The sequence below is a fragment of the Ceratotherium simum genome, chromosome 3, assembly GCF_057802395.1.
Source record: "Ceratotherium simum simum isolate JZ-2026a chromosome 3, ASM5780239v1, whole genome shotgun sequence".
NCBI lineage: Eukaryota > Metazoa > Chordata > Mammalia > Perissodactyla > Rhinocerotidae > Ceratotherium > Ceratotherium simum.
In genome coordinates, this window is record NC_141902.1 from 443876 (window position 1) to 588054 (window position 144179).

Sequence of the window (144179 nt, forward strand, 5' to 3'; positions counted from 1 at the left end):
AACATTCGGTCTATAGCATGCGGAAACAGGAGTGGATTGCCAAACCCTGAGAGCAGGGCGCACACCCAGTTCCTGTTTCCTGACTCACCCAGCTCAGCGTGGCGCCTGCACCTAACCGGACCTCAGTTGTGGGGAAAACTGCGCTTGAAGGGAAAGCCATGCGTTCTCGAGCACACTCTTCACAGGGTCTGACCCTGATTCCAGGGGACTCTGGGCCTTCCTTCCTTGAGCTGTGTTATTATTCTGTGAGTTGTAGGTAACTCCAGCGACGTGAAATCTTTCTCGCTTTGGACACAGCCGAGTTCTGTCTGGTGGAGGTTCACCGGCTTCTCTGCTCTTTGTGGAAGAAGACAGTTTTGCGTCCATTGCAGATGCATTTCAGTGTTCCTGATTCATGGGTCTCTGCTTTTTGACTTCTGCTTTGAGTCAGCTGTAGCATCTGCCTGGTTTCCTTATTAGTAACGAGTTAAATAGAACCTGGGACATGTGTTCGTTTCACACCTGCATGAGAGTCAGGATTTTACCTTTTTTTGTGGGAAATTCTCTCTTAACATGCTGTTCAATTGTGAAATTGAATTCAGGAATGTTTTCCTAGAACACACTTGAACAGCATCCTGGGGGACAACATAAAACGCTTGCGTTTTGCTCTTTTGAATCATCTTCTCTCCACTTGTGTTCTGCTCGTGGCTCTGTCACTAAACGGCTATAGGACTTTGAATGACACTTACATGTTCCCATTTGCAAAATGGGGGTCAGGCTAGAAAACTGTCTGTAAGGCAGCAGTTCTCAAACTCTGTGGGCTCAGGACCCCTTTCCACTTTTAACATTATTGAGAACACCCTCGAATTATTCAAGGTTTGCTTTATGTGGGTCATATCTTTGCTATTTCCATATTAGAAATTAAGATAAGAATTTTAAAAAATACATACATTTATTTTCTTTTTAATTTTTATTTATTTATTTATTTTTTCCACCAAAGCCCCAGTAGATAGTTGTATGTCATAGCTGCACATCCTTCTAGTTGCTGTATGTGGGACGCGGCCTCAGCATGGCCAGAGATGCGGTGCGTTGGTGCGTGCCCGGGATCCAAACCCGGGCCGCCAGCAGCGGAGCGCGTGCACTTAACTGCTAAGCCACGGGGCCAGCCCCATACATTTGTTAATTCATTAAAATAACCGTAACAAATCCATTACATGTTAACATAAATAACATATTTTTATGAAATATAACTATATTTTCCAAGACAAGAAAATTCAGTGAGAAGAGCAGCATTGTTTTACATTTTTGCAATTTTTAAAATGATCGGCTTAATAGAGATGGCTGGATTCTCCTTTGTGTGTTTGCATGGAATCTGCTGTGACATTGATGTCACATGGCCTCTAAAGCCCCCTGTGCACTTGTAGAGAATGAAGGTAGAAAGGCACATATCACAGTATGATTAGGAAAGTAGTTTTCACCCAGCAGACCCCCGGAAAGATCTCGGGGACCCCCCGAGATCTCCTGGAACACTCTTTGAGAACTGCTGTTATCAAGTGATCGAAGACCCCCTGCAGATGGGAGTGGTGAATTTTGACGATGGGATGTGCCAGCACGTCAGGTTGACCCCTTTCTTAGAGTGACACTTTGCTTTTGCAAGCCTTCTGGAAGCTTTTCCTCAGTGGCCCTGGTGGTCTGGTGGTTAAGATCCGTGCTCTCACCACCGTGCTGGCCCATTTCCAGGTCAGGAAGAGTTGGAAGCCACCAGACGGCACCAACAACAAAAGGCTTGTCTTGAGTGTGCATCTACAAGGGCAGCACCTCTGCTGATCTGTGCTGGGATGCTGGGAGACGAGCTGGAGTGGGATGTGCACGTGCCTGGAGACTGGATAGGAGACGGGCTGGGGCGGGGAGGGAGAGAGCACCTTGCTCCTCTCTTCCTGAGGAAGCTCTGGGTGAGACCTGGGAGCTGCATTTGCTCCAGGTGTTTGTCCCGAGATTCTTTCCTGGTTCTTTTCTCAGCTGAAGCCCCTGGAAGCCTCCACTGATTCTCAGACCATCTCCTGACTGTTGGAGGGTGACTGGACTCTGAGATTAAGGGAGGAAGTTGCTGAAACAGTGGTTGGAAAAGGGCAGGATTGCCTCTTCTGAAGAAAAGTAAACAATCTTCACCCTCCCCATCAAGGTCGCCCTTCAGGGTTTCTTTGCAGGGGTGCCTTGACACCAGGAAGTAGTCCCTGTGCGGGGTGGACACTTTCAGGTGCCAAGTGACCACGGCGAAGGAAAGACTAGAAAGGGCTCCCTGATATCTTCATTCCAGAGAAGTGACTCAGGGGTTTGAAGTTTGCAAACCATCTGCTTGTTGTATAAACAAGAACAGACTCAGAACTTTTCCTATAACCTCCGCGTGCATCCTTGCATTCCAGTTTACACTCTGAGGTAGTAGTTAAGAGTTAAATCTTTGGAATCAAGACAGATCTAGGTCCATATCCTTGATCCCTCGCTTACTAGCAATGGGAACCTGGGGAGATGTTGGCTTTTCTACATCTCAGGTTCTTCTGTAAAATGGGGGAGTGAGCTAGTTTGAGTCCCCCCCAAGAAGAGCCTGAGTCAAAGACTTGGGTGCAGGGAGTTTTCTGGGGCTAGTGGTGAGGGTGCTCTCAGAAAGCAGAAATGCAGGAAGAAAGAAAATGAGACAGATAAAGAGGAAGAACCCATATGGTGTGTTCTTGGGCTGTTACTAGTCAGGACAACTGAGGCTCAGTCCTGCCAGAGACTCTCTGAGAAACTGCATTTGCACCCCAGATAATTCTGCACCCCAGAATTATCCTCTGAAGGGTGGGCGCCTGAGGCATTTATCCAGACGCTCGTCTCACGTGGGTGAGGATCCAGACGCCTGTCCCTCGGGGCAGTAATTTCTCCCGGGAAGAGTGAGCTTGCTGTTCATTGACCATTACTGCCACCCCCTCCTCGGAACCACCAGCTCCGTCAAGGCGGGGGCCCTGGCGTCTGCCCCAGCACAGCCTTAAACTCTGTCGGGTACTAAACTGTTTGGGGCTGATGACAAGACAACGGGAGCTGAAAGAGAAGTGTTCCCGGAGTCATTCACAGACAGCACGGGGCTCAGACTGGGCTTGAAAGTGAGCGCGATCTGTGCTGGAGGATCCGGCCGTGGCAAAGGCGTGGAGTGGGGTTGAACATACTGTGTTCACAGGAGGCTGGGGGAACCAGGAGGGAGTTTAGGAAACAGGTACGATCACTGGGGGCTTGACCCCCAGGCCTGACAAGCAGTGGAGGTGGACCTGGGAACGTAGGAGCCCAGGAGCCAGAGCGCTCGGTTCCTGGGTGGGGGGACTGGGATGCTTCGAGGAGGCTGGCCAGCGGTGGGCACCAGTCCTTTCTGCCGTGAGCCTTCAGTCTCTCCTCCTCTAGCGGGAGTGCTCTGTGCTCCTGGGCACCACTGTCCTGCTCCTGAGGCACAGTGACCCCACTTGTATGCCTGGGTTCAGGGATGGTGGGCACGTGCACCAGGTCCATAGGGGTCTTAGAAAGTGTTTCAGGGATACGGCCCGGGACCGGGGCTGGAGCTGGCATCACCTTCTTCTGTGATTGCTAAATGATGAGATGTGAGCCCGGAGCTGACACTGCAGGGGAAGAGGATGTCTGAGAATTAAACCAGGCAGAGGACAGCAGAGCTAAAGGACCAGAGAGACACCCAATGATGTCATCTGAGCACCTGGATCCAGCTGAGCCTGAAGTGGTGGCACTTGTTTCTGGGCTCTTCAGCTAGTAGATGGTTTCAGTTAGGTTCCTGCCACCAAAGGATTAAGGAGTCCTGATCAGTCCTGATGAATGAGCACCGGGGTAAGTGGGGTGGCTCAGAGCCACCAAAGGATTAAGGAGTCCTGATCAGTCCTGATGAATGAGCACCGGGGAAGTGGGGTGGCTCAGAGCCGGCGGGGCTGAGGCAGACGGGCCGCACCGGCGGGTGTGGCAGGAACTCAGACCCGAGGCCTGAGGGTCTGAACCAGGGGCTGTGGTGGCAGAGGGGACAGGACGTGAGTCAGGGTGAGGAGGACTATCTGGACGCTTCCTCTCCTCAGGCATTGTGAGCTGTGTCCAGCACCCCTGACTCGGTCCTTCACGAGGCCCTGGCCTCTCGCTGCCATCGGCAACAACTTGGTGAGCGAGTCAGGTGACCTTGTCCCATTTATAACCCCGTGGAGGGGTTCAAGGACTTGCCCACGGTCACAGGGGCTCTGGGGCCTTGTTCCCATTCTCTTGCTCACGCTGCCCGGCTCCTCTGTGGGTGTGGACTAGGTCACCGGGCATGGGCGCCGTCACCTCCGGGAGCGCGCCCGCGCCCGGCTTCTCTTCTGAGGGACGTGGAGGAATGGCAGGCGCTCTTCCTGAGGGTCGGCCAGGGAGCCCATGACCCCCGTCATTAAAAATAAATCCTGCCTGCGTCTCCAGGTGCTAAATAGAAGAAAATGTAGATTTGGGTCAGAGCCTAAGGGAAAGGGAGTTCCCTTGGCAAATTATTTGCAGTTTGTGGATTGGAGCTGACCCAGCTCCAATTCCCACTTCATCGTGAACGCTAAAATGCCATCAGCTTATTAAGGAACCAGAGCCGGAGGCAGTCCTCCGTGGGGACAAAGAACAGGAGCAGAGTCAACCCCCTTCCTCCTCAGGGCCTCGAGTCAGGAGCTACTCTGATCCTCACCGCAGGTGATGGTCACGCCCGGGCGACCGCTCCCTGCGGCTGTTGGAATAAGAGCGAGCGTGTTCACTACAGGTTTGTGCCTTTCCTTGGCTTTATAAAAAGCTGCCTGCTGTAAGTACTTAAATTGCACTGTAGCTACAGACTGTGGCACGCACCGGAGCGCAGGAACTGAAGTGCCACCGCCAGCGATTCTGACTTGGGGGCCAGCGTCTGCCTTTTTAATAGGCATCCCAGGGGATTCTGAAGCAGGCGGTCCGTGGACCACAGTGTGAGAAACAGAGATGTAAGTGGACAAATGCACAAACCCCAGTGGCCCCTCCATCAGAGATTTGCACGAGTCCCGGGACACGCAGGGCCTCTTTCCTTACTAACAGCGTTGCTACTCAGGGGCACATTTTGAGGGACATGCAGAAGGCTTTCTTGAATAAGAATGTCTCTGAGGGGCTGCCAAATCTAGAGTTCTAACCATTTATCTTCTCCAGTAGTCCCTTTAATGGTGACCAGCTTAAGGAGAACAGCACTTTCTGTGTTCATTTTTTTTTTTTTTTTGTAAAGAAAGAATCCCAGCCTGGCAAACCCACAGCACGTCAGGGCGTAAATGCAGCTCATCTGTCTTCGTGTCCAGCCCACCGGGGCCTGGACTCCTCCCCTTCCCCTTCCTCTGTCCCCAAGTGTTGCACTTGAGCTGTTGAGACCCGGGGACAAAGGCTTTTAAAAAGGCTCATGCAGGTTCTTCCTTCCTTAGGGCACCTCTATTAACAAAACCCTAAAGAAAATCCACGGATCACATTTCCCCACCCATCTTGCTACATGTCATCATCATTCCCAAATTAACAGTGGAATCGACAGGCGAGGTGGGCCACAGGCCTTCGCAATAAAATCGACTGCATGTGAAATGAATCTGAAAATTCCATTTATTAAAACAAACACATTGTCCATGTGGGATGAAATGTGCACATCACATTCAGGTTTTCCTGCTTTAACATTTCTGTGCTTCCCTCTCTTTGAAAGACACACCCCATAGATCTTATATAGGAAAAATGAACAATTTTTGGGCTGGGCAAACATTAATGTATATGTAATAATTCACCATTGCCAGGAGCAGCTAACAGCAAATATTAAAAAAAGAAAAAGTACAAATCCCCTGAAACAGCTTGCTTGATGTCTCACGATTCCTTTTGTGAAAATGAGTGTGTGGAGAAATGGTTTTTCATTTTTCCTTGGTAAGCTATCTCCCTCAAACATTATTAGCAAAATGAGCCTCATTTCACAGCACTTATTTGCAGTTTCTGACTTAAATTAAATAGTACTTGGTTTAAAATTGAAAAAAAAAAAAGAAAGAAAGAAACTGGAGTTAATATTGAGGATGATGCAAGATTGTTTTTTCCCTAAATCTGAGGGTTATTGTCACTGTCTCACTCCATGGCAGATTTTCATTACTATTAGTACGTTATATACATAAATTAGGGCCTTGAATAATTAAGCTGAGTTCCCATTAGTTATGCTGGTGAAAATGATTGCCGAGTTTCTGAAACAACTAAAACTCTTTAGAGGCTAAGTAATCAAAGATTTTTCTTTCTCCTTAACAAGTAAAAATACCACAAGCCAAAACTCATATAAAGACTCTGGTATTCTAATTCCATACTGTAGGACATGAAATTATGAAAAAGCCAAGACATTTTCCTTACACTTAACTTCAGATGAGCTGTGTGTTTTCTGCCGTCTTTCCCCTTTTGTAAACAAGGTCACACACAGTTTGGAATTTCCTTAACCGTTAATTACCAGAGCTGTATCCCTAAGGGTTTTAATTCCATTTTAATAGCTCCAAAGATCTGGATTTACATGAAAATATAAAGAGTCCTTCCGAGAAAAATAAACGGTGTGGATTCTGAAAATCATCAGGGTCTTAAAATGAAAGACTAAAGAGCGCTTCACTCACGGTTGTTTTATGTGACCACATGTTCAATTCATAATTTGGCTCATTTTAAAAATGTGATACAGTTCTAGCTGATTCTGCAATGTCACTAAGCCAACGGTACAATATTCCAGTCTAATAAATACTCTGCCAGGGTTTTTCCTCTGAATCTTCATCAGTGTCCACTGACTGTAACAAAATCCCAAGGTCTGAGCAGAGTGTCTGGCACAGAGGTGTCTGTGTGAAACATATTCCACGAAGGTCTCAGGACTCCCCTCCTCCCGCCTGGGGCTTTAACTGGGTGTATTTATTCTTTTACCATTGTGCCCACAAAGGGAGCTAGGAAAACATTTAGCAGGTCTGTTTCAAAATCTGTTCTTGGCATATTAATTCTTTTTATTTTCTCTTTTCCTCCGTCTTCATTCTTTTTTTTTTTTTTTTTTTTTAACAGGAGGAAGAGAATGGAAAGAGAATAAAATTAATTTGGAAATGGTCTTTTGGGATTTCAAAGCCAAAAAGGAGATGTAAGAGAAGCCCTCTTTTGCCTGGAATGACACAGAAAAAAGGGATAAAGGCTTCCAGGCCTCTGGTTACTGACGGAGGCTGGAGCTGTGATGAACAGTCACTTCCGGAATCATCTCTGGGGAAGAGAGAGAAAGAAAGGTGTAAATAAAGACTGAGAGACTCTCACAAACAGGTGGGAAGGAAACCAAGAAAAGATTCTATTGAAAAATGTAGCGAGCGAAGAATGAAGACCATCTCAGTGGCAAAGAGCCAGAACCCCGTCTGCGGAGCCGGGGGCCGCCCCTGTGCCCTCTCCCTGGTGGGCAGACAGTGGGCTCCTGAGAGTGGTCTTCCCTGGAGCCATGGCCTTATTTCTCCAATCCTGGAACAAAAGTGGCCATGTTTTCTTGTTAAGAAGAGTACAGAATGCGTTCTTTCGATCTAGAAGTTGTGTGATTCAGGGAAGAGGGAACCTGCTCCTATCTGACAGAAGCATCTCAGCATCATGGTGCATCCTTCCCTCTCTTGCTGGGCGGTACCTGGAGGAAACCAGAGTGCTGGAGTCTGGAAAGCAGGTTGAGGAGGCGTTGACGCACTGTTACTGGGAGGTATTTTAGGCGTCGCTAAGGCTCTGAGGAATCTCAATTTTCAAGATACTGAACTTTCCCTTCCCAGCTTCTTTTCTCTCCCGTTCTTTCCCCAAACCTTATAGTAAAACAACAAAACCTCTGAATGGATGTAACATAGGGACGTTTTCATGCAGTATTACCCAAAAATTGTCACAAGTATATGAAAGCACCAGTCACAACACATGGTTGACTCTTACTTGCAGGGTCGAAGCTTTTGTACAAACGTTAGGGACAGTGACAAGGTCACAGACAGCGGCACTGGCTCTGCTGTTACCACGAGAACAAAGCACAGGGACATCTTCCTAAACACTCAGGGTGCTCATCCTGGGGTTCAGTCCCCCAGGCAAGCCCAGCTTTATCTCTGTGCTATTCTAATGGGGGGAGGAAGGAGAAGGAAAAGAAGGACACCAAGACTAAACATCAACGCCAATAAACGGGTCACGGCCACACCAGACGACCCAGCTCATCCGGGGAATTCTAAAGGCAAGGTTCATCCCAAGAAGGTCACACATGTCTGAGCTCAGCACAGCTGTGTGCTTTAATTTTAATTTTTTAAATATGAAGCAGAAACATAAGGTTTTGGGAGGGATAGCAGGAAAGAAAGGACACCGATTTTATCTTCACAGGTTCCCTCCTCCAGGCAGTTCTGCAGATATCAGATCTCTTAACTCAGGATGCAGAGCAGCTTTCATTCTCATAAAGGGGACCAGTTCTTAAACATGCATGGCCTGGAGTTTCCAGGATGGTTCTCCTCCCTCTTCTTAAATGCCGGGGACCAGAAAGGCGCCCACTTCGCTAAAAACTTTACATCAGGGTCCCAGGAGCCCTGAGGCTCTTCAGGCTCCACTTGAAGATTTAAAGGATAGCGCAGAAAAACTTCTTCTCCCTAAACGGGTTCTCTGAGGCCGGAACGGGGGTCAGGAGGGGGTCTTCCTTGGCATGCGCTTCACAGTAGGCCATCAAGTCTGCAGCAGCCTTCGACACCTGGAGAGGAAGAGAAAGCAACCGAAACTTCAGAGGAGGCATGGACGCAGGTGCAGTCAGCCAGGGCCCAGGCTCTGGTGTCCAACGCCCTGTGGCCAGACCCTCGCTCCCCCACTCCCTGCCTGCGTCCAGACCCTCGCTCCTCCACCCCCTGCCTGCCTCCAGACCCTCGCTGCCCCACCCCTGCCTGCCTCCAGACCCTCGCTCCCCCTCTCCCTGCCTGCCTCCAGACCCTCGCTCCCCCACCCCCTGCCTGCCTCCAGACCCTTGCTCCCCCTCTCCCTGGCTGCCTCCAGACCTTGGCTCCCCCTCTCCCTGCCTGCGTCCAGACCCTCGCTCCCCCTCCCTGCCTGCCTCCAGACCCTCGCTCCCCCACCCCCTGCCTGCCTCCAGACCCTCACTCCCCCACTCCCTGCCTGCCTCCAGACCCTCGCTCCCCCTCTCCCTGCCTACTGACTTAGTAACCTCCATAAGCCTCTGTCCCCCCATCTGCAGTGGAGGGAGCTGATGATCTGCACCTCACAGGACTGCTGCAGGTCTGGGACTAGGCTGAGGCGGGTGAGGCACTCAGGACCCAGAGCTGAAGGAGGCGCTCACAGTCAGGGCCACACAGCACCCGTCCTGCACCTGTGCAGCCCTGAGTGGGGGTCTCCTTACGTTCTAGGCCCCGGGTCTGTCATCCACCTCACCCTAGTCCCAGCCCTGCAGAGGTAAAGTGAGGTAACCCACGTCAACCATCACTGCCTGGCACACAGGAAGCTTACATGCAGCCCGATATCCTTCTGTCGTTGTGCCTCTGCTTCAGGACTCGTGCTGGGGAGGCCTAACGCCATGCTGATTTCCTTTTTAACCAGCACATCAGGAGATGCTATACACACACACGCTCACGCAGCCTCATATTTCCTATATTCACATATCACAATGTATTGTATAACTTATTGTACATGTTATATATACTACTTCACCGAGCACTGTACCCTTTCGGGAGTCCTGCGGGAGGCTGACCAGTGGTTTCAGGGATGCTGTCATTTCTCACGACATTTCTGTAGTTCCTCGTTGGGAGTCGCCCGGAGTACCCTCCTTTGACTAGCCTTGACAGTGGCAAATTTTCACCACTTGAGGGTGGATTTAATTTTGGGAAATAAACTAAAAATCATTTGTAACTACATCTGGGGACTGAGTGGATGAGCCACCTGGGGACTGCCACTTGGGGTCAAAAACCATAAAGTCAATAGTCAGTTTCTCATACGACACAATACGCTGCCCTGGAGATCCTCCACAGGACTTCTCAGCATCACTGTACCAGAGTGAGTCCCGAAGGGGCCATCCTCTGAGAAGGGGGTAGATTACAGCATTGCTAAGCAAAGTCACTGCCCTCCTTGCAGTGGGTTGTACACACCACATGGTGACCTCAGACTTGCTCTGGCCGATATGTGAGCAGAGGGCTGGGGGTCACTTGGGGGCAGAAGCTTCACGGGGCAACGCACAGTCTCCACGCTCTTTTCCCTCTGCCACCTTGTTCAGCCAAAACAATCCTGAGACCACCTTAACTGATTCAGAGGATTTAACAAGAGCCTGACGGCCCTGCTCTTGATGAGTTCCCTGCCCCAGGACCGAGTTGATCAGAACGTTGTCACTGAAAAGCCCTTCAGTGTTATGGTTGGAAATGAGAATCAAATTCATCCTCTAATCCCATAAATCTTTGAATTTTTGTATTCTGTTTCCTTTGCCACAGACCAGATAGAGGCAATATTCTAGACAGAGGCTGCTCTGTCTGCAGGGTCCCTGACGAAGAGGACATGGTGTAGAGAGGCAGCTAATCTGTGATGGACATGGGGGGGCTGCAGTGAGAAGCATATCTTTGTTGTTGTAAGCCCCTAAGAATGGGGGGAGGGGGCCTTTTGTTACTGCAGCTCCCCCGGCTGACAGAAGAGGTCTGGGGCTGGTGTGAGTTAGCCTCCTCCGTCTGCCTTAACAAACGACCACAAACGAGGAGGCTTAAAACAACAGACATTTATTCTCTCATGGTCAGTGCTAGAAATCAAGGTGGCGGCAGGGTTGGTTCTCCTGGAGGCTCTCAGAGAGAATCCATTCCATGCTTCTCAACTAGTGACTGGTGGTTGTCCGCAATCCTTGGCCTCCCTTGGCTTGTAGATGAATCCCTCCGATCCCTGCCTCCGTCTTCACACGGTCTTCTCCTCTCTGTCTATGTCCAAACTTCCTAACTACTACACATTGGATCAGCGCCACCCCCCCCACCCCGCAATCTAGTATGCCTCATCTTAACTTGAGTACATCTTCAAATACCCTACTTCCAAATAAGATCACATTCTAAGGTTCCAGGTGGGCATGAATTTTAGGGCCCACTATTCAACCCAGTATAGCATGCTTGTGTAAAAGTCAGTCTCATTTTTTTTGAATTGTAAATCGTTTTTTGTTTATCTTTTTTCCCCAGCTTTATTGAGATAATAATTGACATATAACATGTGAGTTTAAGGTGTAAAATGTAACGATTTGATATATTTCTATATTGTGAAATGATTAACACAGTAAGATTAGTTAACACCTCTATCACTTCCTATAATTACGTTTGTGTGTGTGTGGTGAGAACATTTAAGACCTACTCTCTTGGGGCCGGCCCCGTGGCTTAGCGGTTAAGTGTGCGCGCTCCGCTGCTGGCAGCCCGGGTTTGGATCCCAGGCGCGCACCGATGCACCGCTTCTCCGGCCATGCTGAGGCCACGTCCCACATACAGCAACTAGAAGGATGTGCAACTATGACATACAACTATCTACTGGGGCTTTGGGGGAAAAATAAATAAATAAAATTTAAAAAAAAAAAAAAAAAAAAAGACCTACTCTCTTGGCAACTTTCAGGTATATCACACAGTATTGTTAACCATAGTCACCTTGATGCACATTAGATCTCTAGAACTTATTCATCTTATAACTGGAAGTTTGTACCCTTTGACCAATATCTCCCCATATCCTTCACACCCAGCCCCCAGCAACTACCATTCTAGTCTCTGTTTTCAGGAGTTTGGCTTTTTAAAATTCCACACATAAGTGAGATCATACACTATTTGTCTTTCCCTGTCTGACTTATCTCACTTAGCATAATACCTCCAAAGTCCATCCATGTTGTTGCCAACGGCAGGATTTCCTTCTTTCTCATGGCTGAATAATATTCCATTGTACATATATAACACATCTTCTTTATTCATTCATCCACTGATGGACACTTAGGTTGTTTCCATATCTTGGCTATTGTGAATAACGCTGCAATGAACATGGGAGTGCAGACATCTCTTCAAGACCCTGATTTCACTTCCTTTGGATATATACCCAGAAATGGAATTGCTGGGTCATATGGTAGTTCTATTTTTAATTTTTTGAGGAACCTCCATACTATTTTCCATAGTTGCTGCACCAATTTACATTCCCACCAGCAGTGCACCAGGGTTCCCTCTTCTCCATATCCTTGCCAACACTTATTTCTTGTCTTTTTGGTAACAGTCATTCTAACAAGTGTGAAGTGATATCTCATTGTGGTTTTAATTTACTTTTCCCTGATTAGTGATCTTGAGCATCTTCTCGTGTACCTGTTGGACGTTCATACGTCTTCTTCGGAAAAATGTCTATTCAGTTCCTCTGTCTATTTTTTAATTGAATTGTTTGTTTTTCTGCTACTGAATTGTATAAATTCTTTATATTAAGCCCTTTGGATATTAACCCTTTATCAGATATACGGTTTGCAAATATTTTCTCCCATTCCATAGGTTGCCTTATCATTTTCTTGATTGTTTCCTTTGCCGTGCAGAAGCTTTTTAGTTTGATGTAGTCCCACTTATTTATTTTTTCTTTTGTTCCATGTGCTTTTGGTGTCATATCCAAGAAATCATTGCCAAGACCAGTGTCAAGGAGCTTACTGCCTATGTGTTCTTTTAGGAGTTTTAGAGTTTCAGGTCTCATATTTAAGTCTTCGATCCATTTCAAGTAAATTTTTGTGTGCGGTGTAAGATAGGGGTCCAATTTCATTCTTTGGCAGTGATTATCCAGTTTCCCCAACACCATTTATTGAAGGTACGGTCCTTTCCCTGTGAAGTATTCTGGCTCCCTTGTCAAATATTAGTTGACGGTATACGTGAGGGTTTATTTCTGGGTTCTTGATTCTGTTCCATTGTTTTATGTGTCTATTTTTATGCCATACTGTTTTGATTACTATAGCTTTGTAATATAGTTTGAAATCAGGAAGTGTGATGCCTCCAGCTTTGTTCTTCTTTCTCAGGATTACTTTGGCTATTCAAGGTCTTTCGTGGTTCCATATGAATTTTATGATTTTTTTAAATTTATGTGAAAAATGCCATTGGAATTTTGATTGGGATTGCATCGAATCTATAGATGGCTTTGGGTAGTATGGACATTTTAACAATATTAATTCTTCTGACCTAGGAACACAGGATATATTTCCATTTATTTGTGTCCTCTTCAATTTCTTTCATCAAAGTCTTATTCAGTGTACAGATCTTTTATCTCCTTGGGTAAATTTATTCATAAGTATTTTATTGTTTTTGATGCTATCGTAAATGAGATTTCCTTTATTTCTTTTTCAATAATTTCATTGTTAGTATAGAGAAACACAACTGAATTTTGTATGTTGATTTTGTATTCTGCTACTTTACTGAATTAGTTGATTAGTTCTAACAGTTCTTTTGCTGGTTTTAAAATTTTTAGGATTTTCTATCTATAAGATCATATCATCTGCAAACAGAGACAATTTTACTTCTTCGTTTCTGATCTGGACACTTTTTATTTCTTTTTTCTTGTCTGATTGCTCTGACTAGGACTTCCAGCACTATGTTGAATAGGAGTGGTGAGAGTGGGCACCCTTGTCTTGTTTCTGGTCTTAGATTGAGAGCTTAGAGGAAAAGCTTTCAATCCTCCACCATTCAGCATGATGTTAGCTGTGGGCTTGTCAGACATGGCCTTTATTATGTTGAGGTACATCGCTTCTGTATCTAATTTGTTGAGAGTTTTTTCATGAAAGGATGTTGAATTTTGTTAAATTCTTTTTCTGCATCTATTGAGTGATCATATGATTTTTACCTTTCACTCTATTAATGTGACATATCACACCTATTGATTTGTGTACATTGTACCATCCTTGCATCCCAGGGATAAGTCCCACTTGACTGTGGTGTATGATCCTTTTAATGTGCTGCTAAATTCAGTTTGCTAATATTTTGTTGAGAATTTTTGCATCCGTATTCATCAGGGATATTAGCTTGTAGTTTGCTTTTCTTGTAATATCCTTATCTGGCTTTGGTATCAGGGTAATGCTGGCCTTTTAAATGAGTTTGGGAGTGTTCCCTCCTCTTCAATTTTTTGGTAGAGTTTGAGAAGGATTGGCATTAATTCTTTAAATATTTGGTAAAATTCACAAATGAAGCTGTGTGGTCCTGGACTTTTGTTTGTTGAGAGATTTTTGATTACTGATTCAATCTCCTTATTAGTAATTGGTCTGTTGAGATTTTCTATTTCTTCATAATTCAGTCTTGGTAGGTTGCATATTTCTAGGAATTTATCCATTTCTTTTAGGTTATCCAATTCGTTGACATATAATTGCTCTTGGTAGTCTCTTATGATCCTTTGTATTTCTGTGGTGTCAGTTGTAACATCTCTTCTTTCACTTCTGATTTTACTTATTTGAGTCTTCTCTCTTTTTCTCTTAGTCTAGGTAAAGGTTGCCAATTTTGCTTATCTTTGCAAAAGGCCAGCTCTTAGTTTTGTTGATCTTTTCTTTTCTTTTTTTTTATAATTTTATTTATTTATTTTTCCCCCAAAGCCCCAGCAGATAGTTGTATGTCATAGCTGCACATCCTTCTAGTTGCTGTATGTGGGATGCGGCCTCAGCATGGCCGGAGAAGTGGTGTCGGTGTGCGTCCGGGATCCGAACCCGGGCCACCAGCAGCAGAGCCCACACACTTAACCACTAAGCCACGGGGCTAGCCCTGTTGATCTTTTCTATTATTTTTCTGGTCTCTATTTCATTTATTTTTCCTCTGATCTTTGTTATTTCCTTTCTTCTGCTAATTTTGTGCTTAATTTGTTCTTTTTCTAGTTCCTTGAGGTATAAAGTTAGGTTGTTGAGATCTTTCTTTTTTCTTGCTATAGGTATTTATCACTATAAACTTCCCTCTTAGAACTGCTTTTGCTGCATCCCATAAGTTTTGGTACGATATGTTTCCATTTTTTGTGTGTGTTCTGTTTCAAGATGTTTTTCGATTTCCCTTTTGATTTCTTCTTTGATGCACTGGCTGGTTGTCCAGGAGTGTGTTGTTTAATTTCCACATATTTGTGAATTTTCCAGTTTTCCTCCTGTTATTGATTTCTAGTTTTACACCATTGTGGTTGGAAAAGATTCTTGGTATGATTTCAATAGTCTTAAATTTGCTAAGACTTGTTTTGTGACCTATCATTTGACCTATCCTGGAGAATGTTCTGTGTGCACTTGAGAAGAATGCATATTCTGTTGCTGTTGGATGGAATGCTCTATGTGTCTGTCAGGTCCATTTGTTCTGAAGTGTGGTTCAAGTCCAATGTTTCTTTATTGATTTTCTGTCTGAATGATCAGTTCATTGCTGACAGTGGGGTATTGAAGACCTCTACTATTATTGTACTATTGTCTATTTCTCTCTTCAGATCTGTCAGCATTTGCTTGACATATTTCGATACTCAGATGTTGCATGTTGTTAAAGGTGAGTTAACCCTTTCATCATTATATAATAACCTTCTTTGTCTCTTGTTACAGTTTTTGGCTTAAAGTCTCACTCTTTAATAGGCATTACATTGTTTATAAAATATTTTTATCGTGTTCCTATATTGTTTCAGACAAGTGAGTTAAGTTTTCTCTTTTGATCTACATAATAACCCTGAGGTAGGTACTCCTTTTATTGACAAAAAATGAAGGCTCAGCACATGGCATGAACTGTTCAATGTCACATAACAAAGCACACAGCAGAAAAAGAATGGAACCCTAATGTTTTGCCATTAAGCCACAGCCGTCTACATATAAACTACTCAAATGCAGGGCTAGTTCCAATTGCTTGAAATTCTCTGTGCATCTTTATGAAATGCTACTGTGACAGAATGAAAGGAAGCAGTCTGTTCTTGTTTTAGTTCCTCTAAATGGAAGCAAAGGACAGACTTTCAGAATCCTGATTACTTTCGTTTTTGGTGCCTTTTACTTGTTTGAGCCATAGTCATTATTACCCCAAACAGGAGCTTAGCTGTAAGCAGCAGAGACTGGACAACAGTCATATCTAAAACTCACTTGTTAAGAGACCCAGCACCACCTCTACTCATTTGCAATGGTCACACACAAATATCTGGCAGGAATCTTCAAAATCTTTTTATGATACAGAAAGTACTATACTGGGCAAAATTTAATACCTTAGAGCTGCTCACACCTTGTATTTGAACACTTTATTCTGAATGGTTTCCTTATCAAAATATATTGTGTGTTTTATCTTGTTTCCTCAACTAGATTACAGTCTCCTGTGGGTGATGGTCCAACACAATGCCAGGATCCTAGCAGGAATTAGAATAACTGATGATATCTGCCTGCCCTGGCTGCGTGTCAGAACTGTGATACCACTTTACACACAGTGTCTTATCTCATCCTTACGACAACATTACGGGCCAGAAGCTAATATTATCCTCATCCTCACTTTATTAGGTAAGCGCTTGCCCTAGGTCTCGTGGCTTGTGAGCGGCCGAGTTGTGAGTCTCAGGGTTCCTGACCTAACCTTTAGGAACGCTCTTCCTTTCTTACCCACAGTGTCATCCTGTCCCTTACCTTACAATGAGTCACAGCAATAGTCTGCCTGGCAAGTCGTCTTGCTTTCTGACTGTTCCTGTTAACATTGTGCTTCTTTTACATTTCACACCCCTAGGTCTAGTTCTTCCAGGAAGATTTCCCCAATAACTCTGGCTTTTCTGTCCTGTTGATTCCTCCTCCAAAAATATCTCAAATTTGTCCCCCTATTGTCATCTCTATTGTGACTTCCCTAGTTCAAGCCTCCATCTTCTTTCTCCACAGGCTGAAATAACCTATTCAATAAACTTCCCAAGGGATCTGCTATAGACTAAATGTTTGTGTCTCTCTCAGATTCATATGTTGAAACCCAATTCCCAATGTGGTGGTGTTTGGAGGCGGGGCCTTTGCAGGTGACTAGGTCATGAGGGTGAAGCCCTCACCAATGGGAGTTTTTGGTGGTGGTGGTGCCATCAAGTCAATTCTGACTCCTGGCACCCCTGTGGACAGCAGAGGGAACCCAGCCTGGTCTTTTGGTGCCATCCTCTCACCTTGCAATGCCGTATCAGGCAATCCTGCACTGCTATTCACAGGGTTTTCACGGCCAATTTTTTCGTAAGTGGGCGGCCAGGTCCCTCTTCTTAGTCTGTCTTAGTTTGGAAGCTCCACTGAAACCTGTCCACCATGGGTGACCCTGCTGGTATCTGAAATACTGGTGGCATAGCTTTCAGCGTCACAGTAACACGCAGCCACTACAGTGTGACAACCGACAGACAGGTGGTGTGGTTCCCTGACAGAGAAATGAACCTGGGCCATGGAGGTGAGAGCACCAGGTCTTAACCACTAGACCACCAGACCCCAGAGAGCTCCCTCGCCCCTTCCACCATGTGAGGACACAGTGAGAAGACAGCCTTCTATGAACCAGGAAGCAGCCCCTCACCAGACACCACATCTACCAGTGCCTCGATCTACCAGTCTGATTCCAGCCTCCAGAACTGTGAGAAATAAATTTCTGTTGTTTATAAGCCCCCACTATATGATATTCTATTATAGTAGTGCAAATGGATTAAGACAAGGCCCACGGAGAGAATTCAGGGGGTGGTCTGTGAACTTCAAAGATAAAAAAAATTACATCTTTATTTTCACTAATCTCAAATGGAAATTTAACATTTCTTTCCATTATAGACGTAGACAACACACTACAGTAGCATCAGCAGTGTCTGTGACTTTGTCACCAATAGAAATCAGATATTTTCTATCACATTACAGTTATTACAGACCTCTCAATGTTTCATTTATGTTCATTCACTTTATAATTACAGACCCACTATTAGATTTTATATAATCAGTTAATAAAGAAGTATATATATATCACAAATTTTTCTAAAAAATATTCTGATGAACTATATTTCAAAGTAATTAGTTTCCTTTGTAATTTGAAAAACTTATTCTGAGAAGGGGACCATATGGTTCAGCAAACAGCCAAGAGGGCCTAGGGCACAAAAATTTAAGAATCTCAGTTCCGAATGACTTCCCTACAGTTATAGCTGTGCCAGTAGTATTCTCTTACAGCAGCTAGAAAGATATTTTTAAAACATAAATTGGCTCATATCACTCCCCTATTTAAAACTTTCAATAGCCTCCCATTGTACTTTCTAGAAGAAAAACATCATAAAACAGCCAGGGGGTCCTGCCTGCTTTGGGTCTGCCTGTCACTCCAGTGTCACATTGTGGAAACCCTCCCTCCCCACACAGTCTCCTCTCACTATGTGAAAGAGCTTCACACACACAGTTCTCTTTGCAGGCTTTCCTGACCACTTCATCCAATAACGACTTTCCTCCTTATTCTCTCTCAGAGCACCCCATTCTTTTCTTCACAGGAAAACACTTACCACACTTGATAATTACATCCACTGCTTGTTTATTTGCTGTTTGAGATTCCCCTTCAGGGACCATGCCCTCTGAAGGCAGGAACCATATCTGCTTTATTCACCCCGGTATAATCAGTGCCCGGCAGAGCAGACACCCAAATAATTGCTGAGGGAGCTCTCAGACATAACCTTATTCAAAAAATATTCCATTCAACTAATATTTACTGAGTACCTCATATGCCAGGCAGTTCTGGAGGCTTAGAATAATCAGAGGACAAAAGACACAAAGTTTCCTGTCCTGTGGAACTTATTTAGTATTCTAGACTTCCAATTCCGACCATGATGGAGGAACAGGGACCAATTAAACCCTCCTGCTTTAACTTAAAATCAGGAAAAAACAGGGGGCTGGCCCTGTGGCATGGTGGTTAAGTGCAGTGCACTCCCCTTAGGCGCCCTGGGTTTGCAGGTTCGGATCCCGGCCATGGACCTACATCAGCCATGCTGTGGCGGCAACTCACATACAAAATAGGGGAAGACAGGCACAGATGTTAGCTCAGGGCGAATCCTCCTCAAGCAAAAAGAGAGGAACATTGGCAACAGACGTTAGCTCAGGGGAAATCTCCCTCAGCAAAACAAAAAAGAAATCTGGAAAAAATACATGAACAAATGGTTTTAAATGTTAGCAGGCAGCACAGGACAGTGATCCCTGAGAGAAGGGAGACAAGACAAGCCCCACGATCATCCAGCTTACTGCTTGAAGAGAGTTTCTAGCCAGGGCACAGGGAGGGGTCACCCACACAGAGCTGAGGACCCTCCCTGAGTTGAGGAGAAAGCAGCAGAGAAGAAAGAGCCATCCACGCACAGAGAAAGGGAGCTCTGGGGGCCTCCAGAGGACTCCTTCTGAGTCTTTAGCTGAGTCCTGCTCAGCACACATGAGGGAGAAACTACTTGAGGCTGTGCAGAGGATCTCAGGAAGGATCAGGTGAAGCATCCCCAGTGACCACACGAGGCTGGAATGTTGTGTCTCCACTGGCCAGAGTAGAAAGACCTCATTACACATGGGGGATTGAGTAGTGTCCTAAAAAGGGTATGGCTTCAGCAGTGGTGCCAAACAAACCTAGGTTAAAGGCTGCTGTGGACCCACCTATCACAGTTTAAATAGATCAAAATGTTTCCCAGTAACTTAATTGCACCACAGAACAACACCTGAAAATATTTAAAGGAATATAAAAAATTCCAGTATGCCACAAAATAAAATTTACAATGGCTATAATCCAATTAAAAAAATCCAGGTGTGCAAATAAGTAGGAAAGAAAATCTCTCCTGTAATGAGGAGAAAAATTAATCCAAAGAAAAAGACCCAGAATTGACAAAGATGATAAAATTAGTAGATAAGGATGCTGTTCAAAGAGCTATTGTAAATATTGTACTCTATCAAGAAGACAGAGGAGGGGTTGGCCCGGTGGCACAGCAGTTAAGTGCACGCACTCTGCTTCTGCGGCTCTGCATTCACAGGTTCGGATCCCAGGCGCATACCAATGCACCACTTGTCAAGCCATGTGTGGCAGCATCCCATATAAAGTAGAGGAAGATGGGCAGGGATGCTAGCCCACGGCCAATCTTCCTCAGCAAAAAGAGGAAGATTGGCATCAGACGTTAGCTCAGGGCTGGTCTACCTCACACAAAAAAAATAATAATAAGAGAGAAGATAGAGGAAAGTAAAACATGATAAAAAGAGACATGGAAGATATTAAAAAGACCCAAATCCAATCTCTAGAGATGAAAAATACACTAACTGAATTAGCATCAGATTAGACATTGCAGAAGAAAAGATTAGTGCACGTGAAGACAACAATGGAAACTCTCTAAAGTGAAGCACAGAGAGAAAGTAGACTGAAAAAAAGTTGAACAGAGCACACCCACCTAGGAGACAACTTCACATGGCTGAATGTGCCTATAAGTGAAGTCTCTGAAGGAGAGGACAGGAAAGAAGGAATATTTGAAGACCTAATGACTGAACATTTCCCAATTTGACGAAAACCACAAACCCACAGTTTCAAGTAACTCAACAAGCCCCAAATGAAGAAACACGAATCAAACTGGACCAACATAGTGTGATCAAATTGCTTATACAGTATTTGAGTGGGAAAATGGAGAGAACAGAAAACAAAGCACAATAAATAGTTATAGAGAATGTTAGAGGGTAGTAAGTTTTATAAGAAAATGAGAAGTAGAGCAGGGATTGAGAGTGTGTGCATGTGCTGAGGGGTGGAACAGGTTGCAATGGTTAGGCTTAATGAGAAGGTAAGCAATATTTGGGTGAAAACTTACAGAATGAAGGTTACAGTGAGAGAAATGGGGAGCCACTGGCAAATTTAGAGGTGCGCTCTGGATACCATGTTGAGAACAGGCCCCTGTGGGAGTAAAAGGTAGAAGCAGAGACTACGGAGATTATTCTGTAATCCAAGTGGAGGTGACAGTAGTTGAGAATAGAGCATTAGCAGCAGACGTGGTGAAGTGGCACAATTCTGGATAAATAGCATTGGAATGCAGAATCACCAGGATTTTCTGATGAATTGGAGAAAGGGAGTGAATAAAAAAGAATTCAGGATAACTTGAAGTTTCTCAGCCAAGCAAATAGAAAGATGGAGTTGCCATCATTCCAGCTGGTTAAAACTACAGGGAAAGAAGTGTTTTGGGAGAAGATCAGGAACTTGGTTTTAGGCAGGTTGACATTGAAACGTCTATTTGTGAGATATACAGTGCTGGAGTTTGGGAGCAAGATCTAGACTGAGCTGTAAATTTGGGAGTTGAGGTCACACAGATGGTACATAAAGCCTTGGGAATTAGCAAGATCACCAAGAGGGTACATTTAAGTAGAGAAGAGAGGAACGAGGACTGAACCCTGGAACTCTCCAACAAAAGAAGTTGGGGAGGCTCAGAGGAACCAGCAAAGGAAATTTAGGAGCAGCCTGAGAGAGTGGGGAGTACTGAGACCACGTGAAGACAGAGCTTCAAGGCATACGGAATCCCTGACTATGCTGAATGCTGCACTAGGTCAAGTAGAACACTGAGAACTGACCGTTCGATTTAACCTGGAGTTGCTGGGACCTTGACGAGAAGCTTCACTGGAACGGGTTTAGGAGAAAATCCTCCTCCTTCTCCTTCATGAACAATTCAACAAGGCAGTGGGGGGCACCGAGCACGGTAGGCTTCCACAGCAGGTCAGGGGCCCATGGTGGGACGTGAGAGCTCGGGCAGGGCGAGGCCTGGTGAGGAGTGTGAGAGCCCGAGGGGATATGAAGGCATCCCTGTCGGGAGAAGAAGATGTGCAGGGGGAGGTGGTTCCCTACAGGGGAGTCGATCGGATAAGGGTGAGAGGAGGCGGGTTTCTCATCGTCACTGAGGGGAACCACGAATATGGCAAGTCAAAAGCGGGAATGAGCCCTGTGGTGTAAGAAGTTCTGGTGGTGTCGGAGTGAACCCAGGGCTACATACACACATATACAGATGAAGGAATAAACACAGATGTAAAGTGTGTGTGTGTGCACGTGTGTGTCTATTCTCTGGCTCTGTCCACCGAGAAGACCTAGCAGCGGCAACACTTCAGCAATGAGCACTTAGCACCCAGATCTTGATTTCTAAATACCATTCTCAAAAGAACTAGTGCTCCTTGGAGAAGAGGCTGACTTAGGCAGGGGCAGGGAAATAACAAGAGGACCCTAGAACATGTTTTTGTGCCAAACACTAAGGAAGTACTCAAAGAATGATGGAGGCACGTCAAAAAGACACAGTAGCCAGCTTTTTAGTCTGGGCCAATTTAAACACAAAAAGTCAGTGATGATAGCAGCAGATTATAACCCATTCAATAAAAGAGGAAACTACAAGTCTATATCAATATAATTAAACACATTTTAAAAAATGGAGGGCCGGCCCCGTGGCTTAGCAGTTAAGTGCATGCGCTCCGCTACTGGCGGCCCGGGTTCAGATCCCGGGTGCGCACCGATGCACCGCTTCTCTGGCCAAGCCGAGGCCATGTCCCACATACAGCAACTAGAAGGATGTGCAACTATGACATACAACTATCTACTGGGGCTTTGGGGAAAAAAAAGGACGAGGATTGGCAATAGATATTAGCTCAGAGACGGTCTTCCTCAGCAAAAAAAAGAGGAGGGTTAGCACGGATGTTAGCTCAGAGCTGATCTTCCTCACAGAGAAAAAAAAAATTGAATGTTTGAACGCAAATAGAATAGTTATATGGCCTCAAGGTCTCTCCCCCAAACTCCAAATATTTATTAACTATAAAAGGAAAAAGAATAGCTTTACGTGGAGAAACCTGAAAGACACCTCCTCAATCATGTAATCAAAGTTAATATCACCAGTAAGTGACAATTTGAAATCATGTGCCACTGAGAGAACGCAATGAGATGAACACCCCATCAGGTCTATGATTTAATGCCAAAATTTTGTTACCTGAATTAAGTCAGGAAGAAATATCAGACAAACTCAAATTGAGTGACATTCTATAAAATAAATGGCCTGTAATCTTTAAAAACGTCCATGTCATGAACATCAAGGCCGTCTGGGGAGCTGTCCTGACAGGACAGCCTGAGCAATGCACAGTTCTGGTCGGGGCCTCTGGCTAAAAGGGACATTACAGGGATGATTTGCAATACTTCAGTGGGGTCCAAGTACTAGAAGGCAGTAATGTATTAATGATAATTTCCTAATTCTGGTGCCTGTGTTATGATTACGTAGAAGAATGTTTGACTTGTAGAAAATACACACTCAAGTATGTGGAGGTGAGATGGCATCTGTTGACACCTTATTCTCAAATGGTTCAGGGAAAAATACAATTCTTTGTACTGTATTTGAAACTCTTCTGTACCTTTGAGATTATTTCCAGAGTAAAAATAATTTTTCAAAAGAAAAAGAAATTAGAGACAGTGAATATAGACAACTTTTTCAAGAAGTTATGCTGCAAAGCAGCACAAACAAGCGAGGCAATGCAAAAGAACTGGAAAATGAGTGATAAAACAGCAACACTAAGCCCTCATATATCAATAATTACCCAAAATGTAAATGGAATGAATGTTCCAATCAAAAGACACAGAGTGTTGGGATGGATTAAAAAACAAGACCCAACAATATGCTGCCTCCAGGAACCACATCTCAGCTCTAAAGACAAGCACAGGCTCAGAGTGAAAAGATAGAAGACAATACTCCAAGCTAATGGCAAACAAAAGAAAGCAGGGGTTGCCATACTCATATCAGACAAAGTAGACTTCAAAATAAAACAGGTTAAGAGAATCAAAGAGGGGCAATATATAATGATAAAAGGGACACTCCACCAAGAAGACACATCAATTATAAATATATGTGTACCCAGCATAGGAGGACCAAAGTACATAAAGCAACTATTAACAAACCTAAAAGGAGACATTAACAACAACACAATCCCCTTAAAATAGGGGATCTTAACACCCCACTTTCATCAATGGATAGATCATCCAGACAAAAAGGCAATAAAGAAACGGTGGACTTAAATGAAAAACTGGATGAGATGGACCTAGTAGACATATACAGAGCACTCCACGCACAAACAGCTGACTACACATTCTTCTCAAGCGTTCATGGAACATTCTCAAGGATAAGCCATATGTTGGGAAACAAGGCAAGCCTCAATAAATTTAAGAAGATTGAAATCATAACAAGCATCTTTTCAGACCATAATGCTATGAAACTGGAACTCAACCACAAGGAAAAAACTGGGAAAGTGACAAAAATGTGGAGATTAAACAACATGCTACTGAACAGCCAATAGATTATTTCTGAAATTAAAGGAGAAATCAAAAAATATCTGGAAACAAACGAAAATGAAAATACGTCATACCAACTTATATGGGATGCAGCAAAAGCGGTCCTGAGAGGGAAATTCATAGCAATACAGGCCCACCTCAACAAACAAGAAAAAGCCCAAATAAGCAACCTTAAATTATACCTAACAGAACTAGAAAAAGAAGAACAAACAAAGCCCAAAGTCAGCAGAAGGAGAGAAATAATAAAAAGTAGAGCACAAATAAATGAAATTAAGACCAAAAAAACAGTAGAAAGGATTAATGAAACAAAGAGTTGGTTCTTTGAGAAGATAAACAAAATTGACAAACCCTTAGTCAGACTTACTAAGTGAAAAAGAGAAAAGGCTCAAATAAATAAAATTAGAATTGAAAGAGGAGAAATTACAATGGATATCATGGAAATATAAAGGATTATAAGAGAATACTGTGAGAAACTATATGCCAACAAATTGGACAAGCTAGAAGAAATGGATAAATTCTTAGACTCACACAACCTCCCAACACTGAACCAAGAAGAAATAGAGAATCTGAATAGACCACTCACAAGTAACGAGATTGAACTAGTAATCAAAAATTTCCCTAAAAATAAAAGTCCAGGACCAGACGGCTTCTCCAGTGAATTTTACCAAACATTCAAAAAAAGATTTAATACCCATCCTTCTCAAACTATTCCAAAAAATAGAGGAAGATGGAACACTTTCTAACTCATTCTATGAGGCCAACATCACCCTGATACCAAAGCCAGACAAAGACAATACAAAAAAGGAAAATTACAGGCCAATATCGCTGATGAACATAGATGCAAAAATTCTCAAGAAAATATTTGCAAACTGAATACAGTAATACATTTAAAAGATCATGCACCATGATCAAATGGGATTTATACCAGGGACACAGGGATGGTTCAACATCCACAGATCAATCAAGGTGATACACCACATCAACAAAACAAAGAAGAAAAACCACATGGTCATATCAATAGATGCAGAGAAGGCATTTGAGAAGATCCAACATCCATTTATGATAAAAACTCTCAACAGAATGGGGATAGAAGGAAAGTACCTCAACATAATAAAGGCTATTTAGGACAAACCCACAGCCAACATCATACTCATCGGGAAAGTCTGAAAGCCATTCCTCTGAGAACAGGAACAAGACAAGTGTGTCCACTCTTGCCACTCTTATTCAACATAGTACTGGAGGTTTTGGCCAGAGCAATTAGGCAAGAAAAAGGAATAAAAGGAATCCAAATAGGCAACAAAGAAGTGAAACTCTCACTATTTGCAGACGACATGATTTTATATATAGAAAAGCCTAAAGAATCCATTGGAAAACTATTAGAAATAATCAACCACAGCGAAGTTGCAGGGTACAAAATCAACCTACAAAAATCAGTTGCATTTCTGTATGCTAATAACGAACTAACAGAAAAAGAGCTCAAAATGATAATACCATTTACAATTCATCAAAAAGAATAAAATATCTAGGAATAAATCTTACCAAGGAGGTGAAAGATCCATACAATGAAAACTATAAGACATTATTGAAAGAAACTGATAATGACATAAACAAATGGTAAGACATCCCATGCACATGGATTGGAAGAATAAACATAGTTAAAATGTCTATATTACCTAAAGCAATCTACAGATTCAACACAATCCCAATCAGAATCCCAATGACATTCTTCACGGAAATAGCAAAAAGAATACTAAAATTCATATGGGGCAACAAAAGACCCCGAACAGCTAAAGCAATCCTAAGAAAAATGAACAAAGCTGGAGGCATCACAATCCCTGGCTTCAAAACATACTACAAAGCAATAGTAATCAAAACAGCATGGTACTGGTACAAAAACAGGCACACAGATCAATGGAACAGAATTGAAAGCCCAGAAATAAAACCACATATATACGGACAGCTAATTTTCGACAAAGGAGCTAAGACCATACAATGGAGAAAGGAAAGTCTCTTCAATAAATGATGTTGGGAAAACTGGACAGCCACATGCAAAAGAATGAAAGGAGAGGGGCTGACCCAGTGGCACAAGTGGTTGAGTGCACGCATTCAGCTGTGGTGGCCCGGGGTTCGCCAGTTTGGATCCCGGGCGCACGCCAACACACCGCTTTGTCAAGCCATGCTGTGGCGGCATCCCATATAAACTGGAGGAAGATGGGCATGGATGTTAGCCCAGGGCCAGTCTTCCTCAGCAAAAAGAGGAGGATTGGCAGATGTTAGCTCAGGGCCAATCTTCCTCACAAAAAGAAAAAAAGAAAAAAGAATGAAAGTGGACCACCTGCTACCACCATTCACAAAAATTAACTCAAGATGGATCAAAGACCTGAAGGTGAGACCTGAAACTATAAATCTCATAGAAGAAAATATAGGCAACACACTATTTGACATTGGTCATAAAGGAATCTTTTCGGATGCCATGCCTACTCATACCAGGGAAACTAAAGAAAAAATAAGCAAGTGGGACTTCATCAGATTAAAGAGCTTCTACAAGACAAATGAAACCAGGATCAAAATGAATAGACAACTGACCAGCTGGGAAAAAATATTTGCAAAACATATATCTGATAAGGGGTTAATCTCCATAATATAAAATGAACTCACATAAGTGAACAACAAACAACCCAATGAAAAAATGGGCAGAGGAAATGAACAGACACTTCTCCAAAGAAGACATACAGATGGCCAATAGGCCATGAAAAAGATGTTCAACATCACTAATCATCAGAGAAAGGCAAATCAAAACCACACTAACATACTACCTCATGCCCGTTAGAATGGCTATAATCACCAAGACAAAAAACAACAAGTGTTGGAGAGGATGTGGAGAAACAGGAACCCTCATACACAGCTGGTGGGAATGCAAACTAGTGCAGCCTCTATGAAAAACGGTATGGAGATTCCTCAAAAAATTAAAAATAGAAATACCCTATGATCCAGCTATCCCACTACTGGGAACCTATCCAACGAACCTGAAATCAACAATCCAAAGAGGTTTATGCACCCCTATGTTCATTGCAGCATTATTCACGATAGCCAAGAAGTGGAAGCAACCCAAGTGTCCCTCGATTGATGACTGGATCAAGAAAATGTGGTATATATATACAGTGGAATACTATTCAGCCATAAAAAAAGACAAAATCGTCCCATTTGCAACAACATGGATGTACCTGGAGGGTATTATGTTAAGTGAAATAAGCCAGAAAGAGAAAGACAAACACCATATGATCTCACTCATATGTGGAATATAAGCCAACACATGGACAGAGAAAACCGTATTGTGGTTACCAGTGGCTAGGGGGGTGGGGGGTGTGTACAAGGGGTGAAAGGAGACATGTATATGGTGACTGACAAACAAAAATGTACACCCAAATTTCACAATGTTATAAATTATTAAGACATCAATTAAAAAAAAAAGAAGGTATACTATAAATGCTGGCTACTTATAGTCATGACATGAAACACTTTACTTATCTTATAATGGTCAATTCGGCCTTTTTAAAAAATTTTTCATTGAATTTTCTCGTATGATCACAGTTTTATTTGGCCAATTACCTTCATTCTTGGAATTTCCCAAACCATAAATGTAATTGGAAATGTCATGCTGAATCTAGTTCCTGATGTCTTGTTATATGACACTCTTAGTACCCGAACCTAAAGCTACCCACTAAAAAAAGTGTTTCCTGAATACCTCAGCACCGTGAAAGGACGCAAAAAAGTAGAGGTTGTGGTCTTTGACTTTGAGGACTGTATAGTCTAGTTGGAAAAATTTATCTGATGAAGGTGAAATTAATTAGTAAATTGACTAGTAAATATGATCAGAATGGAACAGATTCATGGAGAAGTGGGGATTGGAGCTGACCCCTAAGAGAGGAGTAAGATTTGGGTAGTGTCTTAGTCTGTTTGGGCTACTATAACAAAATGCCAAGGACCAGGTGGCTTATAAACAACAGAAATATATTTCTCACAGTTCTAGAGGTGGGGAAGTCCAAGATCAAGGTGCAGGCAGATTTGGTGTCTGGTGAGGGCCCACTTTCTGGTTCACAGAGGGCCAGCTTCTCGCTGTGTCCTCCAATGCTGGAAGGGGCGAGGGAGCTCCCTGGGGTCTCTCATAACAGCACTAATTGCCCTCATGACCTAATCACCTCCCCAAGGCCCCACCTCCTAATACCATCACCTTGGGTGTTAGAGTTTCAACATATGAATTTTGAGGGGACAAAAACATTCAGTCTATAGAAGACAGGAAAAGAATTGGGAGGGGCATTCTTAGTGAGGGACCCCGAATAACCAGAGGTAGGAATTTGCATAGCATTTTCTTGGGATAGTAAGGAGAGCCAGTTGGAAAGAGAAATGAGAAATAATCTTGACATTTCCATGTGGGCTCGACTGATGGAGCATCCATCAGTAAGGAAGCAATCATTTCACCCACGCTCCCGGTCTCGGCTACCTTTAGTTCTTACATCTGCGTTATTCTTCAGGATGCTCACAGTGCCTCTGTCAAAAAGCATCTCTCCACCTTACGATTCTCACCCCTCCTTAGGTATCTGTCCCCTTTCCACCCATATGGATGGGGTTAATTCCTAGGAGCTATCTTTGTGCAATGTGGTTCGATTCTAATGTCAGCCGACTGAAGCTGCAGGTGGCTCATCCTTGCTAGAACAGAGACACCATGCTAGGAACACAGAATCGAGACAAAAGGGGATGGACCCAGTCTATCTCGTTTCACAGAGCTGGAACTGTGATGTGTGACCCTGGGGCAGTCTTGTGTCTGCCACACAGAACAGGTGGCTGAGAAATCTGTTCTTCCCAGGAAGAGAGAGAGGCAGACACAGAGAGAAGCAGAGACGTGACGCAGAGCACCCGCAGCTCCCGGGGCTTCCTGCTCTCACTTCCATGCTTACCCAGCCATGTTCCTGTCTTGGATTCTGAGACGCCTGCATCTTTACCATCAGGCCCCTCTTTCTGCTTAAGCTTGGGTTAGTTCCTACTGCTGGAAACCCTAAGAGTCCTAATACAGCGACGAGTAGACAGGTTTACTGAAGTCCTGCTGTCCTTCACTTTGAAACATGCTCTTTCAACGCGTGCTCCAGGGACAAACCTTCCTTCACTTGCCTTTGCCGCCGTCAGGGTGAGCGTGTTGGTGCTCCACGCACCTGAGTGTCGCAGTCTCCACGACCCCACTCGGCCCCTCCCCCAGACCCTTCCCCGCTTCCCTAGATTCCTCTTCACTCTCTGTCCTGGAACGAAAAGCTAACAAAGAAACACAGGGAGGCTGGGAGTATAATGTAACTATGCCTGAGGCTTAGGAACAGACACTGGGCTCATTAGCCCAAACCTCCCAGGGATCTGAGAGAACATCTCTTCAGATCCTGTTGAGGTGCAGTTCCTCTGTGCAGCCCGACTTATTCTGGAGGCCATACAGGGGATAAGGCCACCCCTGTTTCAGGGACCCCGACACTCCAGTGCCAGCTGTGCCCTTCGCCCCCGTTCCCTGTGGCCTCGGCCACAGTGGGCTCTGTGGGATGTACACAAAGCCACCGCTGCAGAAATGACAGCTTCAAGAGATCACTACTCTGACCTGAAAGTCACAACCTGGGGTCTTCAGACAGAAGCCCCTTCCTGCGGACGGGATCATTCACAGAAAGTAGGTGGAGACGCCTGACCCCTAGGAAGCCTTGCAGGGACTCCTAAGGAGATAACCAGGCCCTAAACCAGCCAGCTGACAACTGTCAATACAGCTGCTGTTTTACCCAAGGGTTAAACTAAAAATAATCTGACACCTTACCACAGCATGCCTGCCCGGTTCTGCTGTGCAGATGCCAAAACACAGGCCGCTGCTGTACTTCCAGCAATTCAAGGTCTGAGGGCATCAGGAGGGATGCAGAGACTTGAGTGTGAGCATCGGCCAGGAAGGCACCCGCCCGGCGCTCGCTTAAGGGGCTAAGGCCTCGTCTTTCTGTACTAGCGACTTACTCGGTCTCTTGAGAGGAAGTGTGCAAAGGGAGTCGGGTGTGGTGTTGGCTTCTTTCCAACGATATCTGGTAATTATGCTTCTTAGGTATCTTATTTGCATCACTGATAGATCTTGTTCATATTTTTTGTAACCCTTACTAGACCAAGAGATCCTTAATGGCAAGAATCACATCTTCATCTTTATCCATCTCTCTATCTCTATGACCAAACAAGGCCTGGAAATTTAGAAAGCTCTCAGTAAAACATTTATTAGATGAAAGAGTAAATGAACAGCTGAAGAAATAGCAACAATCCCACCTTATGAGGAGGGTCTGGGAAGGCTTCTTAAAGGATGTAATGGTTGGCCTGAGTCTTCAAGGAGTCATCAGAGTTGGTAAAGCAGAAAGATGGAGAGAGGAGAGTGAATGTTTCAGGCATTTGAAATTCCCATCAAGGAAATTAAAAATGGTTCAATATGGCATGGGGTGAGAAGAGGAGGATGAAGCTGAAAAGAGGGGAAGGGCCAGAAGGACCTCATACACTGCTGCAGAGTTTGAATTTTGTTTTAGAGGTGATGGCAATCGTGAAAAGACTTTCAGTAGAAGAGGAACATAATGAGATTTTCTTATAGAAAGGTTTTTTGGCAGCAACGGATGGTAACTGACGGCAGGGATGGAGATGGGGTTTCAGAGATGAGCTAAGACGCCTTCAGTCAACGATTCAGGGGAGGGGTGATGAAGGTCTGACCTATGGCTGATAAGGCCTACGCCTGTCCTCCTGCTCCCACTGTCAGCTGTTCGTCACCAACACTGCCAGGTCCTCCCTCAGGAGCTGGGCCTGGGGGTGCTGAGCAGAAACAGAAAATGCCAACCACAGCAGTGCTTCACAAACACTTTTATCTTAGTTGGGTCCCCCCAAAAGGCAAAGTGGCATTTTCCAGAAGGTCCACAGGCAGAACCTCTCCCCCAAAACCAGAACTGAATGACTTGCTGATGCCACGTCTTTGGGCCACCTCACTTCTCTCAGCAGTTACTGTGCCCACCTGCCACCCTGTCCTTTTTCAGCAAGCAAATAAAAAAGAAGAGGCACAGGAGACGAGGAAGGTGGTCAGGGAGCAAGGGGGACGGCGGGGACCCTTCATTCACCTCAGTCGTGAATGGAAACGGGGACCTGAAGCTGTCGCAAGAAGGGCAGAAGCTCCAGACCAGGACTCAGATTTCACACAGGTGATGTAGGGTGGAGGGAAACACGTCCGCGGATATTCGCTCAGCTTATTCACGGACGAGGACCAGCTCTCCCTTCACTCTCTAGCACTCCTGATGGGAGTTAGAAGGAGCAAACCCTTCTCCTAGGACCTCGGTTCTCAACCTTGGCTAGGCAGCAGAATTAACTGATGATAAAAAAAATGCTGATGCCTGAATCATACATAAGAGATTCTAATTTAGTTGGTCTAGGATGTGGTCCTGGAATTGGTCCTTTTATAGAATTTCCTGGGTGATCTGAATGTACAGACAGGCTGAGAACCATTGCTCTAGACCCGGAGTCAGCAAAGTTTTTCTCTAGAAGGCCAGAGAGTAAAAGTTTTAGGCTTCGTGGGCACATGGTCATGTTGCAACTACTCTACTCCGCTGTTGTAGGGTGAGAGTACTACAGACAGTATGTAGATGAGCGTGTTCTAATAAAGCTTTATTTACAGAAACAGACAGTGGGCTGGACCTGGCTCATGAGCCGTGATCTACTGACCCTTGCTCTAGGAGCACTCTCCAGAGGACGGCCAGGGCAGTTGGGCTGCTGAAGTGGGTATGGACAAAATAGGAAAAATATTCTAGTCTAAAAGGCATTGGAAGAATGTTCTAATTTTATGTTAATACAATGAGATATGTTTCTAAGTTCCATTTCATAAAATGCTTGGCTCTTCTGGGAGAGTGAAGTTTTGATAGCTGAGAAAAATTTACTTTACCACCCTGCAGGAGCTGTCTGTTAATAATGACACTGTGAGGAGCAACTTTACACCTAAAATCTGCCAACAAAAGGTGTGATTTAAAGTCTTGGTTCAACTTAAGGCAAAGCTGTCAGGCTGGGTCTGGGGAGTGAGAGAAGAAGAAAGAAGCAGACTGACTTCCATCCTCCTCCATGCTGTGTGACTTCTTAGGGAGACCCTGTGTGGTTTTCATGTTTTGAAGAAAAAAATCCAATAAGGTATAAAGAAGAAAAAAATAATAACCTGCAATGGTGAATGGAAGGATTAGAGGTGAAAGACACTTCAACTTAGAACATAAATCAGGACAGAAAACATTAAAACTCAAATGAGAAAAGGCCCTTACAAGGTCAGAGAGGTCAACCGGTGGGCTGCGAGTTTATTCGTTCTCCAGTTTCCTAGAATTCAGCCACGAGCCTACGTTTCGTTGTGAATTCTACATGGAGAACCAGTTTTAATTTATACTATCACTTTATTCTGGAGAAATCCAGAGAAGGCAAAGACACTAGAAAACAGAGCTTTTGCCTAACCACCCAGTTTCTCTCCCACCGTCACTCTACGGAAGATTACTCGGACGACAGAGGCCGCACGCGCGCTCCCGCTGGTCAAGGGTGGGCGAGCGGCGTGGGCGTGCAGCCCTCACCTTTATCCTGTCGATGTTGGCCTCCATCTTCAGCTGCTCCACCAGCTTCCTGGCTTGTGCAATGCTGGCGGTGTTGTTGCTGGCCATCGGGGCGCTGGGTGGGTTGTTCAGACGCACTAGGAAGGAAGACAAGGAGTAAGTGGGCATCAGAGAACTCACGGGCTGCCAAGCGTGCAGGTTCATCATAACGGGGGCCTCAGAAGAGTGGCTGCAGTCAGCCACACACACCCTCCAGCCTTCCACACCCCGATCTAGGACCACGTCTCACTGGCAGGCAGACCAGGAGATGAGGTTTGCTTTTCTGCCTCCCCCACCCTCCGCCCTCCCATCCCTTCTTCAGGGAAAAGAATAATGTTTACCAAATCAGGTAGAAGATGTGCTGCCACATGAAGAAAGCAAGTTATTAAAGTCATCTTCATTTAGGAAACAAGTTCAAAATGGTAAGGGTGACAGAATTCGTGATTACTGTTGTTATTTATTGGGTGGTGCTGTTGTCAGCTACAGTGTTCAGCGTCCTCAGAGGGAAAGGGAGCAGATGGAGGGATGGTAGACTGCATGGTCCTTCAGGACCAACGACACCAGGTGGACAGTGTTCTCTCGAGGGGCTCAGATGCCAACTTTCTGGTCAACTGTAACCACCTAGGCCTATCATACTGCAGAGATGCTGCAAAGGGAGATGTGGCTTTTCAGTGTCATTTATTCAGCACTGGTTTAACAGTCATTTCCACTCTATTTGAAACGTGGCTTGATTTACAATTCTTCACTTTACTCACAGTTCTTTGGGAACACATCTGTAATGTCAAGGGAGAAGGACTGCCACGTCTAAATGGTTAATTACATCAGTGAGTTCACCAGTGGTGTTCCCAATTAAGCACAGCAGACTTATTACACTTATAAACATGGAAATGGAACACAAAGGTTTAGGGAGCGGAGCTCTGTACCTATGTGGACTGCGAGATGGTTTCTCTGCCCCTGGCTCTGCCAGACCTCCCCCCATGCATGCCCCACCCTCCTCAAGTCCTATCTCAGTCCATTTCTCTTCTCATTCTTTCCTGATCCACCCTCTCACTGTATTCTTGTTGTTCATCTTGGAAAGTATCCTATTTTATTTTTGGCCCATTTCCCCCACATTCTGATCAGGTCTCGCTCCACGTCAAGGTGCCATATGCTGTTTCAGGGCCCCCTGTGTAAATGTGCCCCTCAAGTCACTGACCCAAGAGTGAAGCAGCTTCTGAGAGCTGCAAGTTAACCAGAGTGCGTGACCCACGAAGCATTAACGCACTGCGTTAGTCAATACTAGTCGGATCTTGTTCTGAACACACTGCATTAAAAATTTCGACTTCTGCTAGCTTTGGGGAACATCTTTATCTAGGGGTAAAGTAGGATCAGGTCACCATCCCAAAAAGGCAAGAGACATAGAAAAACTGGGGAAGGAAGAATAACCCATAATAAGTTCAGTACATAGATTTTTACTTATCCAGTAAAATCAAGAAACAACTTTTATCTCAATTACAAAAAAAGCAAAAGTCTATAAATTATCTCCTTTGGTTCTTATTTCTTGATATCTAGCTCTTCAAGACAAAAGAAGAAATTATGTATAACTCTCTCTAAACAAAGAGGCCCCTTCACAGAGTGTTATTTTATAAAGAATACTGCAAAATAAGCCACCTCACCAGCATTTACAGTATAAATTGGAAGATAATTAACTCTTCCGTCAACTTGTTTTCAAAGGGTTTGGAGACAATAAATTGAGAAGAAAGACTGAAGGGATTTTTGAAGCCACAAAGATTCTGAACCCTATTTTCACTTGCTTGAAGATGAGGGAGGGATCTTGCGTGTGCAAACGAAAAATGAAAAGAGCTATGATTCACCAGCACGGTCGGGACCCCACCGTCTCAGCCCCAAATCAGACAAACATCTAACAGCCTGGCAAGACTTCTCAGGGCCCAGATGGGGTGCTAACTTACCCAACAGGGCAGCCTAGCAGCCTAACTTTGATTCATCCAAAGTTGGAGCAGCCACGATCTACAAGCGCCTGGACATTGTTCTGTGAAGCTAACGCTTCTTCCAAACCAGAACTTCCCCCACTAGAATAGAGATTATCAGAATTATCAAATCCTCATTGCTCCTGAGGGAGTGTCGGGAGTCTGGCCAGCTGTTCTGCCCTTGAATCTCAACCAGATCGCACGGTAACCTGTGGCAGAGACCACAGCTTGCCTCCAAATACCCCTTCTCCTCTTCTTCATTAGTAATAACAACGTTTTTCTTTGTTTTGTGTGTGTGTGTGTGTGAGGAGATCAGCCCTGTGCTAACATCTGCCAATCCTCCTCTTTTTTTGCTGAGGAAGACTGGCCCTGGGCTGACATCCGTGCCCATCTTCCTCCACTTTATATGGGACGCCGCCACAGCACGGCTTGCCAAGCAGTGCGTCAGTGCACACCCGGGATCCGAACAGGCGAACTCGGGGCCGCCACAACGGAGCGTGCTCACTTAACCGCTTGTGCCACCGGGCCAGCCCCAACAATGTTTTTCTCTTTAACAGAGACTCCAAGAACCTTGAATTTTAGCTGGGCATATTTTGCTGAAAGATACATTCCCCAGCCTCCCTGTCAGCTCAGTATAGTTATACGACTAAGTTTTGGCCAATGTGACATAAGCAGAGTGTCCTTGAAGGGAAGGGTGTGCCCTTTGCCTCCCCATCCTCCTGTCACTGGCTTAGAAGGCAGCGTGTTGACCACAGAGCTCCATCTTGAACATCCAGGCTACTCTCCAGGGGGAGCAGGAAGATCTGGGTCCTTACTGACACGTGGAGCCTCCACCCAGCTGTGAACTGGCTCCCATCTATGTGGAGAGAAATATGCACCTCTCTTGTTTACACCACCATTATTAAGGGTTTCTGTGCCATTGACCAACAGATCTGCCATTAACTGATTAGATGACCCACTGTTTTCCTCTGAGTGCCTAGGAAAGTCCATGTCCTAAAGCCTGTTCATGTTCCCTGGGAAAAGCTGTGGCCGTGCTGAGGAGACTGAAGTAGAAAGTGCATGCATTTTCCATTGCTGCTGTAAGACGTTAGCACAAATTCAGTAACAAACAATGGAAATCGATTATCCTCCAGTTCTGGAGGTCAGAAGTGGGCAGTGGGACTCATGGGGCTAAACTCAAGGTGTGGGCAGGGCCACATTCCTTCTGCAGGCTCCGTGGGAGAACGTTTCCTGCCCTCTTCTAGCTTCTAGAGGTGGCCTGCGTGCCTTGGCTCTTGGCTTTTTCCTTCATCTTCAAAGCCAACAAAGGTGAGTTGAGTCCTTCTCACGTCACGTCACTCTGCCCTTTTCTGGGGTTTCATCTCCCTCTGATTCTCCCCTGCCCGCTTCGTCCACTTTGAAGAACCTTGTGACCACACCGGGCCCAGATGATCCAGGATAACCTCCCTACCTTAAGGTCTGCTGATTAGCAACCTTAATTCCCCTTTGCCATGTAACGTAACATATTCACAGGTTCCAGGAATGGGGACATGGACATCTTTGGGGGCCTTTTCTACCCACCATGGAAGGAGACCTCTGTGCAGGCAGAGAAGGGAAGTGAGGAGGTGGGGAGTTGATGGGAGAAGTAGACGGATGGGGCAGGATGCAGGTCTAGAAATGTTGGGGAGAGAACACATTTGAAACCTAAATGGACTTGAGAGAAAAAGTAAACACGGGCTTTCATTTGTGCTCCTAGTTTTAGGAAGATACGTCCTGAATGTTCTTGTTTTACCATGTGACCCAACAGAGTCTAGTGCCACTTTTAGAATCACTTAGTACATTTTCCTCTTTTTCACATCTACCTGCTTTCCCATAAAATCAACCAAGAAAACCCCCTCCTAAAGACTGGAAGAATTGTTGAGTCCTGGACCAGTGTTCCAAAGAGGTATGTGTTTTCCTAAAAAGTGACCATGGAAAATAAGAAAAAGTTAGACTATCTTCTAAGTTTGAGGTTTTTGGACAATGCATTACACACACACACATCTTACAAAACTGAAACTCTGTAATCATCAAACAATAACTCCCATTCTTTCCTCCCCTAGCCCTGGAAATCACCATTGTACTTTTTGTCTCTACGACTTTGATTACTCTAGGGACCTAACAGAAGTGGAATCCTATAGTATTTGTCTTTACATGAGTGGCTTATTCTCTGAGCATAATGTCCTTAAGGTTCATCCATTTTGCAGCTTGGGCCAGGATTTCCTTCCTTTTTAAGGTTGAATAATATTCCATTGTATGTAAAGATCACACTTTGCTTATCCATTCATCTATCGATGGACACTAGGGTTGCTTTCCTGTTTTCGCTACTGTGAATAATGCTGCTGTGAACATGGTGTACAAATACCTCTTCAAGACTCTGCTTTCAATTCTTTTCGGTATATACCCAGGACTGGAATTGCTGGATCATATGGCTTTCTATTTTTAATTTTTTGAGGAACAGCAGTACTGTTTTCCACAGTGGCTGTACCATTTTACGTTCTCACCAAAAGTGCAGAAGGGTTCCAATTTCTCCTCATCCTCACCAACACTTATTATTTTCTGTTTTTTTGATAGTAGTTATCTTACTGGGTGTGAGGTGGCATCTCACTGTGGTTTTGATTTGCATTTCCCTGATGATTAGTGACACTGAACATCTTTTCATGTGCTTATTGGCCATAGCATATCTTCTTTGGAGAAACATCTATTCAAGTCCTTTGCCCATTTTTGAATCAGATTTTTTGTTGTTGAGTTTTACGAGTTCTCTATCTATTCTGGATGTTAATCCCTCATCAGATATATGGTTTGCAAATTTTCTCCCATTCTGTGGGATGCCTTTTCACTCTTTTGATAATGTGCTTTGATGCACAAAATTTATAAATTTTCATGAAGTCCTATTTGTCTATTTTTTCTTTTGTTGCCTGTGCCTTTGGTGACATATCCAAGAAATCATTGCCAAATCCAATGTCATGAAGCTTTTCCCCATGGTTTATTCTGAGAGTTTTAAAGTTTCAGCTGTTACATTTATGTCTTTGATCCATTTTGAGTTAATTTTTGTATACGGTAAAGGGTAAGAGTCGAATTTCATTCTTTTGCATGTGGATATCTAGTTTTCCCAACACCATTTGTTGAAAAGATTGTCTCTTCTCTATTGTATTTTCTCTGTTGAGTGGTCTTTTCACCCTTGTTGAAAATCATTGTACATGTGAGGGTTCATTTCTGGGCTCTCTATTCTGTTCTATTGATCTATGCCTGCCTTTATGCCAGTACCACACTTGTTGAATTACTGTAGCCTTGTAGTAAGTTTTGAAATCATAAAGCATGAGTCCTCAGCTTGTTCTTTTTCATAATTGTTTTGGCTATTCAGGGTCCCTTGAGATTCCATATGAATTTTAGGATAATTTTTCTATTTTTACAAAAAATGTTGCTGGGACTTTGATAGGGCTTGCATTGAATCTGTAAGATTGCTTTGGGTAGTACTGACATTTTAACAATATTAAGTCTCCCAATACATGCACACAGGATGTCTTTCCATTTTTATTTATGTCTTTTTAAATTTCTTTCAGCAATGTTTTGTAGTTTTCATTGTATAAGTCTTTTATCTCCTTGCTTAAGTTAATTCCTAGGTATTTTATTCCTTTTGATGATATTGTAAATGGAATTGTTTTCTTAATTTCCCTTTCTGATTGTTGATTGTTAGCATATAGAAATGCTACACCACTGGTTCTTAAGAGGGGAGAGGAAATCTTTTGCCTTCCATCCCTACCTGAGTGGAGAGTAATTGCATGCAATGGAAGATGCTGTTGAGGAAAGGGTCGCACCTGTGAACATAGTGGGGCCACGAAAAAGGGCTGACAGGGTCCCGTCAGACGCTTAGGCAGCTCGACAGGGAAGCACAGACACACATCAGATATTCTTTGTAATGCTCCTGCTTCACTTTAAATGTAACCCAAATTGGGCAGAAATTACCTTTTTAGGGGCAAGTAAACAATTTGAGTACACTAACCGCTGAGATAGATAAAAGAAAAAGTAAAATTCTGCTGAAAAGATCAGGTAGACAAAGCTTTGAAACGCATCCACCTCCTTAAAAAAGCCAAAAACCTGTTAGTTAAAAAGAGAGGGTGATTCGCTTCTACACTTGCTCCCCTCCCCCCGCCTTCGCACTGCCTTGTGATGCTCTGGAGTTACCTTTGCAGGGGCCCAGCTTGGCCCTGGAGCCACCAGAGGGCCACTCAGGAGATGCGCCCAGCTCTACCTCTTCTAGAAATCAGTGGGGCAGAGGGAAACAGAGTCTGGTTCTCTTGGGGAGACTCTGGATTCCCAAGCTCACTTCTGGGTTCTCGGAACATCTCTGGGAGTCGGCGGGGGTGACGATCAAAGGTTGGCTAGTGCTGGAGGAACACTCTGGTCCAGCGAGCTGTCCTTAGCCCAGCAGCTGGTCACAGCTGTCAAGTACGGGGTCATCTGGCATGGAATATGGATGGTTACACATCTCTGAATTTATCAGAGAACTGTAATGCTGCAGATTAATTCTTTCAGAATTCTACAGTCAAAATCTCTACTTGAAATTTGAACAATCTACCCTCTGGAAATTCCAAATGGGATTACATCTATTCTCCAAGCCCCACAGTAGACTCACTGGTGGTGGTTCTCAACCAGGAGAAGTGCGGCCCCTCAGGAGGTGTCTGGAAACGTGTGGGGTGGTCTGGGTTTTGACAACAACTCGGGGGAGCTACTGGCATTTAGTGAGCAGAGGTAGAAACTCTAATACCCTGCAGAGCGCCAGGCAGCAGTGAAGTGTGCTGCTCCAAAGGCCTGTGGAACCCTCAATGGGAAAGACACTGAAAAAACAGCCATGGATTCACGTGAGAAACCTGCTCAGAGACAGCGCTCCATGAGCAAGGGCTCAGCTGACGGGGCTTTTATATTATGTCTCGTGATCCTGTTACTTCCCAGTGATGAGTAAGTGTTACGTGCTCATAGTTCTCATTAGCATTATGACGCTTCATGGATATTTGGTCTCTGCTTATTTAAAAGAGAGCACAGTCTCTTTCTTCAATGTGCTGGTGGAATGAGATGGTGCCGGGTTATCTCTGCCAGTAGCACAAAGAACACAAACAACAAAAACCCTCAGAACAAGCACAGCTCGTGTGTGAGGGATTGGCGGGACTCTGCAAGAATGTCCTCGGGATCCCACCTGAATTCCAAACTCAAGAATAATGCACAAGGCTTTTTATTCTTTTCACCAGATGAGAGGAGCACCCCCCCAACATGAGAGATGGGCCTCTCATAGAAAAATAGCCATTAGATGAGTTTTCTTTTACTAAAAATACACCCAGCATTTTAATTTCTTTCAGGAGGAACTTTTCCGTTAAGAAACCATACATTTTCTTGTCGTTTAGGCTTGGGAGTAAACACACAACTCTTTATTTCTGTGGCACACGGATAAATAAATGTTTTGACAATGGGATCTTTGCCTTAGAGAGTGTAGGTTAATTGTGGAGGATTCTCTTCTTTTCATGCCCTAATGGTGGTTTTTAAGCATGGCATCCAGCCAGCTTCCCTATGGCTTTTCATGTTAATTACAACCGTGTGTTTCCCAGACTGTGTTTGGATATTTGCAGGAGGAGCTGAGGGGGATAATTTATTTGTTTTGTATATTACCAGGTTAGGATTACACTGGCAATAAAACACACAATTCTAGGTCTAGAAAACAAATTAGAGGTTTACAGTCTCCAGTCACTTGGTGATATCCTCATTATTCTCGTTTGTCAGTTAGCTGTATCCTGGTGAGTGGTGTTAGCTGCTTGTGAATGGGGACTAATTTCAAACTTTTCCACCTTAGGATTTTTCAGAGCTTCAACAGCTCGTCATTGAGTTCAGCTCAGTCTTTTCGGCACTCGTGTTTTTATGATCTCTGCTCTAATTTATTCCACAGCATGTAAGCATGCCGTTGTCAAACTGATTAGATTGTCTATACTAAGAGCACAGTTAATACCCATTCCTGTGAAGGGCCATCACAGTCAGAACACAGTGAATTTATGAGTCGTAGCTGCCAAGCGAAGCAAATAATAGTTGTAACAGCCTGCCAGGTGTCAGGCATCTCTTTCTATTACCAGTTGGCCACTCTGACCTGAAAATGCCAAAATGGCACATTTCACTCTCTACTAATCAGCAAACACTGATTTCCTTGGTTCTCCAGCCACTAGAACATTTTAAATCAATAAGGGACTTATCTGCGAGCTTGCTGCTTCTCCCGCACCTCTTTCGAGCCCAGGGCATCAGGGCTGGACCCACCTGTGCCCTCACTCCCCCCAGTCACGTGTGTCAACACTGGGGATGCACAAAGATGTCTGCAGGTGTCACAACGTCCTGGTTTCCTCACTGGCGTTTGCTCATTTCTGAGCAGCAGTGTGGAGGTTGGAGGCAGGGAATAAAACAGGAGATGAGACTAGAGTGAGTGGGGACAGGGAGAGGTCAGGTAGGGTGTGTCCATGGAAGCTTGGAGGCAGGGGGTGTGGGACAGTGTGGGGCTCCATATTGGACTCCACAGGGCACTGGTTGGTATTTGAAGAGGGGAGAGGAGGAGGGGGGAAAGGAGCCGGGAAGGGAACCCGGGCAAGGGAGGGGAGGCACAGGAAGACATCCTCCCCTGGGGAAACTCGGGAAGGTCGCAGGTGCCAGAACGTGGAGAGCTGGACAAGAGGATGCTGGCTAAGGTGAAGGATGGATTTGTGAACAAAACACAACGGCAGCCCTCTAAGCACCTCCCCGCCCTCCCCTCGCCCCTCCTCATCTTCTATTGCTCCTTATTTCCGGGAATTCAACTTTATAGGCCACAGCTCTGTTCTTTCACCAGAGGCCCAGGAACTCATACTAAAAATGAATCTTAGCTTATAAACCAAGGGCTTGCCACGTGCCAGGAACTGGGCCACGTGCTTTAAAGCATCACCTATTCAATCCTCATGTCAGAGAGTCAGCGGTCACCCCGCTGGAGGACAGTGAGGCTGGACTGAGTCAAAACTCAGAGACAAGGGTGTTCCTGAAGCTCCAGGAAAGATGCCCTTCCAGCCCTTCTCAATTCATGTTTCCAGAAGCATCTGAAACATGCCCCTGTAATCTGGGGACTGTGGTATATGTTGGGCCATTGTCCCAAACATAATGGCAATTTTTCCGGTCTTTGCAGCTACAGGGAGAACTAATGTGGGTGGGGTCAGTGTGGGAGCTGCACCCAGGGAAGTGCTGTGGGGCCACCAGGACCAGAACGAGCCCAGGGAGCAATGCGGCAACGGGAGGCACTCTCCGTGATTTTGCTGGGATGCCGCCACTCACCCAACGGGAGAAAGACAAGATGTCTGCTTCCCCTCAAGTCAGCACGTGCAGGTGGAGAGCAGGACTCCACACAGCCCCCCTCCCTCGGGCAGAAACCCTCATCTGGGAGGACAGCTCTGCTTCCCAGTACCAGCGCCCCTCGAGATGCAGCCTTCCTCTTGCTGGCTTCTCCGAACGACCTTGACAGAAACACAGCCCCTGAAAAATGTTGACTCAAAGTCGTGGGTTTCACACTTTGTAAAATGAAACAAGAAGGAACAGGCCATATTGCAAACTAAAAATGACATGTCAGCTTTTTGTTTTCTCTGAGCCTTGGACGAGGAAACGGCCTGTCTCCGCAAACGGGAGCTGGCACTCTTGGACACAGACGGACTTGGCTCACACCCAAGAAAAAAGATGAGTGTTCTGTACGGTGTACGCTGGATTTTCTTTCTTTTTTTTGCTATGGAAGCCTAGACCATGAACCAGTCGGGTTCCAACAAAGGAGAAAAACTGAGCCTGTTTCCATAGAATGGCTCCATACCCACCTGAGACCTGACACTCCCCAACCGCACGCGGGATCTGACGGCAGCAGCCTTCTGCCTCCTTGCAGGAAGGTATCTACTGGTTAATTAATTTCTTTGAAAAAAGCCACTGCTTCACCCTAAAGCCTCAGTGGATCTCAAGCACGAGGCAACCCCTGGCGTCCGGGAGACTTGCCCATCACTCATTGTCACAGCTCTGACAGCTCTGAGGGCCGAGGGCTTACAGAGTGCTCACCCCGGAGAGCTGCCGCCAGCCCCTCCATGCAGGACCTCCTCGGTTCAGGCTTGCTGCATCACTGTGTGCTCTGGGGCGTTCCGGGTGACGCAGCCCACAGAAGGCGCAGGGCGCGAAACAGGCCCTAAGGGGCGGTGGACCTGGATTCTCGTCCATTCCAACATCCCAGCTGTTCTAAGTGGGAAAAGCATGGGTCTTGCTGGGCCTCAGTGGCTCAGCTGTGAAGTGGGGATGAGGACTCCAGGATCACACCTGTGCCTGATGTTTGACAGTACGTTGTGAATTATGGGGGCTACGCAAGGAGCAGGCCTGCATGGAGAACGACCAGCACCGTTTATTGGCGGCTGCTAAACTCGGGGACCACATTAGATACTTAATCTCCAGTCCTCACGACAGGGCCTGAGAGAGGCGAAGGGAAGAATCTGTGATCTGACCAACGGCGACTCTGTGAGGGGAGAACCTGCCAATGAGCGAGAACTCACTAACAATCCAAAGGGGTAAAAACCTTGTTTGGGGGGAGACTGGGTAAATCTTCCCATCCAACTGTGAAATTTCTCACAATTTCGACCAGGAGCTGCGCCCCAGGAGCAGGTGCACGCACTCAGTGAGTTTCCGAGGAAACCAGCCACGTGCGGATGTGTGAGCCTGTGGCCACCTCAGGGGCTCTGGGAAGGCACTTTCTCTCACTGGGGTTTCTGGAGGGAAAGGCTCATGTCCACATGTAGTGTTTGTAAAGGTTTTCTGTGGCCAGAGAACGCACCTGCAAGCCTAGCACCTGAGGCTCCTGCCTCCCCGCAGGCCTGTCTCCCGGACGTCAAGTCACAGACACCGCCTTTCCATCAGCATACCCCTGTCCACCACCCCACACCAGCCCTGATCTTCAGCCAAACCAGCCTGTTCTCTAGCCCCACACAGCTCGTGCCGCGGCGGCCCCGGTGCTGGCAGATCTCCCACCCCTCACGCACGCCCATGTCTGACAGCCCGGCTCAGGCCTCTCTTCCTGGGCAGCCTTCCTCAGCGACCACGGCGACCTCCTCAGACCCACAAGCCCACAGCCCAGGAGCCAGTGCTCCTATATTCCAAGCCATTTCTCTGGCTTAAAAAAAAATTGGGGGCCCGCCCAATGACGTAGTGGTTAAGTTCGTGTGCTCCACTTCAGTTGCTCGGGGTTCAAAGGTTCGGATCCCGGGCACGGACCAACGCACTGCTCATCAAGCCATGCTGTGGCAAGCGTCCCACATATAAAGTAGAGGAAGAGGGGCACGGATGTTAGCCCAGGGCCAATCTTCCTCAGCAAAAAGAGGAGGATCGGCAATAGATGTTAGGTCAGGGCTAAAAATTGCATGATGACTGGTATTATTAATTATTATCATTTTGTCCAGCTGTTCCTCCCATAAATGTTTATTACATTATAAACTGTCAATCTGTCTCCAAAATTGCTCTAAGCTGTCTGTCTTCACTGGTTAAACAGGCTAAGCGAGGTTTCAGCACTGGCGAGCACTGCTGTTTCCCATCCGCAGTGCTGTGACGCCCCTGGCTGGGCCGCCCTGGAGGCTGCTTTCTCCTTTGGGCCTGCGGTCAGATGCCAAGTCTCCTCCTGGCCGCTGTCTAAAGTGCCTAGTCCAGCCCCTGTCCCTCTCCAGCACATCACTCTGTTTATAGCCCTCCATGCATTACAGGAATCTGAAGTTTAAATTAATTTATTTACCATCAGTCTCTCTCCTCCCCCGAACGTAAACTAAGAGAAAGGCCTGTCTGTCCTGGTCACAGCAGTGCTCGATGAACGCTTGTTAAATGGAGAAAGTCCTCCAGGGCACCGGCACCAGCCTCTGTGCGTTAGAGGCTTCAGTCAGTGTCCGCCGCTGCCGAGGACAGAGGACCCGGCACGCAGCACTGTCCACGCCCCTCTCCGTGGCCCCACCACACCTGCTCCTGGGCACAGACTGCTCACAATGGCTTTTGTTCCGTAGCGAATGGGCTCACGGAGCTTGTCCCCCAAAGGGCACCTCCCGACTCTAATTACATCTCATCTGATCTTCTCGTTTCCCCATATTCTTGGGGCAAAGGGGACGCTCAAGACTGGTGCTCCTTCTCCCCTCTTCCTGTTTCCCAGCTACTGGCAAGAAAGGCACAGCTCCCCAAGTAGCCAGACGCAGGCTGGTTGTTTTTGGCAGCATAGAAACCATCAGAATTTCTCCCAGTTACAAAGTTACAGACACGGTGTCTGAAAGTGTAAACATCAGTCGGATGCTGACAGTGCCTCTGTGGCGCTGGCCTCACGTCGTCCCCGGGACCAACCCATGACCACTCGTGTCAGACAGAACCCAGAGTGAGGCCACAGCCCCCGAAAACGCAGCAGGGGGCCTCATCCGTCCTTTATTAGCTTAGGGTCAAGGGCAGCAGGGAGCACATTTTTCCTCAATTCTCCTAAAAGAATTGTTTTTTTCTTATGAAAGAAATACATAGCCAACATTGGAAAGCTGAAAGACACAGATTCAGAAAACAAAAGTCTATTATTCTACCACCAACAGACAATCAAGTTAACTTTCACAGTAACTTCTCACCGACGTGGACTGCTCGTTCTTTTGTGGGGAATATCCCGCTGGGAAGATAATATTAACTAACATACATGATCATTTGCCGGGCCCTGCATAAATGCTGACCTTCTGAGATGTGTTCTCATGATCTATGCTGCAAGATTTATCCCTTCCCCCAACACCCTTAAGAGAAGGAAGTTATTTAAATTTTTACCCATTACTCAAGTGTCCAATTTTATATCACATCTTTTAAGGCCATTACACATCTCTGATATGTAGTAAAGAGCCATTTTTTATTCTTTTAATCAAGTTGTTTTTAAAAATACTGGTCTAGCTGCATAAAATAAATTGCCAACGTCTCTCTGATTATAAAGACTGAATAGGGGAAAAATGTAAGAAATTAAAGGTGACGGGACAGGTAACTTTTTCTTTTACTTTGCCCCTAAGTGAGGCATAGACAAACATCATCCACACTGATCCAGAAACACCCTGGGCTGGAGGAGCGCTGTGGAAGGTGCTCTCCAGGGAACAGCTGTCTGTGTGTGTCTCCAACCACCTCCAAAGGGTGAGAGAAACTTGCCTGAAACGTTGGCCTGGGGACCAGGAGGTCATCTTACAGATGCTTTTTTTTTTTTGCTGAGGAAGATCAGCCCTGAGCTCACATCTGCGCCAACCTCCCCTATTTTGTATGTGCGTCGCCGCCACAGCATGGCTGATGGGTGGTGTAGGTCCGCACCTGGGATCTGAACCTGCCACCGAAGCGGAATGTACCAAACTTAATACTATGGCATGGGGCCGGCCCCAGATGCTTTTTTTAAGTCAGTTTTATCAAGGTATAGTTCATTTACATGAAAATTCACTCTTTTCTAGTGTGCTGGTGAAAGGCTCGACAATGGTGTGCATGTGTCCCAAAACCACCTCCACTGCAGACACCATTCTCAGGAGCCATTTAACCATTGCTGCTCACTGCCTGCTTTTCCAGCCGGGCTCAGAGAATGAACACTTCTGATAGGGACGTGTTCGGAGAAAGCAAAGGCTGTGACCTTGACTGACCTCACTTCATACACCATGGAGTTATCAAACCTCAGAGGGGAGCAGGACCCAGAAATTATCTTGCAGAACTGTCTATCTGAAACAGAAATCTTATAATCACTGACTTAATGCACTTCAATAACTTGTGACACAGGTTTAGAAAATACATCTAAATGTGCAGAGCCCAGAATGCCACTGTGTTTATTGAACAAGTTTGTTCAGTCCTGGCAGCCCCCAGGGCTCAGGAAAGGAGGGCCCCTCCAGGAAAAGGTGGAGGATTTTCCAGGAATGAGCAAGTTAGAAAATGCCTCCCCTGCAAACGTATGCCGCTAACCCTAAAGAGAGGCTGAATATGAGACATTTGAAACCCACTGAACCAAGATCCTCACTTCATAGATTAAAAAACTCAAGGGCCAGAGTGATTAAGTGAATTGCTATAGAAAATGTCGCTATACCCCAGTGGCGGAACCAAGGACTTAATCCCAGGTCTAGGACACTGGTTAGCTGCACTTTGCACTGTTTCCTGAGTATTTCTAACATTTTGTGACTTCCTGAATTGGAAACATTACTTAGGTCCAGGTTTCTCACTAAGCTGTCTCTTCTCCCCCCAAAGTGTGGTCACTACGAGAGAGACTCTATGAGGAGAAGGGGGAGCTGGGAGCCAGAGACATCCAAGTGCTGCCCCACTCTCTCTGCTGACCCCTCAGACCCCACGGTGATCACCACCCAGCGCTGAGGCGCTCGCATCTATTGAGACGAGAGGAACTGGGCTTGATTGTCTCACCTTAGCTGTTTTTTTGTACTATTTTTGCAAAGCATGTAAATAGCCAGCAAATTTGACTACAAAGGTGCCCTGATTAGTGAGTGAATAGTATTTGTTCAGCAGATCTCTGTACTTTATTTTATTTTTTTATTTTTTGGTGAGTTGGATTGTCCCTGAGCTAACATCTGCGCCAGTCTTCCTCTATTGTGTACGTGGGATGCCGCCGCAGCATAGCTTGATGAGCAGTGTGTAGGTCTGCACCCAGGATCTGAACCTGCAAGCCATGGGCCACTGAAGCAGAGCATGCAAACGTAACCACTATGCCACTGGGCTGGCCCCTCTCTGCACTTCAATACAACAGGTTTAATGTGGTGTGGAAGGAGAATCTTGTGCAGGAATTTTTTAGAGGACACCCTTTTTAATACATGTGGTGACTTTTGGTGGAAATGTAAAGGGAAAGACAGGGGCATGAAGCAGCGGAGCCATGAGGATGCTTAATGAGCTGACACTCACGGCACGCCAAGGTCCTGAACCAACGTTCACGAAGGAAATTTGAGACTCAGCGTGGGGTAATACAGAGAGAGCTGAATTCTGAGGCTGGAGGACTGGACTCAAGTTTCAACTTTGCTGAGTGATCACAGATAAATCATCTCATCCCTCTGAGCCTCAGTTTCCCCTCCTGTAAAATGAGAGGATTGAGGTGGATGATTGCTTGATTCTTTCCTAGTTCTTTTTGCTAGTTGTTCAAGACATGCTAGCATAGTTTCTTCCTTGTCACTGTATCATTGAATCCTGCGGCTCTGGGACTCTCTCAACATAGCGACGTTTCAGCCCAAAATTAAGTGTCCACAGAAAGTGGATAAAAATGCAGAAAAGTCCTAAGACCAAGAGGACCCCAGCTGGTTGAAAGGAGGATTTCAAGATTTCCATTCCCTCATGTCATTTCCTGTCTGTCCAGATCACTCCCACTGCACCCTAAGAATTTAGGACACCAATCCATTGAGCCTGCTGCCTTTTCACTGTCCCTCAAAACCCTCATGTCCTCACATGCCGCCATACCAGGCCGAGATTCCACAGTGTCATGTGGTCACTCCCTTTAAACTCACAGCAGCTCTGCCTCTTTCTCCCTCGACCACACCAGCCGATAAAATGCTCAACCCTGGTTGAATCCAACTCTGAATCTCAAATAGCTCAAGAGCATTGAGCCAACACCCAACACAACCACAAATTCACAGACATGAACTTCAAGTGGGTCCTTAGTGCTGAATAGCTTTTCTTCCACATTTCCTTAGTCTGCTTCCAAGGACTTTTTTCACACCTTTTCCTCTCTCCTCAAACCTCTAATACCTCCTCTCTCCCCATGCTCATCCTTAGCTGGTGACCTTGCTTCTTATTTCACTGAGAAAATAGCAGCACTCAGAGGAGAACGCTCATATTCCCCCACCACCAACCCCAACCACATCTGGGTTACCTGCATCTGCACTTCTCTGCTTATAAACTCTGCCTTCTCTCTCTGGGGACAATGAACTGCCTGTGTCCTGTATTTTTATATCTTGGGGAGGAGCCTCGTCACTGCAACACTGGCTCCCATCTGCTCTTATCCACTAAGGGACTTGATCCTTGCCCTTTTTTCTCATTTTCTTCTGCATCATCAATTTTCCTTTCCTCTTTTTGGAGCAGTACCATTAGCATATAAACACGTTAAAACGTCTCCCATCTTGAGAAAAACAACAACAATACCTGTCCCTTGACTCTGCGTGGCCTCCCCATTTTTCTGCTTTCCCTCACTGACCACTTGGAAGACTTGTCCAGCCTCACCATAGCCACCTCTCTTCCCCCAGTTCTTGCTTGCACTCACTCCAAATGGCTTTCCCCCCCAACTGCTCTACAGAAATGACATTTGTCTCAGTCACCAGCAGGTCCAGCTTCCAGTTTGCCAAATGCAGTGGTCACGTCTCAGTCCTCATCTTACTTGACCTCTGCCTCAGTTTGCTGTGGCTGCTGCAACAAATTACCACAAACTTCGTGGCTTAAAATAAGAGAAATTTATTCTCTCACAGTTCTGGAAGCTAGAAGTTCAAAATCACTTCTACTGAGTGGAAATCAAGGTGTCGGCAGGGTCATGCTCCCCCAGGACTCTCTAGGGAAGAATCCATTTCTTGCCTCTTCCACCTTCTGGTGTCTGCCAACACTCCTTGACTTGTGGCCACATCCCTCCAATCTCTGCCTCTGTGGTCACAGTGCCTCCTCCTCTTCTGTGTGTCATCTCGTCTGCCTCTCTCTTATAAGGATATTTATTATCGGATTGAGGGCCCACCAGAATAATCTAGGATAATGATTCCATGTCAAGAATCTTAACTTAATCACATCTGCAAAGACTCTTTACCCTTAACAGGTAAAGAGATTCCAGGGATTCGGACCTGATATCTTTGGGGGCATTATCCAGCTGCCATAACCTTCTGGCAGCATTTAACAGTGGACTGCTCCCTGCTCCTTAAATACTTGCTTCACCTGACTTCAGGGATGCTGCTCTTTCCTGATCAATTGATTCATTCACTCATAATTGTGGTAAAAGACACATAAAATAAAATTTACCATCTTAACCCTCTGTAAGTGTACAGTTCAGCAGTGCTAACTGTATTCACATTGTTGTGCCACAGATCTCTAGAACTTCTTTATCTTGCAAAACTGAAACTCTATGCCCATTGAACAACTCCTCATTTTCCCCTCTCCCCAGCCCCTGGCAACCACAATTCTACTTTCCGTTTCTATGAGTTTGACTACTTTAGATATGTCATGTCAAGTGGAACCATACAGCATTTGTCTTTTTGTGACTGGCTTATTACATTTAGCATAACGTCCTCAAGGTTCATCCATGTTGTAGCATGTGACAAGATTTCCTCCTTTTTTTTTCTTTTTTTTGTGAGGAAGATTAGCCCTGAGCTGACATCTGATGCCAATCCTCCTCTTTTTGCTGAGGAAGATTGGCCCTGGGCTAACATCCCTGCCCATCTTCCTCTACTTCATATGGAATGCCGCCACAGCATGGCTTGACAAGCGGTGCATCAGTGTGCACCCGGGATCTGAACCTGCAAACCCCGGGCTGCTGAAGCGGAGTGCATGTGCTTAACCACTGCGCCACTGGGCCGGCACCAGGATTTCTTTCTTTTTTAAGGCTAAGTAATATTCCATTGTGTGTATAGACCACATTTGTTTATCCATTCATCCATCGATGGACTCTTGAGTTGCTTCCACCTCTTGGCTATTGTGAATAACGCTGCTATGAACATGGATGTACAAATATCTCTTCAAGATCCTGCTTTCAATTTTTTGGATGTATACTCAGAAATGGGATTGCTGGGTCATATGGTAGTTCTATTTTTAACTTTTTGAGAAACCTCCATACTGTTTTCCACAGCAGCTGCGCCATTTTACATTCCCACCAACAGTGCACAAGGGTTCCAATTTCTCCATCCCCTTGTCAACACTTATTTTCTGTCTTTCTTGATTCTTGTCTCACTTTCCTGTCCACTCCTCCTCAGTCTCCCTTCTTGGTTTGTTCATCTCCTTGATCCCAAAGTCTCAATGTGTTTGCACTTTTCTGTGTTTACACGCCCCTCCGGCCCCCATGATCTCATTCAGACCCACAGCTATAAATACCATCACTTTGCTTACGTCTCTCAAATTTCTATCTCAATTGCCAGTCTCGTCTCTGAACTCCAGACCCATATATCCAACTACCTATGCAACCTCCCCACGTGAATGGGCATCTCAGACCGGATATGTCCCAAACCAAATTCTTATTTTCTCCCCCAAACCTGCTCCCCCGGCAGTCTTCCTCGTGGCGGTCAGTGGCAGCTCCCTTCTTCTGGATGCTCAGATTAAAAACTTTGAGGACATGCCTGCTGCTTCTTTGTTTCTATCTCACCTCCAATCCACCTGCAGATCCTTGAACTCCTCCTTCAAAATATACCCAGAATCTGACCCCCTTCTCCCTCCCACTGCTACCATACTGGCTAGACACCTTTATTTCTTGCTTGAGCTTTTCAGTGTTATCCCATCTTCCCTGACTTTGCCCTTCTCCTTTCGGTCTATTCTTCATGTAGCAACCAGAGTGTCTGTCAATAAAAGGTATGTGGGAATGATGTTGGTCCTCTGCTTATAACTCCCCAGCACTTCCCACCTCACTCAGAGTAGCAGCTCAGTCCTTTACATGGTCCCTAAGAGCTGAATGACTTCATCTCCCACCGCCTCGTCTTGTTCACTCTATGGGCAGCTATCCAGGGCCTCCTTGCTGTTTCCTGGACGTGGCAAGCATACTCCTGTCCCAGGGCCTTTGCACCTCCAACCCCTCTGTTTGGAATGCTCTTCTTATAGTTCACCCCTCCCTTTATTCAGGTGTCTGCTCAAACACCAACTTATCAGAGGCCTTTGCTGGCCTCCTGAGAAAGCACCCTCCTTCCTACTCATCTCATCCCCTAACCTGGTTTTGTGTCCTTGCTTAGCCCTTATCACCACCTGAGGTATTTCATCTTTATTTATTTATTTTTACTGCCTGTATTGCCTACTAAAATATAAGCTCCATGAGCACAGAGAATTAGTCTGTTTTGATCATTGCTGAACCACTGGTCCCTCGAACAGTGCCTGGCTCACAGCAGGCTTTCAATAACTGCTTGTAGAATGAATGAATGAATGAATGAGGCACCTATGACACCTTTACCAAAGAGTCATTTCCCAGAAGGGGGTTTGCTTCCACTGATCATTTGTAGATGGGCCTTGAGAGCTCTGCACTCAGGAACTTGAAAAGAGACCTTACAGGAAGTTAGCTTTCAAACCCTCTAAACACTGCCCCTACCTGTAGGTCACGGGTTGGATGCTGACTTCTAAGCGATACTCCTGAGGCGTATTGTTCCATTTAATTTGGGGCCATCCATATAGAAAGATAAGTACAACAGTGGAAGGTTACCTTCAAGAACCCATAGCATATTTTCCACTGTTTTGGGGGAACACCTCTGAGGCAAACCAGAAACAGATTTGCAGATGAAGAAACAATAGAGAGATCAGGTGACCCGGCCAAGGTCATAGACAGTGACTACAAGCCAATTCTTGTGTCTGAGAACTGGTACTTTCACTAGAAAACCCCAGATAAGAGAATCCCTTTTCTTACTAGGTCCTTCCTGTGGAAACGACTAGTTCCCTCCAGTAAGTAGGGCCAAGAGTGGAGCTCACAGCCAGAATCATTTTGCTTTTGGGGATGATGGATTAGTCAGGCTCATGGCTCCTGTGTCCCCATCACCAAGGAACACAGCAGGACGGGGCTGAACAAGCATTTTGTGGTCCTGGATTAAGCACAACTGACCGTGCTGAAGAGGAATGAGTGTTCAGACCGTATCTGTGCAGTGTGCCAGCACCAAAGGAAGAACACGCAGCGTTGGACGAGCAGGTCGTGCCTGGTCAGAGCGTCATTCGCTTGGCTGAGGGTTACGTACAGCTACGTACAGGATCATGTACAGTGTCACACAGGCTGAGGCTGAAATGAATGGGCCACTTCTCAGACGTGGGGTGACTGGTCGTCTGTATAGAAAATTATTCTGGAATTTCTAGAGATAGATGCTTTCATTACTGCTGAGTTTGAAAAGTTTGAAATTAGGATGATACATTTTCTCTGGCTGATGAGAACAGATAATATCATCCAGCAAATAGTTTTCCAGAGGCATTGAATCTCCTATAAAAATTTTCATTTATCTGTCAAACTGACATCAGAGCCGCCTACATCCATTACTACCCCAGCCTCTTCTCTCAATGCCAGCCTCACATCCTCCTTGTGTTTTCCACCCTACCGAGCATAGAAGGATGGAGAGAGTCCCTGTGGCAAGCGGATTAAGTCTTCTCTTACCCTAGAGAATATTTCCATGAAAATCAAACCAAAATTGAGTAGAAAAGAAAGGTAGACATAGTGTTCGTTTGCACACTTGGATCTCCACTAGCCTCATACCCAATTACTTGTGCTCTGGGCACAGAACGCTGATATTTACGACTAATGGTTGGTATTCTCTCTTTACCTCCTGCCTTCGTGGTGGAGCAGATTCTGCCAGAGCTGCTCGGGAATTCTGTGCTCTGTGGATACTCACACTCAGAAAGCCTGTGAATTCTCAGCACGCTCACGGCCTTCTACTTCTTTGGCAACTGTCAGGTGGGCCACGCAGTTATGAATGGCAACCACCATTGGGAGGCAGAGAGAAACGGGGTGAACAGACACCGTCAGTGGCCTCGTGACAGCAGCTGCTTAAACTATGGGACAGGAAACAGCAAACAGCCCTGTATCCAAGCCAGCTCACTGGCCGGGCCTGTCCTTCAGGTGACTCCTGAAGCAAATGAGCCCAATTCATTTCAGAATCTAAATAATACTCTGACGTTAGAGTCATTTGAAATTGCTAGGATTTGGTCCTAAAAACTCTAATGTCACTAATCCCACTTGCTTGTGAAATGCTTCTGATTCCTAAGAGTTCCACATATACACAAGTGACAGGACAGAATCTTTAATAAAAGTTTTTTAAAATTGCTAAGTTATGTTCTGGTGAGGGCAGAGAGTACAAGACTTACAAGGGACGATGGTTCAGCTCACACCAGTCACCGTGACGGCACACAGTGTGGCACAAGGCAGAGCCCAGCAGGAACTTCAGAGGAGACTCGATGTCTCCACGAGTGTTTTGGTGTCACAACAAAACCTCAGATTCCGATTACACCAGGGGACCAGTCATCTTTCTTCTCCTTGTTTGCAAAGAACACCAAAGGAGTTTTAACAACTGTCAGTCTTCCCTACATAACAGATCATTCTTCCTAAACATCTAGGTGGCCTTATTTAATCTGCCTGGGCAATTAAACAGAAATCTTGCCAGCCCTCTGTGGCTACTTTCCTTTCAAATCTCAGTGAAATCAAGAGATTTCGGGCTTGTCTACTTAATGTGCCAGGCGGTGCTGGGAGCCGGGGATAGACCAGGGAACCGGACACACCCCTGTTTTCAAGGAGCTTACTCTCGCAGATAGAGATAGACCCATAAATAGGTAGTTTCAACATGGTGTCTCATGTGCTAAGATAGGAGAAAGCCCAGAGTATAAGGGAAGCACCTAGGAGGGACACCTAACCCATTTTTTTTCCCATAGAGAGAGAAAGAAAAAAAAAAAATTAGAGTTTATATTACTAATGTGAAATACAGTGATCCGCTAGGTTAAATAAGAATTTCTCTCTAAGCAGAATGCTAGTTGCCAGGGGCTGGGGTGGGGGAAATATGGAGATGTTGGCCAAAGGGTACAAACTTCCACTTAGAAGATGGATAAGTTGTGGGGTCTAATACAGCGTGGGGACTGCAGTTAGTAAGACTGTGTGATACACTTGAAAGTTGCCGAGAGAGTAGATCTTCAATGTTCTCACCATATGCACACAAAATGGTAATTATGTGAGGTGATGGAGGTGCTAGCTAACCCTATCGTGGTAATTATTTCACAACATATGCGTGTATCAGATCGTTACACTGTACACCATCCACTCACACAATCTTATATGCTAATTCTATCTCAGTAAAGCTGGAAGGAAAGAAGAATCTGGGGCATCAAGACTCCCTCTGGAAAACAAAGCAAGCTCCACTATGAACTTGCCCGTGATTCAATCTTGAATAACAAAACACTGAAGTACAAAAAAAAAATTTCTCTCCAGCTAATGATGCAAAGCACTGATTTCTTCAAACTATAAACTTAAAGGTAAACAGAACGTTCCACGCAACAGGGAGAAAGGCAACCAACTTAAATATGTGACAAGAGCCGACAGCAGAAGCAGAAAACAGAGATACCAACAGTTTTCTCCAGCCTCGGACATGAGCTGATGTTTGATTCCTGGCCACACGACTGAGACAAACGGAAACGGCGTGGAGTCAGAACCTGAGCCCATGACGTAAAGAAGTGAACCTGACCGATTCCGGTGTCTAATGCTACGCACCATTATTCACCCAACGGCGGCTGGGTCCTAACTGACCTAGAACCCTGACTTACAAAAGAATATCTGAATTTGAAGAATTTTAATGCTATTAAATTGGAAAAGGAGATCAGAGAAAAGATGTACGGTGATTGTAATTCAAAATGGCATCAGTTCCAGACAAGCATCGACATTTAACCCCAGACAGAAGCATTCACCACGTTGCTGGCCTGACCAGGCACTCAAATGGAATTATCTCACCAGTGGAACTGCTGATGGGCAGGGGAGACAAGACGCGAGAACGCCAGCCCAACCCGGGAGGAGGGACGACGCTCTTCCTCATTCACAGCCCCAGAAAAGGAGCCAGTTTAACTGCGTTTGCCTCAGTTCAGTCGCATCTGCCTCCGGCGCCCCCCCTTTCTGATCAGTGAGGAGCTTATGAAACGCCCAACACTGAGTTATTCTTGATCAGGCCACGAGTGAAGAGTAATTTTACATGAATGGGCCTGAAAATAGAAAAATACAAATACAAGTATTTTCTCAAAAAGATTATTGCCTTTTGGTGACCTTAATACCTATTATAAATGTTAGTTTATTTTTTATTGACAAAAAAATAGGATAAAGGATAACAAAAATAATAATTAAAAAACTAGAAATCTGTGACAGGGAACGGGGCGGGAGCCGCCATGCTCCTGTGTGAGCGGTGGTCTAGGGTCGCTCATGGCGCAGCGACACCACACTGGGGTCTACATTTCTGCCAGGCAACCCCAGCCCTGAAAAAATCATCGCAAAGCTCATTCTAGAGTCAGACATAAACCCTCAGCCTTTCTTCTTACACATGAGTCTGCTTTTGCCTATAATTTCTATGACTTGTGTAGAAGGGAAGAGATATTAAAAGTTAAGATCTAAAATCCACTATTTTGCTTTGCTCTTCATGACTTTAAATAAACTTAAACACACCTTGTGAAGCTGGCGCTGGAAGCAAACTCGATGTCACACTGATGGTGTCAGGAGATTTGGACGACAGCGAACCCCCGGTATCTCTGACCATGGCCAGAGCAGGTCTGAGAGCTCTCTAAATACCACAACCACTTTATTTTATTTTATTGAGGTTATATGGGCTTACACATTGTGTAATTTCAGGTGTGCATTGTGATGTTTCAGTTTCTGTATAGACTGCACCGTGTTCACCACCAACAGTCTACAGATCACTTTTTAAAAAACGTCCACTTTAGTTCTCAATGTCCCCAGATCTTTGATCTTCTGAAACCCTTATTCAGCTCAAAAAACAAAACAAGGACACCACTGATCACTTCCTTGGAGCCTTTTCCTTTTCGGCCCACTGTCCTCACCTCTCCTGTGTATTTAAGGCTCAGTGTCAAGTCTTGTACAAGAGAACAGGAGCAGTGGCCTGGAGAAGGGAGTGGCCTCTGGCTTTCGGAGAGCTGACCCCGAGCGCATCCCATGTTCTGCTGGTTTTAATTATCTTCATCCACTGTGGCTTTGCCATCGGTTGGGAGTAAGTACAACAAGGAGACGCAGACTCTATCCAGGTCTACGGTCACTCTGCCTGGCTTCGGTTGGATCTCGGACACATACCCATTGGTCACGTTAAATACTCAGCCTCAGTTCTGTCCCCTGTAAGGTGGGAGCATTAAAGTACCTAGCTCTCAGGTTGCTATGAGGATAAGACGAGTCATGCAAGGCGCTAGAACAGTGCCCCTCACACAGCGCACGCTTCACAGCCGCTGGCTGCTGTCAGGGTGAGGAAAACGGGTGAGGCGGGGTGGCATCTTCAGAAGGAGACAGGAGCGTTACATTCTTGAAAGCTACCAGGGACCAGTGTTTACCTTCAATTATTACACTTTTGAAAAATCCTTGATTTGAAAATTTGTACATAGAACTCTAGAGTCTGTGTCTTGGGGTTGCCTAACCAGTTAAGATGGATCTGTCTCATCTACGGACTCCGTTACAGCGACTTAGGCCGTCAGGGGCTGTTTCTGCTCAAGCTCCCTCTGTAGAACTTCGGAGCAGAACTCACTCTGGCCTTCCTTCCCTCCTCCTCCTCTGCTCTGATTCGTGACACTTCCAAACACCAGAGTCCCTCTCTGAGGTAACACACGCAGGCCTGACCTCCCTGAATGTCTTCTGTTTCAGAATCACTCCTCCCTCTGCCTTTCTTCTCCACTGACTAATCTTGACTAACATGACTCACAATCAGGACAGATGTCGGTCACTCCACAACCTCACAGAGGTCTCCATGTGTGCTGTCACCTGGAGCTCATGCCATCTAACGACGGGAGGCGGTGCCACCATTCCTGTTTTCAGACGGTAAGCCGGCACTCGCAGGGATGAGCTGGCTTGCTCTAGTCCACAGAACGGGTAAGTAACCCCGCGCCAGGAACCCACAGCTTCTGATTTGGTCTGTGAAGCCAGTCAGAACAGAAAGCAAGTTGTTTAAAGTAATTCATACCAAGCTGCGAATGACCAATAGTTTAAACCTAGCGAGAGACAGGCACTTTTAAAAAGAGAGACCTGAAAAGGCTAATGAATGTATAACTGTAGGACGAAGGTGAGGTGGGCGTTTAGGTATCTTGGAGCAGAGAATCTTTCTGATTTCTGTTACCCATTCCTGCCAACCCGCATGGCCAGCCCCAGACTGGGGTGTCCCAGGGTGTCTGCTGAGGTGGAGAAGAGAGTAGACTATGCCCCAGGGAATCCGTGGGCCCTTCCGGTCATAAGCAAGGGTTATGTTCCATTTTTATCTAAATTCATATACATTTTGCATTCTATTCCATGTTTACTTTATAAAAAATTTAAAAAATAAAACGGGTTGAAACTTTTCTCATGTTAATCCTGGTCCATGGTAGCATTCTCCGTTTGAGAATTCTCAAACCATTCTCAGTTTGAGAAGGTGCTATGAAATCCATTTAAGGTCCCACAAACAAGTGCTTTTTTCTTTCAATCTAAATCACATATATATAAAATCTAAGTCATCTAGATAGATAAATACCAACGCAGAGTAGAGAAATGTCAATGTGTGCACATCTCTATTTGTGTATGTATGGAGAAAAGTGAAAGTAACCATTTGATTTCATAGCTTCAAAAAAACCTGTGACTCACCAAACCAACCCTCCCTTTACCTCCACAGCTCAGACTCAGAGTTTCTGGAAGCTTAAGACCCAGGACCCAGCGGGAGCTCTGGGAACAGCTCGCCCCACGAGGCCCATCCCAGCGATTTCAACAGGAAGCAGACATCCCGGCTCACAGGCGGCACTTGGCTGGCCTGTGACAGAGAGAAACCTTAGACGGGGTCCAACCATTTCCTACTTGATGCCTATCATCTTCTCTGCTCAGTCGTTATCTTTAAATAAGGGTATTTTGTGAAAAATATAACAGCCCGTACAGGGGAAACCATAAAGTTATTTGCAGAAAGAACTGCCCTCTCACGAACATGTGCTGGCCTCTGCGGCCTCTCGGGGGAGGTCCACACCGGGCACACTCCCTTCTCCCCCACCGCAGCCCTGGAAATGAGCAGTTGCATCTCTGACTGGGCTCCATTGAGCCGTCCCACCCGTGGCTGCTCAGGAAGCACATTCCAGTGAGCAGAATGAAAGGGGCCTTTATAGACAGGAGGCAGCTATTTCTTCAGCAGACTCCCACATAAAGACTTTTTTGTTTCTTACTCTTTAGGAAAAACTGAGCTCCTTCTGAGCGCTCTTTGGAGAGGGGGAGGAGGCTCCAGGGGGGTGCTGCACGAGAGACGGGGGTGGGAGGGGCGGGGGAGGGCGGAGACCTTCTGAGGTCAAGCTGCAGTGTTTGGGGGCCCATAGGGAAGGGGAGTCAGGGTGTGGCTGTCAGGGCCGAGTCACGACCCCTTGGGTCTTCTGCCCCAGAGCGATCCGTCCACACAGGGAATGTGGTGGAGGGACCCTGATGCTCTGGTCCCCAGAAAGGCGTCAGCGAACTGGGTTTCGCTCTGTAGACTCAATGTCCTGTCTTTGTCTTCTTCTCTTTTTATCCAAGAAGCTACATTTTATATTTTACAAGATTCACTAGCAGTTTTCTTCCCATCATACTATCCTAGTTTGTCTCTTTTACTAAAGAAGCATAATCTTCTAAATATTTCAGACATCCTCAAATCTGAGCAGTACGTAGCAAAAGAGTCGAGTTCTACAATCTGACTTATTTGACTGTCATATGATTATACACACACATACACACAGAAAAAAGAGATATAGTAAAGTCTTATTAATTTATTCTTTATTAATTAAATATTTAATAAAAATTTATTATAATGCAGTCGTCCCCCTTGTCCCCGGGGGATACATCCAAGACCCCCAGTGGATGCCTGGAACTGCGGATAGTATCAACCCTGTGTGCACTGTTTTTTCCTGTACATACACGTCTATGATAAAGTTAATTTACAATTTAGGCACAGTAAGAGATTAACAACAATAACTAATAATAAAATAGAACAATTATAAGGATACACTGTCGTAATAGTTACCATAGGTCTTAGCAACCACACATACAATTTTTTTTGTTCTTTTAAGTTGAGAACTTTCACCTTTTCACTTAAAGGAAGCACTTCACACTTCTCGGTGGCGTATCTGAGTCGCCAGCATCACCAGTCTCGTGCTTTGGGGCCATTATTAAGTAAAACAAGGGTGACGTGAACACAACCACTGTGATACCCAAGGGTCAATTTGATAATTGAGATGGCTACTAAGTGACCGATGAGTGGGTAGTGGACACAGCATGGATCTGCTGGACAAAAGGATGATTCACGTCTCAGGCGGGATGGGGCAGGATGGCGCGAGATTTCATCACATTACTCAGAACAGCATGTAATTTAAAACTCATGTATTGCTTATTTCTGGAACTTTCCATTTAATATTTTTGGACCACAGTTGACCGAGAGTAACTGAAAATACAGAAAGCAAATCGGTGGATAAGGGGGAACTTCTGTATGACTGAATCCAAGTGGTACCACTTGCGAAGAAAATGCTAAGGAAAATAGTACAAAGAAAAAATGATAGGGTTTTAGAAACTTGGATGCATTAAGAAAAGAAGAGAAAGTGATGCTGCTTATTGCAATTCTGCATTAGCTTCATTAAAACACAATGTCTACAGTAGATAGACTGAAACATCCTTCCCAAGTCTAATTTATGAGGTCTCATTACGTTACTTAAAAAGAACAGAAACTCGTTGCCTTAAGAGAATCCACGTCTCAGCGCCTCTGGTAATGACATCTGTCTCTGTGGCTCTGTTGTCCTGGTCGCAGGTGTGACAGCATTATGAAGTGAGCTCTGGTTTAATATCCTGCACACACCCCATACCCAGGGCTGTAATTACTTGCCTGTGTCCTGAGGAAGAAGAGGATCCCTGCGGGTGTCATATAAAGCATCCTATGATTACGGCTCTTCCAGCAATAAAAAGTTGCCCCTTTAAAACATTCCTGAAGCAAGGAGAGGTTTGGTAGGAATTGCGGAAATGTGTATCTCGGTTCCCACACACCACTCTGTTCACACGTTCCTCCAGCATCTTGAGCATTCTGCCTCTATTGGAGTCCCATCCTTCAAGGAAGTGCCCTCCTTTCAGAGGCTGGTAATAATAGTGACACTCCTTAAGCACTTACCACAAGGCTGGCACTGTTCTAAGTATTTAATTAAATTAATTCATTGAATTCTCACAACACTATGTGGTGGGTGCTAATATTATCCCCATTTTACATTTTTGGAAATGGATGTACAGGGAGGTTAAGAAACTTCCCCAAGGTCACACAGCCAGTAGGTGACAGAGCTGGGATTTGAACCCTCAACATCTGGTTCTGGAGTCTGTACTTTAATCACTACATCAGCCCCACAGGTTTGATTGTCAAACCTCAATCATCAGAGTAAGCAGAAGGGAAAGACCAGTCTGAAGCCTCTAAATCATGGAATATATCAAGGAAACATACTACTCTAGGTTCCCAGGGTAACTCAACGTACGTGAGCAGAGTTTGCTGCAAGACATTTCACTGGGGACTCACTTGAAAGTCTAGATAAAATCATGTGTTTGGCGTGATCACTATTTATATGTAAAGCGCTACTTCACAGACTGTAAGGGTGTTCAAAACAAATTACTCTTTTAACACTGTAAACATTACCCTTACAATCTTCCTTATACATTATTGCATTATAATCACCTGCTTTATTCTCCAGAAAGAAAAGTTTTGTTGAGTAAAATTGTCAATTCAGTCACTATCTGAAACAAAACAAACGGAATTAATAGAATTTAAATTAATGAAGCTTTTGCTTCAGCTGAATTATAAGTTTTCTAAACTTTATTTCCTTGATGATGATACTTCTCCAAAACCAATACCACCTTGTCTTCTAACTCTTTCACAATGTAGAAAACAGATTCAAGTCTGTAGCGTTAATTCTGTCCCTAAGTAATCAACATGCTTTAGTTCCTATTCTTTGGCTGGATCCAGGTAAAAGTTGTCTTATTTTTGTGCTGTATGTGTTAGCGTATTTATTTACTTACTTATTTTGAGAAGCATAAATTATTGGAAAGAGCCTGCAGATCATCAGGGAAGCACTCTCTGATGTGGAACACGCCAGATGAACAACTGCTTTTTCACTTTTAGAAAATACCTTTGCGTGAGTTGGGAGGGATAGATGTTTTTAAATTTGGATTCAACCCTTAGACTCATCTTATCAAGATGAAACTGCACAATCCGCTCTCCTTTTTACATGAAGCAGATAAAAGCCAACTATATATATGTAACACGCTCTCTGCTGGGACTCACGTCTACATGAGAACAACTGAGAAGCAGAGTCAGCGGAAAGCTGCTCTGAGCAGAGGTGGTGCCGCTCGACACTAACGTGGCACCGTGGCCGGATTTGCTGGACCACAGCCATGGCAGGCATCTGACAGATAAAAATGCTCTGGGAATCGCTGCCTTCCTGCTGTGCCCCACGGCTCTCCGCATCACTTTTGGCTCATTACCCTGTGGCTTCCATTTTCTGCCCTTTGTTGGAGAAGGAGGTGGGGCTTGGTTGCTGGTTTTTAACATAATATAGTGTGTCTGATGATTAGCAAGGACGTGATCAAAAGTTCAGATTTGCTTTTGTGACTGAAATAACATGGCTACATAGCTCAATGGTGTGGTTTTAAAAAAAAAAAGCCTGATTTTTACTTTCAGGGAGCAAATACCTCCCTTGATTAATCCTAAATACCTTTAATCAGGGGGAAATTGAGTGTGTGCAGGATTTTTACCATTTGTTGGACGTTAAGTAATAAAAAAGACACAGTTCTAATAAACTCAGCACCCGGCTGAGGTTCCGGCTCTAATCCCCTAGATGAAGGTTCCAGAGAGACTGCAGTATGAAGGAAACCAGTCACGTCAGTGTCGTCTCAGAAAGAGGATGCAGTTTTCTTGTACTTTCCTCCTGGGGCTCAGCAGGTGCTCCTCTGGAAAAACGCTCCTTCTCCATCCCTCTCCCTGCAGCAGCTAGGGTTCACTGGGAAGTGTGGTGACTGGGTATTTTGACTGCAGAGCGTTTGGGGACTGTTTCCACTTTGATGGAAGAAATTTCAGAAATGAGGCATCGTTTTGAAAGGGTAAGGGATCAGCTGGAGAGGCGCTCACGTGCCTGAGGGCTTCCCTAGGTTTAGGGAAGATCCATTCGGCCCTGCCTTTCCCGACCACCACCGCTTCTTCTCCGCCCACTTGGTCTCCGAGCCAGCCCTGAACAAGGCATGGTATAAAATCAGATCTCCTCTCCAGAGCAAGGTCTGAAATAAGACTTTGCTTCTTAGGCCTTAAAGCCAGAGAACTGGGGAACACCTGGCACCTGGCAGTGTTCCCTACATCCTATCCATTTGCCTGGGCCTTCTGCCCCCAGTGGCCAGACCTTCCTCCCCGAATCTTAATGAACGCTATTAGATGAGGGGCAGCTTCAAAGCTGGCAGATGGCCCTGAAACCCCAACACTATTCACTACCTGACAGCCCCTGGGACACCTACACTACCCTGGGTGTGGTCCAGGCAGCCCTGCACTGCCCCCATCACACTGCAGGCAGCTAGGTCTCCCTGGGCCCCCATCTTCTGCTCCTGGCTTCCTCCCCTCTCATTGGCCATTGCTGAAGCTGCACCCGCTACAAATCCTGTTTTCCCAGGAGAGTGTGTTTAATGTTATTAATTTCCATTTCTTTTTTCAGAATTATTTTGGTGGTGAAATTTTAGCAGTTTAAGACGTTATAACATTGGCATCCCAGAGACTGAAGCAGGAAACAGCAGCACAGAATAGGCCCTGCGGGAAGCCAATGTGCAAACTGTCCCACCATGTTCTGCCAACGGTGCACTATTCTCCACGACTCCATCCATCTCCAGGGGGCAAATGATGGGCATGTACCAGCACCCACTCAATTTCTGTGTTTTCTTCTGGCTAAAACAGTAATAGATCTAAAATATGGCTTTCCATCTAAAATTAGCCTGTGGTTAGACACTATGAGCTACAACTCAAGACAAGGAAATTTCATACAGAAATAAAATGATTATGTAGATAGAATGATGCGTGACTTCATTCACTGAGTCAACCGCTCTTTGTTCATTTGGTGCCTACTCTACACAGTATATTGTGCAGTAGGGGATAAAGAAATAAGCAGGAAGAGGTTCCTGTTCTCAAGGAATTTATCTTTGAGGTTGACTTTTACAATCTTTTATAGTCCCACTGCATCCTTTGTATTCCTAATGCCTCTCTCTGAAGATGACAGTAATTATAGGTTTATCTTACAATAAATACTGCTGTCGTCTGTCACCTACTGCCACACTCCCAGGAGAACGAAGAAGCCCTGGGTGTGGTATCCTGCAGTGTGTTTCTGCCTGAGAAGAGCGTCCAGGATCTGTTTAACACACGGCCCTCAATTCACTCACGTGGACAAAAACGAGTATTTCAAGCTAAGTACGTGCTCCTTTCAAAGAACTCATGTAGAACAATGCCACTTTTTTTCAAATAGCATTTTGTCACAAAACCTTTTAGAAAAGTATCAATTTCCATTGCAAAGAAGTTATTTTAAGGGCTTAAAATTCAGAGGAAGGTTTTCTTAAAAAAATAAAAAGTCACTCTAACTCTGATTGGGGGAAAGGGAGTGGCAAAGATTGGGGTTTGCTTGAAAGGCGGCGTGAGCCAGACCCTATACTGACAAGCCTATCACAGAAGAGAACAAGTGGCTTCTAATATATCATATTTACCCATTTCCCCCCTAGTTTTCCATTTCTCCCAAGTTCAGTCTGTTTTTCTGCTGCCTCTCTAAATCTCTCCGGTATCCTGGGAGCAGCTTAGGTATCTTCCGTGAATTCATTTATGTTCTTGGTTCTACTCATTTTATTTGAGGCAGTAACACTTTACAAGGAACAGAACACATTGTAAGTCCATCATAATTATTACACTCAAATGCATCCTTTTCCCTCACAACAGAGCAGAGGTACAGCATGATAAAATTTAAGTTTTTCAACCAAACATTGCCATTCTTCTCCACGAGCCAGTTAACTGCCTTTACAAGGCTCTTTTCCTTTAAGGACGATGCTTTTATTCTAAGAAAAGAACCAAGAAGGTGAGAGGAAGCACAGGCAACAGACCATTGAACTGATATACTGAGCTCTACGCACGGCCAGTTTCTTCACAGCTGAGGCAAACAGTGAAGCCTTCGGGTTACATAGTTTTCCGACAAGGTAAAGGCAGAGCCAACTCATGTAGAAAGAAATGCCCCTGAAGTTAACCCCAAGCCAGAAGTCATGAAGTGACAGCTCCTTAGCCCCTCCTGGTGGCGTGCATGGCCATGAGGCATGACACCAGGTCATGCGCGTCTCTTGTCCGTTTCCCCCGTTTCATCGAGAGAGACCCCAATCGTTATTTTCTTCAGGATTCTTCCAAAGCTATGAATATGTGAGTGACTCTGGTCAATATTAAAGACCAGTTCAAACCTGTATTACACTTAAAAAACAACAAAAAACACTCTTCAAATAAAATCTGAGCAAGCTAACTAGTCCGTGGGGATCCGTCTAATGAGCTTCATCAGCCGAGATCTCTCTGTTACTGGACCCGCCAGATCAGGGCCACACAGGAGCTCCCTTAGATTGCCTTAATTAGGTATTTCACTTACAAACGAGTTAATTAATTAGAGATGAGCACCTGAAGCACATCACTCGTGTGGTCTATTTAAAGCTTTAAATAGATGAAAACTGCTGACACCTCATTATACCACATAACGTTACATGAGGCGTAGCACCCAAGATGCCTTACCAAACCTCTTGCCAAAACAGTCAGCATTTCTTCTAATCGCTCCTGCGCCCTGGGCGCCCTTGGCAGGGAGGACCCTTCAAGAAGATTCAGGGGGAGGATGAAAGCAGGTGGTCAGTGCCGCAAGCTGACCGAGCTGACCAAGATGGTGGGCCTCTTCTGGTCACCTTGGTTGACATCTAGTCCCTGTTCCTAATGACCCCCACGCAGTGGCACCGCCACGTCTGGCAGCCTGTAGTTGGAATAAAAGTGGTGACAGACCCAAACAAGAACCAAAATGGAACCACTACCTTCTCAAGAACCAGAAGATGACTGCAACTTGAGTCCTTCTCCAAAGTGCATAAAAAAGCAAGCACACCAACAAGAAACCCTGAACTTCATGCTGGCCACAGTGCTCCCAGCAGCAAGCATCCACGTGGAGGCTCCGACCCAAACACGGCTCAGACAGGCCTACTCAATTCGCAAATGGGGTAGAAACTTGAAATTAGGCCAGAAAGAATTTTGTGTGTCCTTTATGAAACTCATTCATGCAAATGAAAAGAAATCATTTGGTTATTTGTGGACATAATTTGGACCTAGGGATGAACATATGTTTGTCAAGAAGCTAAAGGAATTATTGGCATTGATCTTTACTGAGGAAGCCACAGGGGAAATTACCATCTGAAAATAATCTTGGGAAGGAGAAATGTCTGAGCAATTACATCAAACAGTGGTGAACTCGCATAACATCTGGACAGGCTGACTAACTGCATCTGGATAAGTTTCCAGACCAGGATGGTTCCGCTTAGGAGCTTTAAAGAACATAAGGGCGAAATTGTGGAACAAGTGGCCAAAGCACTGTTCAAGTTGGTAAATGTGAAAAACTCTTCAAAATCAGGCAAATTATTAAGGAGGTCAAAATTCATAAAGTCAAAAGTATGAATAAAGCCATCAAAGATTTTTTCATTAACTCCTGTTAGGATATAGGATACACTCTCTGGAAATGTCTCATTTTAATTTCTGGATAAAGGAGTATATTCCATTTGATGCAGTGGTTAATAGTGGTAAACACAGAAAAAACAAGTTATGTGAGATACTACATACCTAACTTGTATTTTTCATATAATACTGAATTTCTCCTGGTTATAAAGTAATATATGTCACTTGAAAAAAATCTAGAAAATTCAGAGAGGTAATATGAAAAATATAAAAATCACTTGTAGGGGCTGGCTCAGTGGCGTAGCAGTTAAGTTCGAGCGCTCCACTTCAGCAGCCCCGGGTTCGCAGGTTCAGATCCCTGGCGTGCACCAATGCACCACTTGTCAAGCCATGTTGTGGCGGCGTCCCATATAAAGTAGAGAAAGATGGGTGCAGATGTTAGCCCAGGGCCAGTCTTCTTCAGTAAAAAGAGGAGGATTGGCATCGGATGTTAGCTCAGGGCTAATCTTCCTCACACAAAAAAAAATTTGTAATCCCACTATCTAGAGATAAATTTTATCTAGAGATAAATTTTCAGTGACGTTCTTTCCATTATTTTTCATATACATTTATGAAATGAAACACATATGTGAAAAAAATATTTCATGGATATATGCAACACTTTTGTTGTTATTGTTGGCTCAGTTTCCAGGGACTATATATACGGTGTACCATCACCCTAACATTAGACTTATACATGGCATTCAAAGGTGGAACATTCACTCCACAGGAACTCCGAGCTCTGAGGCATGCTAGCAGCCATGACACCTATTTCTCTATCTGGAGCCCCCGTTCTTCCTGTCGCCCTCCCTACAACCTGTCCGGGTCCCTGCTGCTCTGCTGGTCCTGTGGATGATGACGTGGGGACAGACCACTGGTCCTATACTGCCCCCCATTGTACACAGCCCATCAGTAGCAAGTGCTTTTTTCAAATTCTTCCCCATATACCTTATTTTTAATGCCTTTATTTTTCCCAACTTTTTTTTTTTTTTTTGTGAGGAAGATCAGCCCTGTGCTAACATCTGCCAATCCTCCTCTTTTTTTGCTGAGGAAGACTGGCCCTGGGCTAACATCCATGCCCATCTTCCTCCACTTTATATGAGATGCCGCCACAGCATGGCTTACCAAGTGGTGCGTCAGTGCGCGCCCAGGATCCGAACCTGCAAACCCCGGGCTGCGGCATCGAAGCGCACGCATTTAACCACTACGCCCCCGGGCCGCCCACCCCCAACTTATTTTTAAAAGTTGTAAACATACAGAAAAGTTGAAAGAATGAAACAATGGACACCCACGTGCCATCCACCGAGATTTAACCATCGTCACTTCTGCTCTCTGTCCCTCTGTCTCTCCCTGCATTTGAAACCAGGTGTTGACATGATTAGACCCCATCCCTTAGCATTTCAGCTTCCCTTTGAAAGCAGAACTATAAGATTACAGGTTGAGATAATGCCCAGCAGAGTGAGTGAACTTCAGCAGTTTTACCTAAATACGTATTTTAGCTTTTCCTAGGCAATCCCCCACCTCAAGGAAACAAAATCAAACCAAGCCAGGGAACTGAAGCTTGGGCTGCAGCATAACATCCGGCGCCAGGCTTTTGTGAAGGACTGTCCACACGATGCTGTTGCCTGTGTGATGACTTTGGCCTCATATTAGAATCACTGACACATTCAAGGAAAGAATCCAGGCTGGTCACGCTGCAGGGAACAGCTCTCCTCTAGAACGTCAGATCTGGTCAATCACGCAGCTCTGGCCTGAGAATCTCCCCCTGGGACCTCTCCTGGCGTGTCTGAAGAAGCCCAGTGGCAATGAACACGGACAGGACTCGGCCCACAGAGGGGTTTGCCCTGGCCATGGCAGCAGGTACCCCTGGAAAGACCCTGGCCAGCGTTCACTGCCCAGCGCAGCCACAGCAACAGCAGGAAGTGACGGTGTCCCAACCTCACTAGCGTCAGCAGGCTTCAGTGAGGGGGACATTCTCAGGACACACTCAGACTGAGTCCGAGCCACTGGAATGAAAGGAGTTTTGTGAGGCACAGGGGGTGGGTGGTGTGGGGGGAGCCTTACACTCCTGCCAAGGGCACGGGGCACTGAGTGCCCTTTTCTTCCTCTCCAGCCATGCCTACCTTTGCCCCTCGAGATTTCTGCCCCCACCCCATAACAAAGCAAGCTGAGGTCTGCATTCGGCTGAGAGGCAGCATTGCAAAGCGGGTGAGAGCCTGGACTCTGAGCCCAACTCCCCGAAGCTGAGTCTCAGCTCTGCCATCTACGAGCCTACGATCTTGGGCAAGTTCCTGAACCTCTGTGCCTCCATTCCCCACCTGGAAAGTGAGGTGACAAGAACCATCGCATATACCTCCAGGATTGTTGATACAGTCACTGTTAGCTAATCTGCTAAACACTTACTTCATACAAAGCACTGTCCATGCCTCAACATGAATCCTGACAAAAACCTTGAGAGAGGCTTTCGTCATCCCCATTTTACAGACGAGGAAAATGAAGCTCAGATAAGTTCATCACTTCTCCAGGATTTCCCAGACAGTGGGTGGCGGTGCCAGGAGTGGGTGCAGGCAGCGGCTCTCCAAGGCCACGTGCTCGGCCGTTAGGCTCTGTGGCTTCCCAAGTCGGGACGAGGAACATCTGGTTAACACTTGGGGACTGTTTTGTTCTCACAGCTGGATTAGCACTCCCTCCCTGCCCTGTAACAGAATGTGCTCTCCCAAACACATGCATGCATGCACACGTGCACACACACATGCGCGTGCCTGTGTACACACGCACGTACACATGCACGCACACACACGCACGTGCACACATGCATACATGCACGCACACTTCCACACACACATGCACGCACACACACAGTTCTTCTAAAGCCTGACACCCAGCCACCTTATACTTGTTCTACACGATTGCAAAAGCCGAAGGTGAGCAGCAGGGACGGCCCCTGACCCAGCCCAGGCCCTGACCACATTCCTCCTCACCCCCCAGGCGCTCCACTAGACAAGTTCTGAAGCTGGGGCACACTCTCAACCGTACCCCTCTTTGTTAAATAACAGCTCAAAGCGAACTTGAGCAGCAGTGATGCACTTCAGAAGTTCAAAAACTAAAGGCAAATGGAGGAAAAGTAGGTTGTTCTGGAAGCTCTGAGCTAATTCCATGCAGGCAGGTGACCCATATTGTGTTGATTAGAGGCAGGCGGCAGTGGTTCTGCAAACACGGAACGTTGTGCGGTGACGGGCATGTGCGTCACGGTCTGCGGAATTCGCGAGGGCCTCTCCTCTGTCACTCAGCCACAGGACCAGGCTGGACTCTGCTGGAACCCTCCCGGGCGTGGAAAGGCAAAGCGGGCACAGACTTTTAGGTCCGTGGGGGTGGCAAGGCAGGCCCTGGCAAGGCTGCTGGGCCCCGGAGCGTGCTGTGTGCCACTGCGAGCACTCCGCCCGTGAAGCCCAGGTGGACAATGAGGGGCAGGAGGCCCGTGGCTGAGTGAGCAGTTGTGCCTTCTTAGCCAGCTGACCTTTCTCCCTTCCAGCCCAGTGTCCATCATATCCCCCGCCCCTCCATATCTGCCCTTTTGAACACTCCATATCCTGAATTCCTTTGTTCAAACTGCTTCCTCCAGCAAAATGTGTCGGCCCTGCATGAGGCCCATCTCCAACCTCGTCTGCTGCTACGACCCCACCGGCCACACTGGTCTTTCCCAGGGTCTCAAACAGCCCCACCCATTCTGGCCTCAAGGCTGTTGCGGGCGCGCTATTGGTTACTTTGTTTTCTGCCTGGCGTGACCCTCCCAGCGTCTCTCCTCCTGACCTCAAACTCGTCCCGTAGGTCCCCACCTCCCCGGCTCCCTGACACACCGCTCATTCGTAGACACAATTCCAGTTTGTAAATATATATCTGTGACGATTTGACTTCTGTCCATCTCCCCCACTAGACTGGCAGCTCCACACTGGAGCCTGTTTTGGCTCACGATTATATACGCCGGGCCTGTGACAGACTCTGGCCCCTGTGGGTTCTCAATAGTCACGATTGTTGAGTGAAGCCGTGAATGAATGAACAGAAGGTCTCTTCAACTAACATGCAATGTTAACCTTGCTCATATATTAGTGGCTGGTGTCAACGCATTGTTTTCTCAGATAATTTGTGTGCTATTTAAAGGATCTTGAGTCCAAGGTGTCAGGCAAAGCCCTGGTGAGATTCTCAGGAAGGAACGGTGGCAGGCTGTGCGGAAGACCCAGGGAAGCTGGCGTTCTGCAGCCCACCTATCTTCTCTGCCGTCATGATGCACAGACAGACACCTGAAGACATCCGAGTTCTCTTGTTCAGAGATGAGCTGGGCAGACGCCTGGTGTTCACACTCAGAGCCACACTTGGGCTCGGGGCTTCACCCAGAACTCTGAGGGGTCTGTCACCCCACCAGCCCCTCACAGGGTCCATCCCACTCTCCCGGGAGCTGCTCCCTCTCACCGCAGGCCCTCTTCCCCTTCCCGTCATCTTAGGTTTTGCTGCCAAGACACCACCACATGCCTCCCTCAAACTCGCAGCAAGGTGCGTCAGAAGTAATGTTGGCGCTGGAAGGCAGGCGTTTATGGCATTGTTGTCATCACTGGAAAAAGTGTAAGTGCAATATTTTTAGCAAACAATTCAGCAATACCTAGTAAATTTTTCATGTAAACACTTTTTCACTCAAGAATTCACTTTGAAAATTTACCCTGAAGCATTCTCACACAGCACACAAAGATGTATGTACAAATATGATTCTTATTTTGTCAAAAAATGGGGGAAAGATTCAACTGTCTAACAGTAGGGACTGGTTAGATAATTCTGGTAGAGTTATTCTATTTGCTACAGTCATTCACTAGAATATTATGCAGCTAACAAAAGGAAGGAGCTGATGTACTGACTTTGAAAGATGTCCACAGTATACTGTAAAGTGGAAAAGATCCCGAATAGCGTAGTTTTTTTAATAAATATATTTTATAGTGATTTATAAATGCATGTTATTAACTGTGGTTATAACTAGTGCACATGAAACTTTAAATTTCTATATTGTACACTAGTATCTATTATTTACAGGCTTTATAACTGTATTTTGCTTAAATATAATAATAATATTTACATTTTTTTAAGAAAGATATAAAAATTATTTTTAAAGTATGATAGATCAATATTAACTTGATCAAGAGGCTATCCTTAGACTTACAAAGAATGCAGCCAACCAATCCATGGTTTCTAGAAAAGCTGGTCATTTGGACCTGGGCTTGGCAGCCTCCAGGACAACCCACAATAACTCCTGCCTCCTGGTATTCACACCATCGTGTGACCAATAGAATATGGCAGAAATGATGGTAAGTTACTTCTAAACTTAGTCATGTGCAGCTATACAGAGAGGCCCCTGTGGTGAGGATCTGCGGCCTCCTGCCAACGGCCACAGAATGAGCCTGGAACCAGATCCTGCAGACCTAGTCAAGCCTCAGGCGACTGCGGCCCCGCTGACACCTTAACCACAGCCTCACAGGAGCAGCTGAGCCAGATGATCCCCGACTCCTGACCTCCAGAAACTGTGAGGTCATAGATGTTTGCTGTTTGAAGACACTATGTTTGGGTTAACTTGTCACGTAGCCATGGATAACTAACCCAGGACCTGATCAACGACATAATTTTTCGTGCTGTTTCCCACGCCACACGCAGCCTTTGAAGCTACCATCTCTACACTCTAAACTTAGTCTCACATGGGTTCCCACTTTGCTCCAACCTCAAATTGGTAAAGACCAGCAACTGAAGTTCGTATAGGGCATTCTGATCTGTCCACAGGAGGGCATGGTAATGATGAGGCGAGGGGACTGAATCTCAGGGAGGTCCCCAGAGACAGCAGCCTGGAGTCTCAAATCTCCAAATTAAAATCCTGTGCTTTACAAAAGACTTCTGCCTTTTCTGCCCCGGCAACCTGTTACTTTATTGACTCGGGCGGTGGTTCACATTGAATATCACAAGAGGACACCCAGAACGCCTGAAATTGCTGTCCCTCATCTCCTCCTAAGAGGGGTCTCTGATGAAAGAAGAGGTAGACCCTTCCATAAATAGCTCCACTTCCGCTTCACGCCAGGGCAGCGAGGGAAATGAGCTTTCCTTGTTGCAATCTTTTCTGCTATTATTGTTGGTATGTTTCCACTCAAGACCCTGATTTTCCATGGTTTTTAATCCAGCCATAAGCATCTGTTCAAATAGTTCTAGGAATGGCTTTTATTTTCTGTTTCAAAATAGCTTGCTCACGTATTGTACATTTTTGTATAACTGAAAGAAATGTGTGTATGAACCACCACCTCAAAAATCAGTGAGTGGTCAGCGAAGCACAGCCCGCATGTCCGGGGACCAGCCTCTCCCCAGGCACCACTGACTTGCTGCCAGCTTGGTGGACGGAGACTGGGCCACGGCTGCCAGCCTAAACAAAGTCCAGGGCCGTCAGGCCTGTGCCTCCAGCATGGCTCAGTAATTAAGTCACGAGTCCCTGCAGTGTCCTCAGACAGGCTGCATGTAGAATGTATTCTAACACACATGTTGTTCTCTTTTCACAAATATAAGAAGTGACATGCCAATCCATTTAAGCACTCTTCAATTAATAGCTGCTTAATCAATGGATATTAGAAGTACAGCTTCTATTATGTAACATACTGAGATTTGTAAAATTTTATTAAAGAAAAAGACTTTCCAATTGACATGTTGAGAATCATGGTGCTAGAGGTGCTTCAGGGAGAGAAAAAGTCTCCCGTTCTCCACTGAAATGTAACTGCATGCTAACCCAGTCTTACCCACTCCCGAAACATGAAAATCCAGTATGTTGATTAAAGTAAATCATGACTTATGTATAAATCTACATTTACAGAATATACATTTTAAACAAAAAGAAAAGCAGTACCATTATGCATTACGAATGGTATATAAAATATACTATATTGTCATAATTCCTAATAGGTCAAAAAAATTAATATGAAATGGTAAAATGAAGAAGGAAGGAGGAGGAAAGAAGAAACAGAGGGCCAGTGGTAAGAAAGGCAGGGATAGAAACTCCTGCCTCATGTAGAATATTCTAGAAATTTCAGTGGACTAGTGACATCCATAGTCCCCTCTGCGTTGACTGGCTTAGGAGGGTGGAGGAAAATGTCATCTATCTTAGGTCTCTGTCATATTTGATGGCACCTGCCAGGGACACCCCCGTCCCTGTGGATGACCCATTTCTAGGGCACGTTGGGCTCCATACTGAAAAAGGGAAGGCAATTAAAGTGAAGCCAACTTCCCTAAATTTACTTTTATTTTATTTTTTAACTTTTAATCCAAAGATGTGCTCAGAAAAAGTTAGCTAAACCATGTAGAGGAGGCATTTAGGGTGAACATTTTATTGCAATTTTCACCCAGATAACTATCATTTTTATTTTCAAGCTACCTATCCACTATCGCTTTCAATTATGTGGTAAATGGAAATGACAAAAACCCCCCAAAGATCAAAAACCACAGCTGTCATCATAGTAAAAATTTTAAATAGTTAAAAATTATTCTGCAAACAGAACTCTTTCAAATGAGATACTATTGAATCCCAAGTCTCTGGGAAACAAGACCACAGTTTTCTAAAGACTGGGGCCACAGCAAACGGTACATAATGATTTTGGACCAACCACTTCCAGTGGTTACGTGGTGGAGTGACTCAGGAGCTTGGCTGCCGTGAGCCAACCGTACCAGACATGCAGAGAGGGACAACCTGCCCCTGCACCCCCCACACTGACACAACAAGGGATCACAGTGAAAAACAGCAAACAAGAGGGCAAAAGAAAAACATGTTACATGCCTACGTATTCACCGCCAAGGTCTAACAAAACTCATCGTACCCAGACCATCGTGTGTTGTGTAGCCAGCGGGATAGTCAGGCAGAAGCAGACACTGAAAATGTCTTGTACTATCAACGGGCACAAAAAGCCTTCTGAAGAATAACTTTTTTAAGAAATGAAGCTGATCAAAAACTTGCCAAGACACAATATGACCCAGAAAATTGTACTTGAATCTGACAACGGACACGGAAACAGATGTCTTTTAGAGCCTGGATTTGGGGCACGTTTTGGAAATACACACAAGTCAAAAGCCTTGAAGTTTCTTTGACATTTCTTTAAAAGTGACTGTTTTCCCCCCAGGTAGTTTCTCCCTCTTTCCTGACAGTAAGTGAAAGGGAGCTGTACCTGAGCAAGTGCCGCCGCCGGGCAGCCAGGCGCCCGTGTGGATGATGCTCGGCTGCCGTAGTTGGCAGTGGGTGGCCAGGACAGTGAGTCCTCCCGACAGCACATCCCCCTGGGGCCTGAGTGGAGCTGTCTGTGTAAAGGCTCTGACAGAGGCCCGCAGACGGTGAGGCGCCTGTGTCACGCTGTCCCCTCCTTTCCTTCCTTCTTCCTAAGTTTTGAGGCAGAGGCTAAAACTCATTTCCCGGCTCCCTTGCAGCTAAAGTGCAGGTACATCACCAAGCTGCTCCCCAGACTCTGAAATGGAAGCCAACAAGGTGGAGAATGGGGGATGGTGGACGTGGGGGGGGGGTAGCTGCTAGGGCTCTCAGAGACAGCTGTGGCAGGAACTCCAGCTGCCTCGTTGAAGCCCAGCGTCAGGCGTCAGCTGTTCAGGCAGCAGTGTTTGCGTCCAGCAGAGGCAGCAGTGCCGTCTCCTCTGCACCAGCCTCAAGGTGTGATTTGGGAATTATTTCTGACTATGTGTCCTCCACGTATAAAGACCGTCCAGCTCTCCCAGAGATTCTGTGAGCGTTGCCTATCCTTTTGATACATTCCTTCTATGGTGAAATTCACCCAGCCAGCCAGTTACTACTGCTCATAACTAAGAGTGCTCATGGCGGACAGAGCTGAGAACAACAAGGTTCTCTGATGTTTGAGTCTTTGTTATGTCCTATGTGGGCTATCTGACTAGGATTTAGGTCACAGCCACCCAGTCACTAATCTGAGTCCTTCCCAAGCCATAGAATTGGTAGCAGTTGTCAGTTTCTGATCTTGAGGGGACATAGGAAAAATGTTGGATACATCTAATCAAGTTCCTGACATCGTCTTAGGATTTATGTACAGGTCTGCACTACTCAAATAACAATATTCTTGTCAATCTCAGAGGAAAAAAGGGAATAAGGGATCTGAAAAACGCCACGAAAGACTGGAAGTCATGGAGGTCTGCACCGTGTGTGTTCACTGCCACGGAAGAGCAAAAAAAATGATAATAACCTAAAAACAGATGTCTTTTTCTGCCTTGCCCAAGATTATGAATATTGGCGATATTTGACCAGATGTGAACACACAAATCTACACCCACTAAAACCACATACAATCAATTCTCCTTGTTCTCGGTAGTTACGTTCTATCAAGTTTCCTCAAACACTGAATTAGCAAATACTGAAGCATTGTATCTAGGGGGAAACACAGGGTTAGGTTCCCGGGAGCCTGGTCACAACACTCGGTCAATCAATCAATCTATAACATTTTTAATGTGTATTTCTATTTAAAGACACCTTACTTAAGACACTATTGATGGTTGGTTCATTAACACTGAACTCCGGGCCAACGGTCCTGGCTGTCTCGTTGCTGACACAGCATCTGACACACGTGTTCTCTCCGTAAGGCACATCTCAGCCTTCATGCACTTAGGAATCTAGCCAGCACTTCAGCACCACGCTTGGGGCATTGTAAACAGGAAAATCACCACCAACAGAAAAAGGCATGATAATGGGAAAAACGTGGCACTCGACAGACGGTGAGAAGAGCACATGGTTGCAGTGGGAGACCTGGAACAAAGAGACCTCGCTGGGAACATGCGTGCTGAGCTGCTCAGATCCTCCACTCCTCTACCTGCGTCTGCGAATGACCGTGGAAGGGCCATGGGTACTGATTCGGGGGTTACAAATCAATCTTACCAGGTGGACAAATTCACAAATATGAAATCCATGAATGATGAGGATGGACCATACTTTGTTCACAGAAACCTGTCTAGATGCTATGAACTGCTTCTGAACCGTCTTCACACACCATCGCTCTGAACTTACATATCGTGAATCTGAGGAGCAATGTAAACTGCAGAGAGAAAATAATCTTCAGTTTTGGGAAAACAAATTTGGGGGTAAACTTTAATGTGCTAGTGATGCTCTGCAGTGACTTTCTAAATGAGCCATCTGTAAGGGGGGTAAACTTTTCTCTAAGATTTCTTGTTCATTTGTTAGCAAAGCAGCTTAACAAAAATTACACCCCAACAGCTTTCTCCTAGATATTCTCCATTGCCCCTCATGTTTTCATTCAATAGATAGACGCTGTGTGGTTTCAAACATGGCTGCAAACAGAATATGCATATTAGTTGATATTTCTTCTAAATATGTGTAATATGAACTGCGTCACTTCAGCAGAGTGCATACTATTCCACTGAGCAGTCTGATATTTTGATTGCTTCGAGTTTTTGTATTATAGATAGCTCTACTACAAATGTTTTTAAAGAAAGTTTTCCTTTTCACATTGTTTCCTGAGGATAAAGCCCCAAAGTGGGTGAAGAGGGTGAAGCCACCCTGGTTGCCAGCAGTGAACTGACTAGATCCTTTCAGAAAACGCCACAGCTTTCCTGGGTCCCTGGCAGTTCTGCAGCATTGGTTTTATTTCTTTAATTTGCTAAATTAATAGGTGTGAAATTGTATCTCATGGTTGTCTTAGTTTGCATTTATTTAATTACTTTGAGGATGAAGAGCTTTTTCATATATTGATTCAGTCATTCACTTAGTCGATTATCAAGTCCCTGCCAGGCCTGGGTCAGACACCGTCCCTGCCCTCGGGGGACCTCCCCGTTGTCACACAAACCGCCTGTTAAAACTCAGCCGTCTGCCTGCTGGAGGCTTGCGTCATCTTCTTAGCTTTGAATAAGTACCTTATTTATTTAAATTTAGACAATAAATCTTTACCTATTATATTGCCGACATCTTCCCAATTCATTTATTCCTTAGTTTTGACGGTTAGATTGAATAATTTTAATTTTTACATAGTTGGAAAAAAGAGTCACATTCAAAATATTTAACAATTTTCAAGATAAAATATTAATACATAACGTAATAAACCAAAATGTTTAACCAAAATATATTTAACATTCCTTATATTCGCTGAATTAACTACATCCTAAAATATTCATAAGTGATATAGAGAAAATGATTCACCAAAATATTCTAGAAATTTCCAGATCACTTGTTCATTATTATAGGTTGTCGTTGTGATCTAGTTGATGTCGCTGTCACCCGGCTAAGTGATGCCTGGTTCAAGCCACGTAAGAACCACGCGGACGCCTCGACTCTCCCGCGGGACGTGCGGGGCTCCTCTCCCCGGAGCGCACCTCAAGCTGCGCCCTGAAGCTGGGCCCGCCCCGCGCCCTGTCCGCCCCGGGCCCCCCGACCCCCACTCCAGGCCGGGCCTGCCCCGCACCCTGCCCACCCTGGGCACCGCCCCCCCCCCAGGCCGGGCCTGCCCCGCGCCCTGCCCGCCCCGGGCCCCCCGACCCCCACTCCAGGCCGGGCCTGCCCCGCGCCCTGCCCGCCCTGGGCAATCCCCCACCCCAGGCGGCCGTGGGCAGAGGGAGGGCCCTGCGCATCTGCACCGCTGCCTCCACATCTCCTCTGTTACCACCCCCAAGAGCACCGGGGGTGACATCGTTAGACAGCGGATCGTCTCAAGGAAGGGAGAATTGCTCTTCACCATCCGACAGGAAAACATTCAGTACTGTAACACCCAGCGCAGCCCTACAGGACGCACCGGCTGCTTGTCAGCCGCGGCTGCCTCGTAACAAGTGCTGTACGTGAAATGATCCTTCAGAAATGAGTTCCCGCAGACTCCACACCTGCTCAGATTACAGATCCTGGCCATTCCCCATACCTTAGATGGGCCGCTTGTAGGATGTGGGAACACACTGGAAGCATCCTCACACCCTCCCCAGGTGAAGTCTGCACACTGGCTGAATATCTAACCTAAATAAGCAAAACCCAAGTCAGCTGATGAGGGCATTCAAATGCTGTGAGTCAAGTCACACCATCGTTGTTATTCAGTTGTGAATACTGAGCTACTCTTTCTGGCAACTACACGACCAATAGACCCAAACCCCTTTAAGGCCACGTTCTAGGCTGGGAAGAACCTAGAAGGTGACAGTTAGGGACTGAAAAGCTTCTCTCCGCTCCCCCCTCAGACCATCTCTACCGTCTTCCAACTTGTTCTCAACTTTTTCAAAACTGGATTTGACACCCGTACCCTAATGGGTTGCCACGGAGATGTGCAAAAACATCACCAAAGAGAGAACAACTTCCAGACAGCTGATGGATTGACAGCAGTGACGGCGGAATTAATTTGATCACTGTCGGCTAGGAAGGGGAAACTGGTGGGTCAGCAATGGAAGCTCCATAGGTAAGTGTCTGTCCATCTCAGCACTGACCGGGGATGTAAGGTCCACTGGGCAGGGGCAGCCCCACATCTTCAGCAGGTAGCCAGCCTGATGGACTAACACACACACCCTGCACCGAGCTCCCTTTTCCACGTCCATGCTCACTTGTAACCTCTGGATCACAAGCTGGTTTCCCAGGCACGGAGATGATCCACTGGTCAGGCCAACACAAGCAACCGATCCAGTTGGTAGTTGCGTTTTTCACTGTAAATTAATGAATGGTCATCGGCACGTGGTCTTACATCCCAGTTCTCTGTGGAACCTGACGGCACGTGTCTGTACTGTGACTTAAATCAACTGTGGCTCTTCTACCTGATCAAGTTTCTAGGCTACCGGCTGCGGCCCACTGCAGACCCTGTGATTCCTCCAGGGGCATGCCAGCTGGTCAGAACCCTGGTGCCAGTGCTCCTCAAACTCTCTGTGGTTGCGGACACATGTTTTGTTCATTTGTTGTTAAATTTCCAATCCCTGTGGACCAAAGCTTTTATAGAATTTAATAAAAATATATTACCAGAAAAATGAAATTTAAACAAGTCGTAGAAAGTACAAGCCCAATTTTGTTCTTAGATTCAATTGAATCCAAATTACTCTGTAATATAGAAGTTCCTTTTAAAAGTATAGAAGTTTCTAAATGCTTCATTCTAATTTATTGCTAATCTCAGGTCCAGGAATTACATTTACCTGGGAATTTGTTAGAAATGAAGATTCTTGGGCCTCATCTCTGGCCTCTCCACTTAGAGAGTCTGGGGGTGGGCCCAGCAGACTGTTGTAACAGGACTGCCACTGATTGTGACGCCCGCTCGGTTTTACGAGAATCACTCAACTGGAGTGAGTGTGCATCAGAAGTCATGAGCCTGAACGGCAAAGGGGCCAGGCAGGTACAGAAACGCAGTTTTGACAAGATGAGGATTATGAAGAATGGTTGATTCTCTCGCAAACTGTGGCCCGGATGTTCCAGATAGAAGCATTCAAATCCAGACACACACACACACACACACACACACACACACACCCCTCTGGTCAAACAAATCTTTACTGGCTAGTGGGGGACCCCTGGTTTATTGCTTTTTCTAAATGTGGATTTATAGTAATCTCAGCCTTGATAAAACAATGAGTCACTCTTTCCCAACAATGTTTAAGCTCAGATTATTACATATTAAATCCTAAGGGTAGGAAGGCTTATTCTTTTTGTGTGTGTGTGTGAGGAAGATGGACCCTGAGCTAACATCTGCCAATCCTCCTCTTTTTTGCTGAGGAAGACTGGCCCTGGGCTAACATCTGTGCCCATCCTCCTCCACTTTATATGGGACGCCGCCACAGCATGGCTTGACAAGCAGTGTGTCAGTGCGCGCCCAGGATCCAAATCGGCGAACCCCGGGCCGCCGCAGCGGAGCGTGCGCACTTAACCGCTTGCACCACTGGGCCGGCCCCCAGGAAGGCTTATTCTTGAGGTCTTTATTCTGTCACAATAATCTGTTTCCATTTTTAATTCTATATCACACTATTTTGAATTCTGAGACATTCTAATGCATTTTAGTCATCCTTGATTATTTCTTCTTTGATAGTTTGAAAGTTAATTCTTACCAATTAGTTTTAGAATAATTTTGCTATATTCCATAAAGTGTCCTGACAACACTTCAGTTGAAATTGTTAACTATTGGTTAACCATCAGTTAACTCTTAGTGACTTGGTGATGGGTTAGAAAGAAACAGGCTCTAGGTTCCATCCTAGCTCTGCTGCTCCGTGACTCTGTGGCTCTGGGCAAGACACTGGGCCTCCACTCGTGGACTGGCAACAGCCATGCCTCCCTCAAGGGCCCACTCAAGGAATTAATGAAACAACGCATGTGAATCACCTGAGAGTTCACAGGTTCTTCAAAACATCATCGCCCTTTCCCTTCCTCCCATCCTCAAACACTGCAGACCCCTTCTCTTCTCTATCAATTAACACTTTTCTCTATTCCCAGGGAGAGAAATGAAGAATACAACAATCCTGAAGGCGATCCATTTTCCCTCTGGACTGCTTGTCTATGACCTAATTATTTCATATGTAGTATTTTTATTACAACTATTTTTGGGTGAGTTGTACTGTGGTCATAAAATGTGACATATGATGATATAATTTCTGATTTCTTAGTTCTTATTGAAAGTTTCCATGTGTTCAACTAGAGAATACATTTTTATAACTTCTTATGTGTCTGAGAGAAAAATATTTATTTTCCACAGGCAACAATAGATAAATTAGACTACATCAAAATTAAAAACTTCTGTGCATCAAAGAACACAATCAACAGAGTGCAAAAGCAACCTATGGAATGGGAGAAAATATCTGCAAATCATATAAGGGGTTAATATCCAGAATATATAAAGAACTCCTACAACTCAATAATAAAAAACAAACAACCTGACTCAAAAGTGGGCGAAGGACTTGAATACACTTTTCTCCAAAGCAGATATACAAATGGTCAATAGGCACATGAAAGGTTGCTCGGTGTCACTAATCATCAGGGAAATGCAAATCCAAACCACGAGACATCACCTCACACCTGTTAGAATGGCTGTCATCAAAAAGACAAGAGACAACAAGTGCTGGTGGGCATGTAGAGGAAAGGGAACGCTTGGGCACTGCTGGTGGGAATGTAAAACAGTGCAGCCACTGTGGAAAACGGTATAGAGGTTCCTCAAAAAGTTAAAAATAGAACTACCATATGATCCAGCTCTTCAACTTCGGGTACATACCCAAAAGAATTGACAGCAGGGTCTTGAAGAGATATGTGCACACCCATGTTCACAGCAGCATTATTCACAGTAGCCAAGAGGTGAAAGCAAACCATGTGTCCATCAATAGATGAATGAATAAACAAAATGTGGTGTATACATACAATGGAAAATTATTCAGCCCTCAAAAGAAAGGAAACTCTGACACATGCCACAACATTAATCTAAGTGAAATAAGCCAGTCACAAAAAGACAAATACTGTGTGTAAATCTACTGTATATAAATACTCACATGAGATCTCTAGAGGAGTCAAATCCATAGAGACAGAAAGTAGAATGGTGGGTGCCAGGGGCTGGGGGGAGTGAGGAATGGGACTTTAGTGTTTAATGGGGACAGAGTTTCAGTTTGGGAAAATGCAAAGAGTTCTGGAGACGGATGGTGGTGATGGCTGCAGAACACTGAGAACGTGCTTAATACCACTGCACTGTACACTTTAAAATGGTTAGGATGGTAAATTTTATGTTTTGCGTATTTTAACACATTTAAAAAAAAAAAACCTCAAAAAACCCCAAGATGTCTGTTTTCCTTTCTCTGCCTTAGTTCTGACATAAGTCATAATTCTGCCTCACTGTTGGTCCACTCTGGCTTCAGCTCTAACTAAGGCCTGGGCTGGGGTGGCCCGAGCTCCAGGGAAGGGGGTGGTTCAGAGTCTGTGGGCTCATCCCGAGAATGGCTGGACCCTGGCAGAGGCAAGGCCAAGAGAGGACCAGAGGTATGCCGCGGAGACAGGGAAAGTCTCGTAAATGAGCTGGGACACAAGTTCTTGGTCAATTCCAGAGTAGGGGTGAGTTGTTAGAGCCGACAAGGAGCTAGGGAGATAGAGACTACGTCTTCCTTTCCCCCTCTCCTCGATGCTGCCAAGGGGAATTCATCAGAACCTTCATGCCTCCATTCATTAGTGGTCTGGATCACCCACCCTCACCGCATCACCGGATCCCGCGGCACCATGGCAGGAACCTGGAAGGCAGGGTTGACGATGTCCAGGAGCTGGCGGAAGGCGGAGAAGGCAGGGGACGGTGCAGTGGTCCTGGCCGCACGAGTCTGCGGGGGCAGAGTCCCCCCATCTCAGGGTGCAGGGTCACGGAGCTGGGGGCTCTGCAATGACAGGCATTTGCGTTCAACGCGCCTCCTCCCTTTCTGGGCTGTTTTTCATTCTGACAAAGAGCTTTCCCGGGGCCTTTGTGTCATTTTGTTTGTTCCACTGGGCTTTTGCTGAGCTAGTATTTTAACAATTTTCTTTCTTTCTTCAATGAGTGATCTTTTTAGCTTTGTTTCATGTTACTTCCTTGTATTTTTCACTGTTATTAAACGGGATGAGGAAGCAAGGAAAGAACTATGAGGGCCGTCTCTCCTGGACAAGCCTGTGGAGTTCCTTCCTCTCCCCGCTCCAATGCACATCTGTGTCAGACCCAGCAAAACCTAAATGCAGGGGCAATTTCTACCCTGAACATTCATCGGGCAAGCCATTCACAAGAACTGCTAAGAAAGAAAGAAATTCTCTGTCCTTTCCTGTATAATTTAAATATTTCATTATCATTTGTAAGCAATAATATTAGCCTCAAAGGCAGCTTGGGGAAATGGTTGGAATAATACCACTGCAACATTTTCAGAGTATGAGATCTGTAAACTAGAATCTGTGGTCTCTAACACAGATAACCACAGGACAGAGACAATCCGCTCGAGAAGCCCGGGCCATAGAAGGAAAACAAAGTAAGTGAAAAACAATTTCCAGAGAGCAAGAACCTTCTGGAGAAGAGAGTGTTAAATCTACAGTCAGAGGGCCCCCTGCTGATACAGCCCCTTTCCTATGGACCTGCCTCCCAGCAACCTCATTGCAAGGCAGGACATGGAAAGAACATCACTATTACACAGATATTTCCCACGCTTTCCTTTAAAACACTATCCTTCAACCCTGTGGGACATGTGGCTGTTATAACCTTATGGGACCTTGGCCTCAAACATGGCGGGCCAATAACGTTCTCCGTCCGCGGGGCCGCCTGCAGCTCTGTCTGGCCTTTCACTGAAGGAGCCCTGCCATCCCAGAGCCAGGCGCAAAGGGACCCCAGACTATTTGGTAATCCACTCGGGGAAATACAGGAAACACTACAGGTGGCAAAGCCGATCACTAATTCACCCACCTCATAAGTTTTTCATCAGTTAAACCTCCATCCATCTCTCCTCCTTGAAGTTGCCATTGGAACATGGATTCAACTGGAAACTTGGTTCCGTCTGTATAACCTGCTCAACTGACATTTCTTAATTCTAAAGTATCCTTTTACATCACAGAGTCACTCTCCCTGGAGTTGTGCGCTGTGGCAGCCCTGCCTCCTACATCCATTTCCATTCTCGTTAGCCAGGAGCCATCACTTTCACAGCTGCCTGACCTCAAGAAGCCTCCTTCTCCCCAAGATGATCAAGCCAAGGACTCACGCATTTCCTCCTGCAAGAGAATGAACGGCTTGACTCTAAACCTGACGGTCCCACTCTACTCGTGGAGATATACAACACTTATTCCTAAATTTCAAAAGGCCCCCGCTCTCACTGGCCCTGAAGGCTCTCAGGGTGCGCCCCACAGTAAGTCAGCCTTCACTGGTGCCACGATGCCTCCCAGGGAGAGGCCCACCCACCATCAGCACGATTTGCTGGTTCCTTTTGTCTCAAACCCTTTACCCCTTTTGTTGTGTTGTTAATTCTCAGATATTATTATTCTCAGTTTCCTCATGATGTAATTAACATACCGTAGTCCTGCCTTGTATTTTAACACATGACCTTTTGTTTTAAGTGCGTATGATTTATGCAGCATAATTAAGTTTACATCTGTTAGGACTGTTATATTTGGACCATCATCTATCATTCTTTATTTCCTCTTATTTTTGCTATTTCTTATTTTCCCTTAATACATGCTATTGATATACTCCTTTCTTCTTTTGTTTGAAATATGTTTGGAAGAAAGCATTGAGTGAAACTATTTCTACTTAAACCAAACCTGTACACCAACACACACACATACACTCAAGCACGACAATATTCGAATTCATTTTTCTGTTGAATAAAACCCCAAATCCTTAGACTTCTTTCTATGAGTGAAAAAGGACATTTGAGCTCTGGGCTTCAGCCTTCTGCATCTTATGTCATTCTCAGTTTTTGCACTGTTATTCTGAACCTTGTACTTTTCTTGGGAGTCAGAAACACATGTACTCAAATTCTGACTCTACTACTTAAGAAAGCAAGTTACTTAACCTCTCTGAGACTGTTCTCTCATCTGAAACAAGGGGCCTACCAGGAGGGTTTTTGAAGACTAAATGAAACAATGTATTGTACACAACTTGATACATAGTAGATGCTCCCTACATATTGGCTCCCTCCCCTCTTCCTCTCAAAGTTTTAGATCACAACCTCATTCTGCAAGGGGACTGTGCTCAGAGCACTGATCCTTCCTACTTAGTGTTTTCAGTCTCCCATCCTGAGAGCTGATACAACAGCCAAAATATGAAGAAATTCCTATTTTGGACCCAAACTGTCAGGGCAGTAACTATTTGGGGTTGGTGGGATATGTGAAAATCTTTCTTTAGTTTTCCCAAACAAACGACATCTTGCTGGATAATTCTTTCCATAAAGAGAACTGCAGATGCTACACGTCCTTGGGGAGCTCACGGTCTCATTGCGGCTGCATCCGAAATCAGTATTTTGAATGTTATCTGGCCTTTCTTCCAGATGTTTTCAGATTTCTTCCTCACTGAAGTTTAAAACTGTTATAAGTAATGTCTTGACATCTTTCACTAGATGTTAACTTCTGTTTATAGGTGAAGTCATTAATCAATTCTGAAAACACTTTATGCCTTAAATTGTTGATTCTTTAAAATTTATTTCTTCTATTGGCTCAAGTACTTACTCTATTATTTTTTTTTTCTTTTCTGCTAGAGGAAGATTGGCCCTGAGCTAACATCTGTGCCAGTCTTCCTCCATTTTGTATGTAGGTTGTGGCCACAGCATGGCTGACAAGTGGTGTAGGTCCGCTCCTGGGATCTGAACCTGCGAACCCAGGCCACCGAAGCGGAACGCGCCGAACTTGACCACTACGTCAGGGGGCCAGCCGCGTTATTCTATTATTTTTAAGTCAAAACACTGCTCAATTCTAGAAATGAGTCATTTTGGTCCTCCATTATTTACACACATTTACTAAAGCCATCTAATTTTGGATTTGATTCTGTAGTTAATAAGCATACTGTCCTAACTAACTGTTAACCAGTGTAAACTTTTTACTATCTCTAGAAATGTCCTAATTAATCTTCTTTCATATCATTTAGAGTACATTTAAGTCATTTTTTGAATTCTGACTGAGACATTTTGGGTGTTCCATATCAGACAATTTTAAAGTTTATTGTTCTTTATTTTTCTATTCTTTTATAATTTTGTTCTTTGGAATTGCAACATTTAAAAACTAGTTGGGGGGCCAGCCTGGCGGCACAGCAGTTAAGTTTGAGTGTTCCCACTTTGGCAGCCCAGGGTTCGCAGGTTCAGATCCTGGGTGCAGACCTAGTCACTGCTCATCAAGCCATGCTGAGGGGGCGTCCCACATGGAAGAATTAGAAGGACCTACAACTAGGATATACAACTATGTACTGGGGCTTTGGAGAGGAAAAGAAAAAAAGAGGAAGATTGGCAACAGATGTTAGCTCAGGGCCAATCTTCCTGAAAAAAAAAATTAGTTAGGTTATTTTGAAAATTTTTCTTTCACTTGTTTTTTGGATATTGAGGTTATGTTATTAAAGATTTTTGTTTGAGACATATTCATTGGCATTTTAATGAGTTTAAAATGAAGAAGGTTGTGATTAGTTTCCAGGAGGCAAAAATATTTCTACTTGTAAACTCCAATCTTTAAAATACAGGAATACTGTAGATTTTTTTAAAACTGATGAGAAAATTCTTCCAATAAGTGATAATCCTCATCTACCCTATATCTTGAGGCTTCATCTTCAAATGAGCCTGTGTTCAACAGATAAAATTATGCTTCAAAGAAAATTGAGATGTAAAGACAACAATTAGTTTCTTCTGTTAAGATCCCACTTTTAACTAAGTCTTGGCTGATCCAGAACTGAGAGAAGAAACAATACGTCTAAGCACACGGACCTCAGAGTGCTGCCTGGTCTGTGACGGCCTGCCGGGCTGGAACAAGGCCCGTAGCACAGAGCTTGGCCCAACATTGTCAAGTCAGCTAACCACACCTGTCCCTGAGGATGGAGATATGATGGCTGCGTAGTTTAGTCTGAGAATAAGTTTTAGCACTAAGAGGAGAAAAGCTATTTATTTTTATATTTATAGTACATCTAGCCATCTAACCAAATTTCCAATTTCAAAGGAAACAAAACTCTTATATACTGAGAAATGCATTCTAAAAGAAAGGTTAGTATTTATTTGAAAACTATTATAAATTTTTTTTTTTTAAAGATTTTATTTATTTATTTTTCCCCCAACGCCCCAGTAGATAGCTGTCTGTCATAGCTGCACATCCTCCTAGTTGCTGTATGTGGGACCCGGCCTCAGCATGGCCGGAGAAGCGGTGCGTCGGTGCGATCCCGGGATCCGAACCCGGGGCGCCAGCAGCGGAGCGCGTGCACTTAACCGCTAAGCCACGGGGCTGGCCCCTATAAAATATTTTTTAAAAATATAAAACAAGATTGAAGAGAAACATGTTTCGTGAATGGAAGAAACTAAATATAAAAAAAATTCTTTCCAAATTAATATGTGATTTTAATGCAGTTTTAATCAGACTCTCCAATGGTCGTTTCCCCCATAGACTATAACAAAATGAATTTAAAGTTTATATGGAAAAAAAAGCCAAATAATACCAAGAAATATCAAAAGAGAAGAGTGAAATGGGACTCAGTTGCTTTTCTGTATATTAAAACCCAAAACAAAACTATTATAATCAAGACAGTATCACATTGACACAGGAATAGAGAACAGATCCAGGAAATACAATGCAAGGTACAGAAATTGATACACGTATATGTGAAAGTCTATGACCGAGGTGGCCTTTCAATTCCGTGGATAAAAGAGGGTTTTAACACAAAAGGTGTCATCAGACTGGCTATACATTGCAAAGAACATAAAGTTATGTTCATACTTCACACCATACACAAAATATATTCCAGATGGATTAATATACGTATATAAAAATGAACCAGTGAAAGTATTGGAAGAGAGTTAGGAGGATATCTATGTTACCTTGGAGAGGGGAGACCTGCCTATGCCAGAGAAGAAGCCATTAAGGAAAAGATAGATGTATGTGACTGGATATAAAAAGGGTTTTTTTGTATGGCAAAAAATACTATAAACAAAATCAAAGACAAAGGATGGACTGGGAAATAAGTAACTGCACCCTACAGAGCAGAAAAAGCGTCACTATCACTAACAAACTAAGAGCTGCCTGCAAAGCAAGGAAAGAGTCAAAGAACTTGAGAGAAGTATGGGCAGAGGATAAGAAATGACAATTCCCAGAAGAAGAAATGCAAAATAACAATAAGAGCATGTGAGAAGATGCTCAACCTCACCAAAGTCCAAGGGAATATAAATTAAAGCAGAATACGGCTCTCCACCCAGTAGAGTAATAACACCCCGTGATGCCAGAATACAGAAAACAAGCAGTCTGGTGCTTGCTAACAGGAGCCTGAACTGGTACAACTTTTCTGGAAAGAAATCTGGCAACACTGTTTAGAATTTGAGACACGTCTGCCCTTTGACTCAACAAACCCCCCTCAGGGGGTCAACCAGAGCGAAGCGCTGGTCATACGGACAGGCCAGTTAGAGGAGACGCAGCCACACCAGGGAGACGACGTGAGCCTCTCTCCACAAGGGACAGTGCCATCAGCACTGTGCGGCCACAGACGAGAGTCAGATCCACACCTCCAGCTGGGTGAATGTCTCACATTCGTCATGGAAACCTAGCTGCATGGTGATGCTTACATCTGAAAAATCCTCAAAGACTCAACACTCATGCATGAAATTTCTGGTCTGTGTGTGACTGAACTGTACGAAATTGATGATATTCAACTGCTTTTGATGTAATAAAACGTCAATCTCATAAGTCTCAACCTAACATACGTTCATGACATATTTATGAGCATGAGAAACAACTTGGAGCAAGGCACCCCAGGGCGTTAACACTGGTTATCTGGGGAAGGGAGAAAGAAGGATGGAAAGGCGAAATGAACACCTTCTTCATACATCTTGGCACTGTTCTACTTGTTAAAAAGTTTGAAAATTAAAAATATCTAATAAAGAAAAAATATATAGAAAAATAGAAAATAAACAAGACTCTTGGGCTGAATATTACTTAAAACATATAGCTAGGGGCAGAATCTAGATATAATGGTCCATTAAACTTTATCAAATGTAGTAAACAAAACCAACTTATTTTCTCGCCTCTTTCACCAAGATAGTTCAAAATAAAAACCCAACCAATTCTTTATTATTTCAAAAAGAATTTCAGAACATATCTGCAACAAAACTAGTAAAAATGAAAATTCAGAGAACATTAAATATTGACAAGAGGAACAAGAGGTGCACTCTAAAACAACCTGCCCTTACCTAATAAAGCTGAATATCGCATATTCTATGACCTAGCGACCGAACTCCAAGCGTACGTCCTAGAAAAACTCCAGGCTGAGGAGAGGAGACAGGCACAGGATATGCAGAGCAGCATTTTCATGAAAGCAAAAAGCTAGAAGCAATTCGAATGCCCCAAATGGGTGGAACAGATAAACGGTACCTTTCCTACAGCGGAAGAACAGCAGACAACTAACTAATACTAGAGAGCGGTGGAAATGAGCGAGCTCCAGCTACACACACCCACCTGGAGGAACCTCAGAACACAATGTCGGGTGAAAATCCAAACCAGAGGAAAAGCTTGATCCTATCTCAAAATCAGACAACACTAAACAATATAAGAAAAAGCAAGGGAATGACAAATAAAAAGTCCAGATTATGGCTTGCTAGGAAGGGGGAGACAGGCAAGGGGTCAGGGAGAGGCAAACTGGAGTCTTTGAAAGTGACACATCAATAAAGCTGGGGAAATGGAGACGGAGAAGGTATGTGTGTGTGTTTCACTAATAGTCTGTAATGTGTGTGTACGTGCATGTATTCTTTTGATGTCTGGTATATTTCACTCATGCACGCCTGCACACATATGCACACACGCACAGAAAGAATCCAGGTCAACGTCTGCTCGTGCCTACAACCCAGCCTCTTCCTGGAGAAGTCACCTAACCATCTTCCAGGCACACTCTGTATCGCAGATGCTAATATATAAATGAATGGATATATTCCTAGAGCAATACTCAAAGGAACATCCTGAGAGGCATGTCCTTCCAGGGCCAGGTAGAAGTGCAATTCCTCTCATGCAGCTTTTGTAGTGCACCAGAAGCTGGAGAGAATACAACAGAAAACCTTTCAAGTCACCTTGGGAAAACTTTATTTGCTAAGTTTCAGCAAAAAGCAAAGGTAACATTTCTGAGTAGAGTTCCATGGGTTTCACTTTTACCCTGGGTTGGTATCTTTCATTCACTTGATGATTTAAACTAAATGACACCAAAACTCAAACCTTGGCTAGTAAGGTTTTAAGAGCAGGGGGAAAAAAAGGCTTTTCTCAGCTCCAAATGGTGAGTACGCAGGAAACATGGCTTCACTGGGAGGGGACAGGTGCAGTTCTATTTCCAGACACACAATGCTGGTCCTGGGCCACAGCTGCTGAGCAGCTACACGCATTCTAAATATGGCGGTGTTTCCCCAGGTGGAGGAAGATGGGTAGAAACGGAGGAAGTCTGTGCCTGCCCCCATGCTCCACAGCTGCTTGAGACCAAAGCCGTACCTCCACGGGAATCACCGCTAATTCTGAGCTCCTGGCTTCTTTTCCTTTCCAAGGATTATTTTGAATATTTGGATGTCTACTTTACTCCCTCTGTTCTGTCTACTGCTGTTAGGAGTCTGGTAAATAATCTGATTAAGCTAAGATGCTTTACTGACAGGATATCCTGTATCTAGTTTACAACTAAGGCTAGAGGAAAGGCTGATTAGACAATCCGAATGCAAGTTATTTTTAAAGGAAGGAAAAGACAAAAAAGCCAAAGTGGCCACAGGCCCTTTATCATCTCAAGTAAACAAAAACAATACAACACTGAACGACCTCCCCAGACGCGGCTTATTCAGATGTGACACTTTTACTTCCCAACGCCAGCAAGTTCCACTTTGTGCTCTAGACCTGGAAATGCAGCTGCAGCATGTTCATGAGGCAAACAGCCTGAAGTCTTCCCTTTAGCAATCGAAAAAGGGACATTAAATTAATTGCTGCTCTTGAATGTTTTTCCCCTAGTGAAGTTTTACAGATTGCTCTTTAAAAATAACAGCTTTATTGAAATATAGTACACATACTACAAAATTCACTCTTTTAAAGCATACAGTTCAGTGATTTTTAGAATATTCACAGAGGTGTGCATCTATCACCACAATTGAATTCCAGAACACTTTCATCACCCCAGAAGAAAACCCACACCCATTAGCAGTCACTCCCCACTGCCCCTCCCCCAGCCCCTGCCACCCCTAATCTACTTTCTGTCTCTATAGATTTGCCTGCTCTGAACATTTCAGTAAACGGAACCATATAACTCGTGACCCGTTGTGTCTGGTTTCTTTCACTTAGCATAATGTTCTCAAGGTTCACCCATGTTGAAAGCATGAATCAATATTTCATTCCTTTTTATGGCAAATCATATTCCATTGTATAGATACGCCACCATTTGATCCATTCATCAGTTGATGGACATTTGGGTTGTTTCCTCCAGGTTGCTGACTTATGGTGAAGAACAAAAGAAAGCCTCGGAAGCTGAAGGAACTGAACTTCCGCTTAAAACTGACCCTGAGCCGGGGGCTAACAAACACGATTACTGCTCTGTCTGCATTTACATCCAACTGTAAACACGCTGTTCCTGGAGAAAGGCAATGGAAATGCCAACTGTGGTAACATAGAATACGTGAAAATTTTTTCTTATACTATTAATAAGAAAAGAAGAAGGGAAACAATTAAAACAGAATTGAGTAATATCCTCCAATAGACGAACAGGTAAGTTGTGGATACCAATCCAACACATACTAGGCAGTAACACAAGGAAATAACTATTGATACAAACAACAGGGATGCATCTCCCTGTAACTGTGCTGAGCAAATGAAGCCAGGCAAAAATTAATACATAATATACGATTGAATTTATATAAAAGTCTAGAAAAGGCAAACTCCTCTAGAGCGACAGAAAGCACATCAGTGGTTGCCGGAAGACAGGATGGGAAGGACAGGCTGTTATTGGGCGTGAGGACACCCGATATGTTCATTACCCTGATTGTGACCATGGTGTCATGGGTGTATCAGTCAAAACTCTTCACTGTAAATATGTATCATTTATTGTATGTCAATCATATTGTATGTCATTATGCCTCAATAAAGCTATTAGGAAACAATGTTTTGTCAAAAAAGTGAGTATACCCCCCAAAAAAGAATTAGAATGACTACTGTGTGGAAAACGTTGCCTTCATTTTCCATATATGGTTTCAATTAGTTTTGTAACAAGTCAAATTTTTCTTGTTTACACACGAGGAAACTTGAGATTGAGAGAGTTCAGTCATTTGCCAAGGTGGTCGACATCGGTGTTAAGCTGGGACCTCTTATTCTTTTTTGTGTGTGTGTGTGAGGAAGATCAGCCCTGAGCTAACATCCGTGCTCATCCTCCTCTTTTTGCTGAGGAAGACCGGCTCTGAGCTAACATCTATTGCCAATCCTCCTCCTTTTTTTTTTTTTTTCCCCAAAGCCTCAGTAGATAGTTGTATGTCATAGTTACACATCCTTCTAGTTGCTGTATGTGGGACGAGGCCTCAGTATGGCCAGAGAAGCGGTGCGTGGGTGCGCGCCCAGGATCCGAACCCAGACCGCCAGTAGCGGAGCGGGCTCACTTACCCGCTAAGCCATGGGGCGGGCCCAAGGGACCTCTTATTTTTAACCCACGTTCTGTCCACACTGCCTCTCCTGCTCCTGTTAAAGACCCCACTTTGTTTTCTGGAATCCCTGGGTCCCAGCATTTCCCAAGTCGGGGAACTTTCTGGCCCAGAGAAGAGATTTACACGTCAGGGTGGGATTCTGATTTGTTCTCTTTTCCCTATCATTGGAAGCTGCAACAAATCTCCCTCCAATTATAGGGATTTATCTGATTCAGTTGATCTATTCACTTTCAGTGGATCAGAGTGGTTAATCTGGATTAGATCAAGGCAAGTAATCCTGGTTCCTGGGTCAAAGAAAATAATTCATCTGAGATTGAAAGCAAGCTGGACAAAGCAGAAAACGGGCCTCTCCACCGATGGCCGGGAGTTGTGCTCTTTGGGACAATAGTCCCTCCTTTGATCACAGGAGTCCCAAGAATGTGGACTGTTCCAAGCTACTCTTAGGTAGCTGCTACTTTTGCTGCCCCTCCCACTACACTTGAACTCTCAGTTGAGGTTGCTGTCCTGTCTCTGAGCAGGACACGCGTGGGGGTGGTTTCACACCTCTGTACTCCCCCAGATCATCTTTCACCACGCAAACAACTGGACTCCCTCCAAATGCCTTCATTGTATTTGGGCCCATTTAAACATGGGCTGTAACCGGGGTTAAGTGAAATTAATGAAAAAAAAAGTGAAAGTTGGTTAAAAAATTTTTTTGTAAGAGAGCTAGATCTGGGTGTGGGAGGGGACCATTTCTTTCATGCAAGACTTTCATAATGAAGGTTAACTGTGCAGGATATCTTCCATTTGCCCCCCAAATCCATTCTCCATTCCGTTCCACCCAGCCCTGTGCCCTAGTAGACTAAACTGCATGGATTCAGCACAGGTTTCCTTTTCTTTGCCTTCCAGTTGGGTTTGGTCAACAGAGAGCACAAGCAGATCAGAGGGAGGGAGGAGAATCATGGCAGGGTGCTTGATTCCTGGAATCTTTGCCTGCAGGGTCACTGTAACCAGCTACACCCCTTTCCTGGAGGCCACAGCTCCATCACGAGGTCCTTCCCCCCAGCCCTCATCCCTTGACCCATCCCAGTGGGTGGTAAAGCCACCTGGAGAGGGGTACCATCCCTTGCAGTTTCCCTGGACTCTGCCCACACCCTTGTAAATAGTGTCTTTATTAAGCTTTCCTAAAATTAATCAGTTTGAGGGTGCCAATTGTTCCCAACACAGCTGACATTTTCTGAGGACTATGAGTATGCCTTATTCAGAAAATGAACTTATTCCAAGTCCTGAGTTTATATAAAAACACTGACATTCGTGGGGTTGATATCAGCCCAAGTGAAGACACACAACAGCTAGGTGGGATGTGGAGCACAGTGGTCAAATAGCACCGATTCACCTACTGCACCGGCAACTGTGTAAGGCAAAGACATTTTACGAGATTTACGAGAGCAGGGAAAGTGGCAGATACATTTCTCAGGTTTTTAAACTCTGAGAGATGTACATTTCCAGGTTGCTATATCATGCTGCTTCATGCTTGCAAATCATATTTCCACGGTGCCTTCAACCTTTTTACAAATGCTATTCTATTTAGAGCAAGACTTTAAACCAGTTTTGGGGGATTCTAATGATCAAGAATGGAGACAGAGATGTTTGCTGCAATAAAAACTGCCTAAATGGCAAATCTAAGAAAGAGCACAGATTTCAGAGGTACCGTCTGTTTTCCCTCATTGAGAAGAATCATCATACAGTGTGAAAAATGCTGTAAAAGTGAAGTGACGTTTCCTGTCATGCATAAGTTATCATCTTGAGTAGATTTTGATTATTTATAGCTTATGTCAAAGATATAAGCCCACTAAGGAAAAAGATGGATCTTGATCCCATCTAAGCCCCAAACAGCTAACCTCTTCTCCCTGGAATCACCCCAACTATATCACTTGCAAATGAAGTATAGCTAGAATAGCTAATTGAAGACTGATTTTCTTTGTTGATTTTTCTCTGATGAAGCCAAAATGTCATTTAGCATGCATCTGTAAAGCTCTTTTAAGTGAAAAAGCTAAAATGTTGAAATATTAATATGGTGCTCTGTTTATTTTTCTTATTTTATTTATTTATTTTTTTGGTTTTATTTATTTTTGGTTTGAGTTAGTGTGTCTGTTTGTCATAGAATAGGGCCGCAGACAGAAAAGAGAAACTCACTGTATTAACCTGCGCCAGCCAGGTAAGACCCACCTTGTATTCACTGTAAGTATCTACAGGAAATTTAGAGTATTTGAAAGGAGATATCAAAAGATCTGGAGGACTCTGGCAGCTTCCCCTTAATTCTGCGTGACACCAGATGGCTCTTACAAAGCTCTCACTTCCTCTTTTCCAAATGAACGGCAACTCCACCCTTTCGACTTTCCTAACTCAACGCAGCATATCAGTGAATAATACCACCTTGCGTTTGTGCAGCATTTTACAATTTACAAAGTGCTTTCCAATTCATTATCTGCACTGATCTTTACAGGAGCTCAGCTACAATCAGGGCACGCGTCATAACCCCCACTTTACAGACAAGGCAGCTGAGACCTGGAGATGTCTGTCAGGACTCCGCTAGTAGCAACTGGAATTAGCTTGGGTGAGAAATGGAAATGTGTCGGTTCTGGGTTCACAGACTCCAGTTGTGACCGAACTCTCTCCTTCCTTCTTTTCTCTCTCTTGCTTCCCCTCTGTACATCAGACTTCATTCTCTCAGCAGATTGAAACATGACCTGACGTGATTCTTGCTGCCTTGAGACTAGAAAGAATGGGACCTCTCCTCCCTCAACTTGAGTTGGAAAATTCCAGAGGAAGAACTTACTGGCCCCTGCTGGGTCTGATGTCCACCCACTGAACCAAGTCCTGTGGTTGGTGGATGAAACACTATGGCTTCCCCAGCTTGGGTCAAGTCCCCACCCAGGTGGACAGTATTACCCAAACAAACAAACAAAACAGGAATCCACACAGCAGGTGAGGAACTTGTGAGAGAGTCAGCCAGCCTAACTTGTAAGGACTGTGTTAGGTAACTCGCCCACGGGGCAGAATCAGGACTGCGAGCCCAGCACCTTCCCTTCACGTCACAGCCTGTCCCTGCGGGAGCCACAGAAGTGTTAGGACCCTCTGTCTTCCTCAGTTACCCTGGGGTCTCGCTCAAGACTAAAACTCGGACAAGCCTCGGATTCTAGTCCTGATCCTGTCTCTCATCAGCTGAATTCGTGGGCAAGTTTCCTAACCTCTGGGACCACAGCTTCCTCCTTTGCAAAGTCAACAACTCCTGCGTCACAGGGTCATCAAAAGGATAAAGGGAGATAACTGACTCCAGATGACTTCGAAAATTATACAGAACGACCTTGAGGTTTATCATTGAAGTTCCATACGTGGATGTCACGGAGGCTGAAGTTAGCACGACTCTCCTCGGCTGTCCTGACCACAGCCCTTGCCATTAGCACACTTTGTTCTGACATTTTTACTCTCTCAGTTTTAAAGGCACATTTCAAAAAAAAGCCTCAAGCAGTGTCTCAAAATGAAAAGATTTAGTGCAGAGAGAAGCTTAGGAACAGATGGTTTAATGGCACTTAACACACTCGCGTTTCCAATTCAGATTAACTGGAGGACGGAAAATTCTGGAAGACACACAAGAAACTATGAACAGTGGTGACTTCCAGGGACTGCGGCTAGAAGTTGGTGTTGGAAAGGAGCTTCTATTTTTCATTTACTCCTGTCTCTACTACTTGAGTTTTAAAAATCTTACATATATATTCCTTTCACAATACAAAAACTTCAAAAGCCTGGTTGTCAGAGGAAAGGAATACAGTATGTAAGTGTCTGACTCATAAAAAGCTTTCAATACGTTCTTGTTTATTGATCAAAATAGATGTCTAGGGGCCGGCCCCATGGCATAGCGGTTAAGTGTGCATGCTCCGCTGCTGGCGGCCCGGGTTCGGATCCTGGGCGCGCACCCATGCACCGCTTGTCAGGCCATGTTGTGGTGGCATCCCACGTAAAGTAGAAGAAGATGGGAATGGATGTTAGCCCAGGGCCTGTCTTCCTCAGCAAAAAGAGGAAGATTGGCGTGGATGTTAGCTCAGGGCTGATCTTCCTCACAAAAAAAAAAAAAAAATAGATGTCTAGTGACCACCTATCTAGCAAAGTAAAATCAGCTTCACTAGAATAAAAGCCAACTTTCATCTCCGTGAATGCAGGTGTTTTCCACTAATCATACTGTGAGGAATGCTCACCACCACCTGCTGAGGACATGGTTGTAAACTCTTACACCTGCACACAGCAAAAACGAAACCCCCTTTCTTAATTCCCGACTATTAAGTACAGCGTAAGCCGCACCTCGCGACGCTGTTGCCGTTGCTCCTGTGAGCACACGTCTTAGGAACATCAGAGGATGCTGGCTTCCTGGAGCCATTCTATTTTACAGCTGGGGGTTGCGTGATATTTTCTAAGAAATTAAATGTTACATGGCGGCATACGCCAAAGCTAAAAGACAGATTTAAATAGGATTTTTAAAAATGATGCAATAGCTACGACGTTTGGATGCTGTGCACCAGCAGCGTGCTGTGCTGGTTGCCTAGTTACATCTGCAGAGAGTCAAAATCTTTGTCTCTAAATCTAGAAGGAATTAAAAGCCTTAAAGTTTCATCATTAAACCAAGAATTGTGTGTGAACCCCTACAGAGTCATCCCGTAAAACAGTCCCCATCAGACTGGGATCAGGTGACAGCCCTTGGGCATGTCTAAGGACATATCTTGATAAAAGGTATTTCTTTTCTTTTTTTTTTTTTTGTGAGGAAGATCAGCCCTGAGCAAACATCCATGCCAATCCTCCTCTTTTTGCTGAGGAAGACTGGCCCTGAGCTAACATCTATTGCAAATCCTCCTCCTTTTTCTCCCCAAAGACCCCATAGATAGTTGTATGTCATAGTTGCACATCCTTCTAGTTGCTGTATGTGGGACACCGCCTCAGCATGGCCCGGCGAGCGGTGCGTCGGTGCACACCCAGGATCCGAACCCGGGCCGCCAGTAGCGGAGTGCGCGCACTTAACCGCTAAGCCACGGGGCCGGCCCATGGTCTAAAAATTAAACAGGAGTGTATTACAAAGGATGAGCCTTCAGAATTCCAGAATGTGAAGATAGGGAGAAGCAGTCTTGTTTTTTCCTCTTGAGGTTCAATCAACATTTTTTTGTTGGGAGAGGGTTATCTCATAACATAAAATCCACCATTAATCATTTTAAAGTGCACAATTCAATGGCATTTAGTACATTCGCAACGTTGTGCAGCCGTCACCTCTATCTGGTTCCAAGTCACTTCTGTTATCCCAAAGAAACCCTGCACGCAGAGCAGTCATTTGGATCTTGTTTACATTTACTCTGTAATTTCTCTTTGGAAAAGAAAACAAGAATCTGGGTTTAAATAACAGCATAAGGGTTTGATCTGCTTTCATTTCTTCTGGAACTTGTTAGATTCACAAAAGAACAGCAGAGGTTCCAAGCTGGAATTAGGCTAGTCTTAACAAAATGAAACCAGGATCGAGAGTCCTGGAAGGAAGGAACCCAAAAAAGGAAGTGGGGAGAATATCAAAATAATTCACAATGCTATCCAAGACCTTCGCTCATCAGAAACCCAGATCCTTCCTCAGTGACTGATGGTTTCAATCTTATTTTGGACATAAAAAGAAGTGAAAGAGAATTCCTTGTACCTATCAACTAAGATACTTTGGAAGATGGGAGATAATTAAATACATTAAAAAAAAAAAAAGACTGCCAGCTCCTAAAAGCCAAATGCCTATTCTGGGGCAGCTGACGAGTTGCTCTTTCCAGTACACTCACAGTCCTCTGTGTCCCAGTAGCTTAGAGAACAAAAACCTCCAAATAAAGGTCACTAAAATGTAAGGGACGAGGCCCTAGGACCTTCAGCACCCCAATTTCTCAGTCTGGCTTTGCTGCGGGTGACGTGGGCGGTGTGTTAACGAAGCAGTGAGGACGGGCTGAGCCAGAGCCTTACCCAGAGGCAGCTCGGACAGCAGGGCAAGGAGCTCACATCTACCCCAGGAGGTCAGGAGGCATCAGGTTCTTAGAGGTGGCTTAGATTCCAAGACGTTATCCACTCCAATCCCCTCACCCTCGGACGTTCAAGATAGGCTTCCTAACACTTAGCTATTCCTGAACAGTCTATGCTGTCTCTTAGGAGGAAAGTTCAATTTTGTTACACAAAAGGCAGGATTCAAGCTAAGAGAGCTCCGTGCTGCTTGGCAGACTTGGGTTTAATAATTTCCATACATGCTGACGTGCTGAAAAAGACTCAGTGAGTTCCTGTGGTCCCCTCCACAGCGAAGTGATTAAAGCTGTGATCATCACAGGCACCGTGCGGGAGGGAGCTGGTGACACTGGAAAGCCGTGAGATGTGACGTTTCATAAATGTTGTTGGTTCTTCTTAGTTCTGAATCTTAGGTGTTTTTTCAAAGTTGGTTTGGGCGAACTTGCACATGTGGGTACCAATTTTCCAAGAGTTCGATTCTCCCCTATCTTCAACCCAAACCCTGAGGGTTGTCGTCATTATTTAGTTCAGTCAAAATTTCTATTTTAACAATTCATCGACATGACAGCCACTTTCCACTGGAGCTACCGTTAGGCATCTGGGGTGACCAGCTGAACCAATTTGCCTGGGACTCTCCCAGTTTTAGCACTGAGAGCCTGTGTCCCCTGACACCCCTCGGTCTTAGACAAACAGGATGGTTTGTTACCCTACCGCTAGCCCTAGGTTTGGTATTCACATCTCCATTGCTCAAATGTCTAGAGGTGGATAGAAAGGGGATTTGCTAAAAAAAATAGCTGAAAAAATTTAAAATCTCCACCAAAAATTTCTGGCTGCATTCTACTCCAGAGATGGTTTTCAAAAATAACCCAGTGATGCATTTCATTCACGAGGCAAGAAATGGTTTCTCACTTTGGGGGGATGACCTACCTAATGTACAGTGGAATTAAACCATACTTAGAGATTAGCTATAATAAATACCACTACAGTGAGGTTTTGAAATATTATGTTATTTTTTCCTCCAATTTCTACATTTTAGAGCCTAATAAATAAAGCATATTATGAGAGGCAGACATAACAGCATAAAATAAAAATCTCACATTTCTTTGGCGCTATTCAAAGACCTTGGAACCTGCGCACCATAGGCAGACTCTCCAGAGCTGGAGAAACGCCAGAAGCAGGACCCTCTCCAAGGCTACACCCACAGAACCAGAAAGTCTGTCCAAGGAAGGTGCTGTTGGACTTCAACCTATGCACTTGGTCCAGAGCCAAATACTCGAAGAAAAAAAGCCTTCAGTGCCTGTATCTACAAAATAGGATTTGCAGAGTCAAGATAAGAACTTTCTTCATCAACCTGGGAAGCCTAAACCTTGTCAACCCTATACAATGAAAGGTTAGATAATCCTACCTCTGCTACCAAGGCACTTCTCCCTTTCTGAACAATTGATCTCTTTTACTTAGTAGTAGGCAGAATAATAGCCCTCAAATAGGTCCATATCCTAATCCCTGGAAGCTGTGAATGTGTAACCTTACAAAGATAAAGAGAAGATGTGATTAAATTAAGGACCTTGAGATGGGGAGAGTATCCTGGATTATCCGGGTGTGCCAAATCTTATCCCACGGGTCCTTAAAATGAGAGAACCTTTCCTAGCTGAGCTCAGAGTTAAGACAAGTGACTACGGGAGGAAGACACACAGATGCAGTGTTGTTGGCCTTGAAGGTGGAGGAAGGCAGCTCTAGAATTCTCCCCAACGCCTCCAGAAAACAATGCAGGTCTGTTGATACTTTGCTTTTAGCCCAGTGAGATCCCTGCAGAATGGTAAGATAAAAATTTGTATTGTTTTAAGCCACTAAGTTTGTGACAATTTGTTACAGCAGCTGACAGGAAACGAATACATCCTTCGTCACTGGTGCTATTCAATTTGCATGATGCCTGAGTAGAATTTTGCTTTAAACCCCAATATTTGACTATTTCTTACCGAGTGTTTAATTTGCTTCTCTGTAAAAACTTAAAAAAATAGATTTGATATTAAAGCAAATACTCTCAGAATCCCTCCAACAGTGCAGAACGGGTTCCTTTGACACGTCTACTTCGTTTGGTTTCTTTCTTTAGTTTGTTAGCACAGAGACCACTTATGTAAGGAACCACTGAGTGTGACTGAAACCAGTAATTTTGCATGAGGCAAAAATGCTCACAGGTGAGAGTGGAAAATGACACATAACCTCTTTCAAGTTGTGTGCCAAGACTCAGGGGTTCTCAACGTCTCCCTAGGGCGCTCTGCATGTCACAATGACAGGAAGATGCCCTTGGCCTTTTGTGAGCCAAGGATGAGGACACCAAAGAGGACAATGAAGAATTGTCCCATTCAACACGCCAGTAACCTCCAGGAGAAACTCTGCTGGGACTAGTTTGAAACATGTGAGTACATTCATTTGCATGAAAGAAACCAACACAAACAGCAGACAGAACATCACATACTTATCAAACAGTCTTCTTTATCAGTAATATTTGATAGAACGGAGGGATGGCTCAGCCCTCACCTGTAAGAGACTAAGGACTTGACTCCAAAAGAACCTCATAATGGGGTAGCAAGAGCTATAACTGGTCTTAAAAACGCACACACTCACAAGCCTTTCTTCTAATAAGCTCTGGGCCAGAGATTCTCATCCTAAGAAGTTTCTGATTCTAGTAAATACTAAATATTTGCTGATTGAGTACATGGGTGAAAGACGAGCTCCAGTAAACTAAGTCAGGTTATAAGTAGGTTTTCTTTTTTATTAGCATTGTGCTATAGCCGCCAAATAGTTATGTAAATAAACAATTAAAAATCCAACAGCCAAACTCAAACCACTGCCATACAGTCCGATGGGGAAAGAAGAGAAATGGGTGGGGTGTAAATGAAATCATACTGCCCATGAGGTGACAGTTGTTGAAACTGAGTGATGGGGATATGGAAGTTCACTACATTATTCTCTCCATTTTGGAATATGCTTGAAATTTTCCCTAATGAGGTTAAATTTTAAAATAAGGAAGAAAATCCGAGTCACTGCTGGTTGGGGAGGGCTAACACGTCATCACCTCTCTCAGCAGCACGGCAACCTTCTGCATCTACACCAGATTCAAATGGCTTTAGCAAGTTTCAGCAGCCAAGTTGGCTTCTTCGAGAAGAAATCTCAACAGCATTAGTTGACCTTTGGTTGTTATTGTTGTTGTTGCTGGAAGAGCCTTACAATGTTGACAGCCCATCCACTGAGCACAGGGTGTAGCCTCCTCTGATCTAATCTACTCTGACATCTCCTCACACCTGGTCTGTCTTCAATGGCTACGGGTCTGTCTTCAATGGCTACAACCGGTTCATCGTGTTTGGTGCCACAGGGGGTGCCACAGGGGTACGTTTCGTTAAGGGAGCCACCTCAAAGGCTCTCCAACTCAGGTTTTTAGAAGACAATGGAAAAATCGAGGTGAGAAAACTGATTTTAACTATCATCAAGAACCACTTTCTTTTCTTAAATCCTGAAGTCATGTCAATATTGCCAACGCCTCTGTGAATGCTTCTTTTTGATAAACATCACATGCTAAATGCTCTCATCTATAGGAGCACTTCTTAAGATATTTTTTTCCACTTTGAGCTCTGGTTAGATTCAAGAAGATCCTAGAAGAAAATATTTCAGAATTCTTACCTTCTCAGTTCCCAAAGCCTGAGGCTCTCTGGAAGATCTGGCTGTTGAGAAAACAGAGAGGAAAATGTATTTTTTAAAAAAAAAAAAGGAGAAATAACATGACATGTAAGAGCTCAACAAGCAAATGAGTGTTTCTGTAAATAAGTTTTGGTGGTAATTGCTGAACAGCTCTAAGGGCAAAGGGTCTCCCAGGTTTACATTTCTGAGTCAAGAAACAGACGTTTTGTTAACTCTTTTTCTTTTAACAAACAGATTTGTGAAGACAGGAGTCTCTTTCTTTGTGACCTTCCCTAGTCTGCAAGAAAGCATGAAAATACAAAGTTGGCTTGGGACCCGGGGCAAGCAGAGTTCTTGGTGTCAGGCTGTGCACCAGTGAGATGAATGAGAGCAAGCTTTCCTTCTGACCTAAGCTGACTTGCTCCCAGCAGGACCAAAGGGCAGAGACAGAACACGCTCCTGTTCCAGGTGTCAGGAAAGAGCTGGAGTCCATTTGTGTGTCGAGCCCTTTAAGAGGGTAGATTGTGACAAGCTAGTGGTGATAAGAGCATCTTTAGCATCCAAGGCTTCTGCAGGCTGTTCAGAAGTAGAGATACCTACACCCTCACCACTAATGGCCTCCGAGGACGTGGGGCAGAGGCAGCCTAACTGTGCCGGGTGTGGTTCTATCTGAGAACGTTCCTGTGGGAGGAGCTTCTTTACTCCTGAAAAGATGTCCAGCAACCGGCTGCAGGAACTGCCTAAGCCTCAGGTCTGCTTTACTGTTCCTATTGTGCTGTGCAGAACAAAGAGGGACCTCGAGTCTAGAGTGTGACTGAGGGTGGAAATCAAATTCACACTGGGTCCCGGGACCAAACGAACTTCAGTGTCTCTGGAGAGCGCACACTGCGTAACACGGGCACCTGTGCTACCGTCTCAACCCAACCAATTATATTCCCAGGCGACGACAAGGGACCATATGTTTTTAAATGAGCCAAAATTATTAGAAAACCATTATCTTGTGATTAATGACAGCAAAGGAACAAAAACAAGCCAAGGGCAAAAAACAAGCTATTTTCAGAGAATGAACCCCAGGGATACAGTGACTAGCGGGACTTGCAAAACCAGCTTGTCTGTGGGTGCCCTGGGTCCAGCGCTCTCAAACAATATTGGCGATGGTGTAAATCAGCACAACCTCTTGGGAGAGCAGTGTGGCTCTATATAGCAAGATCGTCAAATACATTCTCAATCATCATCTTACTGATGCCACTCCCTGACTTTGTCCAAAAAAAACAAAAGATCCAAAATGTAGACAACGAATTATCACCAAGGTATTAGATATAGCCTGCATATCAATATTACGAACTATTAAGTAAAAGAGAAACCTCACAAGATGGAACTTTGAAACAATATATACAAAAAATTTAAATGTAAAAAATGTACATGATACACATGAAAAATGCACATGATATAAAGTTATATGAAAAGAGAATACAAAATTATAGATACAGGATGACCTCAGCTAATTTTCTAACATATATTTACAGATACATGATATTTTTCTAATACATTTTCTATAATATTTTTCTTATGTAATATTCTTCTAATATATCATATATAATGTTTTCTAGTAAATATTATACATAAGCTCTTCCTGATATATCTTTTTCTAGAAAAAGGAGTGGAAGAAAATACATCAAAATGTAAACGGCATATTACTCTTTTGTATAGGATAATGGAAGTAGCAGAAACTGCTAGGTATGCCCCAATGTCTGCTCTCCTCTTCTTCCATGCTCATAACAGAATTCTAAGCTCAGCAGATACATGTCAAGAACAACTCTCCTCTGCTCCCCTGCTGCCAGGTGTGTGGCCATGAGTCAACGTTCCATGGACGGCTGAAAACGTGAGATGGGCGACTTCTGGGTCCTGCCCTCCCCTCCCAGTCTTCTCTCTTCCTGCTGGTTACAGTGGAGTCCCTATGGCAAGCCACTGTAGGCCATCAAGCCAGGGACACATGCTAGGAATGTGAGAAGAAGCCATGAGAGAAGAAGCCTGGGTCCCTGGATGACCTTGTGAAGCAGAGGGTCTGACCAGCCCTGGACCACCCACCCCTGGATTGTTGTGTGAAAGAGAAATAACTTCTAGCACCCATCAGCCACTGTGAAATCAGATTTCCTACATGCAGTCAACCAATAACCGAATTAATGGAAGATGTAATTCTCATTTTTTCTTTACACATTAAGTATTTTCCAAATTTTCAATAATCACCATGAATTACTTTGCTCATCAGAAAAAAATTTAAGGGCCGGCCCCGTGGCTTAGTGGTTAAGCGTGCGCGCTCCACTGCTGGCGGCTGGGGTTCGGATCCCGGGCACACACCGCTTCTCCGGCCATGCTGAGGCTGCGTCCCACATACAGCAACTAGAAGGATGTGCAGCTATGACATACAACTATCTACTGGGGCTTTGGGGGGAAAATAAATACATAAATAAAATCTTTAAAAAAAAAAAATTTAAGTTAAGCTTTGTTTACTAATGTTAAGAAAACTGAGATAGCACAGAAAGAAGTTTGGGCAGCACGTGCCTTCTTCCCAAACACGAGAGAAAAAATGAAACCTACAGTTTGGAGAAGTACGAGAGAAAAAATGAAACCTACAGTTTGGAGAAGTAGTTATTACATCACATGCCCGTTGCAGATCACTCACCAACGTCTGGAGTTTGTAGGGCCCTTAATCACACCCCACGGCACTTTATTCAAGCCTTTTGAAAAATAGTTTTAATAAGGAAAAGTTGCTTAACTCTAAATAAAATCTGCTTTAAAACTTACTTCAGGAATACTCTGAAAAAGTAAAACTCTAGTCAAGATATTATAATCATCCACTTGAGAGGAACCCAGATTTGTTAGCGTGAACTTAGAAACATTCTTGTTTTGTCCGTGCGCTGACTCGTACCTCCAGCGTAAGGGTGTCTTTGTCCTCCAATGTCACAATCACCATCCCTCGGTAACCCGCGGCCCCAGTAAGCCTGCTGAGCCTCCATCCGCCAAGCCTCCGCTCTGATCTCACCTCCCCTGGAGCGGCGACAGCCCCGCAGAGCCCACGACCTCCCGTGGTCTCCTCTGCGAGCCCTGGTCGGGTATCACAAGATGACTGTCCAAGAACAGGAGTCATACCTAATCCACAAAATAGAGAAAAAGCACCTGGCCACTCGAGGATCAGATCTCAGAATAACACACCGAGGACCCTTTCAATCTGCAAGAACGTTGTGCCAGCAGCATCCGGCGCCTTTCAGAGGATCGTTAAAGACCGCGTAGGTGCACACAAGACACCCCACCAGGTAGACCTGAGAGACTTATATGTAGTTATATATCCGATAAAAATCCTATTTTTCCCCCTCTTCACAAGAGAATGCCGAATGGTCCTTTTCCCCCTGTGAGTCACACCACCAGCAGCAACATGGCTAACTTACGTCCAATAACAAAGGCAGGACGCCAGGTTTCCTCACTTCCCTCCCAGTATGACTGTGTCTGCGTGTTCTCAAGAACCCCAAACCCTCTCCTGCTTTAGGCAAATTGAAGCTGACAGTCAAAGCTCTGCATTCTTGATTCTCTCCTCTCCTCCCTTTACAGGAACACAAGCGAGTGGACTCCACAGGCCTAATTACCATGGTAACAACATGCACCGTGATGATGAGTGCTTTTTTTTAAATGACTCACAGATTGTTCCCCCAGAAACCCCAGACACACAGGTTTCTGGCTGGTTTATAAAATCTATCCAAAGTTTTCTTGCAAATTTCTTGCTCCTGTTAGAATAACTGGTACAATGGAGAGAGATTCATCAAATGAAATATGCCCTTCTCCTTAAGGATGAAAAAAACCTCACTTGGTCCTTAAACACTCCGAGATTAATCAATTTAAAACTCAGGTTAATAATGAAATTAATTTGAGTTTGTACACTGGAGATAATTAATCTGTTCCTAATTTAAATAATTAAGGTATTTCATAATGTAGTTCTAGAGACTCAAATGAAATAATCAAGTGAAATAAAATCAGCAGTAAAAAATATCAAATAGCCTAAATCTGCGGGTACGTGGTTGGTCACACACAAAGTGTTACAAAAGAATAAAAGTCTTAATACCAAGATGTTTAAACCAATGTCCAAAACAAAGACATTTATTTTTAGAATGCAAACAGGAAAGAGTCCAGAATTCGGAAGAACTGTGGACCACTTCCATTCACTTATTCAATACATATTATTTAAGACTCTCTGTCTGGTCAGTACGCCTGTTTATAACTGGACAGTCGCAAGAGGGCTTAGGGGAGACCGTTTTCTCCCTTGGTGACAAAGGCCATGGGCATGGCCCGCCTCCCAAGTCATGGTGCTGGGCGAGCTCTCAGTGAGAGGGAGAGTCACCTGACAATCCGAGCAGGCCTCGAATTCAGAGTCCTGACTTGGGCATCACGCTCGACTCCCTCCAGAAAAAATATGCTGGTAATTTTGGTTTGCTGACTCTCCTCTGTGTGAAATGGAAATAAACCTTGTTTTAAAAGACATTTAAATGGAAATTATTTATATAAATCTATTTAACTTAAAACTCTAAGTTCCCTGATATTTACATATAACATAACATACAATACACACACACAGAAAATAGTCATTAAAAATTACTATCTCCAAATAGCTACACATTTGACATACTGTTGCCAGTGATATATGTTTTCTCTAGAGTCTGAAGGGACAACCAGACTGCATCAGTCAGGACGGGCTGGTTATACTGTGGTAACAAACAACCCCAAACCTCAGGGGCTTCAGACAGCAAAGCTTGCTTCTCACTCTCACCACGTGTCCACTGCGGGTCAGTGGAGGGACCTTCCTGTGCTGTCTTTACTCCACAACCCGGGCTTAAGAAGGCAGCTTCTACCACAGCCAGGGGCCAGGGAATGTGCTCACATCCCTGTTCTTAGAAGCGTCTTCCTGGAAGTGAGGAAGTCTTCCTCACTTCTGCTCATGTTTCACTGGCCGTGCAAGAGACGAGGCTACACCTAACCAAAGCAGACAGAGAAGCGTAAGCCTGTCAGGAGTTGGGAAGGAAAACTGGAAACGTTTCTGACTAAGTACGTGGATTACTGAACAAATGGTGCCGGCCTGAGACTGACACTTAAGTAAGTCAAAACATCGACCTCTGACTATCCCAGGGAAACAGGCTTCCTTAGGTAAGTCCTGACGCCAAGTTATGAGCGCCTAGGATTAATGTTGGCCCATAAGTATTGCTGCTAGTTTGGTAAGAATCCCACGGAGAGAATAAAAGGTACTCTACTCAGCTTTGTGCTAATAGTAACAATTACTCTAACAATAGCTACACTTCTGAATAGTTACTATAAGTCAGTCACTATGCTAAATAAACATTTTACATACATTATGTAATTTTCTCCTGACAATCTTGTGAAGTAGGTATTGCCATTATTATTTCCCATTTTACAGATAAGGAATCTAAGGCATACAAAGCTTACGAAAGTGGCCCCAGGGATTCTGACTCCAAACCAATGTTCTTTAACTACCATGCTCTCCCGTGTACTAAGTCTTAGAATATTATTTTTCTACACTACAGTATTTTAGGATTACTTTAAGACATAATAAAAGACAAGTTGGACCATTTTTTTGCCTAGGAATTTTCACCTTTTCTTACTTAAATTTTTTTATTATTTTAATGAAAAGAAATCTTGGGGCTGTTCGACATCAAGTTTTTTTCCAAAGAAAAAATATAACAAAACTGTTAGTGAAATGTCTATAATGCCTATACACGGTAATTTTCCCTAAACAATCATTCATGAGGTTTAAAAACATGGCAAGTGATCAATTCAGTTTTCCAAGGAAAGACTAACATGATATTTAGATTTTTTTCCCTAAATTATTTAAATTTTTTTCACAATTTTTCTCATGAAGCTCTGCACAGATCAGATAAATACCCTTCTTAAACAGAGCTCTGTTGGCAAAGCCTGGAAATTTACTTTCCTGTTTAAAAATGCAAATGTAAGAGTCGGAAGCACTCAGTCCTTCATCACAGAAGACATACTCCTGCCAGTGGAACTGCGTCTATTAGAGGAGAATGCACAGAAACACACCCAGAGACGAGCCGTCAAAACACCGTGATTCCACTGGAATGTCCCTTTTTCGCTAATACCTCCAGAATACAGCACAAAGTAGACAGTACGAACCAGGAAGAAAATGCAGCAGTGATGGAACCGCACCTTGTCCCCAGAGTCGGAAAGTGAAAACCTATTTTCAAAATAACTCGTAATCACACAGTCAGAGATGGTTCCTTCTTCTCTACAGGTTCTGTAATCAAAAAATGCACCTCTCCAGAGAGAGCAAGGTTCCCTTTACGTACGACAGACACCATGTGCAGAACCTTGGCCTCCCCAGCTCATTTCTTGGCCCAGGATGGATTTTATTTAGATCAAATTGATTTAAATGACCAGTCAGGAAGACTCAATTTAATTATATCTTTTTTTTTGTAATGCAGAAATGCAGGGCTGGTTATCTAAATTAAATGCCGTCCTGGGCCGGCTCCGTGGCTTAGCGGTTAAGTGCGCGCGCTCTGATGCTGGCGGCCCGGGTTCGGATCCCGGGAGCGCCCCGAGGCACCACTTCTCCGTCCAACGCGAGGCTGAGTCCCACGTACAGCAACTAGAAGGATGTGAACCTATGACATACAACTATCTACTGGGGCTTTGGGGGGAAAAAACTGAATAAATAAAATCTTTAAATGCCGTCCTTATGGCTTTATAGAACCTGATGTATTTTCTTCTGGAATAATTTGTTTAAAATAATCTGTTATTCTTGACTCAGTCTCACATCAGCCATTTTGTATCTTTTCCAGGATTCTTTCTCCAATCTACCTAGATCATCACCACCAAAAACAGCAAGTGTGTGTGTTTGTTTTTCTCAAAGGGAAATGCATGGAAACACTGCTTGTCTGAAAGCTGTGTGATCTTGGTAAGTTATTTAACCTTTTTGAGCCTTGATATCCTCACTTATAAAATGGGGATACTAATGTGGCAGGCTCTATTTGCTGCCTACCCCATGACCATTAACCCCTTCTTCCTTGCTCATACAACCTCTTTTCTGGGGTCTGGGGACCTGTTCTTCAGTGGCGGGGTTGCTCCATGGCCAGTCACAGTGGTTCTGTCTGCAGAAGGCGTGTGGGTCGTGAGGGGAGTTCTGCTGGAGATAGCTGTTCTGTAACCTCAAAAAGAGGCACATGAGAAGAAACAGCCACTTTACCGTGCCTTTAGATATTGAAATCTGCCTGTAATTCTGAAACTGTGGTAGCCGCCTGGGCATGGTGAGGATGTCAGAACGGGAGGAGGGAGAGGATTCAGGTTGCTAAGAACACTGTCCGGTTATGAATAACTCTGGAGTTACCCTCCTGTCAGGAGGTCTGGAGATAAATTTCCCCCTCTTTAAGCCATTTTGGTGAGGTGTTCTCTCACCAGCAGCCAAAAGTGTCCTGTTCTCATCTCACAGAGTCATTTTTAAAAACTAATGGAAAACAGTAATGTGTATAAATAACAAGCACGCAGCAGCACTAACAGAATGCTGGACACGTGTTGGTTCTCCACGCGATTCTTGAAATGTTTGATCTTCACTCACTCAGACAGGAGCGAGCACTTGGCCCTGTGTGGTCTGAATGATCCTCTGCAAGGTTTGCTCTGGTTCCCCCAAACAGCATTAAGGGCAGAAGTCACTGCTTTCTCTACTTTACTCATCTAAGACATAATCCCAAGTACCTAAGGTTGTTTAGACAATGAGATTGGTGTTTAATTCAGACAACTAGCCCTGTAGTAATGATTGCAGTGTAGAAAAATATACTTAAATGGAGTAGTCTTCCTGGCTGTGTAAATCAGTTTGATCTAAATAAAATCCAACCCAGACCAAGGACTCAACAGAGCAGCCAAGCGTTCTGCACTTGGAGTCTGCCTGGTTTAATTGAAAAGCTGCTTTCTGCAGAGCAAAGACACGTTTTATAGATTGTTGTACATATTTGTGAAAAAGGGCCACGCTTCCTCTGGAGTTTTACCTCATCCTTATTTCAGAAAGGCACTTACTACTGCTTGGGAATCCTCTCCCCCCAGCTCCTCACATAGCTGACTCTTCACCATAATATAGGTCTGAATTCAGATGTCACCTCCTCACGGAGGCCTTTCAGGAGGCCCAACAAAAGTAGTCTCCCATTGCTGCCACCGCCTTATGCACGGTCTCTGTCATTCAGCCTATTTCTGTCTTAGTCCATCTCAGCACTTACCGCTACCTGATATTTTCTTGCATGTAACTTGTTTCTGTCAGTGGGGTCCGGTCCTGGCTGATTCTGATCTCACTGGTCTGGGTTGAGGCTGGGACGCAGGTATTTTTTCAAAGTACCCCTCGGTGAGTTCTAACCTGCAGCAGGTCTAAACACCACTGGTTGACGTGTTCACTGGTCTCTCCCGACACTGCATGTGAGCTCCGAGAAAACAAAGAACTGGCCTGTTTTGTTCATCCAAGTCTCCCAGCCCCTTGACGTGTGGACAGACTGACGGACTGTTGTAATTAAGTCAGTCTCCATCTGCCTCCCCAGTGGTTTATGAGCTCCTAGAACATAGAGCCCACTCTGCATCAAGAAATGAGTCAAGAAAGTTCATTAAATCAACAAATGATAAACACACGGCATTTGTGAACTTAAATGATCTTACCAAAAAAAGTAAATATGTGAGGGGATGGATGTGTTAATTCACTAGATGGGAGAAATCCTTTCACAATGTCTATGTATATCAAATCACCACAACGTACACTTTAAATATCTTACCATTTTATTTCTCAATTACACCTCAATAAAGCTGAAATTAAAAACAAACAAAACCAAACAGTATGTGCTATAAGGAAGACAAAGATGAAACTGGGTGTGGCCACTGTCCTCAAAGAGCTTGCAAAAGAAAAAAAAGTGCAGATTGCCATCATACACACGAGAATGTGCTGGTTGCTGTGAAGAAAGAACAAAAGATTCCAGGGGAGGTAAAGATTGTTCCTTATTGGTGAGAGGAGGGAAGAAACAAAGGAAGGTTTCATGGAAGAGGCAGCATTTGAACTGAAACTTACAGACGGATGGAATTTGGCTATTCAGAGAAGCAAGGTTATGGGGTGAAGTGTGGAAGGGGAGGCAGGCAAGTTATTCCAGGGAGAGGCAAGAACACAAACAACACACCAGCCCAGCTGGAGGCTAGGAGGGCCTGAGCTGAGACGCTGGCCACCACCATGGAAGGTAGGTAGTGTCAAATGTGTCTCGGGCGACAGTGCAAAGGGGTCTGCAGCTGACCACAGCCCGGGCTGTCGGGTGAAGAAAACAGCGCAGGTGAGCTTCCGTCACGGAGGGGCCGGGAGAACGGGGTGTCGTGAACTGTCGTGGGGTCAGGTGGGGAAGGTGGTGGCCGGCACTCCTGTGGACAGCGAGCTCCAGCTTCAGTGGGCGGATGTCCCCGCTGGTTTGCAGGGTGCCTGACGCACACGTGTAGAGAGCAGGTGAGAGGGGGACGGACAATCAGATTGGAACTGACCCACAGCGACCATGGCTGAGATGACAGAGAAGGGCTCCACAAAGGGAGGGGGAGAAAGGAAGTGGCAGAAGAATCAACTCGTGAGAGTACTCGGATTCAGGGAGCAGAACCGGGGGTGAGTGGAGAAGTTGGGAGCCTTCAGAGGGAAGGAGGGTGGCAGAATGGGCCCCCCAAAATATGCCTCCTTGGTGTGAAGACTATTTTGAGCAGATTATTTAGGGAACAGCAGACACAGGAAGAATTCTGAAAACAGGCTGTAAGTTACGTCTTTGGTAAGGGAAATTTACGTTTATAAAGGAATCTCCATGGTAAGGGTGCCTGCCTCTCTGTACCAGGAAGAATAGGACGGCTAAGTCGAAAGAGACTCTTGTCCATGGACAGGCACAGACTTACACCTGCACGACAGACTCTGCTCGTGTTTACCACGCTTTCCCTGGTCACTCCCCAGGACCAGCCTCCTCTCTTCTCCTCCTCTTTTGGGTTTAGCTGAAGATGGTATTTCAGCCTGAATCCTAAGCCACCCCTGAGAGTTTCCCATTTTTCCCTGGCTGTGTCCCTTCTGCACGTGAGGTCTACATGTCCATAAACGCCTGTTTTTATCTTGTTAATCTGTGTGTTGTGACCGGGTTTCCAGCTGAGAACTCAGAAGGCTGGAGGGAGAACTGTTTTTCTCCCCTACAGGTGGGAGGAGAGACGGTTAGTGACGGTCACGGAAGTGAAGGGGAAGCTTTGTTGGCGTGTTTTATTTTTTAATTAATTTATGTGTGTAAACTAAGCATGCTTGCAGGTGAAGAGGAAAGGGCCAACGAAGAGAAGAAACCAAATACGTAGGAAGAAGAATTGTCAGCACACGCTCCCTAGAAAGGAAAAGGAAATGGAACGGAGAGTCCTAAAGAGTTGACTGCTGGCTTTGCAAGAATGGCTGAGTTAACTCGACCTGGGAAGGAAGGAGGAGAGAGTGAGTAAAGATGCAGAGAAATCTTTAGGTGGTGAGGAACGAGGTTGAGGAAGCCTGTAATATACTCCTTTCAGAAAAACAGAAGGTAGGTCACCTGAAATGAAGAAAAGGAGCGGGGACTTAGGCTGAGTGGTTTTCACCGAAAATGCACAGGGGATAGTAAGAAGTGAAATAAGAACGAAAGAAGGAAAGGATTTTCAAAGAACAGCCACGGCTCTGCTGATGCTGCAGTGAACCTGGAGTGGAACCTGCCAGCCTGGTTTCCAGACCCTCCCCATTAGCTCCTCGCGCCAGGCGCCTGGGGAGAGGGTCACGGGACCCTCTGACTCTGACAACCAGGCTGGCCCAGGGAACACGGAGGAAGGGGTCATGTGACTGGTTTCTCCATGCCTTTGCACTAAGAGCTTGACTGTTTACACATATTTGCCAAGAGATAAAAGGGCTGATCCTGCCTTGTCGAAAACCTTGGTGTACAGTGGTACCACTTCTAAGAAACATGTTATCACTGGAGTTTGAGAATTGAGCTCGTCTTTTTTAATGTTTAATGAAGTCCTCTAGAGCTTGTCTGAACATTGACTCCCATTAAATACAACTCGTTTCCTCTAACATAAGAGTTTTGGGGAACCATGTATATCTTCATGTTTGAACAAATTTCAACATGGAAACTCCATATTTACATAGGGTGTTAAATTGAAACATCACCTTCTTCTTTTTATTATTTTACTTATTTATTTATTTTTTGAGGAAGATTGGCCCTGCGCTAACATCTGTTGCCAATCTTCTTTTTTCTTTTTTCTCCCCAAAGCCCCAGTACATCATTGTGTATCATAGTTGTAGAGTTGTAGCTCTTCTATATGGGATGCCACCTCAGCATGGCTTGATGAGCGGTGCGTAGGTCCGCATCCGGGATCTGAACAAACGAACCCCAGGCCGCCAAAGCGGAACACGTGAGCTTAACCGCTGCACCACTGGGCTGGCCCCCACCCTCTTCTTTTTAAACAAAATAATTTGGTCTTACCAACAATTTAAAAAGTGGTGAAGTATATAGACTTTCTCCATCCATTTGCCCTGCTAGGAGGGAGGTGAGGTGTCGATGAACAGTGCGACTCTAGAAAGGGAACTTAAATCCCGAGCCTACTTTACCATCCGTCCTGGAGGCGTTGACACAGGCTGGGTTCTTCCCCGGGTCATTTTCAGCTCTACCATCCCACAATGTCACAGGCCAGCAACTCAGTCTTAACACAGCTCTGTGACCCCCTCTCCCACCTGGATCTAGTAAAGCCATCATGGGTCCTCCCAGGAATTGTAGAATGAATAGATTTACAAATTAAACAAAGTGGGGGGTCGTTATCCAACTCCCCAACACACACAGAGTGCATTACACAAATCATCATGCAATCACCTAGGAGCTCCACTCAGGCCAACGTTTGCACCAGAACACAAATCTCAGATGTTGTCGCTGCTCAACAGAGTCCCCGCAATCATCCTGCCCAGCTCTCCTCAGCCCATCCACACTTTGCCTCACTGGTTGCAAAATCTGGAGTGAAATCGGTAGTGGAAAATGAAACAGAAGGATTCTTTTTTTCACAGTGAAGTTTAGATTAGACTCACATTTTGTTAACAGAAACTTCTCTCAGAAATCTCCATGGTTGAACTCCACAGGCCAACCCTCTCATTATAAAGAATTTGAGAACAATTTAGTGCTTTAGTTTCTCCTCCCTTTTTCTGACCCTGCTACCCCGTGGGCATTTTTTCTCATCCAGCTAATGAGCGGAGACAAGAAAGACACAGCCCCCCAGTGCATCCTTTGTAGCAGCCCAGTCCACACTGGACCAGCAGGGTCACTGGCGTGACTGTCCACAACAAGGGTTTGAATTTCACTATCAGGTTCACAATATCATCAATTATCAGGAGCTATGCAGATTTTCTTATTTTCTCCTTTTGATTTTAAAAGTTGCTTTTGAGACAAGTATTTTACTTGGGCGGGGAGAATACTGGTGTCCACAGGAGATTAAACACAAACATTGTCATCTTGATCTTTATCACGCACTATGTTAAGAGATCCCACTATTTAAAAAAGTCTCCTTGAAAACAACCCAATTAAAAAACGGGCAAAGGGCTTGAATAGACATCTCTCTAAATAAGACATACAAAAGGCCTATAGGCTCGTGAAAAGACCCTCAACATCACCAATCCTTAGGGAAATGCAAATGAAAACCACACAGAAATACCAATTCACACCCATTAGAATGGCTGTTGTCACAAATAACCAACCAACCCCAGGAAATAACAAGTGTTGGTGACAATGAGGAGAAATTGGAACCCTTGTGCACTGCTGGTGGGAATGTAAAATGGTGCAGCTGCTATGGAAAACAGTATGGCAGTTCCTCAAAAAATTAAGCATAGAATTACCATACGATCCAGCAATTCCACTTCTGGGTACCCAAAAAGAAGTGAAAGCAGGGACTCCAACAGATATTTGTACACCCATGTTCACAGCAGCATTATTCACAGTAACTGAAATGTGGAAGCAACCCAAGTGTCCATCGATAGAAGAATGAATAAACAAAATGTGGTCTATACAAACAATGGAATATTAGCCAGCCTAAAAAAGGAAGGAAATTCTGACACATGCTACAACATGGATGAATCTTGAAGACATTATGCTAAGTGAATTGTTGATCACAAAAAGACAATACTGCATGATTCCACCTATATGAGGTCCTTAGAGTAGTCAAAATCAGAGACAGAAGGTAGAATGCTGGGTTCCAGGGACTAGGAGGAGGAGGGAATGGGGAGTTAGTGTTTAATGGGAACAGAGTTTTAGTTCAAGAAGACGAAAAAGATCTGGAGATAGATGGTGGTGATGGTTGCACAACAATGTGAATATACTTAATGCCACAGAATGGCGCACTTAAAAATGGTTAAAATGGGAAATTTTGTGTTATATGTATTTTACTACAATAAAAAAAAAACTGTCTCCTGGAACCTTTGAGGTGGTGGCCAAGGTCAAGAAAACACTCACTTTTCCTTATGCTACCCAGGAAGGAGAAGGCATCTGAGAACCTGCTGTGTACCAGGTGCTCACATACCCACACGCAAGAGCAAAACCAAAATAAACACGACAAAACCAAAAAACAACCAAACAAAAATCCCCACAAACCTTGACTGTGTGCTGTTAACCCCTCTTCCCAATGAAGAAACTGACCCTCCTAAGTTAACGTACCAGGGCGAGGGGTCAGAACCAGAGGTCGGGTTCAAGGCAGACCTGCCCGAGGCTCGCAACGCTCGAGGCCTGCGTTCTTCTCACCCCATGGTTTTCTTTTCTTCCACACACAGCCATCCTTTGGAACAGGCTTTCTGCTTTGACTACAGAGCCTTTACACTTCAAAGCTGGGCCCACCTTCTGAAGTAGGCTGAAAGACCAGTCAACCAAACACACTCACTGCGTGCTCGCTGTCTGAGGCCGGGGCTGGCCACCAAACAATGGACTCATGTTTCCACCCAGACACTGGCCATATGGCCGAAAAACACATACAATTAAAATTTCAGTGTTGTTGCACTCCCTCAAAAGCCACTGAACACCCTGGGCAAAAGCATTATGTCTGTCAGTGTTCCATATGGCCAGAATAAGTGGAAATGGTCTCATTTTACAGCATAGAAGCATATTCCTCTTCTTCCCAAACCTTCCACCATCATAGTTACTGATCTGCTGTCACTCGCTAATGTGCTTCAAGCTGGTATTTAACAATTAAGGAAATGTTTTGGGCTGCGCAGAAGATAGGCACCTCTTAGGTGATTTCTGAAAGAGGGCTGGGGCCCCGACTCTCCTGGGCCCGGGTTTCGTTTTCTTACTCTGGTATGAAACACTCGGAGGAAGGCAGATTGTCTACACACTCCCAGACAAAGCAGGGTGTTGGCGTTATCTCGTCAACGCAGCCTCAGATGAGCAGCTCCGAGGTGAGCCCCGTCCTCATTCTTATAGCCCGGATTCCCGACTTTCCTTCTCAGTCTGTGACAGGCAGCTTGATCATAGCACTCCAGTCAGGGGCGTCCTGGACCCGAGATCCACCCTAGACCTCCTGTCCAGGAGTATTATCTTTCGTATTTCCCTTTAGGAGGCAAATGGAAAGCGGAACTGAGCTGTGTGTGGAGGACTGGTTTTGCCCACAGGTCTGATTAAACTGAGCGTGTGTGTTGGGGGAGCTCTGTGGTTTCCACACCAGCGATATTTTGCCTCTTAGACATGGTACAGGTTTAATTTAGTAAGTGATCTCAGAAAAGCAGACTTTTTTTTCTTTAGTACCTAAAGATTCTTACCTCTGAAAATGTGCTGCTACAGCACAAATTTGGAGAAGCCAAAATCAATTTCATAAAAATGACGTTAAAAAAACCCCTATAGCTCTTCACAATTGAGAATGTAATCAATGAGGAGGCATATACACTCTCAATGGCATATTTAACGTTTAAAAACCTGTATTTTAAGAATTTATGAATGTCTAAATATGACCTTTTTATTATTTTTACTCCACTATAAGCAGTTTTTTCTTTCTTTCTTTTGAAAATTTATCTCCTTTCATTCTAAAAACTCAAGAAAAAACCTTCGATCCATGACCATTTATTGCTTAGCCACACTTTCCGTCAGAGACAAAGCTTCATTTTTAAAATCACGCTAGGCTAGAGTATTAAACTCTTTCTCCCACACACCCTGCCAAAGGAAGCTCAATCTCATTTCTAATCCGTTAGACCTATTTATTGCTCTTCTACATGTCGTTCATAAATATGAACAAGTCACGGTCACAGACTCTCATTAAGAGGATTCATTGCTCACGAAAATGAAAGAATAAAAATCACGTTCTGATCTGACTATTCCTGTCTGTCTACAGTGCATCCAGGTGAGGAAAAGACTCAGCCGCTCCTGCGTTTTTCCCTCACTGAGTTAGCATGCATCTTGACCTAAAGATGAATAAAATCCATATCAACACAAAAGCCACACACCGATGTCTCGCTCTAGACAAGTTAAACCCGCCACACTCCTCTGAGAAAGGATGCAACTTTCGGAAAAGACCTACTGGAAACGGTAGCTGTTTCCGAGGTGATCAGAGAGCGGCTGCAGAGCCGAGGGAGGAGGACACCGTTTCTTAATGGTAAATACTGCCCCTCACATAGCAATTCCAGCCTTTGTTGGCAAATTCTGAGCACAAAAGGATTTAAAAACAGCAACAAAAAAGCCAAGTCACAGTCATTTTGCTGCAAAACAGAAGCCGCCCCAGGGCACTATGTCAGAAAGATAATGCAACGAACAGCTGACACCCTGAAAGGCGCAGATGATCGCCCCACAGCCCCACAGCCCCGACCCGCTTCCCCTCGGCCCGCTTCTCCGCCCAGAGAACGAGGCGAGCAGCTGCTTACATGCCGTGTGCTTCCCTGACGAGTCGCCAGAGCCGAGTGCTGATGACGGTTTTCTTAAAGCAGATGTGTCACAAACGCAGCCGTCCTAACAAGCCCTCCTGGAAGAAGCCATCCCCATCATGCCCCCGATCCTGAAGCGGCGCCCCCGTCTCCCCTCGGAAATCCGCCCTGAAACCCACAGGCGACGGCCAGCTTGGGCGCTTCCCGAGCAGCCGCACGAGAGCGCGTCCCTTACCTCAGCCGGCGCTGGTCCGGGGAGGCCGCTCTGCGCCGATCTGCGCGGGCGGCTCGCGCACCCGCCCCGCCCGCCCGCGCGCCCGCCCGGCCCGCCCAGCGCAGGGGGCGCTGCCCGCCGGCGCGTGCGGCGGCGCCGGTCCCCACCCGGCTTTGTCCTCGGCGAGCTTCTCCCCGCAGGAAGCTGCGCGTCTCCCACTTCCTCCTCCTCGGCCGCTCTGAGCCGCCTTCTTCGCGCCCTCTCACGCCGCCTCGGGGCTGCTCGGCGGCCGCGGCTTCGCCCCCCTGGGCGCCTGACGCGAGGCGCCGAGGGTCGCCATCCCTTTGTTCGCTCTGGGCCGCCGCTCTTCCTCCCCTTCCCCCTCACCCTCTCCTCCACAGCAGCGTCCAGCAACCGCCCCCTCGGCCCTCGCCCACACGCAGTCTGCTCTCTCAGCCTGAACTTGGCTGCTTCTTGCTGCTGCCTCTGCTGTCTTTTTTGGGTCAACAGCCCCTGGCCAGTTGTGGCCCTGGAATCCGGCGCCAGCCTCCATGTCTCCTCCTGGTTTCCTAGGGTCCCTATCAGGACGGCTGGCTGGGAGCTGGCCGCCTGCAGCTTCTAGCTGCAGCTTTTTTCTGTGGCCAACATTCCAGACACTTAATTTCTCCAAGGTCCCACTGCCACTGAGATCTTCGTTAACCCACATGCTCAGAAAAGAATGGCCCCGATAAGTATTCTTGTGGGGACAGGAACTACACCATGTCTTGCTCTGCTACCTGTGGCCTCATATGAAGACATATTCCCAGAAGATTCTCCGTGGTGGGAAGGAACAAGATGGGGCTGAATGCCACGAGTCCCAGCCCAGAAATAACCCCTTCCCCACACCGTAGGGCTGAAAGGACCCTCAGGATCCTTCCTTTAGTAGTGTCATGGATGAGGGCAAAGCCTGCAGGCAGTCTGTTCACCCGATTTGAATCCAAACTGTATGAACTTGGGCAAATTATTTAACTTTTACATGCCTCAATTTCCTCATCTGCAAAATGGAGATGAGTATAGTCAGACCCTCAGCAGAAATCTGAGGATTAAATGAGATGGCACACAAAATGATAACATAGGAAGTGTTCGTGTGTATTAGCTCGTTATTTTTAGAGGATGTGGAAGCTCAGAGATGGCCGGTGACGTCGGCATCAGCAGCCAAAGCAGGATCAGTATTTGGTTCCTGACCCCCCTTAGTTAACGTATCCATGACTAAACCCAGATGCTCTTGGTGACAATTCATTCAGCTTGTAAGTCATTCTCTCCCGACCAACACAGGTGCTTTGGGGCAGCTACAGATTAAACACAGGCTGGGGGCGGGGGAATCCTTCTTCTGTGTCCAGGCAACGCTGCTAAGAAACCTCTCCTCAGGATTCTGTGCCTGGAAAGTTAATCTTAAATCCTCCAGCAAGTAAACCAACAGGAAATGGAAATGCAGGGCTGACGCAGGTTACCTGGACACTCAGGGAAGAAGCCAGCTGAGCCTTCCTAACCCACCTAGGGGACCACAGCACATCAGCCTGGAGGGCACAGAACTTGATTTCTATGAAATGTTCTGACAGCCCCAGGATACTCTTTGTTTTGATTTGATGTTCCATGAACAGAGTTTGCTTATTTCTTCCTGGAAATCTTTTATCAAAAAGGAACATCGGAAAATTTGGATTGTTTTAAGATTAAAAATGAGAAACTAAAACTTCTGAGCCACCAGCAGACAGAATTGTAGCAGCGGAAGAGGATTGGACATAGATTCCCACAGCCTCCTGCAACCCAGTGAAAATCAGACGTGAATTTCCTCTAAATCAGGAATCTTGGTGCCAACGGTTACTAGGAGCTTTTAAACAAAAATTTAGATATATATGATACTAAGTCTGAGAAAAATGAGAAGCACAGTTATTAATGGTTGGAAGATTATGGAAACAAATCTTTGGTTAATTTTAGACTAGTGGCTTCTGACATTAACTCTGGATTCAAATAAGTATTTTTTTTTTAAGATTTATTTGTCTTAAGGGACTTAAATAAGTCCTCTCTCTCTCTCTCCCCTTCTCACAGTTTCTCTAAACCATCAGAAAGTGGTTGGTACTTATCTTTATGTCTATATAGGAAAATCTCTTTCAGACAACAAAGTCTCTAGGAATTTGTCCTGCTGCCATCTGATGGGTTCTTCCCTCTCTGGCCCTTATAAAACTCTCAGTAGGTTAACCTGGCCATTGCTGGGAAGTGCCAACCATCCTCTCCCCAAAGCTGAAAACTAGATTTTAAGATCTTTCTCTTGCTGTCATTAACCTCCTTGCTTTCTGGTCCTAATAGCCTCTTTTTCTGGAGAGAAAAGAAAAATGTGTGGTATAGATTCAGTAAGAGAGAAGATTACTCCAGTTCAGAGCTCTTAACACAAGTGTGGTAAGTACGCCTACCAAGTGTGCATTTCTTAGAAGGTACAGTTGCATCTCACCGTGAGCAGTTCGTGCCGTCAGTAACTGAGTATGAGCCTACCCCAGACACATTTTATCAACGCAGAAAACAAAGCCTGTTCATCGGTAGCCTGTTTGTAGGCATTGATACCCTGTAGTTCTTGCATCTACCTGGTGAGTAGGCTGATGGTAACAAGGAGGCCATCGTCTTGGCCTGACAGCTCTCCTGCATTCCTGAGCGTTCTAGCTGAAGTTCCTTGGAGTTCTTTGACACTAACATTCCCCAAATTATGTAGATTACCTCATCCAAAGCTGTTCTCCTTTCTCTCTTCTCCATTCCATTTAATGAGGAATACAAACCAGTTGCCCACAGCAGGAATGTAAGAGTAATATCAGAACCATTTGTCTTTGTTACCCCAGGTCTGGTTTAAATTTCCTCATCCCTCCATTCCCACCACCAGACTCTCTCTTTGACCACACCACTCCTCCCTATTGCCCTGGCCACTGTCTGATTAACAGATTCCTGGGTTTTCCCTGTATGACTGCAATACTCCCTACTTGGTCCTCCTGCCTCCTAGCTCTCTTCTAAGCCACACCCACAGAAGTACATTTCTAAGATGAAGAGTTGAGCATGTCACTGCCCTGTGTAATTTTTCAGTATCTCCCCTCCCATTGCTTACAAGGCCTTCCATAATGTCGCCCAACTACACTCTAACTTTAGTATCTAACCTGTTGCAACCCCACGTCCACTCACTCCACACCCGTCTTCGTGGCAGGTTCCCACGGGGCCATGCTCTTTTCTCCTCTGCATCTTGGCACATGCTCTTCTTTTTGCCAGAAATGTGCTTATTCCTTCCTCCGTTTTGTCAGTTGGTGACCCCAACTTATCCTTTCAGACTCTTCTCTCTCAGAAGCCTTCCCTGACCTCGCCAGCTGAGCCGCTGTCTCTTGCTCTGTGAGTGCGTGGCACCCTGCCTCATGTCCACTTGGGCACCAGCTGCATTGTTTCATGAGTTGTTATATGTCCACCTCACTCACCACTCACTATTTGAGCCCCTTCACAAGGTTGGAGATTTGTTCTGTTCATCTTTGCTTGTTAAACAGCAGGTAGCTAACAGATGTTTGTGTAATGAAAAGGCTATATGGGCAGAAATTCCAAAACCGCTTTTGTGTTCCTTTGGTTGCCTGGGAAGGAGGAAAAAGGGAAGTTTCTGATATGAGAAGTTGGTCACGGGATAAGAAATAATAATTCCTTTATTTTTTGCAAATTGTCTGCAGAAAACCCTGGTGCACACGTACCACATTCTGAGTGTTTGTCATATAGGTGACCTTAGAGAATCCTGGGGCAAGAGCTGGTTCCGTTTCCACACTGAACTGCTTACAGAGAAGCACGGTCAGGCAACAAAGCAATTTAGAAAATAAAAGGAAATAGAAAAAAGGAAAGAAAGCTATTCTGTACTTGCATTTCTGGATGAACTTTAAAGGGACTAATTTATGAGCCAGAAACACTGTTCATGTTCCCTCCTGCCCTCTCCAGTTCTCGCCACCTCACAGATGCCCCCGAGCCAAATCCTCAAACTCTTCCTATACTCTCTTTGCAGTATTGTCGAGTGTGTGTGCGTGTGTGTGTGTGTGTGTGTGTGTGTGTGTGTCCCGGCCATGCCCAGCTGGCTCTTTACTACTTGGATGGACTTCTCTTCTCTGGCCAAGTCCTCCCTACATGTCTCAGCTTTGTTCTCGCTCTGTCCTTCCTTACTTTGTATCAGGAGCCATAAACCATACCAGCAACACCTCCTTGAGTGCACGCGTGGACTGCGGTGAACAGGGAAGAGCAAAATGGGGATAAGAAGGTGAATTCATGGATTAATAAGTCTTGCCTGCTCACAGACATTCACGATACATTTAATAACTTGCTTAATTGTTGTGCCAAAGAGTAATCAAGGTTAAAAAAATGAATCATTGAGGTATTCTTTTACCACGGAAAAACCAGATTTCCAGGCATTTCTTGGATCAACTAAAGAGAATAGAAGTCTCTCTAAAGACTTTGTCCAAAAAAGGCATAATCTTGATCTGATCTGTGTGTCACAGGTCGTTCCCTCCCCCAGAAACCTGAGCCCACCCCCAGCCGTTAGGAGCCATGAAGACTGAATCATATTGGGTGTAAAGAGAGTCAGGGCTGGGTGGGCAGAACTAATCTTTCTCGCGAGATGGTGGCTGAACCTCTCAAAACGCCAGTCCCTGTCTCAGAGCCCAACACAAGAGCTGGTAGGACAGGGGTTTGCAGAGTGATGGCCACCTCTCGGTCCATCTGAAAGGCAAAGTGGGAGGGGCTTGATTCTCCTTTCCCTTTGCCCCAGGCAGGGCCAACCAGAGGATTCACAGAATAGTATGAGGCCCCCAGGTTCTTCTCCAATATTGCCTGAAATGTCACCAAAATTGAACTTATTTGGGTTGTTAGCCGAAATGTATGCATGTGTGTATTACATACGTGAAGCCCTGGGGAGGTTCAGTGATGGAGTTCAAGAAACTTGCTTTCCTAACACCTCACGAGAGAACAAGCACAGTGTTGATGGGGGGGTGGGGTTCGGAGGCCAAGGGTAGAGGGAGTCTAGGGGGCTGGAAGAGGGCTCACGGTAGGGCACGAGGTCTCCTGAAGACCACACTGGGCATGGAGATGGGGAGGGAGGCAGAGCCAGAGCTGGAAGTAGGTCAGAAAGAACCATGGAGGCCTGCACGTGAAGCCAAGCAGCTGTGTGCAGGGGTAGTGTGGCCAGTTAAGTGGGAACAAAGGCTGGACACTTCCAGAGTGGACACTGCCTGCCCCGAGTCTGAAGCTTGTGTCATCCCGTGAGCAGAAATCATTCCAAACCGTCCTCCAGCAGGAGCGGGAGCCGGACTGCCGACTAGGGTGATGCGAGAGTGTAAACCGAATGCATTATTACCACAAAAACAGAAACAGCAATTCTGCAAAATACGACTTGTCCCCTCTAAAAAGTCTCTGAAGACCCACACAGAAGATCAGGAAGCGGGCAACGAGATGAGGAAGAGGCAGTCAGCCGGAGCCTGACCGAGGCGAGAACACGGCGCAGAGCGAAGCCTGGGAGAGTCCTCCGAAAGGGCCGTCAGGATTGAAGGATGCGAACTAGTAGATGAACAACACAGAGTAAGGCATTTTGAAGTGTCTGAAAGAAAAGCTATACAATAATAACTCCAATAATTTGCAGGCAAGGTGGAAAGGCAGGACTTGGTTTTTCTGTGCCGAGTGTGAGGACGGACAGGGCAATCTACTTCGACAGTAAATAGGTTGGCAAAGGCTGCAGAGGGGAAACAGGGCTCTGGGGTGCTGGTTTCCGTGTCTGTTGACTTCCCTCAGTGAAGAGGATTCGCAGGTTTGCTTCTGACCTGGGTCTCCCAGCTCTGCTTTCTCCCTAAGTTTTAAGGTTTTCCTATAATAGAATTTCTGAAACAGAACCACAGGAGTTGAGGAGGGAGTTGCGCTGTTGAGTGCTGGGTGGGGAATCTGTCTCTCCGCCAGAGTCCACTGGAGTCTCACACTGGACTGCGTGCCCGAGGCGAGGGCCGTGCCTCCCTCTCCGGGTATTCTGCACCGGGCACCGGGCGCTTCGCAGGTTGTGTGTGCTCAGAAGCCGTCTGTTAACTTTAAGTGAATCTGAACAGCTAGGCCTCTTGGAAGAGAGTCGTCAGTCCTGCTGACTGACCCCTTTGAAAATACGGAAACATACGTTTTACAAAATTCTAGGGGAATGACCAAATAAACCCCCAAGGCTGCTTAAAATATTCCCAAAAATGTCCTTGGGAATCAGAAAGTGAGAAGAGGGTGTGGCGAGGAGGGAAGGTGATACTGACGGTTAAAGGCCAAGACCCTGAGGCTACCAGCCCAGTGATAACCTCAAACCAGGAGGAGAAGCCTGTCCTTGACTTAGATGGTGATGAAGACTAGCATGTAGAAAGTTCTTACAAAGTTTTGTCAATTGATTGCTCTTCCTACCGATCTGTAAACTTGGAAGGTGCCTTTTGGTAATGCAAAGCATTCGAGATCACTTCCTCTGAAATGTTACTTTCAGTTACTTGGAAGGTGCGTTTTTGGTAATGCAAAACATCCGCGATCACTTCCTCTGAAATGTTACTTTCAGTTACTTTCGTAAGAAGTCATTCAACATTCTTTAAGTATTACTTGTATGATTACGAAAGGAAATTTCAACAGAGAAGAATTTGTGATGTAAACTTGGAAATCTCAAATTATTGACTTGGCAAACACAATCAACAAATAAGATTCCTTAGCAAATTATTTTTGCTTGTACAGTTTTCTAAAAGAAAATGGCTGGGTTGGCTGTGTCCCCTTCCTCCACGGTCACCTCGCTTACCCTGGTTAGAGCTCTTGACACGCTGTCCTGTCACTGCATGTCCCTCTCTCTCCTCCACCACATCTGGAATTCTAGAACACGCAGGTCAAGTCTTCCCCAGGGCTGTATCTCCAGTCCCTCCCACAGTGCTCAGGGCCTATCACATAGCAGGTGTGCGATCATCTGTCACTTATGGAATGAAGGCAGAAGCATGCCCATTGAGGTGCAGAGATTAATTTCAGGGGGCAGCTTATAAGCCACACAGCTATAGGTTTATTTGTAATTAAAAAAAATTAAGTCCTATAGTATCTTATTAGTAAGCAAGTTTGTCATTATTTACACATTGTCATTTATGGCTTTGTTTTCAAAGGAAAAGAGTGAGTTACTTGCTCAAGACCGGTTATTGTCACTGATTCCTTCCCAGCTCAAAATACTGGAACTCACCCAGACCACAGCCAAATCATTTGTTTGCTATTAAAATATTTATGTACATTTCTCTCAAACCTCAAATTTTTGCATCTAGAAAGTAGAGTTATACTAACTGAAAATTGACAGCATAAATATGACTAAAAAACCCCACCAAGACCCTATAAACACACCTGGCACTCTGATGTAAGAGTGGAAAACTATATTATCTGCACCTTTACTTAAAGATTGCATATGTCAATAGTTTTATATCTGAAGAAGGTGGCAGAACTAACCTCAAATAATATAGTCAAGAGGGAAAAATCTTGTACATGCCCGTATCTGAGGGGACACCACTAGAGAAAAACAAGGTTTCAAGGAAGAAATGAAAGTGTTCAGAATGAATGGATTAGGTTAATCGTTAGCAAGACAGACTCCCATTTTATTCTGGAGTAACAGTCTAAGGAAATTCTTTAAACACTCACCATTTATGACAATCATCAGAAGGGAAAATGAAAACACCTTTCTACTCTTCAATTTCTAGGAAGATAAGTGAGTGCTTATCTTGGTTAGCCAGAGTCTTGATGGCGCCAGGCATGTAGTAAGCACGCACTAAATCTTTGTTAAATGAATGAGTGAACTTCACAAGAACAACAGAAACTCACCATTCATATTTATAATATCTGTAAATGATGAGGGTTAGCATTAATAAGAGAGAAGCTGTGAGCTCTGGTACAGATGGTGAAACCACGTGCACTTCATTACTGAAAGGCGTTCGGATGAAGACCGTGTAGCCCTCATGTGGGATGGTGAGTGTCTTTCCACTCGGACAGTCAGCTTGTCTCCCCACGCCAGGGATCCCACTTCCTAACATAAGGGACTGGTTTCTTCTGCTTGTATCTGGAAAGGTAGGAGAAAGGAGGAGAAAACCATCCTTCCACCACCCCAGATTTGGGTTCATAGGCTGCCTCTTCTTCTTATGGTCAATTGGGATAAACCATCATGAACGTGACCCGAGTGCCCAGGAGAAACATTTTCTGCTTGCGATCTGTTCTCTTCTGACCATCAGTAGCTGGAGGTCAGCAATCTCTTTAGCCCCATAAGTGCCACAGGGGACAAGAAGTGTCCACAGGCACCCGTGACAGATTTCAGGAACAAACAAGAGGGAAATGAGGGCAGGGTTAGGAGGGAAGAGTTATTTTTCTCATGGGAACCATTTTTAAATGAAATCTCTGAGAAGAGAACTCAACTGAGAACCAAATAAACAAGAGATAATTTAATTTACTTTTAAGAGGGAGAAATAGGAAAACTTGGTTTTAAAATTAAGGGAAAACAACAACACCTTGAAGGAAGAGAGACTAAAAGAAGGCGAAGAGGGAGGAAAGACCAAGAGGCCGCGTGTTGCTTGCAAAACTCCAGAGGAGAATTCTTTTTTCTTTTTTTCCTGAGGAAGATCAGCCCTGAGCTAACATCCGTGCTAATCCTCCTCTTTTTGCTGAGGAAGACAGGCTCTGAGCTAACATCTATTGCCAATCCTCCCCCCTTTTTTCCCCCAAAGCCCCAGTAGATAGTTGTATGTCATAGCTGCACATCCTGCTAGTTGCTGTATGTGGGACGAGACCTCAACATGGCCAGACAAGCGGTGTGTTGGTGCGCGCCCGGGATCCAAACCCGGGCCGCCGGTAGCGAGTGGAGCATGCGCACTTAACCGCTAAGCCACGGGGCCGGCCCCCCCAGAGGAGAATTCTAATCACTGAGTCGCATTACTTACTCTCTGTTGGGGGAGATAACCTTTCAGTTTAAAAAGGGTGGGGATGTTACTGGAATTGATCATTTAAAGGCATTTACTTTCATCTAAAATTGGGTATAACTTATACATTCAAATACACAAGGATTTACTGGAAGCTTACTAGGGGCCAGCAGGAAACGAAATAGCCTCAGTCTCTCATCTCATGGAGTTTAGGAGAGTGGGCAATCAAAACTGAAACAGTCAACACATAGATGGAGGATACGTCAGGTAGCATTACGTCCTGAGAAGGAACATCAGGGTGAAGGAGAAGAGAGAGCACACAGTAGTGAGTGGATGGTCAAGGAAGGTGCTGGTCATTCTGGTGCTGGAGTCCACCTCTCCCCACCCAGTTCACCCTCCACCCTTCTCTGCTTTGCTCTGTGCTCAGTGGCATCTCCAAGATGACCCAGTTACTCTGGGGTCTTGCCATGCACACCTTTGTGTGTCTCCCTGACATTGACTCCAAGCTGACCTATGGAACTGACAGAATGTGGCTGAGGCCAGGTCGTAAAAGGCACAGTAGCTTCCACGTGGCCTCTCGGGTCACTCAGTGTGGGGGAAGCCAGGAGCCATGTTGTGAGGACACTCAAGCAGCCCTGTGGAGACGCCCACACGGGGAGGACCTTAGGTCTCCCTCCCACAACCAGCCACGTAAGTGAGCCTCCTTGGAAACGGACCCTCCACCCACACAAGCCTTCAAGTCACTGACGTCTTGACTATGACATCATGTGAAACCTGGGTCTGGAACATCAAGATAAGCGGCTTCCAAATCCCTGGCCCACAGAAGCTGTAAGAGACAATGTGTCTATTGTTTCAAGCTGCTGTGTCTTGGGGGTAATGGGTTATGCAACAATAGATAGCTTGAACAGTACCCAGTGCTCCCTTACCCTACACCTTGGACTCTGGTGTCCAGCTGTGTCTGGCCAACGCTCAGGAAGTGAGGTCAATGTGTTTCTTCCTCGGCCTTCGGCTCTGGTCCTGGGTCCCTCCCTCGTCACCACTGCTCCTGCTGGGCAGCCCCCCATCTCCAAGCCTGCAACTCTCAGTGCCCCCTCCAGCACTATTTCTTCCCTTTGCCCTTCAAGCCCAGGTGTGGCACCAGATCTTGCAGTTAGTTTCCTGAACCCTGACACTCCTCCATAACTAGTTCCTTCACTCTCCTAAACATCTGTCCCTCCTGTGTCCTACCCAGACCCAGGCTGGTACAAAAGCCCCCTGTGGAGAGGACATTTGGAGAGTGAAGGAAGTGCAGGAAGGAGGCCTCCTACATGTGGGAAGAGGGCTCCAGCAAGCGCAGGGCCCGGGATGAGGCAGTGCTGGGTGTTCCAAGAACCGGCGGAGGCCAGCGCAACAGAGCGAGTGCACAGGTAGAAAGTGTTAGGATGTAGGATGGAGGGGCAGGCCGGGGGAGTTGGTGGGTCACGGTCGTACCTGAGTGTTCTGCACAGCCGTAGGTGGGCAGGGGTGGTCTGAACAGGGGCACGCATGCTCTGCTGGCATCCTAAGACAGGAGGTACGCGACCTAATGGACCGGAGACCAGTCAGGAGGCTCTTCGAGAATTTAGAAAGACAGCAATGGCTTGGGTATGGTGGGTTATAAAGGTGGAGAGAAGAGAGTGAATTCAGGATATATTTTGAAACCAGACCTATAAGAATTTGCTGCTAGACTGAACGTGAGGGGAGGAAGCAGGAACGGTGAATGCTGCCGCCATTTCCCGAGATGAGCACAGGGAGTGGGGGAAGTTTGGAGGAAGACGGGGGAAATCAAGAGTTAGTTCATTTCATCTTCAAAAGACAAAAAGAGTAACATTCTACTGTTTCAAAAGAAAAAGAAGATGAGAGCTTTTTTCTCACTTTACAAAGAAAAGGATCCACATTCATAAAATGGTGTTCCAATCTCCTGGCCCGTTAGGATTTGCCATTAGAAGAGTTGAAATCAAGTGGTGCGTTCTCAACTCTAGTTATAAATGTGATCAGTTGTGGGTCAGACTAAAGAAATCCGGGAGCCAAGGGTGGTCCGGGTCAAGGGCCCCTCCTGTCTATTACAGACGGTCTGCCTATCGACTGAGGATTCTAGTGACCATGGCTGTAAGAGATAATCTCCCTGGTTAACCTCACATGACTTTCTTCTTAAATTGAAACCTGATTGCCCTCAGCTCCAGAAGCAGATGTGGCAGGAAACGACTCAACAGACGCTTCCTCTCTCGGGACAGCACCCTCTGCCCCACTTCCGCAGGTCGGAGCTCTTCTCACCATAAAAGCGGAGCTGTGCCCTGACCGAACCCCAATGCCCCCTCTCCTGGCACGACATCTGTCCCTGCTCTCCTCTGCAGACCTGCAGGTGGAGAGAGAACTGGGCAGTGCAGTGGGGCTCGTGCTCACAGACCTGCCGGGAGACCAGGCCACCCCTGTGCTCTGGGGGAGAGCACACCTGGCCTACTGTCACCAAGCTCATCACACCTCGGCCTGCGGCGTGCAGGTGCCGGAACACGGGTGTCTTGACACCAACAGGCACTTGCTGTTGTGTTCAGAATGACCTCTGCAGAAACATTCTGTAGGCCTCCAGGAAGGGACACAGCCAACTGTGATAAAACGGACTTCTCCCCCCTCTGGTTACCATGGCGACGCTGAGGGCTGATTTCCTGATTGCCATGTGAGTGCAGTGGGTCCCAGCCACTCGCCACACAAAGACCTCAGTGAGAACAGCGAGGAAACAAAAATCGTAGTTACAAAGGCAGAGAATTTAATCTCAAGCCTTTTTCTCACACGAGAGAGGAAAGGAGCCACTGTCATTAGGCACCGTGCTCTTCCCGAGGCAGGAGCGTGTCCCTCGCTGCAGGGAAGACTGGGAAAAGAAGGGGAAATCCCCGGTTTGTGGGTGGAAGCCTGGCCTGGTGACAGGAAGACAGATGCCATTCTCAGGAGGCCAAGCCCGCAGCAATCAGCCTGAGTCCCAGCGAGAGGAAATCTGAAATATCTAACTGGAGTGGAACAATTAGGTTAGATTGAAACAAAACCGACACACAAGTCTCATGGACGATTTCTAGAATCATTTTATTTGGGTAGTTTTGTAATTTTAGAACTAAAACTCCAAATGCTCTAATATTTGCTTGACAATGAGTTTTTATTGCTATCCAATAACTTTGGAGAAATGACAAAATGCAGTTATTTCTCTATTTTCTTTTTGATTGGTAACACCCTGGTAAAACCACATGCCAAAAATGAATTAATCCAGATTTCTATGGTTTTCGTAGCCTGGGTGTTTTCTGTGCTTAGTCCTGTCTATAAAAAGCACTGGCATATAAAAAAATGTAAAATACATAAATTTTGTATTGCTCTCTGTATATAAAAACAAAACTTTTATCTCACCTCCTTGACTTTTCATCGTATCTTAGAATCAAACGGTTTAAAATTAATCTGTTTCTTTTCCAAAAAAAAATCTTTTTACCTTTTGACAAATGCTTCATATAAAGGTTTTAAAAACCTAATCAGGCAGAATTTCCATAGGTTTGCTGAAAAACACACACGGAGAACTACTGGTGCTGTTATTCATTTTCGGCAGCTGAATCACAAGTCTGTCCTGTGAGGTTGGAGGGCAGTGAGGTAAAGCTCCTGTGTTTTACAGACATGACGCCAGAGACAACGCTCCGACGCCGGGTCCTCCGGGAACAAAGCCGAGGGCTCCAGGCCTTGGCACTGCTGTCTCCTGTTTGCTTTCTGGCCTTCAGCTCATCCCAAAGCCAGCATGTTCCAAACTGGGCCAGTAGACCTCACACGGGGTAAAAAGTTGGGGCAAGAAATTCAGAGCTCAAACATTTTGCAAAATCTTGGGTTCAAGAATATTAAACACGTTTATTTACCGCATAACTTCTCAGACCTTTTGATATCGATGGTGACTCTTGGGAATATGGTGTTGCCCGGACGTATCTGACTGCTGAGCAGTGTCTTCACGGAGCACCTCTTAGTTCTTAGAGCACACTTTGAGAAATGCTGGGCCAGATTTATCTAAGATCTAATTATAAAGATACATGGATTTTTATTTGATTTAAATGACAAATTTTAAAGAGTGATTGGCTCCCTATGATACTCCAATTTAGCCCATAGACAAACAGATTCCTAAGAGAGCCAAGAAAAAAAAAAAGAACTGAAAAGAGTCTACAATAAATTAGGTGTCTTTCAGAATATTTATTTTAAACCTGAGCACATGAGCACATGTTTTCCTTTTCAAGATTTTATTATTGCTCCTATATGTCTAACAGGTGAAATTCTCTAACAATAAACCCCACAAGAGCTCCCAATTATTTCAGCAAATGCTGTGGGCGAGGGGCAAAGAGGGACACACATCAGAGGGATGTGAGTGATGCCTCCGTGGAGGTGGGGGGTCAGCCAGAAGTCGCTGTGGATTCTCCTGGGAAGAGGAAATCTCTTCCATGGAGATTTTGGGGCTTCCCTCTGACCACACTGACTCTTTACACAACAACCACCTCCAACCAGCTGTGAAAAACGAGAGAGCTGCCAGCAACCTCACTACCACTGAAGCCGATGGGAAAAGTGACAAAGGGAACCTGCCCTGCTCCTCACTCTGATACTTGAAGGAAGGAGATGATGTCAGAGAGCGGATGCTCCCCCTCCCCAGCCTGCCCTGGGGGCTGTACAGTGAACCAAGTATGAGATGGTTAACAGGACCAGGTTGTTTTAACAAACAGAAGGCACTGAAGAGTTATGGGATAGAATGAAATATTGTTAAGGGATTTTGCTGCCCAGAGGGAAAGGAGAGCAGCTGGAACAAAGTTGGGGGCAGCCATTCGAAAGATAAAATGGGTCCATGTTTTTACCTCAACAAGTTGAGTGTCTTCAATCCAACGGTTAAGTAGCTGGGACAGCCACGTAAACAGCACAGGAGAACAGATGGGGAAACTGAGAGGGGGAAGCATAGGGAGGAGATGGATTTATTTTGCCAGAGTTTCCAGGAGAGTCTTTTGAACAGAGGTAGCAATTGAGATGGCGGCTGAGGGCCGAGGAATAGCAGGTGAGGTCAGGGCCCGTGCAGAGGCTTGAGTGTGGGACAGGGCACGGCTGATTCTGTGAACCATGAATGGTGGGCAGAGTGGGAGCCAGTGGCCGGGTGTGCTGCGGGGGACACTGGATTGAGGTCGGGGTCAGTATGGGAAGTACCTTCCATGACATTTCAACAATGTGGAAAAATGAGGAACCATAAAAGATTTTAGCCAGAAGATCACAGTATGACTAGGTTTACATTTTGGAAAAACCATTCCTGACAATGTGGGGAGGCTTTGAAAGGGCGTCACTGGAAGGCGAGAGCAGAGTCGACGCACAAAATATTTAGGTGGTTTCCATAGCACTAAACAGTCAAGTGTCTGGAAACGTCAGGGAGGAGGTAACGGGGAAGAGCAAGAGAGAGGAATGAGAATCACTCTCAAGAGTAAAACACACAGAGGAGCGGTTGTGCCTTCATCTGTCCATGCAACAGTTATTTATGTGCATTAATAGAAAAGCAAGATCCCCTCTCTCTTTGCCCTGAAGACCTTCCCTGTGATTTACGGCAAGAATTGTGTTGAGAGAGGCACCTGAAATAGTTTGGCTAATTGTAACCTAATGCGATTGTCTGTCTCTTCTGCTTTATAACTTGGTCCGTCCTGGGCTGCAACAGCTCAGCCGGCTGCTTCGGTGGCACCAAGATGAGCAGCCGAGTTCTCCAGAGGAATTTTTTTTTCTGTCTTCAATTCTGGCAAATAGTTACGCTCTGTGAAAAAGCGTCGCATGTGGGCCATCCCTCAGCAACATAGGCCAAACCGCCGTCTTGTCCAGTTTGGACCCTGCGCAAGTCCCTGCCTGCTCTGGCTGGAACAGCGAGTGGCCAGCTTCTCAGCACTTCTGGGTAGGTCTGCGGAGCCCTGGGCCTGCTGCAGAGAAACTCTGCCTGCCAAGCACAGGTCCGGTGACTGCCTGACAGCCCTGAAGGAGCAGAGAGGAGAAACGCAATTAACTGCTCTGGGGAAGACCGGGAAAGATGTCTGCTCTCTCCCTTTCTCTACAAAAATAACATGTTAATATCAGATTTTCAGAACACTTATTTGAAGACATCAACTCCAGACTAAAAGATTCTAATTGTACCTTCCTTCATGAGTCCCTGTGTCTGGACTAGACATTATCAGAACAATTGTCTCATTTCTGAATAAGCTTTTACTGCCCTGGCTCTGAATAGGAGAGTTTTTCAAGGACCTCAATTTCGTTACTGTTTAGGTCAGGAGAGGGCAAATAAGCATGACATCATGGTGCCCATTTGGTTAGGAAAAAAAGGAGGCCTTTTAGACAATGGGAAAATAACATACTGTGGGGTAAAAACTTCCTTTCGGAGATCAGCCTTGATGAGATTTCCGGGTGCTCTGTCTGGAGAGTTAACTCATGTTAAACATCTTTCTTAAATACATTAGTATATATTTCATGTATAGCCTATTGGACGTAATTTATTCTTTTTCCTGACAGTGTGCATTGTCTGGGGGCCACGGTTAAGACCACCGTGGTCTGTACAGCTCTGAAGGACAGTGTTTCCTCTAATCAGTGCTGCCTCTGCAGGCTGGGGATCACGTCTGTTTTTCACAATAGTTTCCTAATTCCTATAGAGTGATTTTCTCATTGGCCTCTCGTTTCTACCTATTCTTTTTCTTCCATGTGCCTTCATGTTTTGCTTGTTTGTTTTATTTCCTTTTAATAGTTCTGTTGAAATATTACCATGGTCTCTGAGACCAGGGTACTGGGTTCAAATCCAGCCTCCCCCACCGATGTGCTGTGTGGCCGCCCTGTGCTTCAGTGTTCCCACCTGTGAAATGGGGATGAGTGGACCTTCCCCATGGGGCCGGGGGAGTGCTATGTGAGTTAGTGCAGAACGGGGTGGAGGGTGGGGGGGCGTCTCTCTTCCTGGTGGAGCCTCTACACGTGGGCGTCCAGACCTGGGCAAACTTGCGAGTCCCGGGGGGTATTCTGAAGCACACACTCCTGGGCCGGCTGCCACCGGCTCTGACTCAGTCAGTCGAGCAGGGCCTGCTGTGGCTGACTCGTGCCAGCATTTAAGAACTGCTGCTGAAAATTAAATCCCGTCTCCTGTGGTGCCGTCCTTGCGGTTCCCTCCTGCTCTCGAGCTTCCCTCACATGTCATCTCACGACAGCGGGCCTTGGGGTTGTGGAGCTGGGCCGATTTCCCACCACGGTGGAGCTCTACACACCGCCCAGCTTCTGACTTCCCAAACCGCCTTCACACTGGACGTTTGTGGTCACCCCTCAGGGTCTGCCTGTGACCTCTACTCCTGGATAAAAACTATCAGATACATGAGGGCTCCAATTAACCTATATTTGCTGTGGTGGGAGGTAACATGCTTTAGGCGTTACACGTGTGTGACTAGACCTAGTCTCAGGGCTCCGAATACTGCAAGGACTTGTTCTATTGTAATTTATTTATTTATTTTTTTGTGAGGGAGATAAGCCCTGAGCTAACATCCATGCTAATCCTCCTCTTTCTGCTGAAGAAGACCAGCTCTGAGCTAACATCTATTGCCAATCCTCCTCCTCTTTTTTCCCCAAAGCCCCAGTAGATAGTTGTATGTCATAGTTGCACATCCTTCTAGTTGCTGTATGTGGGACGCGGCCTCAGCATGGCCGGACAAGCAGTGCGTTGGTGCGTGCCTGGGATCCGAACCCCAGGCCGCCAGTAGTGGAGTGCGCGCACTTAACCACTAAGCCACGGGGCTGGCCCTCTATTGAATTTATATACTCGTAGGCCCTCTATTGTAATTTTTACACTCGTATATAGGAAGTGGGGGAGGGCTCTCTTCTAGCCTACGAGCACAGGACTCAGGCTAAAAGGCAGTCACTCACAGTGCTATGGGAAGTCAGGCTGCTCTCCTGGAGGCTGGACCCAGGGGTAGAAGGGCAAGTGTAGCTTTCTTCTCTCTTCATCTTCTCCCTGGATCTAAAGCCATCTTCAGTGATGGAATGGGTGACCACCCAGGCACAGGTTGAGGAGCAAAACTACAGATGCAGAGGGTTTTAGGAGTTTGGGAGACAAGTGGATGGGCGAGGCTGAGGAGCAGCATTTACAGAGGAGAGAAGTCCTCTGAGCAACTGGGAACTGGCAGCTGTGGGGCTGCCCCGAGTGGAGAACTGAGGCTGTGCCCGTGAGGAGGGGTGGGAGAACAGCTCAAGGAGCCACTTCTGATTTTCTGTTGAAGGTCGATTCTGTGTGGGACTTTTCACAGTGTCACAGGGGACATGATTGATGGAAAGATGCCAATGGACACAGCACAGCAACATGAAGTTTCTTCATGATCAAATGATAAGGGATAAAGAAAGTTCTAGAGTCAGGTAAAGCAGAAGAAAGGTGGCGTGCTGTCAGGTTCCCAGGCTCTGACAATGACATACAGCTACTGATGAAGCCACCCAGGTGGAGTCACGATCCCGCCAGACAGGAGAGACGCACCTTGCCCATTGTTACGGTGATCTTCATGCCCTCTTGAGTCCTTCGCAGCTCCCTGGTTGCCAGATGTAAGTAACTGATAAAAAAAGTTAAGGTGTAATTTGCATATAGCAAAATTTACCCTTTTAGAGAACAGTTACATGAGTTTTAGCAAATGCATACAGTTGTGTAACCACCACCACAATCAAGATGTATCACTCCCCAAATTCCCTCCCGCCCCTTTCCAGTTAGCTCCTCCCCAACCTCTGGTCCCTGGAAACCTCTGATCTGTTTTTATCCCAGTGGTTTTGCCTTTTCAAGAATGCCGAATAAATGGAGTCATACAACACGTAGCCTCTTTCGTCTGGCTTCTTTCACTCAGCTTGATGCATTGGAGATCCACGCACGTTGCTGTGTATTTTAGTGGGTCACTCTTTAAAATTTAGACTATCTGCAGAAACAGTGAATTTACTGTGAATTAGTGAATCTGTCTTGATTTAGTAAATGATTTAATGTGGACCAGCACAAAGCACTGAACAAAAAATGGCAAAGCCCCACTCGGAACAGATAATGAGAGAAGGGCGGTATGCAGTGGATACCATGCGTAAACATTAATTGAGGACCATGCACCTATTATCTCCCTGGTATAGGGAACCACTCTGAACCTAGAGCTCTCTATACTAATTGTTTAAATTTATGGTTACATTTATTTAAATGTATATAGTTCTTTAAATAGTACTGATGAGGTTCCTAACTTAGTCTTTTTACACAGTGCTAGATTTAAAGAATTTTTCTAATATTACTAAGCATTAGTACCAAATAGACTTGACTGAGAAACGGCATCAAGACCGTGGCATCCAAAATGAACAGAAGGGAACGTGTCAAAAAGGCACAATGTTCTGTGGTGTGTTACACGCACCTGTTTAAGAAGCCCCACATCAGAAGCACAAAGCAATACCTATTCATACCACAAAGCAGTTACAGAGTGACAACACCCAGTGTTGGTGAGCATGTGAAGTTGCCAGAACTCTCACACGCTGCTGGTGGGAATGTAAACCGGTACAACCACTTTGGAAAAAAGTTTGCCATTTTTGAATACCTGCTGAAATTAAGCATACATATAACTTACAACCCAACCATCCCATTCCTGAGTATGCAGCCAACAAAAATGTATGCTTCTGCCCACAGGAAGGCGATACAAAAATATTCTTAATAGCTTTATGCATTATAGCCAGAAATTGGAGACAACTCTAATGTCCTCCGGGAAGAGAGTAAATGAGTTATGCTATATTCACACAATGGAGGACTAAACAGTTTTTAGACAAAGAATCCTACCACGTGCAACAACATGGATGTTCACCACAGACATAATCACGAGACCAGACACAAGAGGCCACTGTGCGATCCCATTTTATGAAAAACAGGCAAAACCACCTTACAGTGATAACGTCAAAAACATGGTTACCTGAAGCGGAATAAGTCAGACAGAGAAAGACAAACACTGTGTGATTTTACTCATATGTGAAAGATAAACTAACACAAAGATAAGGAGAACAGATTAGTGGTTACCAGAGGAGGAGGGGGTGAGAGGAGGGCGAAAGGGATAAAGGGGCATACATGTATGGTGATGGATAAAACTAGGCTGTTGGTGGTGAACGTGATGCAGACTATCCAGAAACTGAAATATAATAATGTACACCTGAAATGTACACAATGTTATAAGCCAATATGACCTCAACAGAAAAAAAAACAACACCTGGTTACCCGGGTTAGTGATGATGGTGGCTACTGAGCGGAAAGAGGCATGAGAGAGCTCGGGGCCTTAGAAATGTTCCACATCTTGGTCCAGGTCATGGGGACACGTGTTCAGCAAAAGACACACACACACACACATCCTCATATGTAAAAAGTCATTAAACTACGTACCTAAGGTTTCTGCACTTTACCATTGTATGCTGTATCTCAATAAAAAGAAGTAAAACATGTTTATTTTGTCAATAGAATCATCGTAGCAAGAGAAGCAAGGAAGTCGTGAGTGAACAGATCTGGGTAACCGTGTGTTATGTTGAATAAATTCCTTTGTCTCCTTGATTTTAGTTTCCTCATCTGTGTAAATGGGATTAATAATAAACAATATTCAGGATCGTGTAGATCTCATGAAATAATGAATTTTAAATTCTTCTGTGTAATATGCATAAAGTACTGTTAAGAACAATTTTCCAAAATTTGGGAATTAGTAAGTCTTCTCAATGTTGAGCGGGGGTTGTGCGTAGACCTGTTTGGGGGATTATCTGATTCTCCAGGTGGGTACTCTCGTCTGACTTGCTGTTTACTATTGATTAGGATGTTTACAACTCTTTAAGTGTAAAAGTTGGCTTGTAGAAAATTGCTAGCAACGCGAACGATTCTTGTCAAAGAGCAATGCAAATTAACTTTGTCCAGAAGAGAAGAAAATGATTTCTGGGTTGAAAAGAGAAATCCAAGATCATACTGTTCTGCCCTCTAGGACACGAATTGGTTTTGTATCTAAATTACCAATTTCATTCAGCATTCCTCTTTGTTTTTCAGCATCTGTAAATACTTCCATCTTTCTAATTCTTTTTGAACTATCATGCTAGTACCTTCATTAATGAGTTAGGAAACCTTTGACACGAGCTCACTTTATAAACAGAACAAGTCATGCTCTTCACTTCACACCTGACAGGAGTTAGCAGAGTCTCTGCTCACAGAAAGTGTTCAGTAATTCTAGCTCTTAGTCTCAGCAAATTTTTCCTTTCCTCCGAGTCTAGGCATGGGAAACAATATAAAATGAGGTATGTTTCTTCTATAACAAGTTTCCCAATTAATTTTTGTTTTATTTCATCAATGTTGAGATGAGATCGTTTAAAAGAATAATACTGAAAATATTTTGTGTTTATAAAAACAAGCTTTTCATTACAGGTTGGCAGTGAGTCTTTATTGAAAAGAAAGCTTGGGGGCAGGAGTGGATAATCCTATAAATTTGCCCTACAATGGTTTTCTTCCAGGTGCGTCTGTTGGGAGTGTGCAGAGAAACATGGCCTGTGGAAGGAGAAGTAGGTTAGATTTGATGTATGTGGTGGGGGGTGACCACTGGGTGCTTGTGAGAGCTGTGGGGGGCAGAGAAGACACCAGGGAGGCAGATGATATATTGAGTTAACCTAAAAACACATATTTGTATGGCTTTTTATAATTCTAAAAGCATTTTCATACACATTAGCTCATTTGACTCTCAAAACAACCTCATAAAATGTATCCTTCCATTGTGTATAAAAGGAGATAGAGGTATGAAGAAAGTCACACAGCGAATCAACAATTAGTGGCAGAGCTGAGACCAGCCCAAAGTCCCACGCCGGCCCCAGGATGCCACACGGCCACTACTTACCCACCAAATGCGACTACAGCATCATTCTCCCCGAATCTCATCCCGAAATTTCAAGGTTGGACATTAGTGCTTCCTTTTAAGTATGTCGGCAAGAGATCTGACAATTACAGCAAGACTAATACAAAGTGGTAGGAAAAAGAAAAACACAGGATTTTAGCTAAGATTTTCTACTTTGTAAAATGTTAACATTTACTCCCAATTCTGAAAGGAAGAATTTCACTTTGGGAGCCTCACCAATTTGGGTCTTTCCTTCATTGGGAAGTTGGAGGGAAGGGGCAGGAGGGACAATCTTGTAAGTTTGCCTTAAAATGTTTTTATTTGGGTACCTCTGTTCATGTCTGTAGAGGAGCAGGGGGGCGAGGAAGGGCATGGGTTACCTTCAGATGCCCACCTGTCTCAGACCCTGGTGGGTGGTTCTGGAGCTGTGGGCAGGAGAGGGAGCCGGGAGTGCAGTCTGAAAACCCCACCTTACTGACCTGCAGAGGCGTGGACCTCTGAAACGTTGCAGGCAAAGAGAGCTGGGAGATCTGGCCTGAATAGCAAAGTAATTTTTCTCCTTCTCAGGATGAAAGAAATGGAGTAATGATGAAAGAATAAAAACCCCGGATGCCTAGTCTTCCTCTTGTCTTACTATTTTCCGATGCTTTTTGTCTCTTATTTGATTCGATTAGTTCAGTGTTCCTTCCTGCTTCACATGGTAATTACTGAATCTCAGCCTCACTCTGCCCTGGGCTCAGCCTGGGGCCACCGATAAACATCATCCTAGAAGCTTTCTCCTGTCTGCTCTTGCTAGTTCCTCAGAAAGGGCATTCAAACAGCAGATCCAGGGGCCAACGTCTGATTCTACAGAGCTCACTGCTTCGGTGAAGACCCTGCTGACCACCAGGGTCTCCAGCTCTTTTTAGCATGGAATTTATCCTTATCTGTTCATACAGCAGCTGGGTGGGCATTTAGGATATCTTGAAATCAGGCATATAACGGAGTTGTAACTCAGAGCTTACAGAAAAACGAGTCTCTCTGGACATGTTAGAAATAAATGGAATGCCCTAGAGGGAATGGAAAAGAAAATCTATTTCCAGAACATTTGCATTCTATTAGTGAACATTCAGGCCACATACCCAGTAACTCTGCATTCATTACAGCCCTAGCTGTGTTCCCAGAATCCGCTTAGGCGACATCCCAGGTGCTTCCATTCTCCCCCATGGAAAGGACTCTCCCAGAACGCCGAAGTGGCTTTAGCAGCCCCAGTGTTGAGTGGCATGTGTCTTTCCTTACCCACCACCGGGTGCCACTGGCATACACAGGACACAGGAGCATGGAGCCTGTCGCACAAGGAGGGAAACTCTCTTTGACTGGCTGCCTCTGGAGGAGGAACACGGGCACCCCGGAGCCTTTCGCCTGCCTCCATCCCCGGCCCTTGATGCCTGTCTCCCAGGTGGTGACAAGCACTGTTGTCAGTCGCCTGGGAAGGCCCGGCTGCCATGCAGCTCTGACCACAGCAGGGAGCCCAGGGCTGGAGACCATAGTGGTGCACCCTGCTCTGCTGTGCAGGGTCCACGAGCTGAGCACTGCCAGGCACGCTGCAGAGGATTTTTTATATATAGAAAAATAGGTTTCTGCACCCTTCTAGTTAACAGAAAGACAAATATTCTCCGAGGCAATTCCTGCTTTCCTTTCTCCTGCCAGCCCTAAAATGCTCTTCTTCCCCCTTCTCCAACAGTCTCAGCGTGTTATTTATTCAATGCATTTTCTGAACAAAGTCAACATTCTGCAAATCTTTTGTCTATTTTTTTTCTTTTGTCCTTTCCAGTAATTGTCCAGAGAGCAGAACATGTTTCTAACTCAATTGGTATTGCGTGATGAGGGTCCTAAAGGCATTCTGATGCTCATGCCGAGTGGATCTCAAGCCGGCTCCTGCAAGCTGTGAAAACGTAGTGTATCCCATATGACCACCAATATCATTGTACAAAGAGGAAGACTGGCAGGGGAACGCGGTGGCTGTGCTGACATGACGGTAATTTTATTCATCATCCCAGCAGATGGCACGCAGGAAAGATACTGTGATGAACTGGCTACGGTGACAGGAGACGATAGTCTGTGCAACGTGTGTTTCTGGTAGCTTTTCTAAAAATCAATATTGCCATTCTTTATGCCCCTCGAATTTCACACACCTCATTCCTTCTGCCTGAAATCCCACAAATAGTGGCTTTCATTCCTTTGATTTAAGTCTTCCCGGCTATTGTTAGAAAATTCCTGAGGAAGGTACACGTCAGCGTTATGTCGTCTCTGCCTGCGTGGGAAGAAGCTCTGGACTTCTCCTGAAGAGAGCGTGTCGGGGGAGCAGATATTGCTGTATTTGTACGCAGTCTCCCCACTCAGGCTCTGAGAAGGCCCCTTTTTGCCTCTTGCTGTAGAGATAAGGGGTAGTGAGAACTGGAAGGAGCTGGAGGGGTTAAAATGACTGACATTAGAGAGACATCAGAAGTTCATGATCAGGAAGAGCTGGAGAAGAGTTTTGATGGGGAAAGAAGAATTAGTGAGAGACGGAGATTTTCATGGAACGTTTGGAAGAGAAGAGAGATGTGGGAGGAGGTGAGGAATTGCTATGAGGGGGCCGGAGGCGGATTTCCACGGAGTCCTCACCAGCACAGACCCCAAGTACTGTATTTATCGGCTTATTTTATGTTCTTCTTCATACAGAACACCATCCCCCCCAAATTATATAAGCTTCAGACCTCATAAATCTGAACTTTGAGTGGTAAATCAGTGATGTTAAGAAAACTTTTCCAAACCTCGAAAGGCAGAATGACATCCTTGTCACACTGGGGCCCTGTCTAATAGGCCTCCTCAGGTTCATGCAGTTCAGAAGGTGTAAAGTTGTCTGACTTACTAACTCCCAGTTATTTACTAGATGATTTTATCATTTTGTAAGGATAGTCTTTTTTTTTTTTTGATTTTTTGTTTATTGCAGTAACATTGGTTTATAACATTGTATAAATTTCAGGTGTACATCATTATACTTCTATTTCTGCATAGATTACATCATGTTCACCACCCAAATACTAATTACAACCCATAACCACACACATGTGCCGAATTATCCCTTTCACCCTCCTCCCTCCCCTCTTCCCCTCTGGTAACCACAAATCCAATCTCTGTCTCTATGTGTTTGCTTGTTGTTATTATCTACTACTTAATGAGTGAGATCATACCGTATCTGACCTTCTTTCTCTGACTTATTTCACTTTGCATAATACCCTCAATGTCCAAAGGACAGTCTTTAAATTTTGCAGAAAACTGGTAGTGCAAATGTTTTTGCCTATTGCTGTGGACTGATTGTGTCCCCCCTAAAACTCATATGTTGAAGCCCTGACCCCATATGATGGTATTTGGAGATGGGACATCTGGGAAGTTATTACACATAAATGAGGTCATGAGGGTGGGCCCCTCATGATGCGATTAGTGCCCTCATAAGAAGAGACACCAGAGAGTTTTCTCTCTTTCCCTCTCTGCCATGTGAGGATGCAGGGAGAAGGTGGCCGTCCTCAGGCCAGGAAGAGGCTCTCACCAGAAACTGACCTTGCTGCACCCTGATCTCGGACTTCCAGCCTTCAGAACTGTGAGAAAACAAATTTCTGTTGTTTCAGCCCCAGTCTACGGTATTTTGTTACAGCAGCACGAGTTGACTAAGACACTTATAGAGAATAACTTTTTCCTGTAGAGATGCAAATTATTCCTGAAAGTAGAAAAGAAAACCCCAAAGATAATGGTTTATTGCCCTGTAGTAAATAAATTAGTTTTGTATCTAACAATCTTATTCCTGCATTCATTTTTGCTTTCACTAACTATATACACATTATATTCTCTTATCATCCATGAACTGGCTTCATCACCATTTTAATGAGTTAAAATAAAACTTTGTCGCACACTCGCTATGTATTTGCATAAGAATCATGTTTTCAATTTTTAAAATAACACTTTCAACAGTGAAGAGAATCTTTAGGAATTTTGCCACATGTGTAATGTATTCCACTTTGGTATTTCTTTGTGAGACTTCAGTAAAGATTTAAATTACTTTTTAGAAAAACAATCCTTCCTGATTTCAAACTATACTATAAATCTATAGTAACCAAAACAGTATGGTACTGGCATAAAAACAGACATATAGACCAATGGAACAGAATCGAGAGCCCAGAAATAAACCCATATATATACACAATCAACTAATACTTGATAATGGAGCCAAGAATACTCAATGGAGAAAAGACAGTCTCTTCAATAAATGGTGTTGGGAAAATTGGATATTCACAAGTAAAAGAATGAAACTGGACCCCTATCTTACACCACTCACAAAAATTAACTCAAAATAGATTAAAGACTTAAATGTAAGACATACAACTCCTAGAAGAAAACATAGGTAGTAAGCTCCTTGTCTTAGTGATAATTTTTTGAATTTGACACCTAAAGTACAAGCAACAAAAGCAAAAATAAACAAGTGGACTGTATCAAACTAGAAAGCTCTGCACAGCAAAGGAAACCATCAACAAAGTGAAAAGGAAACCTATGAAATGGGAGAAAATATTTACAAACCATATATATGATAAGGGATTAATATCCAAATATATA

The 144179-nt window shown here is 45.0% G+C and overlaps 1 protein-coding gene across 7 annotated transcripts; it reads right to left on the reverse strand.

Moving 5' to 3' along the window:
* Window positions 1-8262: 8262 nt before the first annotated feature.
* GNG2 (G protein subunit gamma 2) lies at window positions 8263-118818 on the reverse strand. Of its 7 annotated transcripts, none has more exons than XM_087421577.1 (5): window positions 118700-118787; window positions 102531-102571; window positions 82725-82862; window positions 32864-32979; window positions 8263-8731 (listed from the first exon to the last, which is right to left on the reverse strand). In XM_087421577.1, the coding sequence occupies exons 4-5, from the start codon at window positions 32948-32950 to the stop codon at window positions 8603-8605; spliced, it is 216 nt and encodes a 71-aa protein (XP_087277703.1). In that variant the 5' UTR covers window positions 32951-32979; window positions 82725-82862; window positions 102531-102571; window positions 118700-118787; the 3' UTR covers window positions 8263-8602. The 7 variants fall into 7 exon arrangements, with proteins under 7 accessions (XP_087277703.1, XP_087277707.1, XP_087277684.1 ...); XM_087421581.1 differs by lacking the exon at window positions 118700-118787 and adding an exon at window positions 118465-118656; XM_087421558.1 differs by lacking the exon at window positions 82725-82862 and having other exon boundaries at window positions 118700-118818.
* Between the last annotated feature and the right edge of the window lie 25361 nt (window positions 118819-144179).

Bases quoted from the DNA above. Each gene is read 5' to 3' on its own strand.
- GNG2 (XM_087421558.1), bottom strand. From the start codon at position 32,950: ATGGCCAGCAACAACACCGCCAGCATTGCACAAGCCAGGAAGCTGGTG. The intron at 8,732-32,863 runs GTGAGGGCTGCA...CTTCCTCTCCAG, and splicing joins CCAACATCGACAGGATAAAG to GTGTCGAAGGCTGCTGCAGA.